Here is a 144,179-nt window from a genome sequence, read left to right as displayed (position 1 = left end):
AAAAAACAAAGGCCCAGGACCAGATGGCTTCACAGGAGAATTCTATCAAACATTTAGAGAAGAGCTAATGCCTATCCTTCTAAAACTCTTTCAAAAAATTGCAGAGAAAGGAACACTTCCAAACTCATTCTATGAGGCCATCATCACCCTGACACCAAAACCAGACAAAGACAACACAAAAAAAGAAAACTACAGGTGAATATCACTGATGAACATAGATGCAAAAATCCTAAAATTTTAGCAAATGGAATTCAGCAACAGATCAAAAAGCTCATACACCATGATCAAGCTGGGTTTGATCCTGGTCTCCAGGGATGCAGGATTCTTCAATATATGCAAATCAATCAATGTGATATACCATATTAACAAATTGAAAGATAAAAACCATTTGATAATCTCAATAGATGCAGAAAAAGCCTTTGACAAAATTCAGCACCCATTTATGATTAAAACTCTTCAAAAAATGGGCATATAAGGAACCTTCCTCAACATAGTAAAGGCCATGTATGATAAGCCTACAGCAAACATTATTCTCAATGGTGAGAAACTGAAAGCATTCCTTCTAAGATCAGGAACAAGACAAGGGTGCCCACTTTTACCACTATTATTCAACATAGTTCTGGAAGTTCTAGCTACAACAACCAGAGAAGAAAAAGAAATAAAAGGAATCCAGATTGGAAAAAGAAGAAGTAAAGCTCTCACTATTTGCAGATAACATGATTCTGTGCATAGAAAATCCTAAAGATAGTATCAGAAAATTACTAGAGCTGGTCAGTGAATTTAGCAAAGTTGAAAGATACAAAATCAATACACAGAAATCACTTGCATTTCTATATACTAACAATGAAAAATCAGAAAGAGAAATTAAAGAATCAATCCCATTCACCATTGCAACAAAAATAATTAAATATCTAGGGATAAACTTACCCAAGGAGACAAAGGAACTGCACACAGAAAATTATAAGACACTAATGAAACAAATCAAAGATGACATAAACAAATGGAGAGATATTCTGTGTTCCTGGGTAGGAAGAATCAATATTGTGAAAATAACTATAAAATCAAACAATCTACAGATTCAATGCAATCCCTTTCAAATTCCCAATGGCATTTTTCACAAAGAACTAGAACAAAAAATTTCAAAATTCATATGGAAACAAAAAAGACCCCAAATAGCCAAAGCAGTCTTGAGAAAGAAGAATGGAGCTGGAGAAATCAACCTCCCTGACTTCAGATTATACTACAAAGCCACAGTCATCAAGACAGTATGGTACTGGCACAAAAACAGAAATATAGAACAATGGAATAAGATAGAAAGTCCAGAAATAAACCCATGCACCTATGGGTAACTTATTTTTGACAAAGGAGGCAAGAATATACAATGGGGCAAAGACAGCCTCTTCAATAAATGGTGCTGGGAAAACTGGACAGCTACATGTAAAAGAATGAAATTAGAATACTTCCTAACACCATACACAAAGATAAACTCAAAATGGATTAAAGACCTAAATGTAAGACCAGAAACTATAAAACCCTCTTAGAGGAAAGCACAGGCAGAACACTCGATGACATAAATCAAAGCAAGATCCTCTATGACCCACCTCCTAGAATAACAGAAATAAAAACAAAAGTAAACAAGTGGGACTGATGAAAAGGAAACTATAAGCAAGGTGAATAGACAACTCTCAGAATGAGAGAGAATAATAGCAAATGAAACAACTGACAAAGGATTAATTTCCAAAATATACAAGCAGCTCATACAACTCAATACCAGAAAAACAAACAACCTAATCAAAAAGTGGGAAAAAGACCTAAACAGGTATTTCTCCAAAGAAGACATGCAGATGGCTAACAAACACATGAAAAGATGCTCAACATCACTCATTATTAGAGTGATGTTTAGCATTATTAGAGCAAATCAAAACCACAATGAGATATCACAACACACCAGTCAGAATGGCCATCATCAAAAAGTCTACATACAATAAATGCTGGAGAGGGTGTGGAGAAAAGGGAATGCTCTTGCACTGTTGGTGGGAATGTAAATTGATACAGCCACTATGGAAGACAGTATGCTGCTGCTGCTAAGTCACTTCAGTCGTGTCCAACTCTGTGCGACCCCATAGACGGAAGCCCACCAGGCTCCCCCGTCCCTGGGATTCTCCAGGCAAGAACACTGGAGTGGGTTGCCATTTCCTTCTCCAATGCATGAAAGTGAAAAGTGAAAGGGAAGTCGCTCAGTCGTGTCCGACTCTTAATGACCCCATGGACTGCAGCCTACCAGGCTCCTCCGTCCATGGGATTTTCCAGGCAAGAGTACTGGAGTGGGGTGCCATTGCCTTCTCCAGGAAGACAGTATAGAGATTCCTTAAAAAACTAGGAATAAAACCACCATATGACTCAGCAATCCTACTCCTAGGCATATACCCTGAGGAAACCAAAATTGAAAGAGACACGTGTATCCCAGTGTTCACTGCAGCACTATTTACAATAGCTAGAACATGGAAGCAACCTAGATGTCCATCGACAGATGAATGGATAAAGAAGTTGCTGTACATATACACAATTGGTATATTACTCAGCCATAAAAAGGAACACATTTGAGTCAGTTCTAACAAGATGGATGAACCTAGAACCTATTACACAGAGTGAACTAAGTCAGATAGAGAAAGATAACGTATTCTAATGCACATATACGGAATCTAGATAAATGGTACTGAAGAATTTATTTACAGGGCAGCAATGGAGAAACAGACATAGAGAACAGACTTATGGACATGGGGAGAGGGGAGGAGAGGGTGAGATGTATGGAAAGAGTAACATGGAAACTTACATTACCATATGTAAAACACATAGCCAATAGGAATTTACTGGCTCAGGAAACTCAAACAGGGGCTCTGTATCAACCTAGAGGGGTGGGAATGGGGAGGGAGATGGGAGGGAGTTTCAAAAGGGAGGGGATATATGTATACCTATGGCTGATTAATGTTGAGGTTTGACAGAAAACAACAAAATTCTGTAAAGCAATTATCCTACAATTAAAAAATAAATTAATTTAAAAAATAATATAAGAAACTTAGCATAATTGTTGGTTCTAAAATTAAATGAACTTGAACTTTGCACTTAAAAGGTCCTAAAATACTTTGCCTCAGAAGAACCTTGAACAGACATCGTATATTTACATGAAGATAAAAGTTTCCCCCAATCCAAGGCTCATGTTAATAAAATAGGAAGCTCATTCAAATAAAAATTAATCAGAGAACAGAACTATTCTGACTGGGAATGTTGATCGCAGTTAAGACAGTACAACCGGTGAATGTCACCTTACCTGCACAGCTGGAGAAGTGTTTATGTTTGCAGTCTGTACATTTTTTTTCTTGCTTTATGTGATTGATTCTAGTTCTCCCTGAACTTTCTACCTGCTAAGGGTTTTCACTTTAGTTGTATAAGGCGAGAAATTTTTTGTGGCATTCCAGGTGTCTGCCCTCACCCTGGCCTGATGGATGTTTCCCTATGGCCTGCCAGGTTACCCTTGCCTTCCCAGACCCTGGACTGGGAGCTCTGATGAGGCCTCTAAGCAGGACCCATCATCAAAACTCTTAGAGAAAATTTCCCATAGAACTTCAGACAGGAAAAAGAACTTCCTGATTAATTTTCTTCGTTTCAAAGAAAATTCATACTTAAAAATTTTTCTTGAATTGGGAGAGGTTGAGAAAGCAAGCAATCAACTTATGAAACAGTAAAATATCATGTGCAGAAATAAAATATGCTAATGAAGTTACTGCGGCTTCCCTGGTGGCTCAGTGGTAAAGAATCTGCCTGCCAATACAGGAGACTTGGGTTTGATCCCTGGGTCAGGAAGATCCCCTGGAGGAGGAAATGGCAACCCACTCCAGTATGCTTGCCTGGGAAATCCCATGGACAGAGAAGCCTGGCAGGCTATTGTCCATGGGGTTGAAAAGAGTCAGACACAACTCAGCGACTAAACAACGACGAAATTACTAATCTAAAAAAAAGTTATCCTTATTTTTCAACAAGCCTATGAAATTTTAACATTATGTTTAATTCTTACATGTTCTGAAATACCCCTCCCATAACACACATGCAATGGGAAAAGTCTTCTGTGTACAATGTTCCTCATCAAAGAACCTTGATGTTCATAGTTACCTAACTCCTTTCCAGATTTGGATATCCCTGGATCATATAAAGGTATCTTCTTTAAAAAAGTAAATTCTCCATTAAATCTTGAATGTATTTGTGTGTGTTTGTAAGTGAATATACTTGTTGCTTTGGGATCATCAGGACCATGCATCAGTATTCTAACATAAACAAGCATGCTTTCTGGAATAGAAAGAAGGATAACATTCCTGGCAACTGACGGACAGGCCGGCACCGCTATGAGGCATGGCCAACGATGGGCAAAGAATCCAAAAAAGGAAGTTCTGAGACAAACTCAGCTCCAGGCTTGATGACCAAGGTCTGGGAGGTGGGAGGAAGAAAAAGTGAAAAGGTGAAAAGGTCCTGATTAAAGCCATAGAGACGTCCAGGCTGAATTTGATATGACACAACTTTATATTTTTTTTGCTGGGATGCTTGAATTAGGGGAGTGAGACTAAGGAAGTAAATATGACATCACCCATTCTGGTGGATATCTTATTATGCTAATAATAATGAGTATGGAAGTATAAATTAACCAACTTTAGCATAGCTTAAATAGACTGCTATAGGTAATTTCCTCAGTATAGGAAGTCATAAACAAGCAAGTCAAAACTTGCTTTTTAAAAGCAAGTAATAGCTTTTAATATGTGATTTTGTAACTTCTAAGGGAACTTTAAATGGCAATCTGTTCATTCTCACATGGAGATATTAACAAGAAAAGTAAAATTATCACTCACATGTGAAGAATCCTCAAATTGTTAAAGCTAAGCAAGGATGGGAACCACATCTGAATGGCAGGATAGTAGATGTTCAAGATATATCTGATGTATCTGATATACAAGATCTAGCATTTGCCAAAAAATCTGGCTAAGGAAACATCCCTGGAGTTGAGATGAGAGAAAGAGTCAGGGAACTGGGGGATGAGTTACTGCAGGTAACTACCAAGTCTGGACAGGTGAGATGTACTCTCCCTTGCCTTCTGGCTTCCCCACCATCCCCTAACTAAGTCTGCAAAATAGAGATGTGGTTTACTGAAAACCAAGTAAAAACATTCATCATGTAAAAAATCAGTCACTTATTTTGCTTCAAATCTAACCTCTTGTAATATGGCAGTGCTTAGACTCTAAATTTTTTTTTAACGAAATACTTGTTTTTAAGAAAGTGACTTTTTGTGTACCACTGAACTTTTTATCCTACTTAAAACACAGAAGATATCCTGCAACCCTGAAGATTCCTAAAGGAGAAAAGAAACAGAAAGAATGAGAAATTTGACGCCCTGACCTGAAATGTGCGTGAAATGGACTGTATAACAGTGTAAAATCACAATTACAGCTAGCGACTTATATGTGATTTCTAACAGAATATTAGGCTAGTTGACTTTGAAGCAGTTATCTTTCCTTTCCCCTCTTCAGAAAGACTGATCTAGTCTTAGAAGCGATTTTGGAGCTAAGAGTTTTGTTCTTTCGAAACATTGCCATTTTGTTTGTCTTCTTTCCCATCTCCTGTTGCGTATTCAAGTTGGCCTTGATGTTGCTCTGATGGGAATTTCCACGAGGCAAGCCTGTCTTAACTATGATAGTTTGGGGATGCTTTCTTTCCTCCACTGTTTACTTAGCTTATTATATCGTCTCCCTGCTGTTTAGTGACCTGGTTGTAGCTTTGGTTTATGGACTTTCTTTTTAAATGATAAAGATTAAAAACAAAACAGAATAAATTTCCTGGGCATCAAACCAAAATACACAGAGAAATAAAAAGACATGAAACGCTTAACATAGTTCCATCCAGAGCCACCTATTACAGTCTGAATTATCTGTATTTTCTTCAGTGCCTCACTGGAGGTCACTGAATAAATCACACACTTCTCTCACCTTGTTGTGAACTAAGATTGTGTCTCCTTTGACACCTCATGTAATGCCTAGTGAAGTCATTGAAAAATTAATAATATGTTATACACTAATGTTAACACACTAAATGTTTTATCCACCCTCTCCTCCACACCACCCCCAATTTTTTTTTTTTTTTTGTCTTTATTTTTTCTTGATTTCTACCATGTGCGTGAGTGCTCAGTGGCATCCAACTCTTTGTGACCCCATGGACTATAGCCCGCCAGGCTTCTCTGCCAATGGGATTTCCTAGGCAAGAATACTGGAGCGGGTTACCATTTTTCTCTTCCAGCGGGTTTTCCTGACCCAGGGATGGAACCTGCGCCTCCTGAGTCTCTTGCATTGGCAGGAGGATTCTTTACCAATGAACCACCTGTGGAAGACTAGGTTCTGGCACACATATGGTTAAATAGAATACCAGATGCAGTTCAATATATATGCTAAAACATTTTTTAAACTCCAAACCAGGAAACCTAGTGCATCTCAAAACGTGCTGGAGCTGGAGTAGTAATATAATTTATACTCTCAGGAAAGGGTCATGTGGGTGAGTCTGCATTGGCTTGTGACCATGTCTCCACTGAATGAATCAGATGAGATAGGTTAGCAAAAGTTTGGTGCATGGGAAAAAATACCACTGGCTGATGGACTGAAACGGACTGCCCAGAAAAACTTTGTATAGTAGGGTTTGTTTTTTTTTTGGAGGAGGAGGTTGACAGGGAAGGTGTGGATCAACATTTTTTAGGGGTGAAGAGTATCAGTGAAATGTATTTAATATAACATCAGTTGCTGCTCTAAACCATTAATAGTAACCTAGGTTGTTATGTGACAGTGATGCAATTTTTAAAAAGTCATGAAATGCCAGAATAAGATTTATGCAGTAGTTACAAAACTAAAACTATCCCATGAATTTAAAAAGTAATGAACTTGCTTGTATAGAAAAAAAATAGTAATGCAAAATACATGAATAAAATAAATTGTCAAGGCTTAAATTTTCAAATGCTTGGTTTTATTTAAATGCAGAAAAAACTGGGAAATTTTCTGAACAGAACAACAAAAAATATATAAACTTTCCTAGAATAAGATCTGGTTGTAGCCAAATCTACCCCACTGGCTAGGCTAACTACCTCAATCTGAATAAGAAACGCTGTTAAATTTAACAAAGAACATCTGTTTTTCATTTGAGGTGCGTTCAAGTGTTCATTAAAGTGTCCTAACTGCTCTTTTCTTTTTCTATTTCACAATGGCTTTCCTTTCTAATACTATTGCAAGTTCAGCATGTGACTTAAAAAACCTCAGAGTCATTGTGGCATTTCCTTTGAAATATGCCAGGAGAAACAAGGGAGAAAGCTGAAATCTCTAAGTTTAATAACATTTTATTACCATTCACCTTTTCCATACTTCCTAGGGGTGTTTATTTTCTACAATTATTCAACTAGGCTTCACTGAACCTGAATACCCCAGAGGCCTTCTCTCCTGTCTGCAGGGAGGCCCAGGAAAACTGAGCTTGAAAGTGAGTTATCGGCATTAGCTTCTTTGATGGAAGTATTTGGTCACCTTCTATAGGAGTAGAAATCAGTTCAAAATATAGTTTAAATGCAAGGCCTCAGATTGCTTCATTCTGCCAAATTCTTTTGAATATACAATTTATCCTGAATGTCAAAGTCATTATTTCTCAAACCTTTCTTTTGTTTTCTAGAAGGCATCAGCCCACTGAAATTCACAAATGAACTTGGATACTTATTTCCTTGAAGAAACAGAAAATGTATCTAGACTTTTAGGGCAGACTCATCAGATTTTAACCAATAAATTGTATGTGAATAAACCAAAATTTTTAGTAAATTATTTAAGATGTTTTATCACTCAAGTATACCTCTAGGTTGATTTGAAAAAAAAAAAGTATATTTTTAAGCACACTTTAAAGTATATCTTTAAGCACACACTTTATGCTGCTAAATACATCTTTATAATAAAAAATCTTTGTATTTTAAATAACTAAGGTCAAATTTAAAATATACTACATTGGTGAGCACCTGGTAATAGAAGAAATGTAGAATTATCTTGTGGTTGAAAAAGCAGCACAGAAATCATTGATCCAAGTATGAAACATATCTTTGTTAAAGATCACTTAGCTAATATGATGAATTGTCCAAAATGTTATAGATGGAAAAGCAAAGCCTGACTCATGGCAAGCTCTCAATAAACACTGGGCCCTCACAAATGTTTAAGAATAGAGCGGTAGAGGGGATGAGCCAAGAATCTATCATTCCCTTTCATGGAAAAAGGGATTTGTGCTATTTCCTGATAACACTTCTGATTCCCTGCCCAATTTGCTCTTTGGGGATAGTCTTTCCCCAGGTTTATTGAGAGGTAATTGATGTAAAACACTGTGTTAAGTTTAGGTGTACAAAGTGATGATTTGATACAAAGATATGTTGTAAATAGGACAGTTTGCATAGAATGGTTCTCATATGTTTACCACAGCTATTATATTATTCCTATTGATTACAAAGGTGCACTATAAATTAGAAATTATTAAAATTTTTCAAATTAAGTGTTTTTGATCATTTGGGCAAAAATTACCCTGCTGTTTAATTTTGGCATTATCAATATAATCAAATACTCTATGGAAATTAGTTATAAAAACTGGATTATATATGTATATATACATATACACATACATATATATATATGGTGGTGGTGGTTTAGTCACTCAGTAGTGTCCGACTCTTTGCAACCCCATGGACTGTAGCCCACCAGACCTCTCTGTCCATGGGATTTCCCAGGCAAGCATACTATAGTGGGTTGCCATTTCCTTCTGAGGGAATCTTTCTGACCCAGGGATCAAATCTGGATCTCTTGCATTTCAGATGGATTCTTAACAGACTGAGCTATCAAAGAAGCCCTAAATGCAAGTAAGTTAGTGCTAGTGAAAAATAACTTACAAATATTCATGAAACAATGTTTTGTTGATATGGTCTGAGTCACTGTATAAATTTGAAAGAAATGAATATTTTACTTAAAATGCATTAATCCTATAATAAAACCTTAATTCATAGGTCTTATTTTCTCTGAGAGGCTCAATAATAACTAGTCTTTATCGAACAACTTCTATGCCAGCAGCCCTGCTACATCCTTTATGGGTATTATCTCTTTTGATCTGTCCTATAACCATCAGGGAGATATCATTAAAATAATATAATTTTTATCCTCATATTACAGCTTCAGGAGAGTGATGTTCAGAGAGGTTAATACAATGCCCAGAGTCACATACAACTGGTTAGTGGCAGGACTGGAAGTCTTAGTTTGCAACCTGCTAACTATACCTGATCACAAAAATGACCATGAGAAATCAGTAAGGCAATGAAATAAATTAGGTAAACGAATACTGGGAAACCTATATTAAAATCTTGAACAAGGGGAGATACGAATAAGTTGGAAGTCATGAATCAATACTATTTGGAATTGTGCCCTGCATCATCAACCCTGAGTTGGGCTAAGAACATCCAGTTGAGTCATGCCTAAGAAATAACCCGGGGTAAATAATTAATTCCCTTAGGAGAGGTTGGAGCCAGCCCATCTGGGATGCTGGCCAAGAGGCTGTTATCCCTGAAACCAACTGGGGCTGGAGCTGTAAAGGTTGTTGAAGCAGCCAGAAATAGAGGAGCCAAAGGATAAGAACAGAGTCCTTGTAGAGCACAGAGTTAAAAGCTACCTAAGGCATGTTCAGATCCAGCCCAAAACTTGAAGTGGAAGAAGATAAGGAAAAACCCAAAGGCTGGAGGAGAACAGGAAGCAGAGCCTAAGAACATAGGACAAGAGACCTTGGCTTTCACTAAGTGGATAAAGCCTTTGCAGAGTCAAGGTAAACACCTCCAACTTTCAGGACATGAGAAGAATTTTAGTCTACCTTTGATAGTTATCTCCTGATATCAAGGCTTCCTTGGTGGCTCAGACAGTGAAGAATCTGCAGGAGACGCAGGATGCATCCCTGGGTTGGGAAGATCCCCTGGAGGAGGAAATGGCAACCCACTCCAGTATTCTTGTCTGGGAAATCACATGGATAGAGGAGCCTGGCGAGCTACAGTCTATGGGGTTGCAAAGAATTGGACATGACATCCAGTATCAATGCACGATACTGGATGCTTGGGGCTGGTGCACTGGGACAACCCAGAGGGATGGTATGGGGAGGGAGGAGGGAGGAGGGTTCAGGATGGGGAGCACATGTATACCTGTGGTGGATTCATTTTGATATTTGGCAAAACTAATACAGTTATGTAAAGTTTAAAAATAAAATAAAATTAAAATAAAAAAATAAAAAAGAATTGGACATGACTGAGCAACTAACACTTTCACTTTCACTTTGATAGTTTTGGATAGCTTAGCATGTAATATCTAAATAGTGTTCTCGCTAATATTAACTCAGATACTAGACAAGAAATCTGTAACTGCCTATTTGTTGTGTATGGATCATGTTCTCAGTCCTCTGTGAAGTGCAAAGAGAAAGGAAATAAGATACAGTCCTTGTCCCTTGGCCTTATATTCTCTCTTCCTCCAAACTTTATAATCACTCAGGGAGCATCTCTTGCACTTGATGTATGGAGTGATCATGTCAACTCACTCGGCCTTTGAAATGTGTCTTGAACCCAATAATTTCTTTTACTTTTCTTTTCCACCACTCCAGTCTTGGCCCACAAGCCTAGACTAGCAATTCCTAATGTTGCTTTTCTGTGGGTGACTAATTTCATGGAATATGTAGAAGCATTACACTGCCAACAAAAACAACAGCGTTCCAGGGATAGAAAAGTATAGGATACACAGGTTAAACGTAATTAAACAGGTGTCTTTACTGACGAATAGCTTTGGACCTTTAAAATATGCTAATCAGCTTTGTACTTCCCCAAGAACACATTACAGATAGTCCCAACTTAACAATTTCTCAACTTCAACTTCATGATGGCATAAAAGTGATACTCATTCAGTAGAAACTGTACTTTGAATTTTGATCTTTTCTTGGGCTAGTGACATCTGTAAATACTTTCTCATGATGCTGGGCAATACGGTGTGTTAGTCAGCTACAAGATCACAAGGTTAAACAACTGATAACACTTTTAACCATTCTGGATCCAGACAGCCCTCTTACTTCTCACTTTCAGTACAGTATTCCATAAATTACACCATAATCAGCACTTTATAATCAAATAGGCTTTGTGTTAGATGATTTCTGCCCAACTGCAGGCTAATGTTAGTGGGATCTGGGCACTTCTAAAGCAGGCTAGGCTCAGCTATGGTGTTCGGAACATTAGGTGTATTAAATGCATTTTCAACTTGTGATATTTTTTATTTACTATGGGTTTATTGGGATGTAACACCACTGAAAGTTGAGAAAGATCTTGTATATGACTTACTTACTTGCAAGTCCCTCTTTTGAAGAAAATTTCTTTCACGCAAATTCAGGGAAGCATTAGGGCTTTCCTGGTGGCTCAGACAGTAAAGAATCTGCCTGTAATGCAGGAGATCCAGGTTCGATGCCTGGTTGGAAAGATCCCCGGGAGAAAGGAATGGCAACCCACTGCAGTTTTCTTGCCTGGGAAATCCCATGGACAGAGAAGTCCATGGGGTCACAGAGTTGGACACAACTTAGCAACTAACACTTTCACACTTAACACAGGGAAGCATTAGTCTGCATGACTCCTCTTTCCAAAACAATTGCACATATTTCATACCATGTTGTTTTTCCACAGGTATTATTTTGGATATAATCAGCCACCTGATCACAACTTTCTGAGGCTCCTCTACGTCTACTCTATGAAGTCTAAATTTGGCAACCTGTCAAGATAGGTCCCCTCCATTCTATTAGTCTAATCTACTCATATTTCCTAGGTTATCCCAGCCTCCACATACTTGTGTGGTATTTCTATTTCATAGAGCTGAATTATTACTACTCCACTAGTCTTGGTATTGCAAAGTTTATAAGATTTTGCTTAAGTATAATTGGAGTTTTTCCTAGTTGCTTCCTTCTTTGAATTTTTGCCATACTTACTTTAGTGACTATATATATTGTGTTTTCCTTAAATAGATGTTAAGCCTCTCATGGTTAAGAAACGTGCTTTTTGTTTTATTTTGTGTTATTTATATCACAAGGACCTAGAACAATGCTTTCTACAGGTAGATGTAAAAGATGACTATATAAGAAAAATCATAAACAGTTATATTTTAGAATTCAGCAAAGCTCTGTTTCCTAAACCATCCACCAAACAAGAAGGCCGAATACAGTGTGCTTTCAGAATGGCTCACTTGGAAGGGCTTGTGGCCATCATACATCCTCAGCTGGCATTCATCAAGGATGCCATATTAGTTTTGTGCTGCTGCTGCTGCTAAGTCGCTTCAGTCGTGTCCGACTCTGTGCGACCCCATAGACGGAAGCCCACCAGGCTCCCCTGTCCCTGGGATTCTCCAGGCAAGAACACTGGAGTAGGTTGCCATTTCCTTCTGCAATGCAGGAAAGTGAAAAGTCAAAGTGAAGTCGCTCAGTCATGTCCGACTCTTAGCGACCCCATGGACTGCAGCCTACCAAGCTCCGCCGTCCATGGGATTTTCCAGGCAAGAGTACTGGAGTGGGGTGCCATTGGGGCCACCATAATAAAATGCCACCAACTCTATAGCTTAAGAAACAGAAACTTCTTTTCTTACAGCTCTGGAACTAGAAGTTCAAGATCAAGGTAACTTTGTTTCTTCTGAGGCTTCTCCTTGAGGTTGTAGAGAGCTGCCTTCTTGCTCTGTCCTTGCATGATCTTTCTTCTGGATATGCATGTCTGTGTCTTGATCTTCTCTTTTTATCAGGACACCAGTTAAACTGGATTAGGATCCACCTGTATGACCTCATTTTACCTTCTCTACGTCTTTAAAAATCTATCTTCAAATACAGTACAGTCAGAATATGAGATGCAAGGGATTAGGACTTAAATATATAAATTCTGTGGGGACACAAATCAACTCATAATAGATGCCTTTGAAAAATGGATTCAGATTACTGGAACCAACCAGACTGAGACATTGAACCAAGACACACTGTTGCTGTTTAGTTGCTATGTCATATCCAACTCTTTGTGATCCCATGGACTGTAGCCTGCAAAGTTCCTCTGTCTACGAGATCTCCCAGGCAAGAATACTGGAGTGGGTTGTCATTTCCTTCTCCAGGGGATCTTCCTGACTCAGGGATCAAACTCATGTCTCTTGCATTGGCAGGCGGGTTCTTTACCACTGAGCCACCAAGGATGCCTGAAGCAAGACTAAAAGAAAGAAATCACCATAGAATTGCTCCAAATTTTCATTGTTGAATTGCTTTAGTTTTTTAAGTTTATATCATTTACTCCAGAATAATATCTGGTGACTTTTGAAACTAAGTGACTACCTCCTCCATTCCAGGAAACATAAGTTAACAGCATAGTTACAAAGATACAAACTGTTGCTGGGATTGATCAGTCATGTGGTCAAATACCAAACTGCCAGGAACTCTGCACAGAGAAAGGCCACCTTCAGTCCCAATAACTGTGGCTTCTGAAAGCATACAAATTATATATTTGGCAATTTTTCCTTAGAGCTTCACAGTTTTGCAGAGTTCTGATTTCTAGAAAATAATTGTCTATTGTATGTACGAAAAGGTAGGGAGAAAGATTGGAGGAGAAAAAAATATGAGAATTTCATAACTTTTTAGTTCTTCTAAGACTTCTTAGACTATTTCAATATTGTTGTTGTTTGGTTGCTAAATAATGTCCTACCTACTCTCTGTGACCCAATGGACTGCAGCACGCCAGGCTTCCCTGTCCTTCACTATCTCCTGGAGCTTGCTCAAACTCATGTCCATTGAGTCGGTGATGTCATCCAACCATCTCATCCTTTGTCACCATCTCATCCTCTGTTGCCCCTTTCTCCTCCTGCCCTCATCCTTTCCCAGCTTAGGGTCTTTTCCAATGAGTCAATTCTTCGCATCAGGTGGCCAAAGGACTGGAGCTTCAGCTTCAGCATAAGTCCTTCTAATGAATATTGAGGGTTGATTTCCTTTAGGATTGATCTTGGTGTCTAAGGACTCTCAACAGTCTTCTCTAGCACTACAATTCAAAAGCTCAGAGTATTTCAATATAAGGAATTAAATAAGTGTACGAATATATTTAGTGACATCCCTAGAGTCTGGCATACTGCTAAGTCTGCTAAGTCACTTCAGTCGTGTCCGACTCTGTGCGACCCCATAGATGGCAGCCCACCAGGCACCCCCGTCCCTGGGATTCTCCAGGCAAGAACACTGGAGTGGGTTGCCATTTCCTTCTCCAATGCATGAAAGTGAAAAATGAAATTGAAGTCACTCAGTCGTGTCCAACTCTTAGTGACCCCATGGACTGCGGCCCACCAGGCTCCTCCGTCCATGGGATTTTCCAGGCAAGAGTACTGGAGTGGGGTGCCATTGCCTTCTCCAAGAGTCTGGCATACAGAGTAAAGAAAATCAGAAAGAAAAAAAAATCAAATATTAATGCATGGATATGGAATCTAGAAAATGATATAGATAAACCTATGTTCAGGCAGGAATAGAGATGCAGACCTAGGGTACAGACATGTGGACATAGGTGGGGGGAAGATGGGGTGAACGGGAGATTAGAGTTGATGTGTGTGCACCGCCATGTGTAAAACAGATAGCCAGTGGGAACCTGCTGTAGAGTTCAGGGAGCTCAGCTCAGTGCTCTGTGATGACCTGGATAGAAGGGATGGGCTGGGAGGGAGGTCCAAGAGGGAGGGATATACATATATACATAACTGATTCACACTGTTGTACAGCAGAAACTAACACAGCATTGTAAAGCAACTATACTTCAAGGGGAAAAAAAAAGAAAGAAAGAAAGAAAAAGAATATACTCCAGTGTCACTTGAATGGTTTAAAATAAAACAGAAAACTTCCTCTCTCATGGAGCTTACCTTCAACTAGAGATTGAGGCACAGAAGAAACAAAGAAAGACCTCGTATATTATTCTAGTACAATAAAAACAATAGTTGCCCACTGGAACTGAGAGAGCTGCAGTTTAAACAAAGACAGGGGAAAGTAAAATTTCATCAAAAAAGTTCCCTGTATGCATAGGCCAGAAACTGGAGTGGGAACAAGCCATGGGGATGTTAGGGGAAAGAACATTCTAGAATATGAATGGGAACAGCACATGCCAAGGCCCTGAAAGGGAGTGTGCTTGGTGGGTCTGGGGAACAAGAGAGAGGCCACCATGGCTGAAGCAGAGTTAGTAAGGGGTATGAGAAATAGGCAGTGATGTTGAAGATATACCCATGGACCAAGTCATTCAGTGTCTTGAAGGCCACTGGCTGTTCCTTGCAGGGATCTGAGAAACCATGGAGGATTCTGAGCAGAGGTGTCATAAGAGGACACGTGAATTTCAGGTGGGACACTTCTAGCTATGGAGAGTAGACTACAGTAGAAGGAGCAGGGAGTTGAGAGGCTATTTTAACAGCCCATCTGGGAAATGGTGGTGGCTTGTTCCAGAGTCGTAGCAGTGAAGTTGCTGAGAAGTGATCAATTCTGAATGTTCATACACACACAACTGATTTTGCTAATGGAATGGATATGGAGTGTGAAGGGGGAAAGCTGAATCAACCAAAAGGCCAAGATTCGGGGGTCTGATTAACTGAAGGATGGAGCTGCCATTAAATGTATATTTAAACATTTACATGCCTATGACTGACTCCCAGTTATAGTAATAATTTTTCAGATATTAAATTTCAAGTCAAAACTTGGAAAAATGACATGCTTTAGCCCCTAGCACATAGATTCACACACAGAGGCACTCCAAAGTCTCCTTGGTAAATACAATAATAAAATATGTATAAGTAATAGAATAAAGCATTTCAGCTTTCTGTAAATCTGTCCCTCAAAGGACATTCTTTGCACACTACCTCAGCAATAGGAGGATTTTTGCAGAAGGAAAAGTTTTATATAATTGGATAAGTTATGGCATTAATTCAACTTGAAAGGCTATTTACATTGGTTCTTTTGGTGAAAGATGAATGGAGTAACATGGATTTCTTACAAAAAGAAAAATTAGAGGTTGCTTAGAAAGTTGAAGAAGGTTGCCATGGAAACGAGGTCTTTCAGAAATCTGGTGACAATGCGTCACCATGAATGCCGTACATTCTAACTGTGAAGCTGTTCAGCTTCTAACTGAATACAGGTAGGTGTGAGTTATTAGAGACGGGGGAAATTAACTCAGCAGCGACATATACAGAGGGAAAAAAAATGGTGATCAAAAAGTTATACTAAATCTGAATGATAAAACAGGAGAGTTGAGTATAATTTCTAGAAAAAGTATGTGTGCAATCAGAAGCCTAAATATATTTAAAGAAGCAATTCAAGTTTTCTTAAAGCAATTTTACCAAAGCAAGCACTATTTAAGTAAGAAAATGTGTATGTGTGAGAGAGAGAGTGTGTGGGTGCTCAGTCGTGTCCAACTATTTGTGACCCCATGGACTATAGCCCACCAAGCTCCTCTGTCCATAGGATTTCCCGGGCAAGAATAATGGAATGGGTACCCATTACCTTCTCCAGGGGATCTTCCTGACCCAGGGATCAAACCCACCATCTCCTGCATTGCCAGTGGATCCTTTACTACAGTGCCACCTGGGAAGCCAAAAAAACGTGTGTATCTATCTATATATACACATATACTCACTTCACTCAATAGTGTGTGTGTGTGTGTATACACACACACATACATACACAATATTTGTAGCTTCCCTTTTATAGAATCATAAAAGACTTCACAGTTTTGAAAATTTGGCAAATTCACCTTTCAAGTAAGCAAAGTCAGTTTCTCCAGATTTATACTCTCTGTCTAATTCTTATCCATCCTTCAATGCTCTGGGAAGCCACCTTGGATTTTTCCAACCCACAGTGGTTCTTCTTTGAACTCACTCTATATGATTCTACTAGAATGATCCATAATCACATGCCCATGACATCTCTTGTATTGTATTTTAATGTGCTTTTATTATTTGTCATTTCAGTGTTTAACCTGTGCTAGCCAAATGAATTGGAGAAGGCAATGGCACCCCACTCCAGTACTCTTGCCTGGAAAATCCCATGGACCCAGGAGCCTGGTAGGCTGCAGTCCATGGGGTCGCTAAGAGTCAGACATGACTGAGCCACTTCACTTTCACTCTTTACTTTCAGGAATTGGAGAAGGAAATGGCAACCCACTCCAGTGTTCTTGCCTTGAGAAACCCAGGGACAGGGGAGCCTGGTGGGCTGCTGTCTATGGGGTCGCACAGAGTCGGACACGACTGAAGCGACTTAGCAGCAGCAGCAGCAGCCAAATGAATTGTGAGCTTCTTGAGGGTAGATGCCATATGGCTTACTCCTTCCCAGCTAATTAGGTAGTGTATAGGAGCATTAGGATGTTTTATTTAAATCTATAAATTGATTCACATATAGTTGGTAATAAAGATTCATTTTCTTCCTTTTAATTATTAAAATTATCTATTGGAACATAAGCTTAGTAAAAGTCAGCCTTAAAATAAAGGTTTGTCTTAGGGATAAAAATGTATATAAAAATAATCACTTAAGAATTCTGAAAGAAAAAAAAGAAGCTAATATTACATTAACTAGAAGACTGTTTAGACTCTTTTCTATGATTTTCTAACCATGTTTACAATATTTTCTATGCTGCTTAAAGGGCTTCCCCAGTGGCTCAGCAATAAAGAATCTGCCTGTGATGCAGGAGCCGTGGGTTCAATCCCTGGGTAAGGAAGATTCCCCTGGGGGAGGAAATGGCAACCCATTTACAGTATTCTTGCCAGGGAAAATCCCATGGACAGAGGAGCCTCATGGGCAACAGTCCAAGGGGTCACAAAGAGTCGGATGCGACTGAGCACTCATTCAAGCTACTTAAACTTTAAACCTATATATTAATAACTAGATAACACTTTATGGCAAATATATGGGGAAACAGCAAAAACAGTGGCTGACTTTATTTTTCTGGGCTCCAAAATCACTGCAGATGGTGAATGCAGCCAGGAAATTAACAGATGCTTACTCCTTGGAAGGAAAGTTATGACCAACCTAGATAGCATATTCAAAAGCAGAGACATTACTTTGCCAACAAAGCAATACTTTGGCCACCTGATGCGAAGAGTTGACTCATTGGAAAAGACCCTGATGCTGGGAAAGATTGAGGACAGGAGGAGAAGGGGACGACAGAGGATGAGATGGTTGGATGGCATCACCGACTTGATGGACGTGAGTTTGAGTGAACTCTGGGAGATGGTGATGGACAGGGAGGCCTGGCATGCTGCGATTCATGCGGTCTCAAAGAGTCGGACACGACTGAGTGGCTGAACTGAACTGAAAAATGATATTTATAAATAATGTACTTAATGTTATCCTATAAAGGGGATTTATTGAATTCTATGGAGAGGATCCCTAGTCATTGCCTTTAGTATCAGCCCCTAAGAAAATCTTCTGACCTAAAGCCCTCTCTCAGCAACATTCAACTCACTTCAGTAGGGCATGGATTCGCTCTTGCTATCTGTAATGCCAGTTTTGGAACTGTCTCTCCACTCCATAGTTAACAGTTTCCACTAAACTTAGGCATGATGGATTTTAAAGTATCTAAATATAGAACCATATTTCTCCCATATCACCAAGATCATTTTAACATTAGTCCTCTAAATCTGCTCCATACTGTCAAGAGTGTTGAAGTATTTTTTAACTTGTAGTGCCATGAAACTGCAGAGCTGTAGGAATCTTCTAGCAAAACAATGGGAACACCTGACAATTCCAACATCTTGATGATAGAACCTTAGCATCTTAAATGACGTGAGATAATGTACATGCGAATAGCCTATAAACCATAAATCTCTATGGAAACGCAAGATCAGATGACAGAGTCCATAGACTACCCAATGCAAGATTTACATTTCATTCATGCATATTTACAGTAAGTAAAACCAAAAAAAAAAAAAAAGTTTTAAATAACCCATTGTAAGGAACATACCCAAAGAGGGAATCATTATTTGTATATGGTACACTTATACCACACCATCGCTCTTCCCCAACAGCACCATTTAGTACAAACAGAGAAATAATTTGTTTAGCTATATAATGAGGAGAGGCTGCACACAATAAAAGAAAGCATTCTGGTTTTTAAATGAATAAAAATTGATTGTGTCCCTATAAAAACTAAATTGGCAGAGTGTTAACTGCATTTCACATAAACATCTGTAGCAGGCTGCGCCTCTCTGCTGTGCTGTAATGCAATATGGGACCCAGGAATAAATGCATCCTCCAGATGAGTTCAGAGAGATTTTCTGAAAGTGCCTGATGAGATTGTAAAAATTGGATTAACCGGGACTGCTAATAACACTTAAAACAAAGGGGAATCTTTCAACCAAATTATTTTGCACTTTTCTCTTGATAAATTACATGCAAATGAGTGTTGATTGAAAAATGTTTGCCTTGAAGGTAAATTCACACTAATAAAGGAAAGGTCATCCTGCCTCCAACACAGTACCTCTCATTAGGGGGACTTTAAGATTAATCATGTGATTTCCTTCCTGTAAACTTTTTCGAGAAACCATGTAATGATGTTGGAGACATTTATATCTTATCTTTAGTGCATTCTTGGGTATTATATGCATAATATGCATGACTTTATATTATGTTAAGTTCCAGGTGTGTGTATATGTGCATGTGTGTATATTCATTTTTTGTGTGTATCCTCTTTATACATAGTATAAACATGTATATATATACTATATATATTATATATAAGAATATATACATATACGCTTTTAAGCTAACAGAGTTTTCCATTTTTTTCAGTCCATTAGTTGAAGAAAAAGCTGCTGTTTCAGGATTTCTTAGATTTCTGAATAGTTTCATCCTTGGCACAATTTTTTAGAAATTCAGTCCTGATGGATCAAGTAAATGTTTTTGTGTCATTTATGCCCTCTACTAAAATATCAGCGGACTGTGTTAGAAAGAGCAGAGTTCAACTTCTAGCTCCCCTTGTGCCAGCTTCAAAACCAGAAACACGTTTATGAAGGAGCAGCTTTATAACCAGGATCCTGAAACTTATCCTTGAAGCCTCAATTTCCCCACCTTGAAAATACATAAAATAATATACAGGTCTTTAAAATGGGTATGATTATACATTTATCACTAACAATTCACTTGCTCATAACCAAATGGTCTTTAGTGAATTAAATATGTTAATTTACATAATATATGTATATATAATAAATCTAAATCAATAAATGACTTAAGTAAATTCAGACATTTACTTCTATATGCATAGTGGTGTGCTGGGCACTGAAGAATGCCAGACACAAGTCACAACTCTTGTCCCCAAGGATCATCAAATCTCATGGAAGAATTATGGACACTTAAAATAGTTAATAACATTAAAATGAGTGATACAGGCAGGCAGTGCTGTTATGGTTGATCAATGCAGAGTGATGAGGGGTGATGACTTCCTGAAGGATGGTAAGGGTTGTTAGAATGATGCCTGGAATGTGGAGGGTGTACACAGGTGGTGAGAAAGGAGGGGGCATCCATATGGAGGGCCCACAGGAGCTGCAGGAAGCATAGCATATGCAAAGATGTGACCAAGACTAGCTTGGCCACAGTGAGAGCTCCTGGCTGAAGGAGAGGAGATAGATCTCCAGCTGCAGCTTATGAGACAATGTAAGAGAACTTGCAAAGAAGGGCCAGATCTGTGTATTAAGACATGGAGAGTGTCTTCATTCACTTTACAGGTCTATGTAGCTTATAAACTTGGAGTCTGTAAGAACAACTGTGGGGAAGAAAGGATTGGCCAGAACAGGCAAGGTCAAACTCAAACAGCCAGGCTATACTGGATGAGTCAGGTTTCAAGGAACTGACCATTGATTCTCCATGGTTCTTAATTCTCCATCAGGGAATCAAGGTCAGAGATTTTGATAGAAGGATATTCAGTCACTAAAACAGTGAGGCCACTAAAGGCCTAGATAATTCTGTAAAGCTGAACCTCAGACAGGATAACATGTTTTCCATGTTTCCAAAAGGAGGTGGCACCAAAGCTGGGACTAGGACACAGGAGGCTTAATTACTTCTTCATCGCTCTTTCCTAGGGACCACCTCTCAAGTCCCCTGCTCCCCTGCAATTAGCTGCTTTACATTTTGAGCTTGTTCAGCCTCCAATAAATGTTAAGGATTGTGACCAGGTAATTACTCCAGCTGCACTAAGCTGGAGAATGGATAAAGTGATACACTTATGAGTAGTTTGCTGCTCTAAGCTGTTGTTTGACATTTATGAATTAACTGGGATGCTAGTCATCCAGCTTGTCTCCCAGGAAATATCCTGATGCTGTTAAATGTCTTTCCATTAGATTGTGATTATGAAACCTGTACTTCAGGGTAGATTCATCATTTCCAATTAACTCATTCAATAAAGACTCACTGGGCTCCTCCATCATTTCTTGCCTTCATGGAATTACTTGGCTGACCATTCATTCTGGTGTCAGTGGCGTGAAAGTAGCATTGTAAACTGTGATGGCTGTGTCAATCCTTCCCATAACAATACTCAGTTGCAAGAATATTTCCTAATTTATTCATTCCACAAATACTCACTAAGCACCTATGAGTGCTAGGGAGGTATAGAATAGAGAGTAGTGTTATGTTTAACAAGCAGGCAAATTCTCAGTTCCTCCACTAAATTAGCTGTGCACCTTAGCTCCAATGAGAAACACATTCATCTCACCAAGTAATTATGAGGACTAAATGGATTCAGACATGTAACATGTCTAGAACACGGTGCATATTACTTCACAATAAATGTTAGTTATCAGCATTATGATTGCTATGTTTAGAAACTGGGTAAGCCACATCAAAGATGTCTTTGAGAGGAGGAGACATTTGTGTAGAATTCTGAAGTGTTAGTATGTGCTCAGTCGTGTCCAACTCTTTGTGACCCAATGGACTGTAATCCACCAGGCTCCTCTGTCCATGAGATTTTCCAGGCAAGAATACTGGAGTGGGTAGCCATTTCCTACTCCAGGGGATCTTCCCAACCCAAGAATCAAACCCATGTTTCTTGCATTGCAGGCAGATTCTTTACCACTGTGCCACCTGGGAAGCCTTGAAGTGTTAGTAAGCATTGTCTGTTTAGAAGAAATAAGAGAAGGTCATTTGAAACACATTTAAAATAGCCTGTGAAAATAATGGAGGTGTGAGGTCAAAAGAGAGAGACTGCTCATTCTGGCTGGATTCTGAACATTTGGGAGTAGAAGCTAATTGCAAAGGCAGGCCCTGGATGCTAAGCTAAGGGGGTTGAGTTTTCTATTTAAAGCTACAAGGAACCATTGGAAGATTTTATGATGGGGATGCAAAATGATCCATTTTGTGCTTTAGAAAAATCACTCTGGCAATGGTGATAAAAAACAATCATTCTGGAAGGTCTTGAGCAACAGGAGCAGGAAGTGCTGAGAGACTGAGCTAAGACAGGGCTAATGCAAATGAAGACAAAGGACACAATCAAGAGGAGTTTTGGAGGAAGTCCTCATATGACTTGATAACTAATTAGACCTGGGAAATGGATAAAAGAGAAGAACAAGATGATAAAAGTTCCAAACCTTGGACAAGTAAGTCAGAGATGGGCCATTTTCTGATATGGGGAAAGACTAAACATGCAACAGGTTTAGGGGTGTAACGATGACTCATGTCCAGACCTGTGGAGTCGAAAATGTGGGGCAGGCAGGTGAGGCTGTGCACTAGGCACCTGGACATAAACTTGGAGTTTATACATGAAGTTCCCATCAGTCATCTCTACCTGAATGTCACTAGAGATACACTAGTGAGCTCTGAGTTTCTAAATTGTAGTTCACAACATGAATATGGATAAAGTTGCCCAGGAAGAGTATACAGAAAATAAAGGAATATATAAATGAGAGAGAAAGAAGAAGAACCAGTTTCATGAGATGCAAGCTCCTACTAAGATCCCTAAAAGTCAAAAGAACAAATCAAGATTGCCCTCCTATGGACACACGCATACTTAGGAAGAAGCCCACTTAAATTCACATATGGACCATTTTACAGAGTAGGTTACATTAACTATGAAAGTCAACCTTTTTTTTATAGCATTCATCAAAATCACTGACAACTCCAAAAACAGACCCAATATATATGCATGAAGGAGAGAAAAGAAAAACAAGGAACTTCAAAGATTTGACATACCAACAGCTAAAACAGGAGTTTTCATAAGAGTTAATATTGCATATAAGTAGCAGAGTGTGGTCAAGGTAGAGATACAGCTATAATTTGCTTTTGGATTTACTTACATATTGAAGTTAAAACCACCCATTCAGATCGAAAGGTTAATCTCTATGTGTTTCACATAGAAACAATACTGGAACAGCAATGGGGCAAATCTAGTGTTCAGATAGCCCCCACTACAACTTCTGCTTCATTGACTATGCTAAAGCCTTTGACGATCTGGATCACAACAAACTGGAAAATTCAAAAAAAGATGGAAGTACCAGACCACCTTACCTGGTCTCCTGAGAAACTTGAATGCAGGCAAAGAAGCAACAGTTGGAATTGGACATGGAACAACAGACTGGTTCAAAATTGGGAAAGGAGTACGTCAAGGCTGTATATTGTCACCCTACTTACTCAACTTCTACACAGAGTACATCATGTGAAATGCTGGGCTGGAAGACTCAAAAGCCGGAATCAACATAGCCAGAAGAAATATCATCTACCTCAGATATGCATATGATACTACTCTAATGGCAGAATGCAAAGAAAACTAAAGAGCCTCTTGATGAGGGTGAAAGAGGAGAGTAAAAAAGCTGGCTTAAAACTCAACATTCAAAAAACGAAGATTATGGCATCTGGTCCCATCACTTCGTGGCAAATAGATGAGGAAACAATGGAAATAGTGTCATATTTTATTTTCTTGGGCCCCAAAATCACTGATGACAGTAATGGCAGCCACAAAATTAAAAGACACTCGCTTCTTGGAAGAAAAGCTATTACAAACCTAGACAGGATATTAAAAAGCAGAGACATTACATTGCCAACAAAGGTCTGTACAGTCAAAGCTATGGCTTTTCCAGTAGTCATGTATGGATGTGAGAGTCCCTTGAACTGCAGGGAGATCAAACCAGTCAATCCTAAAGGAAATCAATCCTAAATATTCATTGGAAGGACTAACGCTGAAGCTCCAATACTTTGGCCACCTGATGTGAAGACTCAACTCATTGGAAAAGACTCTGATGCCAGGAAAGATTGAGAGCAGGAGGAGGAGAGGATGAGATGGTTGGACAGCATCACTAACTCCATGGACATGAGTTTGAGCAAACTCTGGGAGATGGTAAAGGACAGGGAAGCCTGGAGTGCTCCAGTCCCTGGGGTCGCAAAGAGTTGGACACAACTGAGCAACCGAACAACAGCAACCTTCTATTGATGAACTTGAAGTAACATATAATGGTATCTACGCAGAGAATGATAAAAAATATTAGCTTATAAATTGGGTATTTCTGGCTTTAAAATTCAAGTCCTCTTCTTATAAACAATATGATTAAGGACAAGTTAATGAATTTGTCCAAGTATCAACTTTCTAATGTTTAATTCAATCTAATAATATAGTTCACTTATAGCTGTGCATAAGGATATTTTAGGTAAATTATAACAGTTAATAAATATATAAATATATTTTATATAAGTACATTATATTTATAAAAATATATATTTCTATTTTATATAAATATATAAAAATAAATACAACAGTTAATATTTATTTAGCTCTCAGTATAAGGCAATGTGCTAACCTCTTTACATGTACCACCTTTTAAAAAATCATTTTATTGAAATAATGGTTGAGTTACCATGTTGTATTCATTTCTGGAATACAGCAAAGTGATTCAGTTATACACATATATCATAGTTACCATTGTACCATCTTTTAAATCTCACAACAGCTCTCTAAGGATTGAACCATGAATCAATGGGTGTCATGGGAACAAGAACTGTGGTGCTTTTTGTGAGGACATTTTCATCCTGGAGGCAACTTAATTGCTTTCTAGATAATAAGAGACCCAGATAATGGAATCTTATTTTTGTGTTTGTATAAGCTATCATAACATATATGTGCATGACATTCTCCAAGTTTAAATAGAAAGTGATTAAGATAGAAGCTTGTATCTCGGAAATTCTGTAAGGGGTATGCAACTTCTGGTTCTGCCTCTTGACCAGAGTGTGTCTGTAACACAATGTGGACCATTTTATGGAGCAGGGTGTATTAACTGTGGAAAAATCACAGGGTTAATACCCAGAGGAGGGTCATGTGTACCCTATTTAGCATGTTCTGGCCAATTCTGATGTCATAGTCCTTTATCTCTGAAATACTTGTTTTCACATGTATTACAGTTTCCTTTTTATTCTCCTATGCATTACACTCATAGCCACATGACAGCCAGTACAGGGCACTTGACTGTATACTCTCAACCAATGAGAATCTATCACACATGTGGCGCAGTGGTAAAGGATTTGCCTGCCAATGCAGGAGAAGCAAGAGATAGGTGTTGGATCCCTGGGTAGGGAAGATGCCCTGGCAGAGGGCATGGCAAGTCACTCCAATATTCTTGCCTGGGAAATCCCATGGACAGAGGAGCCTGGTGGGCTACAGTCCAGGGGGTCACAAAAGAGTCAGACATGACTGAATGAATAATCAACAACAACAATTATTGAGTGATATGACTCTAACTGCCATTGGGTTCACCCTCAAAACATGTAAGTTTTGAGACCCCTTAGTAAAAGATATCTTAACATCCTTAACATCGAATTTAAGTTTTGCCTTTATGTAAAGCAAAAAAATTTTAAAAACATTAGGAATGCTATAGTTTTAGAGGTTGAGTAGACAGTTTTCTCGGAAAAGGCAATGGCACCCCATTCCAGTACTCTTGCCTGGAAAATCCCATGGATGGAGGAGCCTGGTGGGCTGCAGTCCATGGGGTCACTACAAGTCGGACACAGCTGAGCGACTTCACTTTCACTTTTCACTTTCATGCATTGGAGGAGGAAATGGCAACCCACTCCAGAATTCTTGCCTGGAGAACCCCAGGGACAGGGGAGCCTGGTGGGCTGCCGTCTATGGGGTCGCACAGAGTCGGACACAACTGAAGCGACTTAGCAGCAGCAGCAGCAGCAGACAGCTTTCTAGAGCACTTTTTATAAATACTAATGAGATTAACTCTTTGTTTTCTCTGGGAAAATGAGATACACAATCTCAAAATTTTATTCCTAAAGTGACTATAACCTGGATTTCTACATGAGGGACAAAACTATGTTTTCTATAAATATCTACTGAGTAAATGAATAGTTGGATTGCTACAGGTATTAATTTTCAAGGGGAAGAATAAGTTGTCATTGTGTTAATCCCACCTATTGTATGTCCAGATGACCTCTATCACATAAATTTACTGCAACATAGGTGACCGGTATACATATGTGTTCTCCTCAAAGCAGAAAAGGAAAGCCTAATCATCCTTTCTAACAAAAGAGAAGTGGCTCATGAGCAGGGTAAGTCAGAATAGGAGAAGGAGAAGACTTCCAGGATTGGATCTAAACATGAGCCCACAGTCAGGCATTCACTGTTCTAAAGAAAAGATTTGTGGGAACAAAGATTGAGAAAAGAGAGCAAAAACAAGAGAGGTTAGTTCAAAAGCAGAAAGTACAATCAGAAATTAAGTACCATTTGCCAAGAATAGAATACATGATCATAGACCAAAAGGTAGCAGAGACAGTGACCAAGAAAGATTTGGTACTAAATCTTTGGTACTAAAGATAGAGATCATGGTATTGAGACTTTAGTCAATTAAGATGGAGACATAAAGACATGAGGTCAGGCTTCTGGTGTTAGAAGGGAATCAATTGGTACCTTTTTTTTGCATAGTTCTTCTGTGTATTCTTGCCTCCTCTTCTTAATATCTTCTGCTTCTGTTAGGTCCATACCATTTCTGTCCTTTATTGTGCCCATCTTTGCATGAAAGGTTCCTTTTGTATCTCTAATTTTCTTGAAGAGATCTCTAGTTTTTCTCATTCTATTGTTTTCCTCTACTTCTTTGCACTGATCACTGAGGAAGGCTTTCTTATGTCTCCCTGCTATTCATTGGAACTCTGCATTCAAATGGGTATATCTTTCCTTTTCTCCTTTGCCTTTTGCTTCTCTTCTTTTCTAAGCTACTTGTAAGGCCTTCTCAGACAACTATTTTGCCTTTTTGCATTTCTTTTTCTTGGGGATGGCCTTGATCACTGCCTCCTGTACAATGTCACGAATCTCCATCCATAATTCTTCAGGCACTCTTTCTATCAGATCCAATGCCTTGAATCTATTTGTCACTTCCACTATATAATCATAAGGGATTTGACTTAGGTCATACCTGAATGATCTAGTGGTTTTCCCTACTTTCTTCAATTTCAGTCTCAATTTGGCAATGAGTTCATGATCTGAGCCACAGTCAGCTCCCAGTCTTGTTTTTTGCTGACTGTATAGAGCTTCTCCATCTTTGGCTGCCAATAATATAATCAATCTGATTTCAGTGTTGACCATCTGGTGATGTCCATGGGTAGATTCTTCTCTTTTGTATTTGGAAGAGGGTGTTTGCTATGACCAATGCGTTCCCTTCACAAAATTCTGTTAGCCTTTACCTGTGTGTAGAGTCTTCTCTTGTGTTGTTGGAAGAGGGTACTTTCTATGACCAATGCATTCTCTTGACAAAGTTCTGTTAGCCTTTACCTGTGTTTAGAGTCTTCTCTTGTGTTGTTGGAAGAGGGTGTTCACTGTGACCAGTGTGTTTTCTTAACAAAAATCTGTTAGCCTTAGATTCAAGGCATGAGATCTACAAAAAAGATCTTCATGACCCAGATAAACCACGATGGTGTGATCACTCACCTAAAGCCAGACGTCCTGGAATGCGAAGTCAAGTGCGCCTTAGGAAGCATCGCTACAAACAAAGCTAGTGGAGGTCATGGAATTCCAGTTGAGCTATTTCAAATCCTAAAAGATGATGCTGTGAAAGTGCTGCACTTAATATGCCAGCAAATTTGGAAAACTCAGCAGTGGACACAGGACTGGAAAAGGTCAGTTTTCATTCCAATCCCAAAGAAAGACAATGCCAAAGAATGCCCAAACTACCGCACAATTGCACTCATCTAATCCCAGGGATGGGGGAGCCTGGTGGGCTGCATCTCTGGGGTCGCACAGAGTCGGACACGACTGAAGCAACTTAGCAGCAGCAGAAGCAGCACACTAATAAAGTAATGCTCAAAATTCTCCAAGCCAGGCTTCAACAATATGTGAACCGTGAACTTCCAGATGTTCAAGCTAGATTTAGAAAAGGCAGAGGAACCAGAGATCAAATTGCCAACATCCATTGGATCATGGAAAAAGCAAGAAAGTTCCAGAAAAACATCTATTTCTGCTTTATTGACTATGCCAAAGCCTTTGACTGTGTGGATCACCACAAACTGTGGAAAATTCTTCAAGAGATGGGAATGCCAGACCACCTGACCTGTGTCCTGAGAACTCTGTAGGCAGGTCAGGAAGCAACAGTTAGAACTGGGCATGGAACAACAGACTGGTTCCAAATAGGAAAAGGAGTACGTCAAGGCTGTGTATTGTCACCCTGCTCATTTAACTTATATGCAGAGTATATCTTGCAAAATGCCAAGCTGGATGAATCACAAGCTGGAATCAAGATTGCTGGGAGAAATATCAATAACCTCAGATATGCAAATAACACCACCCTTATGGCAGAAAGCAAAGAAGAACTAAAGAGCCTCTTGATGAAAGAGGAGTGTGAAAAAGTTGGCTTAAAACTCAACATTCAGAAGACTAGGATCATGGCATCTGGTCCCATCACTTCATGGCAAATAGATAGGGAAACAGCGGAAACAGTGGCTGACTTTATTTTTTTGGCTCCAAAATCACTGCAGATGGTGACTGCAGCCATGAAATTAAAAGATGCTTGCTCCTTGGAAGAAAAGCTATGACCAACCTAGATAGCATATTAAAAAGCAGAGATATTACTTTGCTGACAAAGGTCTGTCTAGTCAAAGCTATGGTTTTTCCAGTAGTCATGGATGTGATTTTCCAGTAGTCATAGTTGGATTATAAAGAAAGCTGAGCACCAAAGAATTGATGCTTTTGAACTGTGGTGTTGGGGAAGACTCTTTGAGAGTCCCTTGGACTGCAAGGAGATTAAACAAGTCAGTCCTAAAGGAAATCAGTCCTGAATATTCATTGAAAGGACCAATGCTGAAGCTGAAACTCCAATACTTTGGCCACCTGATGTGAAGAACTGACTAATTGGAAAAGACGCTGATGCTGGGAAAGATTGAAGGCAGGATGAGAGGGGGACGACAGAGGATGAGATGGTTGGATGGCATCACCGACTCAATGGACATGAATTTGAGTAAGCTCTGGGAGTTGGTGATGGACAGGGAAACCTGGCGTGCTGCAGTCCAAGAGTTGGACACGACTGAGTGATTGAACTGAACTGAACTGAACTGGTACCTAGGTGAACAGAGAGCTAACCTTGTACCAAGGGCATGAGCATCCTTATGTTTCTTGCTCACAGCACTAAATCTACACATAGAATCTGGAAATAGAATTATGCATCTGAACTTATACCCTTAGAGGAGAGTATGCCCTTAACCACTGAAGATGGATTTGAACCGTCTGCCCCATTAACTAGATTTCGCATCGTGTGAGGTAGTGATAGTAAAACTATCTTTAGAAAAATATTCCTCAAGTTGGCCATTACCAATCTATTTGTGGAAAATATGTAGTTTAAGGGCAATTTTAAAATGTAATATTTTTTCCAAGAACTAGAGATGTTAATTCAAACCATGTGTGAAATTGGAGAGACATGAAACTCCAATCTGACCCAATCAAAAAAAGTCTCTGAGTTTTCACAAGATAATTAACCCACTGTTTTAACATTGCCACTAGTAGAATACTTTTTGTTTGGTTTTAGTTTAGTTTAGTTTTTAGTGCATGTGTGAGTTTTGAAAGATTTTGAATGTGCTTCTAGAATCTGGCTGAGTTCAGCAGTTCAAAATCCACCTTCATCATCCATTCCTTTTCTTTTTGAAACTCCCTTTCCACATTATTTCTTTCACTGTTTCTTACTATACTGCATTTGTTCTAGGAAAAGAGGTTGGATTTTAAACTTTATCTAGTGATTTAACAGGAAAAAAGTTGAAATTGGTAGCTGAAATTGATATAGATTTTTATATTAACAGAAAATCAAAGAGTGACTAATACAATACTTTTTTAAAAACATACCAGTTAAAAATGCAAAATTGGACTTATTCTTAGAATATACTAGAGACAAAATGATCCTTTTGTCTCTTGATATCTAATGACAGTAAAAATGTAAACATTAGGAACTTCTTTTTTTAGGTAATGATATTAATTAATATTAATTTAGGTTCTATTTTCTAGATGTGTATTTTGCTTTAAGATTTTTCTTGTTATCACAGATCATTCTAAACATTTCAGAACTTAAGAAGCATGTGAGTCGTATAGGTCTTCATTTTGCAATCATAACCTCCACTGTGTGCTATGCTAGGTCATTTAAGTCATGTCTGACTCTTTGCAACCCTATGGACTGTAGCCTGCCAGGCTCCTCTGTCCATGGGATTCTCCAGACAAGAATACTGGAGTGGGTTGCCGTACCCTCCTCCAGGGGATCTTCCTGACCCAGGGATCGAACCCGCATCTCCTGCAGCTCCTGCACTGCAGGCAGATTCTTTACCACTTGAGCCATCAGGGAAGCCCAACCTCAATTCTACTTCCATTAAAATCACTTGCTCTCTGACACACTATGAGAATACAGTTGAATGAAATAGGTAACCAGTGTCTCAGACAGAAGGCCTGAATTTTGTACTTCTTCCACTATAAAATACAGTAGCCCTGTTTATCTTTTGTCACTCGCTAACTACTAGGTTCTCCATTTCTTTGGGGTCTTCAACTTCCTCAGCTTTCAACCATCTAAATATATCTTGCCTTAAATTATTGCTAAATGACTAGTGGTCATTATGCCCAATCCATTCTTTAAAAAGTCTGAAATATAAGCAACTGCAAAGTCTGCAAAAAAAAAAAAAAAAATCCAGAAGAACCTCTTGAAAAGTTTCCTCTGTATGTGCTCCATGAATTACATGGCATTTCATCTTTTCACAAGAGCTATTTCACATGAATGACATTATCACATAGTAGAAGAACTATTCCCAGTTGCCCACACTTCTAGACTATTCAGATTAATCTGACTTTTGCAGCTTGCATTTATGGGAAAAGTTCTATCTAACCACATTGAATTAAATTGTAGTAATTCATAGCTCTTGAATGTTGATGTATACAAAAGTATCCACAAAGATTCCCACAGAGGACCTCACCAGGGTAGAGATTGCAGTTTGTAGCTATTGGATTCACTATAAAGTTATAACCATAAGTGCATAAATTAAATTAGAATTACATTTCTCAAATGCTTCTTTAACTTCCTTAAAAATGATTTTTGAAGTAAAAAAAGATCATGAACTAAAAATATGCAAAAGAAGAAATGACAACAGGCAATTAAATAGGAAAAATGTTCATTTGCATTAATCATCAGAGAAATGTACACTATAATACTATTATTACCCATTTGGGAAGAATCTACACCATATTTTTAATGTGATGAGGGTACAGTAAAATTACAGATATTTTTATTTACTGATTGTGGGGATAAAAACTGATACTCTGGAAAATGATTTGGCACTGTGTTGTAGGTACATGTTGTAGGTACAACTTTCAAAGGGTACCTGATTTTAGATCTAATAATCACACACCTGTGTTAATTCCTAACATCCATGTGTTCATTATATCAATTAGCATAATGACAACCAAAATATCCAAAACTAGAGAAATATTTAAAAATTTGGTATGAATGGATTAAATATCATGCTGTCATTTAAAATTATATCTTCTGAGATTATTTAATTATGTGAAATAATGTTTCAGTATAAAGAAAACAAGAGCAGAATATAAAACCTTGATCTGAGACAAATCTATAAATTATTTATGCACACAGGCATATACACAACACCAGAAAGGAACAGATGAAACATCAATCTGGTTATGGGTTTATGAGAAAGATTTTTGTTTATTTTTCAAATTTTCTCTTTATTTTTTTCCTCTTATAATTAGGGTTCTTTTTTAAAAATTTGTAAATATTTTTACCATTTACCAGAGATGATAGTAATTTTAAGTTTCCTCCTCCAGAAAACTATCAATTGATAGAATGGAAACATCTTTACAAATTACCTTCTCTGATTTATGAAGTTTTTAGTCTTCCAAAATCAAGACATAATAGATGATTCACCAACAATTAGCAGATGCACTAAGAGTATTTTATCTTAAGTCATGTATGTGAGTTTGACTCATTTCATCTCAATTATAGGCTCCCATTCAATTGAAGCTAAAATCAATATTTGGAAATGGTAAACTCTGAAAGTCAAAGTGTGCACACATTGCACTTTTCAGAGTAGGGAGTAATGCCTTGTTCCAGCTGTATTTATTGATACTTTAGTTTTAAAAGTACAAGAGAGACTAGAGGATATAAATTAAAAAGCGAATTTAAGAATGAAAATAGCAGAAAGTTTTAAAAGCCTGTATCAGTTCGGTTCAGTTTAGTCGCTCAGTTGTGTCCAACGCTTTGTGACTCCATGAATTGCAGCACGCCAGGCCTCCCTGTCCATCACCATCTCCTGGAGTTCACTCAGACTCACATCCATCAAGTCGGTGATGCCATCCAGCCATCTCATCCTCTGTCGTCCCCTTCTCCTCCTGCCCCCAATCCCTCCCAGCATCAGAGTCTTTTCCAATGAGTCAGCTCTTCGCATGAGGTGGCCAAAGTACTGGAGTTTCAGATTTAGCATCATTCCTTCCAAAGAACACCCAGGACTGATCTCCTTTAGAATGGACTGGTTGGATGTCCTTGCAGTCCAAGGGACTCTCAAGAGTCTTCTCCAACACCACAGTTCAAAAGCATCAATTCTTCGGTGGTCAGCTTGTATCAGTGGTATTCAAATGTGGTTACACATTCAAATCACCTGAGAACTTTCAAAACTACTGATATTCAGAAAAAGAAATAAAAGGAATCCAGATTGGGAAAAAAGAAGTAAAACTCTCACTGTTTGTAGATGACATGATACTATACATAGAAAACCCAAAAGAAACTATCATAAAATTACTAGAGCTAATCAGTGAATTCAGCAAAGTTGTGGGATACAAGGTCAATACACAGAAATCACTTGCATTCCTATATGCTAACAACAAAAAAATCAGAAAGAGAAATTAAAGAATCAATCCCATTCACCACTGAAACAAAAGGAACAAAACATCTGGGAATAAATCTACCTAAGAAGACAAAAGAATTGTATGCAGAAAATTATAAGACACAGATGAAAGAAATCAGGTGATTTAAACAGATGGAGAGATATTCCATGCTCCTGGGTATGAAGAATCAATATTGTGAAAATGACTATACTACCAAATGAAACCTACAGATTCAACATGATCCCTATCAAATTACCAATGGTATTTTTCACTGAACTAGAACAAAAAATTTCACAATTCATATGGAAACATAAAAGACCCCAAATAGCCAAAGCAGTCTTGAGAAAGAAGAATGGAGCTAGAGGAATCAACCTTTCTGACTTAAGGCTGTACTACAAAGCTACAGTCATCAAGACAGTATCTCACAAAAACAGAAATACAGACCAATGGAACAAGATAGTGAGTCCAGAGATAAACCTATGCACCTATGGGTACCTTATTTTTGACAAAGGAGGCAAAAATATACTATGGGGCAAAGATGGCCTCTTCAATAAGTGGTGTTAGGAAAACTAGACAGCTACATGCAAAGTAATGAAATTAGAACACTTCCTAATGCCATACACAAAGATAAACTCAAAATGGATTAAAGACCTAAATGTAAGACCAGAAACTATAAAACTCTTAGAGAAAAACATAGGCAGAACACTCAATGACATAATCAAAGCAAGATCTTCTATGACACACCTCCTAGAGAAATGGAAATAAAAACAAAAACAAGTGGGACCTGATTAAACTTAAAAGCTTTTGCACAGCAAAGAAACTACAAACAAGGTGAAAAGACAACCCTCAGAATGGGAGAAAATAATAGTAAAAGAAACAACCAACAAAGAATTAATTTCCAAAATATATAAGCAGCTCATACAACTCAATACCAGTAAAACAAACAACCCAGTCAAAAAGTGGGGAAAAGACCTAAACAGACATTTCTCCAAAGAAGACACACAGATGGGTAAAAAACACAAGAAAAGATGCTCAACATCACTCATTATTAGAGAAATGCAAATCAAAACTACAACGAGAAACCACCTCACATCAGTCAGAATGGCCATCATCAAAAAATCTACACACAATAAATGCTGGAGAGGGTATGGAGAAAAGGGAGCCCTCTTGCATTGCTGGTGGGAATGTAAATTGATACAGCCACTATGGAAGATGGTATGGAGATTCCTTTAAAAACTAGGAATAAAACCACCATATGACCCAGCAATTCCACTCCTAGGCATATACCCTGAGGAAACCAAAATTGAAAAAGACACATGTATCCCAATGTTCACTGTAGCTCTATTTATAATAGCTAGAACACAGAAGCAACCTAGATGTCCACCAACAGATGAATGGATAAAGAAGCTGTGGTACATATATACAATGGAATACTACTGAGCCATAAAAGGAACACATTTGAGTCAGTTCTAATGAGGTGGACAAACCTAGAGCCTATTATACAGAGTGAAGTAAGTCAGAAAGAGAAAGACAAGTATATACTGATGCATATCTATGGAATCTAGACAGATGGTACTGATGAATTTATTTGCAGAGCAGCAATGGAGAGACAGACATAGAGAACAGACCTATGGACATGGGGGTAGGGGAGGAGGGAGAGGGTGAGATGTATGAAGAGAGTAACATGGAAATTTACAATACCATATGTAAAATAGATAGCCAATGGGAATTAGCTGTATGACTCAGGTAACTCAAACAGCGACTCTGTGACCATCTAGAAGGGTGAGATGGTAAAGGAGATGGGAGGAGGGTTCAGGAGGGAGGGGACATGGATGTACCTATGGCCTATTCTTGTTGATGTATGATGGAAAATCAGAAAATTCTGTAAAGCAATTATCCTTCAATTTAAAAAGTAAACAAAGTGGGGGGAAAAAAAAACTACTAATACTCAGGTCAAATTCTGACATTTGGTCTAAGATGACCCATGGACTTTGAAATTTTTTTTTAAGTTTCTAAGGAGACCAGTGTTAAGAATCAAATTCATACTTCCTGACACTTTCAATATTCATTATCTGAACAGAAATTCACTAATTATTTGTCTTTTCATTTAAACGTTTAGTATTGATCCTAAGGACTTCTTACAGCCCTTCACATGACTAGAGTTTGCTTTCTTCTGTCATTAGTCATATTCCATTAACCACCAAGAACTGTTGAATCTATTACTAAAGAAAGCTGTTAGGTATTGCATTGCTCCAAATATAACTACCTGTAAGCTCCTTTAGTCAACTCAAAATGTGTTCAGTTTTTGGTGATGGACTAGATATGGATGATGAAGAAAAAAGGAGGACTCTAAAGTTGAGAACCTGAGCAACTAGGTAATGAGTGGAGTCAAACTTAAAGATAAAGAGAACTGGAGGAGACATAGGCTTGGAGGAAAATCTCCTGTGTCCAACTCTGTACACAGTTGAGTTTGAAGAGCTACGGTGACATCAAAATAAAGATGTTTAATGTTACCAACTGGATGATGTATACAGAGCACAGAGGCAAGAAGAAAATGGATAAAGGGATATTGAAGAATGGAACACTGCTAGATAAGTAAAGAAAACACCACTCCACTCATACACACATAAACACACACACACGAGGGGCAAGAAGATTTTACAATATTAACACGAGTGTTATTAAAATGATGACTATGGTCTCTAAACCTAGATAGGGAAGGTGGAGAAGATGAGAAGAGACTAGTGTGTAGAAAGACACTGGAATCAACAGATTGGTTTATAAACTTCAAAAAAGTGTTGAGGCAAATTACTAAATGCAATCTGGTAAAACAAAAATAAAGCAGAGAGAGAAAGACTCATGATTAGCATTGCAAAATCATTTTATGTTTTCTCACCTCAGATGTGGCATTATTTTCTTCTTGACACCATTACATTGGTTTTTCTCATGCCTATCATGGTTGTGGGGATCACAGATACTGCCATGGAGAGTGTTGGCACACTTCTCTCTCTATTTTTATATGCTTTCCAGATGTGTTCACTTAGCATCTAAATAATGTTATGTCAGTCAAATGTTCACTTACCATTGCTTATTTGAAAACTAGGCTGTTATTAGCAAGACTGGTTTCTAATCCTGATTCTGTCATCAACAGTTAATGGTGATCCTATTGTTTGTAAAATTGCTAAATTGATATCTCAATGGTATCCTCCAGCTTTAAGATTCCAAAATAATGACTTTATGTGATAAGCTTGTCTAATACTCTTATATTCACAGAGATATTCTGGGGAGGAGGGGCAGAGCCGGGGAAAAGCTTTAAAAACTTTTCCTACTCCAGGCAAGGTAAGAGACCTTCCACATTTCTCTGACATAGCCTGGGACTTCTCCCAATGTTTTCCCATGCTCATCATGGCATGCCTTCACTTTATACCTCAATTCTTATTAACTGAAATTTGCTGGAGAAATCTCAAAAATCTTAGACTACGTGACCACTTACACGCACTTCTCAGGTCCTTAACTGTAACTTTTGCTTTCAGTTTTTGGCAAGTCTCTTCCTAACTCAATTTCCTCTCTTTCATATCTATACTAGCTTTCAAAACATTTTCAACTATTTTGTCTTTAAGTTTTGTCATACTGCGTTTTTTTTAACTCCCCAAATTGGCCACATTGATCTTCATTCTCTTCAACAACACAGAATTCTAAAACATCTACGAATGCGCCTTGATTCTCATGTCTTCATATTAACCTCGGTCTATACAGGCTTGTTATTTATACTTTTATTTTTGCTTCAAATGAATTTTCTTTAACATTGTTGACTTTTCAAATATAAATATTCTTTTTTAAAGCTTTTTCTTTCCCCTTTCTTATTGTTTTCTTCGTATTCATATTAAAGACTGTACTATTCATGGTACCCTGAGACTAGAGATTAGTTACAGGCTATTTGTCCCTCCAACACTGTTCTTAATTTATTTTTATATTCCTGGTCAAAATTCTTCTCGTTTGTCCAATTAACTTCAGTTACATTTTTTTCTGATTATGTAAAAGTAACTTTCAATTTATATATCCAATACCTGGCTTTTGGTAAATAAATTAATCCCACAATTAAGCCTGTTTTCCAATTTTGCAAGTGTGTTCCATATTATCATCATTTGAAATTAGAGAAGTCTCTCTCCTAAGGTTTTCAAAATAGAGTCAGTTTCCTAAAATGGCTACTTTTTGTCACCTCCTTCATCTATTCATTAAACTATTCATCCACAACATGTTTGAGCATTTTTTTTGCTTTCTTCTCTGCAATCACCCTCTGTGTTTTTTCAGTCTAACTTTATTGAGGCTTTTGAAAGCTAAGTTGAAGATCTCTCTTGGTGAATGTCACACTGCCCTTGAAAATATGTGGATTATTTTCAAATATCTTTTGATATTGATTTCTAAAATAGTTCCACAGTCATAACAGACTATAGGATTTCAATACCTTTAGACCATGAAATTTCTGCACTTTGTTTTATGTCCCTGGATATGTTCCAGTGTCTCCTAGTTTACAGTCTATAGGAACCTGAATAGAATTTGTATCCTACTGTTGTGTGAAAATTCAACAAATTTGTTGAATTGGTTCACTGTGCTTTTCAGGTCTACTATATCTTTCTACTTCTCTGTATATTCATTATATTAATTTTTGAGAGTTTGATAGTAAAACTCCAACTAAAAATCTTTATCTACATAAAAAAATTGTTATATGTAGTACAACTATATGTAACCTTGCTTTGTATTTTCCAAGTCTCCTGTAAATCATACTTTCATAATTTTAAAAATCTTTAAAGTTATTTGAGCATTTTTGATACCCAGAATCTGTGATACAAAGAAAATAAAATGTTTTCCACATTCTCCAGGCATTCAGTCTAGAATGAGGAGACATGTGAACAAATAATTACAACATGTGGTAAAGCCAAACCACCAAATGTGATTCTTGACAGTGGTATCCTGAGGAACTTTAGAAGAAATAGTACCATCTCCATGACTTTTCTTAGATCAAGTACATCAAAATATTAGGTATTTGCCCTGAGTATCAGGAGTTTTTTGAAGTTCCCAGGTGACTCAAACATGAGGCTTGAGTTTTGCGCCCTTGTCATAAAAAAATGAAGCAGAAAGCACTTATCTCTGCCTGGAGTGAGGAGAAGAGCAAGTATAGCATTTTACACGGGCCAGCAGTGAATGGTGAAAACAGTACTTGGGCTGGGCACAGATGAGAGGAAGCATTTCAGGTAAGTAGAAGAACAAACACAAACCCAAGGCAGGAAAGAGTTTAACATACAGGTCAGTGTAGCTGGAAGATGGTGTGAATGAGGTGGTGAGGAGGAGACAATCATCCAAAGAGAGCACCTAAGTGGATTGTGAAAGGCTTCCAGAAGTTCACACTTTGTCCTACAGAAAGGAAGAACCATTGTGGAATCTTCTTCCCTAATGCAGGGTTAGCCACCATGGCCAATACAGGACTGCCCCTAGGAGAAACTGATTCCATGGACTTAGAAGAGGCTCAGACAGCATTGCTTCAGCAAACACTGCAGCTCATCTGATGGTCCTGTGAGTCTGGGAATGTATGCTCAGTAATTAAGCTGTGTCTGACTCTGTGACCCCATGGACAATAGTCCACCAGGCTCCTCTGTCCATGGGAATTCCCAGGCAAGAATACTGGAGTGAGTTGCCATTTCCTTCTCTAGGGGATCTTCGCAACCCAGGGATCAAGCCATGTCTCCTACATCAGCAGGCAGATTCTTTACCACTGAGCCACCAGGTAAGCCCATGAGTTTGTGAAATACCAACTTAAAACAATCTCTAGTGGATGGGAGAGTACCTCTAGGGCCATTGAAGTCTTAGGCCAGAAATTAACTTGGAAGTTTGGATTTTGTGTTAATCATATCATCTGAAGAAATCTAGTGCATATGAAGGAGAAGGAGAATATGCAAATAAAAGAACTGGCAGTAAATATGATATAGACTAGCAATGTCCAATAGAAACACAATGTGAGCAAATGATTTTAAGTTTTTTGTGTAATTTTATGTAATTTGAGTTTTCTAATTGCCTCATTTTTTTAAATACAGTTTTAGTAATGTATTTTATTGAACCTAATATACCCAAAATACTATTATTTCAACATATAATCAATATCAATCTTAACTGAAATCAACCCTGAATATTCACTGAGCACGCATTCCTTGAAGTATCAGGGTCTCTTCCAATGAGCTGGCTCTTTGCATCAGGTGGTCAAAGTATTAGAACTTCGGCTTCAGCATCAGTCCTTCCAATGAATATTCAGGACTGATTTTCTTTAAGATTGACTAGTGTGATCTCCTTGCTGTCCAAGGGACTCTCAAGAGACTTCTCCAGCATCACAGTTTGAAAGCACCAATTTTTCAGCACTCAGCCTTCTTTAAGGTCCAACTCTCACAACCGTACATGACACTAGAAAAATCATAGCTTTGACTATTTGAACTTTTGTTAGCAAAATGATGTCTCTGCTTTTTAAAATACTGTCTAGGTTTTATCACACCTTTCTTTCCAAGTGAGGATTTACCACATAGCAAATACTGCTAACCAACCCAGATATCTACTAGACTATTTCAGATGGGCTACTGAAGGTAGAATCTGTTACAAATAATCAGAAGAATAGCATGTTAGGTATTAAAACATGGGTTATGTCATGGAGTCAGTCTTAAGGGAAATCAACCCTGAATACTCATTGGAAGGACTGATGCTGAAGCTGAAACTCTAATATTTTGGTCATCTGATGCAAACAGCTGACTCATTGGAAAAGTCCGTGATGCTGGGAAAGATTGAGGGCACAAGGAAAAGGCATCAGAGGATGAGATGGCTAGATGGCATCACCGATGCAATGGACATGAACTTGGGCAAACTTTGGGAGATGGTGAGGGACAGAGTGGCCTGGGTTGATGCAGACCATGGGGTCACAAAGGACATGACTAGGCTACTGAACAACAACAACAGTATGTCACAGAGGGGGACGATTAATCCATGGTACCAGTAGGGTTCTCCTTCTTCACTTTGGGTATTTTGTTGTTGTTCACCTTGGGTACTGCACACCAAAATTGTTTTTATTATACTTTAAACAATATAGACATATTTTATACATGCTTTTGCATATATGATCCTTTTCATAATAAAAATAACTTTAAAAACGAGATGCATGGATAATAGCACATAATTCTTCTGTTTGCTTTGCTAATATGCATTACAAAGATGATGGTTAATTATGAGAAACCATAGTGAATGACGGCTCTCACAGTGTGATGCGTAGGTGAGCATCAGGCAGCCCTTCTGCAGACAAGAGGTCTCATCAGCACATCCCTTCACCTTTGCCTTCACCAGATCTCCTGAGGCTAGAGGCACTAGCTTATTGCCTGTTCGCAGCAGCAAAATCTCAGGAACTTTCCTTTCCTTTCTATGTGTTAGCAATTCATTCTTCACCCAGTAAAAGTTATATAGCTCCCTCACTCATTAGAAGTGAAAGAAAAACAATTATACATCAGGAAGAGATTTAAATTAGAAAAAAGAACAAAAAGTGTGGAGGCAAATGCAGAGAAAGTGGGTTCAGTGCTGTGGCTTCCCACAGCTAAGTCTTCTCTGCCAGTCCTCAAATTATTACAATAACCACCAGACAATACCAAAGTCCCCAGGCTGATGTGTGGGAGGCCAGACTGTCCTTTGTAAATGTTTCATTTGAACTCACTCCTATAAATCAGATCACTTATTTTGAAGAACATGCCAACTACATGCCCACTTTCTGGTTAAAATTTTGATCATGGAAGTCCCTTCACAGTGGCTGCACCATTGGCATTCCTATATTATGATTAGTTTCATTGATGCATTTGCCACATTGTGTTAAGATGTTCAACAGTTCTTAAGTGGCAAGGAAAAAAAAAATATTAATTCAGTCTCCTTAGAGAAAGGAGGAATTCTACATTTTAGGTACACAAACACATCAGTATTAGAAAAGTAGTGTTCATTTATCTCAGATATCACCCCAAATCTCCTGGAGATTCTAAACACTAGTTACAAAGCTAGAAAATGTTTATGAAATGTATTTTGAATTCAGAAAAGATGAGTAAGCTACAGTCTTGTTCTGAAAAGATATGCCTTTTTGGCAGGGAAATAATTTTATTTCATTAAAAAGTTCATCAGAAGATTTTAGGCTGGGCTTCCCTGGTGGCTCAGTGGTAAAGAATCAACCTGCCAATGCAGGAGACATGGGTTCGATCCCTGGTCTGGGAATATCCCTCATGCCATGGAGCAACTAAGCTGGTGTGCCAGAAGCACTGAGCCTGTGCTGCAGAGCTGGGGAATCTAACTACTGAAGCCCGCGTGCCCTAGAGTCCATCCTCGGCAGCAAAAGAAGGCACTGCAATAAGAGGCCTACCCACTGCAGCTAGAGAGTAGCATTCACAGCAACAAAGACGCAGGACAGACAGAAATAAAATAAATAAATAAAATTCTTTTATTTTTAAAGATTTTAGGCTAGGGCTAGCAATATTTCCAAAATCATGTGGAGATTCGCCCTGAAAAGCTGTGGCAGCCTCAGGATGACCATGAAAATATCCAAGCAACAATTTCTTACCAACATGATATTTCTGTCAGAGCACATATGAAAGGATCGAGCTTTTGTGTATATACAGGTGAGAACAAAACATACCCAGAGCCATACTTGTTCTGTAGAACTCTGCTGAAACACTGGCATTTGGCAAAGAGCATAGGACTTCACTGGGTTTACATTTTGCCCTGAGTGATGTCATTGGCAGTACTGTGAATACACAAAGTAACTTGACTCAGTTACATTCAAACCCAAAGCCTTCAAAAAGAGAAGGATGCTATCATGCAGTGCTTGCAAAATGTCCACAAGGATATATATCATTTATGGAAACAGGTGTGGAGACACAATTTTTAATCAACATAAGGAGAGCCACACACACTATAAACTTAGGACCACAGACATATTTTTTGACAAAATGTTCCCCAATAGAGCACCCTGAAAGAAGTTTTCTGAATTCAACAAGTTCCTGCTTTCTCATTAAAAGAGGATAAAAGTAGTTGAGCAAGGAGAATACATTTATGTATATTTACAAATAGAATTTCTGAAGAAAAAGAGAAACCCTGGAAGTTAAGTCACAGGAAACATACTTAACATTGCTGGTGTTCAGAAGTCTTCCATTTACCCTTACCAATGGGATTTGGATAAAAGCCATTCAGACCCATGGGTTTAAGAACGGCTTTTTGCTTAAACTTTGATGTTTACTAACATTGTGATTCCTATATGTTCTTTAGAACATTTATTTACATTATCAGATAAAATACCAGCTGGGAATAAATAGGTACACAGCCATATACTAAACCATTTCAGGCTTTTCAGGTTAATGAAGTTGTAAATTTATTTCATTCTGGTAAATTGCAGCCTGGTTCTCCTCTCAAAAGCAATAATCAGCTAAATATAAGACGCAGAATTTATCTGCATTAAAAATATATCATTATTTTAAAAATAAATGTAATTTAAGATATACATTTTAAACAGTCATTTTTAAAATATATACCAAATTAATATGTTTTTCAGAATCTAATGTTTTTAAATATACCCTGTGTTTAAGACAATGTCTAATGAATTAGGCATTAGAGTCATCTTTGCTGTTTGCCAACTAGGGTATTATTGCCAAGTATTAAATGTTTTGTAAGTCAACATCCTTACTTTGTGGCATATTTCATTCTGAGGAGGAACAACAATAAAAAAATTACTAGTACCTAAGAAAAGGAAGTGAATTTACTTATGTTCTTATATGTTTTTATTGTTTGTAAGCTTTGTTTACCAGGTTAATCAAGTTATAAGCTATTTCCTCCTTCCAAGGAAATTTGGCACCTTTGGAATCACAAATGATCTTTAGTGTCTCTAGGGTATCATTTAAAACTCACTACTTTGTAATTAATTTGGGGAGTTTCTAAATGGTTCTAAGTGCCTAAGGGCCTCTTCCCATTAGAGCCATTGACTAGGGAAAAAAGCATATCAAAATACAAAACATCTGAAGTGGTCATCAGTTGGTATGGATACTAGCAGAAATGATACATTATTATGCATAAGTATACATGCACAGTTGCCTGAAATATTAAGAGCCTGATAATAATAAATTTTGGGACATTCAAATATCTAGGGTATGAATTTCAGTAATTTTTCTGTAATATTTCATGGGATTCAGTTAAGTCTTGAAAATTTTGAATTGGTAGATGATTTACTAAGTCTCAATAGACTGGCGCCATGTTGAATTGAACTTTAGTAGGAAAGGTGTCTGTAGCCCTGAGTTTGAAGTTTTAGTTGCTCAAAGGTAAAATTTTGGTAGCACAACTGATCCAAGAGCTACACACAGTAAGACTGCTACTATGGCCTCTGCATCTCGTCGTTGTTGTTCTTGAGTCACAGTCATATCTGACTCTTTGTGATCCCATGGACTGTAGCCTGGCAGGCTCCTCTGTCCACGGGATTCTCCAGGCAAGAATACCAGAGTGGGTTGTCATTCCCTTCTTCAGGGGATCTTCCCGACCCAGGGATAAAATCCACATCTTTGGCATTGGCAGGCAAATTCTTTACCGTCTGAGCCACCAGGGAAGCCCTCTGTATCTAGTACTAAGACCAGACTACACCCATATTCAAAGAAACACAGAGCATTCTCTCATACACCATTTTAATATACTTGAATTTAATACTTGGAAGGAACTTAGATACATAAATACTTGACTGAAATTTATCTCAATAGGCAATGCTGCTGCTGCTGCTGCTGCTGCTAAGTCGCTTCAGTCATGTCCGACTCTATGCGACCCAATAAAACATGCCTATTCATAGCAATGGTTATGAGTATGAAGTTGCTTCAGTCATGTCTGACTCTTTGTGACCCTATGGACTGTAGCCCACAAGCCTCCTCTAACCATGAGACTCTCCAAGAAAAAATACTGGAGTGGGTTGCCGTGCCCCTCTCCAGGGGGTCCTGACCCAGGGATCAAACCTGTATCTCTTTACATCTCCTGCATTGGCGGGGGGGTTCTTTACCACTAGCACCATCTGGAATCCCATAGCAGAACTACTGTTAAAACTCTGATCTCCAGTCTCTTAGCCAGTAGGATTTTTACTACTCTTTCATCTGGTATGGTTTATCTCATAGCTTTTGACTTTATGTTTCTACATATAGCAGCTTCCAGCTTTGCAATTCCAGGTTTGTGGAAATTATGATGTAATTTTTCATAAATAAGTTGGGGTGAGGGTAATGGGAAAAATGTTAGACTATAGTAAAAATTTACACCAGTCTAAAAAGAATTTCAATCAAGTCCACTGATTAGAACTTGTCAGATCACTGTTTTCCAAACAATCACAAACATACATCATGAAAGTGCATAATGTCATTGAATTATACTCTTCCAAGTGCTTAAAATGAGAAATTTTATGTTATGTGCATTTGACTGCAAGAAAAAAATTCTTAATGCTTTGCTATTGTCAGTGCTGTTTTCTAAAATATCTTTCCTCCAGCTAGCAATGCCCACATTGAGTTCTATGTCCCCATGATGCTTTTCCCAAATGCTCCAGCCTCTAGTATAACATGCTTCTCTGAGCTCTGATGACATCTTTGTCCACAAATTTAATACTTAACGAATAGTTCCATCTATTTTTATGAATATCTATACATCCTCATATTGTCTGTCCTAAAGTTAGTAGGGACTACATAAATGATTCTTGAAGTCAGCATGTTGCAATGAGGTTTAGCTAACTCTACTGTGGGAATTATCTTTGAAACTTGGTATCATCTTGGGTCAAATACTCATTCATTTATTCTTTCATTCATTCAAACTAATTACAATACCTGGTATATATCAGGTACTCTCTGTGCTCAGTCACTCAGTCATGTCCAACTCTTTGCAACCCCACGGACTCAGGCACTGTGCTAGGTGTTTAATACAGACAGAAGTAAGATAATCCAAACTCAGCTTGCTCAAATCTCAGGAAAAGAGAAAAGCTGTAAACAAATAGCTATATTTCAATGGCGGTAAGTAGCAGGTGTGGGTTTTTTTTTTCAGTTGAACAAATGGTAATAATACCTTAAAACTGTGGGTTCTGGAATCAAAGATGGATATACTCCTACCACTTAGAGAACTTTGATGGGAAGATAAATAACTTCTCTAATGCTTCAGCTTCTTTCCCTGTAAAATGGACATAAAGATATCAATAGTACCCATCTCACAGTGTTGTCATGAGGAGCAAATGAAAAGATCCATGTGTCATGCATGGCACATTGTAGACACCCAATAAACATTAGTACTTTTTTTCTTTTTTTGGCCTTAGAATATGACCCCAAAGCAAAAGAATTCTTTTCTGTTTTGAAATCTGGCATAAGGTGTGTGTGTGTACACTTGGATATGCAAATATATATAACACAGTCAATTTTTTTACATTATCTATTAGCCCACTGGGGGCTTAGTAGTTGCCAGTTAGGTGCATCTCCAGTTCACATGGGTTCCTCTTTCTCTAGGAACAGCCACATACACAAATATGAACTTCAAGTATATCATATCACTGCCCTTAACCTTCCTCATGGCCACAACTGACTAATGTGAGAGCAGATGCATAACCTAGGCTGGATCAATCAGATTCTTTATCTGGAGCATTTGATCATTGAAACAAAGACATAGGGAAATGGAAGGTCACTACTGGATGTACGAAACCTTAATGGCAAAACTTTGGAGTGACAGTCCCTGAATTGCACGAGGTATCACCCTTCTAGAGGTTTAGTAAGTCCTTCGACTCTGTGATCTGATGTTGTCTTTCCAATAAAAACCCTCTCTTCTTCAATTACCAGAGTCAGTAACTGCAAACAAGCATTCAACACAAAACTTAATAAATACTGGAAAAGGGTTCTCCTTTTGCTAGGATTGGCCAGATGGTCTCTCTTTCCAACCAAACTTGTGAGATTCTCACTGAACACAGTCTAATCAGTCTGTGCAACTGCTCTCAAATAAGATTTTAAAGAATAAAGGGGGAAATTGAGTGGTTGCTTTCAAATGATTTGCTTTCTACCATGGCTTTTATTTTAACATTTGATACTTAGGATAAGTCACTTCTCTTTCTCTTTACTCCACCAGCCAATAGAAATGATGAAATTCCTCTGATTTAACTCATAATCCACGTGTGATTTCACAAGAAACAAGAAATCAACTCTGAATTTACTAGAAGAACTTAAGGCCTTTTCTCTAGAAGGTGAGATGCTTAAAGTAGTCTCTAGGGGCCTTCAGTGACTAACATACTAATTGATTCTGAACATAGATAAAATTAATATCAAAAGGATACAGAAAAGATTAATTATGCAAGAAATGCAAAGACATTTCAGTTTTTTTAATGTCTTACTTATTTAAGGATGAAGGAGAAAAACATCCATGTAATGATACAAACTAATACTGCCTGGCTAAAAAAGTATGTAGAATTTTTTAAAAGTTGTATCTACTTAATACTTAATATGGTGGAAAAAAGTGCTTGATTTACCTTTAATTTCTGACTAGAGCTGTTTCTGGGCTGGCTTAAAATGTTGTAACATATTAAATAGTGCCAATGGACTTTTTTTTTTTTTTTGAGTGCATCAGTTTTATTTATTTATTTATTTTTAATTTTATTTTATTTTTAAACTTTACAAAATTGTATTAGTTTTGCCAAAGGAAAAAAGGGAGAAAAACCTAACTCTTAAGACATTCATTCATTTTCCCACATCTTTTAAAAGTTTACTACTCTTACTTAACTCATCTTGGGACATCAGTGGTCCTCAAACAATGTGTGGTTCAGAATTTTATATTTGGTGGTCCTGGTTATGCCCCAGAGACCAGCAATCCCTACAATAAAACTGATATTTCATAAGACTCACAAGACTCAATTAGCATAGAATCTGAATTGCTTACTACTCTGGGGAAAGGGTTAGAATTCAGATCATTTAGACAATCTGAGCACAAATAGAAAACAATTGTTGCAAAACTGCCTTTGAAAATTCATTTCAGAAATGACAGAGGCATGTAAGCTTTATTTTCTGAATATATGCTGCTGCTGCTGCCACTAAGTTGCTTCAGTCGTGTCCAACTCTGTGTGACCCCATAGATGGCAGCCCACTAGGCTCCTCTGTCCCTGGGATTCTCCAGGCAAGAATACTGGAGTGGGTTGCCATTTCTTTCTCCAATGCATGAAAGTGAAAAGTGAAAGTGAAGTCACTCAGTCGTGCCCGACTCTTAGCGACCCCATGGACTGCAGCCTACCAGGCTCCTCTGTCCATGGGATTTTCCAGGCAAGAGTACTGGAGTGGGGTGCCATTGCCTTCTCTGTCTGAATGTATGGAGACTTTAATATTAAAAATTCTACACAAAGCAAACTATAATAAAGTTGATCGATAACTACTGACATATACACACATAATTTTCACATAATGATTGTATATGTGCATACAGGGCTTCCCTGGTGGCTCAGTGATAAAGAATCTGCCTGCCAATGCAGGAGACACAGGATCGATCCCTGGGTTGGGAAGATCCCCTGGAAAAGGAAATGGCAACCCACTCCAGTATTCTTACCTGGAAATCCCATGGACAGAAGAAGCTGGCGGGCTAACAGTCCATGGGGTTGCAAAAGAGTCAGATACAACTTAGCGACTAAATAACAACAATGTGTGTGTAAGGATTGCGTATGTATAAGATTGTGTGTTTATGTATATGTGTGTATGCATGTGTGTATAAATTAAACCTGGGAAAAATAGTTGCTTTCTCATAAATAAAATACTAAAATTACTATCTCGTATTCAGTTTCTAATTTTTGTGTTACTTTGTCCTAATTATAGTTTCATCCCAGAGTAATGCATTAATAAATTTTTGAAACTGTTTCAAGTTATTTGATTATGGGCACAGCCTCCCATAGCAAGGAGCTTCCAACTTCCCAGAGTATAAAAGGAATTTTGTTTTGTTTTGTTTCTTGCCATGTTATGGTTGGTTGGATATTGGGACAGGATGGGAGAAGAGGATGTTATCATACAATTAAAGTGAAGTCTCTGGAGTTGTGGCATATTTGTGGTTATCAAACATCTAAGCTTTACTTCTGATTTCAAATCATGCAAAGCCCTTTTATAGCCCTCTATTTCTCCATTATAAACTGGTCATTGAAACTGGCCAATGCAAAATCACCCTTTGTGTGCTTATGATAAGACTTGCAAGCCTCTTCCAAACACACAAGCAATTCTGCAGAAGGATCTACTACTATTAATATTCCATAGGAACCAAGACGCCTGCTTGCATTGGGAAAATTAATAGAAGCAAAGATCACTCAAAGCTTAATATACATCTTATATTCAGCCATAAAGACACTGATCCTATTTTGCAGCTGCCTTTCTCTCTTTTAAGAAATCATTCTGTAAGCTTGTGCTAGTCTAATGTTTACAGCTTGGTTTCTTTTTTCACTATATATATTTTTTTAATTTTATTTTATTTAACTTTACAATATTGTATTGGTTTTGCCATATATCAAAATGAATCTGCCACAGGTATACATCTGTTCCCCATCCTGAACCCTCCTCCCTCCTCCCTCCCCATACCATCCCTCTGGGTCGTCCCAGCACACCAGCCCCGAGCATCCAGTATCGTGCATCGGACCTGGACTGGCAACTCATTTCATATATGATATTATACATATTTCAATGCCATTCTCCCAAATCATCCCACCCTCTCCCTCTCCCACAGAGTCCAAAAGACTGTTCTATACATCAGTGTCTCTTTTGCACAAGGCATTTGGCCAACTTTAAACAATGCCTACTTCTAGCCAATTGCCCTTTTCTTGCTGTCAACGTTTTTATTAAAGGAAAAGCATATGACCAAATGCGTTGTTTCGAATACTTTAAAAATAAAACTGCAAGGCTCACTCAAGTCAAGTAGCAGAGAAATTCTACTGAGATAGTGGTGATATCTAATAGGTCATCACTTCAGGTCCTTTCTCAGAATTGTATTCCCAAAATTCTTAATATCCTCCCTGTAGTTTTGGTTGTTGACTTAACCTTGTATGCAGTTTTGAATTAAAAATAGGTCAAGTCCATGATCATTTAATTATTAATTATTACAGATAAGAGTTACTAAGCACTCAAAAAATTCACTATCATTATACCTGCATCTAAATCCCCTACAATTCATAATCCCACTTAACAGTCACAACACTCCAATTAGGGTAATACTATTATTTTTTTCTTACAGTGAAGATATTGAGGCTCAGAGAAACTAAGTATCTTATACAAGGTAATTGCCAGCCATTAAGTGACCTTATGGCCAAATTACAACTCAAGCTGCTTAAGCCACATACTTTAATCCTACACCACACAAGTATTGAATATACATGTACTGAGCATATGGGTTTTAGATGTGGCTTTGGAAATATACATGTATATGTAGATGTGTATGTGCACAAGTGTATATATCTATGTACATATGCATGCATGCATGCATCTGTGTATCTATACATACATTTGTACATTTATTTGTATTGTCAGCTTACTATCTAGAGAGAAAAAGTAAAACACAGTATAACAGGGTGGGGGGGTAGACAGAGAGAGTTCACAGTTGTTAAATAAATAGTATAAAGAAGTAACTGTCAAAGATTTTTCCAGCAAGACATAAATATGTAAGATATACATGTAAAACATTCTCAACTAAAATGCTATGGCTTAGATAGAAATGAACCCAAATAATGTCCAATTCCAGCTTGATGGCTTCAAATAAAGACATGTGATCAGTCGTGGCCAATTCTTTGCAACTCCATGGACTATATATAGCCAGCCTAGCTCCTCCGTCCATGGAATATTCCAGGCAAGAATATTGGAGTAGGTTGCCATTTCCTTCTTCTTAAATAAAGAAAGGCAAATACAAAATAACAGTATTATAATATGAATAGATTGATTTATTTATTCAACAAATATTTATTAAGCAAAAATATGTTGAGGCCCCTGCCTTCACAGAGTTAACAGCTGAGTGGGGTGGGGGGAAGGTATTAATCAAATAATCCCATAAGTAAAATTTCAGCCAAAGCCAGTGCCATAAAGAGAGCTGTAGGAGACAAAACTAGAAGCAGTAGTCAGGAATGTCGGTGAAGTTTCCCTTGAAGTAGTAATACTTGCTCATAGATCTGAAAGATGAGGAAGCAAAAAGGAGCCAGGACAGTGCTTCAATCAGAGAAGACAGGCTGCTCAAAGGCTCTGGCAGAAGGAAGAAAAGCAAATGAGAGGCACAGAAGCTAAGCAAATGGCTGTGAGGGGGTTCATGTGGGATATTGGGGGATAGAGTGATAGAAACCAAAGTATTAGATAAAGTAAGAGAGAGACTAGAGTAGCTTCTAATCTGTTAACCCATAAAAATATCACCACAAGTCACTGGAAAGGGCAACAAATCAGATGCAAATATCATAGAACTGATGCTATCACAATGTACGCGTTGAGAACAATATTAGTATACATTAATACAATGGTTTCACCAGAATCAGAGAAAGGGCATGCACCAAGGATCTTAGTGGGAATTGTGTATTTTCATGAATAGAATGGAACTTCTCTGGCCTTTAAAGAATGAGTACCCCCAGTGGTTCAGATGGTGAAGAATCTGCCTGCAATGCGAGAGATCTGGGTTTGATCCCTGGGTTGGGAAGATCCCCGGAGAAGGGAATGGCAACCCACTCCAGTATTCTTGCCTGGGAAATCCCATGGACAGAGGAACCTGGCAGTCCTCTGAGATCCATGGGGTCGCAAAGAGTCGGACACAACTGAGGGACTGACTGACACTTTCATTTTCATCCATTAGACAGAAGGAGAAGAGGAGAAAAGTGGGAAGTCAAAAATGGAGCAAGACCTAGGAGTGTTCATTTACTGAATGGAACCAATGCCTTTACTCAGCATGGACTGGTGCTTTCTCATCCTGGCAAATGCCTGTATGAAGGCTGTTGAAACTCCAGTCTGCATCTCCTTTGTTCGTAACTTGGTCTTTTGGACAATGTGCTCCAGCCCATTATATTTAGTTCCAGACAAAATCCTAGCTGCCGGCTCCATCTGCCAAACTGGTCCAATAGCCTTTGTGTATGAGTGTGTTGGGAGCATACGGTTTAGGAAAAGAGGAGTTCAGATTTAAATGGAACTTATCTAGTGCCTTTCAATTGGGAACCACTTTTCAGATGAATACACAACATTGACGGGTTCCATGGATGAGACTGAATGGAATACAGAAACAAGAGCAACATATTCCATGGAAACAATGGAATACAGAAATTAGGACTACCTATTTTAAGCCACTCTGCCCAGCAACTTTGCCCATGAAGACATCCAGCCATCCCACAGCACCATGTTGCTTTACAATCTGGCAGAATAAAGCATCTTCCTAGAGAAATACATCATCAAGATCACAGCTATAATACACACTTACTGTCAATTTTACAGATTGCTTTCAGTAACATCCACAATCATTATATGTCATTTATAATGACATAAATTTCTGGAAATGATAATGTATGTAAAAGCTATAGTTTTTCCAGTAGTCATATATGGATGTGAGAGTTGGGCCATAAAGAAAGCTGAGCACAAAACAATTGATGCTTTTGAACTGTGGTGGTGGAGAAGACTCTTGAGAGTCCCTTGGACTGCCAGGAGATCCAACCAGTCAATCCTAAAGGAAATCAGTCCTGAACATTCATTGGAAGGACTGATGCTGAAGCTAAAGCTTCAATACTCTGGCCACCTGAATGCAAAGAGCTGACTCATTAGAAAAGATCCTGATGCTGGGAAAGATTGAAGGCAGGCGGAGAAGTGGATGACAGAGGATGAGATGGTTGGATGACATCACTGACTCAATGAACATGAGTTTGAGCAAGCTTCAGGAATTGGTGATGGACAGGGAAGACTGGGATGCTGCAGTCCATGGGATCACAAAGAGTCAGACACGACTGAACAACTGAACTGAAAACACTTCACTCCAGAATGCAGAGAATAATTTTTATAGTCAATGAAAAGACATACAATATTTCTTATTTATCTCTTCTACATCAAAGATACTTAAAAATCATTTATAATTGAAAAAAAAAAGAAAACACACATGCTTAGCAATAGGGGACTGGCTAAATAATTTACAGTCCATCTGTATAATGGAATACTCTGTAATGGTTATTCAAAAAATGAAATAGAAATTTAAAGTTTTTTTTTTTTAATTTCATTTTATTTTTAAACTTTACAATGTTGTATTGGTTTTGCCAAACATCGAAATGAATCCGCCACAGGTATACATGTGTTCCCCATCCTGAACCCTCCTCCCTCCTCTCTCCCCATACCATCCCTCTGGGTCGTCCCAGTGCACCAGCCCCAAGCATCCAGTATCGTGCATCGAACCTAGACTGGCGACTCGTTCCATATATGATATTATACGTATTTCAATGCCATTCTCCCAAAGGGAGAGGGAGAGAAATTTAAAGTTTTTAAGTGGAACTAACAACAGACTATTTAAAAAATCAAGGTACATATAATATGTATAGTTTGGGTCAAACAAGGCTAGGTATACATATTTGTATGAAACAGTTCTGAAAAAGTAAGAAAGAAATTTGAAGGGTTGTCTGGGGAATGGGATTGGGGATTTAGAGCAAAAGGAAGATTTGATTTTGTCCTGTTTGAATGTTTTTAAAGCACATGCATATGCTTTTTTAAAATAATAATAAAAAAAGCTAATCTTGTCTTCAAATGTTAACTATTTGCTTTAAAGACATAGGCAAAAAATAATAATAATAATAATAATAATGTAGAGTCAAAAAGAAGTAGGCAGTAAATCACAGTGGACTTTCTTTTACTATATTATTGCTTCCTGCTCTCATTTGTCTCAAAGTCTAACTCTATAGGCTCAAAATAAGCATGACAGTATAATTGTTGGCAGGCAAAGACAAAAGATTTGGTTCCTCCTCCAATTTCCTTTTATGGCCATTAAACTCCTTTTTTCCAGTTTGCATAGCTGGGCAAATGGTTAGAGACTGGAGATTTTTTTATAAACAAAAATCTTTGCTCACTATAATTTTCATCTTTTTTTTTATTACTCAGTTGATCCTGAAATAGAAACTTAAATTATTATCCATTTTGTTGTGGACATAACTAAATTTCAAACTAATAAACAAATTCCTTAAGACATTTCAGTCTTCACTAGGTATACTCTTAAGAGTCATAGAATATTTTGAAATTTAAATTAGCTATTCAATAGAAATGACTGCATCAAACTATGCTATTTCTAAGGCATGATTCACCTGAAATTCTCAACCAAACTTCATGGTTAGTGAACTGATACAGGCTCAGCTATCTCACAAACAACTATGAATGAAGAAAATATGAGGTTCTGGTCCCCTCTCCCTACCCTAACCTTTCAATCCCTCATATCCACTTTAACCATGTGATGTTCTCCAAGGATCATAAGTCACATTTTTGCATTATCTGTTGGTCTCAGCGTACAGGGCTTACATAGAAAATTTACAACACTCAATTCTTCTGGGACAAACATGACAAAAATCCAAAAGTTCATTTATCTTTAAATCAACATGACCTTCCTATAGCCTCAAAAAATTGTAATTAAGGGATGTTGCTGCTGCTGCTGCTGCCAAGTCGTTTCAGTCGTGTCCAACTCTATATGACCCCATAGATGGCACCCCACCAGGCTCCCCTGTCCCTGGGATTCTCCAGGCAAGAATTCTGGAGTGGGTTGCCATTTCCTTTTCCAATGCATGAAAGTGAAAAGGAAAAGTGAAGTCGCTCAGTCGTGTCTGACTCTTAGCGACCCCATGGACCACAGCCTACCAGGCTCCTCTGTCCAGGGGATTTTCCAGGCAAGAGTACTGGGGTGGAGTGCCAGTGCCTTTCCGAATTAAGGGATAATTATACCCAAATCTCTTGCTACATTAATTTACCAAAGATCAGTAACACAGGTATATTCATGTCTCAAATATGTTTGAACTGTGCACTTAGATTTGCACATTATCTGAAAGTGAAATTAAGAAAAGAATTCTATTTACAATAGCATCAAGAAAGAATAAAATATCTAGATATAAATTTAACTAAGAAGGGGCAAAACTTGTAGAGTGAAAACTATATAACACTGTTCATAAGAAATTAAAAAGAGATAAAAAATATATAAAGACATTTCATGTTCATGAATTGGAAGACTAGTAAATTCTAACTGCCTTCTTTATAGAAATGGACAAGCTGATCCTAAAATCATATGGAAATGCAAGGGATACAAAATAGGCAAAATAATCTTAAAAGAAGAACAATTTTGGAGGACACACCTCCTAATTTTAAAACTTTCTATAAAGCTATCACACATCTATAGTCAACTGAGTTTCAGCAAGAGTGCCAAAACTATTCAATGAAGAAAGAACCGTCTTTTCAGTAAACAGTGCTGAGACAACTGGATATCTACATGCAAAAAAAGAAAAAAATTTAGAACCCTACCACTTATCATAACCAAAATTTAAAATCAAAGATCTAAATGTAAGAGTTAAAATTATAAAAATCTTAGGAAAAAACAAACATAGGTAAATCTTTGTGACGTTGGGTTTGCCACAACAGCATTACTTATATTAGCCAAAAAGTAGAAACAACCCAAATATCTATCAACTGGTGAATAAATAAGTAAAATGTGGTATATCCATATAATGGAGTATTATTAGGCCACAAAAAGGAGGGAAGTACTAATACATGCTACAACATGGATAAACCCTGACAATATTATGCAAAATGAAAGAAGTCATACACAAAAGGTCACGTATTGTATGATTCCATTTATATGAAATGTCTCGAATAGGCAAACCCATAGATACAGAAGGTAGACTAGTGGTTGCCAGGGGCTAGGAGGACGGAGGAATTGGGTGTGACTCCTAATTGTTATGCAGTTCCCTTTTTGGAGTGATGGAAATATTTTAGTATCAGATAGTGGTGATGGATTCACACACTGTGAATATACATAAAATACTAAACTGTATACTTTAATACAGTCAAAATTGTGGGAAAAAAAGATTTGTACATTTCATTCTGTAAATTATAACTCAATAAAGTTAACATCAGGGAATAAAGATCAGCAACAATTATATTTAAGAATGTGTGAAAACCTACTGAGGTGAAGAAGGAGAAGAAAAAGAACCACCTCCAACTTTATAGAGGTATCCAAAGACATTATTTGGTATAAATACATCACTGATACTATATAGGAATAGCACAGTTAGTGACTGTCCAGCAGAGTCATCTATATAAAGAAAGAGGTGAGAAACAGCAAGTGTACTAGGGAAAAATAAATCTGACTCCATATTGGATCTGTTTCTTTTAGTTTAACCATTTCATATTCTGTTGCTTTTGCTACAAGTTAAGAATGTTGCCTATAGCTTGAAATATACAGGATGTCCATTCTCAAGACTCTGATCCTTAAAGGTATAACACTTGTCCGTCATATAGAGACAAAAAGTTGCAGAATAGAGAGTAACATTTGTCTTGTTGGAGGTTTACAAGACTATTGTGGCCTGACCTATGTAGACAGTTGTAAGGACAAAAGATTCCAGCACCAAGAAGTTTGCAACAACTGAGCATACTCCCTCCCCTTTTAGTATTCAGTTCAGTTCAGTTTAGTTCAGTCACTCAGTCATGTCCAACTCTTTGCAACCCTATGAATCTCAACACGCCAGGCCTCCCTGTCCATCACCAACTCCCGGAGTTCACTCAAACTCATGTCCATTGAGTCGGTGATGCCATCCAGCCATCTCATCTTCTGTCGTCCCCTTCTCCTCCTGTCCCCAATCCCTCCCAGCATCAGGGTCTTTTCTAATGAGTCAACTCTTCGCATGAGGTGGCCAAAGTATAGTATTAATGAAGCCTAAATTCTAACTTAGGTAAGACAGTTCTTTGGGACACTACTCTACCATCTTCTTCATCTTCTGACTTTCACAATAAACCCACTATTCCTTGTCCCAATAACTCATCTGTCTATTTACTGGCCTGTTGTGCAGCAAACTTGAATTTAGTAATACAGGGGTGTGGTACATTCATACTTTCTACAACAGTCACTTTAAGAAAATTCTGCCCTTGGAAAACCCATGGCTACCCTGAAAATGATGGGGTGAATGAACAAGGCTTCATAAAAATTATGGTCTTATTTTAAAGACCTCTTCCTCTGAACAGCCACTCAAGTCAAAGAAGGAGCTAGCAAGAGAAGTACTGCCTGCATGTCACAGACACCAGCCGTATACAGGCAGGCATGCTCTAAAAATCCTTCTCCAGTTATTGTGCTCTGACCTCCAGGAAACAGCTGCCAAACCCTAAGCAGGTTCCCGGGGCTGGTGAGAGGAGGCATGCAAGGCCTTCCATGGAAAGTCTAATTCGTTATAGCATCCTGGGTAGAGAAAATACAACCATCCCACAATAAGGCACTTTATCATCAGATTGATCAAAAACCTGTGAACGGGTGGGTCGCTATTTTCATTCATCCATTTGACAAATATTTACCGAGCACTGCCATGCACCAGGTACTGTGGCGATACAAGAGAATGGTTATTTTTGCATAACATTCTTCTGTGGGTATCAAGCAAAATGCAAAATGACGGGATCCTCAGCTTACAACCTTGCAATGACTCCTTGTTTTTCTGAGAAAAGCCAAAGTCCTTATGATGACCTATGAGGCTCCCAATGATAAAGGGCCACTACCCACACCAGCCATTCCTTTCACCCTTTTGGCATCTGGTCTCACCAGTTTCTCTAACTCTCTTTCAGCCATGCAGTCAGTCGTGTCTTTGCTAACGCTCCAACTCACCAAGCATGCATCCCCATTCCTTCACTATCCCTAGCTGTTTTACCCACCTTGGAAGATTTCCCCTGATTTTCTCATAATCTTTAATTCCTTCAAGATTTTGCTTCATTTCTACCTTCCTGATGAGACCCACCTACTACATCTCATTTAAAATAACAACACACTTGCCCCATCATTTCCTATTCCCTTTACCCTGCTCATATTTCTTTTTCTATGTTCCATTTCACACATGATCAAATTCCCTTATATATTATATTTATGGTACTGCCCCACCTCCTACTGTAATCTCCACAAGGGTAGGGATTAATCTGGATCTGGATTGCTCACTGCTGTCTCTTCAGCACCTACAACAGCACGTGCTTTTGAATATTTGTGAAATAAACAGAAGTAATCAATTCCAATACCTTTAGAACACTTTCTTTACAAGAAAGTCCCCTTGGACTGGCTCTTCGGGGACGCTATGTTCCCACACCTGAAATCATAGCTGCCATCCCATGGCACCAGCAAATACACCCAGCCTCTGAGATATGAAAATGAAGACACTCTATCACTCAACAGTGGATAGCATTTCCCCAGATACCTGAACACCACTCAACTGTGCTTCCCATTTCTGCACCTCCCATTAATACCTGTCAGTGAGCTATGTGGGCAGACAAAAATGATTTCTATGTAAAATGTTTATTATGTAATGGTCTGTGTCTTCCACAAACAGTCCTAAAGAGACTGGAAACAAAGAATTAGAAGAGAGTTGTTTTTACTCTCCCCACCCCCCCAAATCATCTCTGATTCTTTATAATCCCTAGTATTTCAAGCAAGACATGCAGTCACTTAAAATTTTCATTTCCTCCTCTTGCTCTTATTTCTTTCACTCCCAAAAAATAAAGGAAAAAAAAAGAAAAAAATCCCTAGTGCTTTACTCTTAAGTAAAGTTTATCCATAAGGTATTGTTAAAGTTTCCTTGACTTTGTTTGTAATTCTTGTCTAATCTCATACATTCACAGACTAAAAAAACCTAAGGCCATTTAATCACCACAATTCTAATCAACAGGTAAGACTTCATTATTAAAATGTTCATTTAAAATGTGTGAAAAATGTAAATGGATATTATCTTTATATGACATGAGATTATCAGACACAAAATGGGGCAGAATAAGGCACCTTTGTTTGCCTTTATAAAACAGAACAAAAGCAGTAACTTGGCTGAAAGTAGATGCTATTCTCTATTCTTGTCACCAGCTAAATCAATTGTATATGTGCATTGTCTTGAACCATTTCAACTAAATCCCACTGATTTGTCTGTAAAACTGAGAGATTAAGATTAGCCTCTGAGCAATTTATTTACTTTCCAACGTGAAAAAAAAGAAAGCAGGCAACTTCAACCAAAAAGTAAAAATCCCATGAATGCCTTTCTTGTTTTCAAACCAGAGTTTAATTTCCCAGTCCTGTGGGGTACAAAATAATGTATGTCAATGGATTTAGCACTAAGGAATTGAAACATTATACTTGGTTCACCAAAAAAATCAGTAGAAGGGTAGTTTAAGCTTCAGTTTTAAGCAGATCTTTAAGCAAAATATCAACCTGTTTAGAATATTCTAGAGCAAGTATTTGTCATGTATAGCTACTCAATACAAACTCAAAGACTTTGCCTCCATGTGTATATTAACTATAAAAAGGTCTGATGAAATTTCTTTGAGTAAAAATGGCTTTCCTTAATGGGCCAGAATATTAGATTTCTTTTTCTGATGAATGAACTTTCGAAAGCAAATGAGACAGCAAATATACACAATATATATTTGCATTTGAACGAATAGTATTTTTTGTTAAGAAAAAGAGGAAGCAAATGCTAGCCAAGACTGTCATCAGTTTTAAGATGAAAGTCACTGAATGACCAGAAAAGCATTTACACCATCTCCCATACTGTGCTGGAAATGATGATAGCTTCTAAGTTGTTATATTGAATGTGTGTGTGCTCAGTTGTGTCCAGCTGTTTGCAGCCCCATGGATTGTAGCCTGCCAGGTTCCCCTGTCCATGGAATTATTCCAGCAAAAATACTGGAGTGGGTTTTGCCATTTCCTCCTCTAGGGGATCTTCCTGACTGAGGGGTCAACCCGCGTCTCCTGCATCTCCTGCGCTGTAGGCAGATTCTTTACCACTAGTAACACCTAGGAAACCCTTGTTATATTGAATACAAGAACCTACTTCTTGATTTTTTTTCCCAGAATCAATTCACTAATTCTACCAAAAATATTTTCTGAGTGCCTACTATGTACTGGAAATATGCAAGATGCTGGACGATGTAAGGAATAAAATGATACTGTCTTTGCCTTATGGTGTCTACGTTCAGTCTATGAATAGCTGAACTCATTTCCTTTACATGATGAGCTTGTATAAGCAAGGGGATACAATTGTACAGCAAGTGGATCAATCTGTTGCCCATTTTTCCTGTAATTCAGCTGGACAGGCCTCTGCATAGCTTGGAAATGATCAGCAGGTTCAGCAGATGCAATATGGAAAACTGAAGCTAGGAATTTATCTTCTGATGGAGAAAAAAGGAGAAGGAGAAGGAAGAAATAAGGAAGAGGAGAAGGTGAAGAAGGAGGACAATTAAGGCAAAGAGGGGAGGGAAGAAGGGAAGGAGGGAGGTGGAGAGGAGGAGGGAGGGAAACAAAATGGGGAGGAAGTAGAGAGGGAAGAGAGAAGAGAGAAGATATTTTAGTGAGTGGTTTAGCTTCAGGCCTGAAAAATGATTAAACCAAAAAAGTTGCTTTCATTTCTATAACTTTCCTGCTTAGAAAATTAAGACAAGACCATACTTCTTTATCAGGGCATAGAAAGCATCAATAAAAGAAAATATTAGTAAAACAGACTTCATTAAAAATTCAGAGCTTCTAATTATCAAAATATCATTAAAAAAGCAAACAGGGAAGTGACAGTAGGAAAAGGTATTCACAAGACATATATCTAACAAAGGACTTCTAGCCAGAATTCATAAAGAATTCCTACAAATCAGTAACAAAAAAGATTGACAATCCAGTATAAAAAGTGGGCAAAGGAAGAGATACTCATAAAAAGGCAATCCAAATGACCAATATGTACATCAAAAGGTGCCCAACATCATTATTAATCAAGAAAATGCAAATTAAACCATAATAATTTACTCAAGAAAGTTGAAGTTATCTACCAGGAAAGTTAAAGCTGAAGGACAAATAATCTCAAGTGTTGCTGAGGATGTGGGGTTATGAAGTACTCATATTAATACTATTAATACCCATATTAATATTATTTTATTATTAATTATTAAATAATCAATAATATTTGCCTATGACAAACCTAGTCAGCATATTAAAAAGCAGAGACATCACTTTGCCAACAAAGGTTCCTACAGTCAAAGCTATGGTTTTTCCAGTAGTCATGTATGGATGTGAGAGTTGGACTATAAAGAAGGGTGAGTGCCAAAGAATTGATGCTTTCAAACTGTGGTGCTGGAGAAGACTCTTGAGAGTCCCCTGGACTGCAAGGAGATCAAACCAGTTAATCCTAAAGGAAATCAACCCTGAATACTCATTGGAAGGACTGATGCTGAAGCTGAAGCTCCAATACTTTGGCCACCTGATGTGAAGAGATGACTCATTAGAAAAGACCCTGATGCTGGGAAAGACTGAGGGCAGGAGAAGGGGCGACAGAGAATGAGATGGTTCAATGGCATCACTGAATCAATGGACGAGTTTGAGCAAACTCCAGGAGATAGTGAAAGACAGGGAAGTCTGCCATATTGCAGTCCATGGGGTCGGATACAACTTAATGACTGAACAACAACAACATATTAACACCTCGCTGGTAGGAATTTAAATTGGTTCAGCTGCACTGGGAAACTGTACCATATACCTGTACATATACCTAACCTGCTGCTGCTGCTGCTAAGTCATTTCAGTCCTGTCCGACTCTGTGTGACCCCATAGACGGCAGCCCACCAGGCTCCCCAGTCCCTGGGATTCTCCAGGCAAGAACACTGGAATAGGTTACTATTTCCTTCCCTAATGCATGAAAGTGAAAAGTGAAAGTGAAGTTGCTCAGTCGTGTCCGACCCTCAGTGACCCCCATGGACTGCAGCCTACCAGGCTTCTCCATCCATGGGAGTTTCCAGGCAGGAGTACTGGAGTGGGGTGCCGTCGCCTTCTCCTTATACCTAACCTATCACTCAGTAATTCCACTTCTAGGTACATACTTGGAGAAGGAAATGGCAACCCACTCCAGTGTTCTTGCCTAGAGAATCCCAGGGACGGGGGAGCCTGGTGGGCTGCTGTCTATGGGGTCGTGCAGAGTCGGACACGACTGACGCAACTTAGCAGCAGTAGCAGCAGGTACATACTCAAGAAAAATGAATGCAGTTGATCACCAAATGATATCCACAAGCATAGCAACTTCACTCATCAAAGCCAAAAGTTGGAAACAATGAAATATCTGTCCATAAGAGAATGAATACATTGTAGCATGTTTATATGATGGACTACTAGACAACAATGAAAAAGAATGAAATCCTAACATATCCAATAACTGGACAAAACTATGGAACAACAGACACCAGACACAAAAGAGACTACACTATTGATTTATATCTACGTAGTATCAAAAAGAGGAAAACAAATCTGTTTGTCAAAGTAGTTGTTACCTTTGTGGATGGAAATCACCTGGAAAAGGGGGCACAGAGGAGGTGCTGAAAATATTTTATCCCTTCTTAGAGATGGCTATAAAGCTATATATAAAAATAAAAATCCATACTCCCATTGTGATTACACCCCCTAACAAGTCACCTGCTTCTTTGAAGCTATAAACCACATCAGGACATTCCTCTGTTCAAAACTCACCAGTGGTTCCCATTTTACTCAGGGTAAAAGTCAAATTCTTTGTAATGGGGTAGAGGTTATTCCCACAGTACTTGGCCCCCACTACTCTTCTCATTTATTCTTAATAAAAAAAAGTCCTATCTCAGGGCTTTTTCCCAAGCTATTCCTTAAACCTGGAATGTTCCTCCCTCAAATATAGACTAGCTACAAAGCTCACTCTCTCACTTCTTCAAGACTTTATTCAAATATCATTTTCTCACTCAAGCCTTACTTCATCTCACTCAAGCCCTATCTCTTCCTGCTTAAAACTTCAGTATTCATTTCAGTTTTTGTGGTTTGTCTTGGGGGGAAGGGGTTGGTGAAATTGGGGAGGGGGCCGGTGGTGAAGGAGGAGAAGGGTTACCGGACCCAATCACAATCAGATTGACAACAATGGAGAAGGAATAAAAAAGAAGCTGAGCTTTTTTGAATTTTCAAGAAACATAAATATACTTCGGCTTTTCAAAAAAGAAGCACAGTTTTGTCAATATGCAAAATTCACTCACATTCTTTCCCCTTTAGTCTTCAGCAAATATTTAGAATATACAGGAAGACTTTTTATGTGGCCTCTGGGGAAGCTAGGGAAAACCAGCAGGATGTGGGAAGAATATGACCATATCCCCAGTAGTGCCAGTGGTGTCTGTATGTGTTTGTGTGTTTTCCTGGGTATGCAAACATATAGGATAGAAGACAAGCATTGAAAGCAGTGATGTAATGCATAAAAATGGGCCCGAGTGCTAAGTTAACAAGAGCTTTTCCTTCACTGTGTTCTTACACTGACCTCCAGACACACCAGAAAGATTGATTCTCATTTCTCCTTCAAGCTGAGAAAACGAGTTTGGCTCAGAAAGTCTGAGATACTAGATCGGGAGTGGGGAACAAAGGGTGAAAAAGAAGCAAAATGAGACGGTGGATTGTTTTCTTCTGTCATGGGATAAACTTTAGCAAAAGAGAGAAGGGCGTCTGCTCTACAATTCCCATATTTCTGGGACTTCCATGAAATCTATCACAGACGTGCACAGGCAATTTCTGTATGAAATGTGGGGTGGACACACACACACACACACACACACACACACACACACACACACACACACACACTTTGGTCAACTGGTTGACCCCTACTGGTCTAGGAAGGTAATTCAGCAAGTTACCCAGTTCTACATGATCTGATTAGCCAAAGCCACCCATTCCCATTGGGCAAAGGGAGAGGACTGATTTCTGTCTCAAGAGAGTTTTAAGAGATTAAGATGTGAAAAGAGCTTTCTATTTCAGAATAGCCACATCCTGAGGAAAAAGACAAACAACAGAGACAGCATGCTGCATTCAGAAAATTACAAGAATAAGTTTTGCCCAGCTGTGCACTGCAAAAGAACAAAAGACAGGAAAATAAGCACCAAATCAGTCAGTGAAAGGGAAGGTGCATATTGACTGTAAAGTGCCTAAGTGTATACTAACTGTAAAGTCCCAGGCCAAGTGTCCCGTAACTTTTATTTTCTATCACAAAGGGTGGTCATGAGGACCTCATGTGTCAATGCACTGGTTGTAAAGGCTTGGTTTTGTTAAAGTGATAAGTGACTTCCAGCTTGATACTTAGAATGAGGGGGCTCCTGATCTAGGTACTAACCATGACCAGGCATAGCGGTTGAAATCTCTTGGAGCATGATTCATCTGCTGTGGGTTAGGATGATGGGCACATGGGTACCAAACTTCCCTGTCCCTGTCCCTGGGTCTACACTTTCATTTTGCAAATGATGTAGCCAGCCAATAACACAGGGAAATCCTCTTCAAGAGATGGGACAAATCACATTCTTCCTACCACCAAGAAGGAAGTACAAACCCTCTCAGCCCTCAGCAGATTTTGGGGGCAACATATTCTATACAAACAGATCCTGCTTCCACTCACTTCTCAAGTGACTTGAAACATTACCAGGGTGCTTTGCAAACAGAGGGTAATGCCAGTGGCCCTGCAAATGGGCCAAATGACCTGGCAGGTCAAGTACTAGTGATATCTGTAATGGGAAAAGATGCTACATGGAGTGTACAGCTAGCATCAGCAGAGGAACCATGGCACAGACTCCTAGGATTCTGAAGCAAGGCCGTGGATCTGCAGCAGGCAACTGTGATGTATCATTCAAAGGCAGCCCTCAGCATGCGACTGGGCTGCATGTGTGTACGTGCTAAGTCGCTTATGTTGTATCTCTTTGCAACCCCATGGACCATAGCTCACCAGGCTCCTCTGTCCATGGGATTCTCCAGGCAAGAACACTGGAGTGAATTGCCATTCCCTTCTCCAGGGGATCATCCCAGCCCAGGGACTGAACCTGTGTCTTACATATGCCTGCATTGGCAGGCAGGTTCTTTACTGCTAGCGCCACCTAGCAGAGGGAAAGCCCCTGACTGTGGTGCTGTGTCTTCTGGAGCACCAGAGCTTCTCTCAAGTAACCATATGACAGTCTAGTTTGCTTGTCTACAAAGAAGACCCTTTCAAGGGCCACGATTCTCAGTGTTCAGTAGCAAGAACTTATTCTCCATTGTCACCTGATTGCCGACTTCTTGGAAAGCCTGCCATTGGGGTCACTCTGCTGCCCACACTGCCAACCCTGAGGACTGCCATTTTACCACATCCCTCCTTTCCATTTATGGCTGAGAACACAGGCCTTGGCTCCACCCTGACCTGTGCCAGGGAACTGGAGAGTAGGGAACAGGGGCTGGGTTGGGAAGCATGCCTGTAAATTCTTCATAGGCCACATGTAAGCAATATGTAGAGCTTCCCAGGTGGCTCAGGGGTAAAGAATTCACCTGCCAAGCAGGAGACTCAGGTTCAATCCCTGGGTCAGGAAGATCCCCTGGAGAAGGAAAAAGAAGCCCACTCCAGTATTCTTGCCTGGTGAATCCCATGGATAGAAGAGCCTAGCAGGCTACAGTCCATGGGGTCACAAAAGAGGCAGACATGACTTAGTGACTAAAACAAACAACAACAAGCAACATGCAAAGCTCTGCACACCTTTCAGCATCCTTCAACTGTGTGTGCCAGCCCCTCTAAACAGCCTCATGGTCATTCATCAATGGTGAATTTTCACCATTGGGGATGGTGAAAATCTGGGGATGATCTGACTGTCACCCATTTTAATCCAAACTGCTCATTAGTTTATAGTTCAGTCACTAAGTCGTGTCTGACTCTTTCTGAGCCCATGGACTGTAGCCCATCACATTCCTCTGTCCACGGGATTTCCCAGGCAAGAATACTGAAGTGGGTTGCCATTTCCTACTCCAGGGCATCTTCCAGACTCAGAGATTGAATGGAAGTCTCCTGTGTCCCCTGCATTGGCAGGAGAATTCTTTACCACTGAGCCACCTGGGAAGCCCAGCTTGTTGGTATATATTAAAGTTTGTATATTCATTGCTGTGAATAAAATATAGCTTTTCAAAGTCAAACTTAGCAATGTTACATAAAGTGTCAAGATGATTTACTTCAATAAAAGATTCATGTAAATATTTAAATGATCAGATATTTCATACTGAGAAAAACTTGTTACTTTTCATCTATCTGTAACTAATAAAAACTTTATTTTCATATTTCAAAAATTTCCATTTAGATTGGCAAAAATAAATCTACGAAATACAAATAATGAATTCATCCTACAAGTTGTGGGTGACATGACACTGACAGAAAGAGCTTAATGGAGAAAAATTGCAGGCTGAGAATTTCACCACTGTTTTTTCTCATGGTTCTAAGTCATGCAAGAAATTTTAAACAAGATAAGAATAAAAGTACAAATGAACAGAAGAGGAAAGTAATTTAAAAACAAAGAACTGACTAGTTTGAAAGCTACCACCCCAAGTTCTTAATTAGCTCTGGATAAATGGATTATGGTTTTTGTTTTCCTTTTTATTGTATTTTAAAAGTATGCTACTGCTAAGTCACTTCAGTCGTGTCTGACTCTGTGCAACCCCATAGACGGCACCCCACCAGGCTCCCCCATCCCTGGGATTCTTCAGGCAAGAACACTGGAGTAGGTTGCCATTTCCTTCTCCAATGCATGAAAGTGAAAAGTGAAAGTGAAGTTGCTCAGTCGTGTCCGACCCTCAGCGACCCCATGGACTGCAGCCTACCAGGCTCCTCCGTCCATGGGATTTTCCAGGCAGGAGTACTGGAGTGGGGTGCCATTGAGTTTTAAATTAAAATCTGCAGAGTTACTCTCTTAATCCAATTACAGGGGGTTTTCACCGAGGTCCCAGGCATCCTAAGGGCTCCAATGTTTCAGGTTAGGGCTTTTATGGGTCTCCTGGAACAATGCAGAGAATTCTATTGGATGTACTTTTAATTGACAGAAGAGACCATAGCTCTTGCCAACTTTTTAAGAGACCTGTTAAATTCCCGCCTTCCCCTCCAAAGATTAAGATCTCAGAAAGCATGTTTTATAGGCGTTTTGGTTTGTGGGTAATCACTGCAGTATCAGGTTTTGTGGTTTGAGGGTGGAGTAGACCCATCACAGCGAGACTGAATGCCTGCTGTGGTTAAGACTTCAAACTATTAGACCTGGTAATGAGACACGATGCTAATTTGGAGAAATCCTCTTCATAATGGTGAAGACAGTCAGAATTCTAACAGTGGAAAAAGCATTGTGCACACAGAGTGTGTTTCCTCCTGATAGTGCAACCTGAGACTGAGAGGCATTACTACTTGGGTTGGTGCCTCAAATCCACTCAGCAATGCTGGGGTGTACACAGAAGAAGCCAAGGTGGTAGGAGGAATCATTCTCTTTCCCTCATGTTCCTACTATGGTCTTTAGTTCATGAAGCTTCCGCTTTTCTCCCCTGAGGAAAACATCTGAGAAGAATCTACAGGGTACTTTCTCTGCTTGCCGTGTCGAGACTCCTCTCGAGAGAGGTAGCCCCAGACCCGACAGGATTGGGCAAGATATTGGCCATGCACAGAGAATCTCTCACAGCATCTTCCCTGATATCCCCTCTATGGCAGTCCACCTGGGTCACATCCTGGAGCCCCCAGCCCAGGCCAGACTCTCAGTATCAGATCTGAAGGCCTAATGCTCTTTCTCTCAGTCTCCAAAGAATGCAAGGGTGGGATTCTGGGTAAGCACATCCACTCTGCAGACCCAAACTCTCCCTCAAAGGGGTTGTCTCGAGGCCATGCTGGGGAAAGGGTGAAAGATTGGGTATTAGAGATACCAACTGTGTCAACTGACTTGCCATTTTCTAAATTCAGTGTGAAAAGTAAAAGTGAAAGTGTTAGTCCTTCAGCTGTGTCCAACTCTGCGATCCCATGGACTACAGCACACTAGGCTCCTCTGTCCTTTACTATCTCCTGGAATTAGCTCAAATTCATGTCCATTGAGTTGGTGATGCTATTTAACCATCTCATCTTCTGCTGCCTCCTTCTATTTTTGCATTTAATCTTTCCCAGCATCAGGGTCTTTTCTAATGAGTCGGCTCTTCGCATCAGGCGGCCAAAGTATTGGAGCTTCAGCTTCAGCTTCAGTCCTTCCAGTGAATATTCAGGACTGATCTCCTTTAGGATTAACTGGTTTGATCTCCTTGCAGTCCAAGGGAATATCAAGAGTCTTCTCCAATACTTCAGTTCAAACGCATCAATTCTTCAGCTCTCAGCTTTCCTTATGGTCCAACTATGACTACTGGAAAAACCAGAGCTTTGACTAGATGGACCTTTGTCAGCAAAGTAATGTCTCTGCTTTTTAATATGCTGTCTAATTTGGTCATAGCTTTTCTTCCAAGGAGCAAGTGTCTTTTAATTTCATGGCTGAAGTCACCATCTGCAATGATTTTGGAGCCCAACAAAAGAAAGTCTGTCACTGTTTCCATTGTTTCCCTGTCTATTTGCCATGAAGTGATGGGACTGGATGCCATGATCTTCGTTTTTTGAATGCTGAGTTTTAAGCCAGCTTTTTCACTCTCCTCTTTCACCTTCATCAAGAGGGTCTTTAGTTCGTCTTTGCTTTCTGCCATAAATTGGTGTCATCTGCATATCTGAGGTTATTGATATTTCTCCCAGCAATCTTGATTCCAGCTTGTGCTTCATCCAGTCTAGCATTTCGCATGATGTACTCTGCATATAAGTTGAGTAAGTAGGATGACAATATACAGCCTTGACGTACTCCTTTCTCAATTTGGAACCAGGTGACCATTTACACATTGGTTTAAAACTGTCTCCCAGATCAAGATTTAGAATAGTTGCAACAGCTCAGAAAGTCTTTCATACTCCTGCCCCGTCACTGTTCTGACCTCTATAAACATTGATAAGTGGTGCCTTTCAGTGAGCTTCATGTAAATTCATGTGGAATCTACGCTTTTGATTCTTGCTCAATATACTGTCTGAGATTCTTCCCTTTTCTTAATATATAGAAAAGTTGTGCAATATATTGTTGTTCTATATATGTTCTCAATATATAGAAAAGTTTAGTTTTTTTCTTATCTATGAGGTATTCCTTTGTATGAATACATCACAATTCATTTATCCTTAATGCCATTGATGCACATTTGGATTGTTTCTTTTTTAAAATAATGAATAAAGCTGCTCTGGAAATTCCTATGCATGTCTTCTGCTGAACATATGCACTCATTTCTTTCAGGACTGAAACTGCTGGCCAAAGGGAAGATTCATGATTAGATTTAGCTGATACTAATAAACAGTACTAAGCTGATACTACTAAACTATATGTACACTTCCACCAGTAGTGTTGGAGCTTTCCAATTTTTCTACATCTTCACTAACCCTTAGTGTTGTTAATCATTTAAAAAGTTTAGCAGTTGTGATGATTGTGTAGTATTATCTCATTGTGGTTTTAATTTGTATTTACTTGGTAAGTTGAATACCTTTTCTTATGCCTGTTGGTTATTTGGTTAGTGTCTTTTGCCTAATTTTTTAAAATTGGATATTTTGTCTTTTTCTTAATTATATGTAGTAATCTATATATTCTTAATACAAGTCCTTTCTTGGTTATATGAATTGCAGATACCTTCTTCCAGTCTGTGTCTAGCCTCTGTACTGTCTTACTATTTCTAGATGAACAAAAGATCCTTGAGCTTTTGGAGGACTTGGGCAGAAACGAGAGGGTTTCAAATAATATTCTCTGGTAAGAACCTATGGTACAGTATAATGTTATGGTAAAATGCTTAAATTATAGGTACAGGTAGAAAATAGAACAGTGAAGAATAAGGTAGTAATTGTATGGTAGATAAGTATAGGAAAAGCAAAGAGGAACTAAAGAGTCTCTTGATGAAAGTGAAAGAGGAGAGTGAAAAAGCTGGCTTAAAACTCAGCATTCAAAAAATGAAGATCATGGCATCCAGTCCCATCACTTCATGGCAAAAAGACATGGAAACAGTGGAAACAGTGACAGACTTTCTTTTGTCGGGCTCCAAAATCATTGCAGATGGTGACTTCAGCCATGAAATTAAAAGACGCTTGCTCCTTGGAAGAAAAGCTATGACCAAATTAGACAGCATATTAAAAAGCAGAGACATTACTTTGCTGACAAAGGTCCATCTAGTCAAAGCTCTGGTTTTTCCAGTAGTCATAGTTGGACCATAAGGAAAGCTGAGAGCTGAAGAATTGATGCTTTTGAACTGTGGTGTTGGAGAAGACTCTTGATATTCCCTTGGACTGCAAGGAGATCAAACCAGTTAATCCTAAAGGAGATCAGTCCTGAATATTCATTGGAAGGACTGAAGCTGAAGCTGAAGCTCCAATACTTTGGCCACCTGATGCTAAGAACTGACTCACTGCAAAAGACACTCATTCTGGGAAAGATTGAAGGAGGGAGGACAAGGGGATGTCAGAGGATGAGATGATTGGATGGCATCACTGACTCAGTGGACATGAGTTTGAGCAAGCTCCAGGAGTTGGTGATGGACAGAGAAGCTTAGTGTGCTACAGCCCATGGGGTTGCAAAGAGTTGGACATGACTGAGCAACTGAACTGAACTGAATTAGTCACCAAACTCTACACTTGCGATTTGATCTGTACATACCTCACTACCTGTATGTTAGCTCTCCATTTTAAAAAGCCAACAAAATAGCAATAAAAACCCAGATTCATAATATGACATTCATGAGAATTAACTGAAGAAAATCCAACCCTTCATTTCTTGAGACGGTCTCAATTTTACCCTTGACTGAAAGCAGATCTCCACACCTCCTCAAATTCATTGGGTACCTTTAGCTTCCAATTAGAAATCTACTAAACTAAACATTAGAGCTATCTTCTCCCCATTGGAGAAGGCAATGGCACCCCACTCCAGTACTCTTGCCTGGAAAATCCTATGGACGGAGGAGCCTGGTGGGCTGCAGTCCATGGGGTCACTAAGAGTTGGACACGACTGAGTGACTTCACTTTCACTTTTCCCTTTGACGCATTGGAGAAGGAAATGGCAACCCACTCCAGTGTTCTTGCCTAGAGAATCCCAGGGACGGGGGAGTCTGGTGGGCTTCCGTCTATGGGGTCGCACAGAGTCGGACACGACTGAAGTGACTTAGCAGCAGCAGCAGTAGCAGCTACCCATGTCAAGGGCTTTGTAAGATACAAAGAGAAATCTGATGCTATTTTACTACAATGATGTTGTTTGAGGACATTTTCTACCATTCCCCCTTTATGGAGAAGCCGAAGAGAAAACTGTCAGTACTCATTTCAAGCAAGCTGTTTCTCTTGAGCAACTGGTATGCTTTTATCTGATGGATGCTGTTAATTCCAAAGCTGAATTTCCTAGTAGCCAGAACAAAAAGCGAAAACTTGCATCAAGTTACTAGTCACTCTTCCTTGACTTTCCCTCTACTTATCAAGACATTGTCTTTTGGAACTTTCTGGAATGTTCATCTTTGTTAACTTCTTTTATCCCTGGCTTCAGTTGACCTCTATCTTTGTTTTCACTACAACTTAGTTTCTTTATATTTTCTTACTGGACTATCTGTTACTGTACTATGTAACCACCACTATAAATGCTTTAAGACAAGCAAAAACAAATATATAGATGCACCTGACACAAACAAGAGGGAGGACAGTACTGTTTAAATACTGTTCTCTGCCTCACTAACCTTTTCACATAAAGCCTGTCTTACCCCCTTAGATATGCTCTAAGCTCTATGTGTGAGTTTCTGAACAGTTTCAGGTAGAAAGTAGGGGCGTAACAAGCACCATTTGACTGCTTCTGTGCAATTAGAGCTAATGGCAATGGTTTCAGATCCTGTGGTGTAGAGTATGAACACATTTTTCAACCATGAAAGAGCTCTTGCTCTAGGCCTGCAAAAACTTGCACACCATTTGGAAATTGGGTTATTTTAATTATAGTGTCATAGAGAACGACATGTATTTTAATCAACTTCAGTTGACAATGCTGCAACCACATCATAGCCAATGCTGATTCCAAACCATCTCAAGAATTACTTCCAGGTTTGAAGAACTGGCGGCTTAACGAGGCCAGTTAGGAGCACAGCCTGCCCAGCTGTTTCCCCAGTCCAACCTTGCAGGATCCAGGCCTTGTCATTAAGGAAGATTTCTGAGGATGAAGGTGTGGGGCCCAACGTGATCTCTAGGACTGCATCCCAGGCCCTGGGGTGGAGGCACCTCCCAGAGCCTACCCTTATCCTGACAGTTTTCTAAACTATGGGCAAGAATTGAGCTTCTCTGCCCTTCAGCACAGTCAGCAAACAGCACCAGAGTTTTGCTTGGCACTTCCTTTCGACAACATCTTGCAGTTTACACAGCTGGTCCTCTATTATAAAAGTTGTGGGTGACCTTTAGTACATAATAATGCCTTCAACTTTTGAGAAGCTGGTTGCCATTTTTGCCCACTGACCACAAGACTTCCTGAAGGGAGATTCTTCAGCACCATCCAAACTGACTGACAAGATTTCTTGATTTGCTTAATGAAGTAACCATGGGGTAGCTAATGTTGGAATAGTCATTTCAGAATTAAACCTTACTGGTTCTTTGTGTGAATGGTATTCCACACAGTAAACAAAACCATAAAAGCTTCTACAATTTATGTTTTTAATGAAGTAATTATAAAATTGGTTGTTTATAAACAGATACTTTAGATATATTATAAATGTTGGGAATATTGGCTACACCAGTACCGATGTATTTAGGAAACATGGAAATACTTTAAATATTTGATGGACTGGTATATATACATATGACATATATATGCATATGATATAGGTATATATATATATGTATACTGTATGGCATGTATATGAGAGAAGGGTATGATTTAGAAAGTTTACAAAGTAAATCTTCTTTGAGAAACTATTATATAATTATGTTTTAATGTAGTTTAAAACTCACAGTGAAAAGTTTTAACAGCTTGAGGAAATAACTTTTTTTATTTTTAGGAAATAACTTTTAGAAGCAAAAATCAAGTAGAAAATAGTCCATAACATGAAAGGTTGTAACTTTCTTTTAAAACTTAAAGACTTTTTGTGGAGGATGTGATTTGCATGCTGTAAAGAAGCGCTGCCTAGAAAAGAGAGTACAAATGCCCTACAGAATCCCAGGAGTTCTGGTTCCAGGACCACCTCTAACCCCTCAAGATACCCAAATCCACAGATGCTCAAGCCCCTTACATAAAATAGTATGAAAAAAAAGTGAAAGTGTTAATCACTCAGTCATGTTTAACTCTTCGCGACCCCATGGACTGTAGCCCACCAGGATCCTCTGTCCATAGGATTCTTCAGGCAAGAATACTGGAGTGGGTTGCCACTTCCTCCTTCAGGGGATCTTCCTGACCCAAGTATTGAACCCAGGTCTCCTGCATTGCAGGCAGATTCTTCACTGTCTGAAGCACCAGGGAAGCCCATAAAATGGTATATTTGCATATAACCTACACATATCCTCCCATATACTGGTCAGCGCTATATTACTTGTCTAAGTGAAAGTGGAAGTCGCTCAGTCATGTTCAGCTCTTTGTGACCCCATGGACTGTATAGTCTTTGGAATTTTCCAGGCCAGAAGACTGGAGTGGGCAGCCTTTCCCTTCTCCAGGGGATCTTCCCAACCCAGAGATTGAACCCAGGTCTCTCACATTGCAGGCAGATTCTTTACCAGCTGAGCCACAAGGGAAGTCGTGTCTAAGAAATACAATGTAAATACTACGTAAATAGTAGCCAGTGCACAGCAAATTCAAGTTTTGCTTTTTGGAACTTAATGGATTTTTTTCCCTGAATATTTTCAACCCCTGCTTGGTTGATTCCATGGATGGGGAACCCACAGATACAAAGGCCAGTAAGAGAAAGGGGAAGAATAGCTAAAATAGATGCAGATCTCTGGCTACCAAGGTTGGATATCATTGATCCTTGGAAAGAAAGTCACACAAAATGAATCATGCTTCTGACACTCAGATAATTGGAGAATTAAAAAATTAGTGACTGACTGAAAATAACAATCCTAGGTAGAGTGTCAAAATATTAGCTCTAAAAGAAACGTAAACAGTCATTTGGCCCTATTTCTTCTGGGTTCGATCCCTGGATTGGGAAGATCCCCTGGAGAAAGAAATGGCAACCCACTCTAGTATTCTTGCCTGGAGAATTCTATGGACAAAGGAGCCTGGCGGGCTACAGTCCATGGGGTCACAAAGAGCTGGACACGACTGAGTGAGTGACAGACACACTTACATTTAGCTCTTCTGCTACCCACAATGTTGCTTTTTCTAACACTCAACAGCCTCCCCACCCTACATCCATGGCTGAATATGCTCCCTTCACAGTTAAAAGGCCCAGAATTATACCATTGTAGATTATCAAGTTGGACTTCCCTGGTGGCTCAGATGGTAAAGAATCTGCCTGCAATGCGGGAGACCTCAGTTCAACCCCTGGGTTAGGAGGATCCCTTGGAGGAGGGCATGGCAACCCACTCCAGTATTCTTGCCTTGAGAATCGCCATGGACAGAGGAGCCTAGCAGGCTACAGTCCATGGGGTTGCAAAGAGTTGAACAAGACTGAGTGACTAAGCACAGCACAGCACAGATTATCAAGTAAACAGTAATCTAACTGGTATACAAATGACAAAACTGTCCATAAGGAATCTGCACCTTTCTTACTACATAAAAAGACTAGAGGGAATTAGCTACTAATAGAGAACTGTGTCATATGAGCTTTCTGAAATCCTTCTTATTCAATACCACATATAAAGATCACTTTATTCCCACTAGGGGAGAAATGTACTTTCATTCTTTTGCACATTTTAAATATTATGAGTTTCATTATACACTGTACATTATATTTTTTCTAAGTGAAACTTTCTATAGTGAATTTAAAGAGACCTTTTTTGTTTATATAGGATAATACTGAATAAATTATGAAAAATTTCAAAATAAAATTCAGTCTAATTTTTAAAAGTTTCATTATGTATTATAATTACAGTATTCAAGTAGAATAACTTTGCACATAATTCCAAAGCTTGGCTTTGTAGATCTGAAATTAGATAGTGCTTCATTTCACAAATTCCAAACAAACCTCAGAAACAACAAAATTTTAAGGCAATCATAAAATTATAAAAACTGTTGGTTCCTTGCAAACAGAAATGCTTTACACTGTAATGTTAATTCTCTTAAGAGTTCTAGTTTGCTGATTTCTTTAGATTATATACATCTTTCCCTCCATTTAATCAATGCATTATTTTAACCAATTTCAGCAGTTATCCAAATGTTATATTATCCAAATGAAGACATAATGAATAATAGGTTATTGAGAAAAATTCTTTTTACTTGTGCATTCAAATTACTCTTGTGGCCTCAACAATATATAACCTAGCCAAAATCAGTATTCTTGTGAGTAAAGAACAGAGGCAAAATAATTTTAAGAAAAGTAGACCATTAACTTCAGTCACCATATAACATTTGTGAATAATTTGCTCAGTTTCAAAAAGTGCAAGAAAAATGCTGCACATTTGAAATCTGGTGAAAGGTAAATGAAGACAAGGCCTAGAGCAAGGCTTACACGCCAAGGGTTACCAGGGAAGCAAATACACAGCTGCTTTAAGTCAAGCATTTATAATCTAAAGTATGTAGAAGGAAAACACCCTGTAAATAACAGAATTAAGCATGAGAAGCACATATGTGAATATGTGTAAGCCAAATTCAATAAAATATTCATTAAACAAGTTCACAGACAAAAACTGAACCCATGAGTTTTGAAACTTGTAATAAGGTTCATTCCATTTCTTAAGGCCAAAGCAATACTGTATTTACAAACACAGCAATAAAAAATTCCCAAGTAGCTCATGAATATTTTCTGTGCTTCTGGAAGATACCACGATACAGAACATACTCAGGCAAACCACCAACTCGAACCTGATGACCTTGCAAAATTTATACTATTAAAAAAAAAAAAGGAAATTGAGAAAAGCAAAATCCACACATTAGATAAACATTAACGGTTCTCTAAAATTTAACTGCCCTGAAAGATAATTCTTTTCTTCAATAAAATGCTTGAACTCTTCAAAATTACTACCACAGTGTGGCTACAATGATGTTATTTTTTCTTCCACAAGAAAAATAACAGCAAACAAGCTGTGGCAATAGCTCTGATTTGCTGTGAAATTTATTTTGAGAGTCCAGCAAAATTTTAATTCTAGGAATTATCAGAACTACTAACATTTATATTTAGTTTTAAGTCAACATTCTTATTTTTTGGTTATTTTTTCCTTCCCTACTATAATTTACCCCTCAGAAGTCCTCTATTAAAAAAAAATCCATTCAAGTAACACACATAATTCAATAACTAGTGCACCTGAGTGGCCTTCCCTGGTGATGGGGCAATATCCTACAGCTCCCTCTCAACTCCCACTGTTAATGGAGACGCCGTGCCAGGAGATCTCTTCCCACCCCCTCCCAACTCCCATCAGCAATGCCTGCGAGCACGGTGTGCACGCTGCTGACTGAAAAGTAAAGTTTCGTGATGGGTAAGAAGTGAATCATTATTTCTAAACACTGGTTTTATGCTGACATTACTGAAACTCAAACCAAGATTTTTATATTTTTAAGTCAAATTAACTTGTTTTTAGAGCTCGTGAATTAAGACACTCAGTCGAAATTTTTTTTTAATGTTCCAATGAATGATTTTTAAGAAAAGGCCATATAACTAAAGCGAAATAATGTAGAGGCAAGTCTGATAATCCCCAATTCCCATAAAACTCAACACCTGCAGCCCATGTAATAAATCAGTTTGTGAATCTAATTGCTCTTGTTCTGCAGCTTCCATGAGCCTGTATGGCTAAGCTAACACCATTGTCATAGCCTTAATCACAGCCAGGTTTATTTTTGTTGGCAGCCTTATGCAAATCATTGTATTATGGGTCTTTGCACTTAATTCACTCAGATTATACCCTGATACCAAGAACAGATTGTAACACAGGAAGGGATCTTCAAATTGTTTAATTAACTATCAGTTGTTATTTCTATTTATATCTAACTGAACTATTATAGCTCAAACCGTGTTAAATATTCATAGGAAAACAATATTCTGTTTCTAATTTGAAATACTTAAGCTTGCCGTAATTTAGAAGTTAGTTACCCACAGAGAGAATATATCAGCATTTCTTCAGCATTTTAAGCCAATTTCTCTTATTCTGTGAACTAACCTCTGGAACTAAAATTCATCAACAAAACACTAATTTACTAAATGGTACCTTAGTGGCCTAAAAGAGTTGTAGAAACTTCAAAATGGCCGTAAATTTTATCCTCTGTCTTTAAATCTTTTACCACACAGTCTTTCCAGGGAACCACAGGGAAACCAATTGTATCAGTCAATTACCACCAATTATTGTTGGTCTATTAAACTTTCAAGAGTCAGGAAAAAAAAAATCTGGTATCTATCCCACATTGTTTACCTCTTCCACCTTTTCTAATGTGGGAAACTTTCTAGAAAAGACACCAAAAAAAAAAAAAAGGTAGAAAGGCCAACAATTAAAATTCAATCACAGCACATTCTCTTACCCATGAAGGAGCCATTGCATATTGGTACCAAAATATTCTGGCATTAACCGCAGAATTGCTTTCAAACTTTTTCTTTTCCTACTGTGGTTAACCTGGTCTAGGAACTCTTACAGATGTTTTCACACCAGCTGAGAATCAGTGGGTAAAAAACAAAGAAGCAGATAGGAAGACACCATGACATTCCTTCCAGGAATGCTGATTGTTCAGTGGACATAATGCTTATGAGAATTAGCTACTGAAGCAGTCTACCAGAGTACGTGGCTAGAGAGGCTCAGTGCAGGGGTGCTCTCGGGATCTCTCCACACATGAGGAAGAAAGAGAGCCCCAAAGACCAGATGAGAAATCAAGGAAGACCTCTTCTATTGCTAGGCAATCAATCTTTATGTCTGTTACATGTGTGCATGCTCAGTGGTGTCCAACTGTGTGACCCCATGGACTCCGTAGCCCAACAGGCTCCTCTGTCTATGAAATTTTTCAGGCAAGAATACTGAAGTGGGTTGCCATTACCTCCTCCAGGGGATCTGTTGCATATGTCTGTTACAGTATATGCAACTTATATCTTTGGTAAAAAGGTAGCAATGATTGAATTATCAGAGACTACATTGTAGTCATGAGAAGAGCTAAAAAATACACATCAAAAAAGAAAGATCATTCATTGGACTCTAAATGTCCATCACCTTCAAACCATTATTGGGCCATGATCTTGGAAGCCTCCTGCTGATCAAAGTATCCATTATTCTCCCAAACAGGAACCAGGTTGTTGTGCAAGTTTAATTTAGATAAATACAAGATGTCTTCCTCCAGCTCTAGCATGCACGCTAGGTCACTTCAGTCATGTCCAGCTCTTTCCGACCCCATGGATTATAGCCCACCAGGCTCCTCTGTCCATGGGATTTTCCAGGAAAGAATACTGGAGTGGATTACCATTTCCTTCTCCAGGGGATATTCCTGATCCAGGGATTCAACTCAAATCTCTTACGTCTCCTGCATTGGCAGGCAAGTTTTTTCACTACTAGGGCCACCTGGGAAGCCCTCCAGTCCTAGAAGGAGAAGCAGATTCTACACAGAATGGAAGGACTGGAAGACTAAACTCAACCAGTGGTTTGGTAAGAGGCCAGGGATCCTCTGTTTAGAGATTTCCCTCACACTCTAAATTAAATGAATAGCAACCAGCACATATGGCCCAACTCTACTTCCAAATGAAAAGCAGAGGGTAGGTCAGCTGTCATAACCAGAGGCAAATCCTAACTGATCTTTCTCCTGCAATGACTTCTCTTTATACATCTTCAGTTTTATAAAATATTAAGCATGTTCTGTATAATACTTTCTAACAGTGGATTGCCTACTGTATGCCAAATATTGGCTGTCCTAAATGTATGGCATTTATGTTGCACAGTAAGCCTGTGAAGCAGGTATTACTGTTCCTAATTTACAAATGTAGAAACTGAGGCACAGAGCTGCTAATTGCTTCCTAGCTCATTCCTAAATGATAGTGTTACTCACTTGGTCATGTTTAACTCTTTGCCAGGCCATGGACTACAGTCTGCCAGGCTCCTCTGTCCATGGAATTCTCCAGATAAGAATACTGGAGTGGATTACCATTCCCTTCTCCAGGGGATCTTCTGACCCAGGGATGGAAGCCGGGTCTCCTGCATTGCAGGCAGACTCTACCATCCGAGCCACCAGGGACGCTATCCCTAACTGACAGAGAGACACTGAAGGCAGTCTGAATTCCAGGGCCTGGTGAGACCCATGATGTGATGCTGAGCATATGAAAATAAATGAGATTCTGTCCCTGTCCACTGGGAGACCAAAGATTTTGTTTTTGATTGTTTATTTTCTGGTTTTCAGGAAAAGGGGTGAGTTCAAGGCTGTAAAAGCTCAACAAATTATTTAAATGCGGATAGATATGACTCTAATAGATTTATGAATGGGTAATTTAACTCAATCAATTATTTTAAACTTATAAAATATACGGTGAGAGGTGAGATGAGGTGTTGCAGAGAGGTTGAGATGGTCAGGCCATGAACACCCTATGCCAAGGATGTTGGGATTTTTACTACAGTTTGAGAAAAATTGTCTCTTTTTTTAATATAAATTTATTTATTGTAATTGGAGGTTAATTACTTAAAATTATCTTTTAAATCAATCATTCTGGCTGAACACACCACATATAAAAGGGGCAAGAATGAAGACAGATAGATTAATGGCAATTACTGATATAATCAAGTCAAGGAACTTTAAGGAGTGAATCTTTTGAAATTGGATGGTGGTAATTATGATGGACTTGACAGTAAGGATTGAGAATTACTCTGAAAGTAATAAAATTAGCAGGATTTGATTGATTGGATTTAAAAATGAGGAATTGGCAGGGGAGCAATAAAAGAAAACTCTCAAGGTGAATGGGAATGGAATAGAGATACACAAAGAGGTATGTTCATTTCAGGCAAGTTGAGTATCTCTCCATATGCAAAGAATGCCCAGGAAGCATCTGAATGGATGAATATATACTCAGGGGAGAGGTGTGAATGTAAGATAAATGTGAAAATATTAACATATTTGTTCTTATCCACTGTAACCATCTTGAAAGAAAAAAAAGATCACATATGTTGCCAGCAAACAAACATGCATAGAAACAACCTAATTCAAAAGACTGACCTCCATATATGAGGAAAATAGAAACCAGACTTGGTTTACAACTTCTACTGTTGTCAGAAGCCACCACAACATCTAATAGCTAGGAGACAACTTCTTGTGATCTTTCCAGAATGAGTCTTCTGGATTTTTCATCCTCTCTCAAAGATCCCTCTCCCCAGGATTTCCCTGGTGGTCCAGTGGTTAAGAAACCACCTTTCAGGGCAAGGTTCAATTGCTGGTAGGTGCCACAGCTAAGATCTGATGCAGCTAAATAAATAAATATAAAAATAAGATCCCTCTCCCCCTTTCCACCATGTTTCAGACTCTGCTTTGTTCTTTTGCTCCTAATTTTCCAGTGGTGTCCCACTGTACCTACTTTTGGAATCTTTCTATTTGCTGGAGGAGTCCAGTATATATATTTAGTAAAAAAGAAGAAGAAATCGCCTGCCTGGAGTTGGTTTTTATTCTGGGTAAGCTGTCAAGTGGCTGTGCTGTGCGTGCAAAGTCACTACTTTATTTGTGTCTGACTCTTTGCAACCCTATGAACTATAGCCCACCAGGCTTCTCTGTCCATGGGATTCTCCAGGCAAGAACACTGGAGTGGGTTGCCATGCCTTCCTCCAAGGGATCTTCCTGACCCAGGGATGAAACCCGCATCTCTTATGTCTCCTGCATTGACAGGTGGGTTCTGTACCACTAGCTGCCACCTCGGAAGTCCTGTCAAGTATCTACTTAACAATAAATAAAGGTCTCTTCTTCAATCTTGATATTTTTGTATTTTTGCTTCAATCAAGTCTGTGATCCAAATGAAGGGGAATTATCTATATTCTGCATTTTATTACCACTTCACTACAGCATAAGGGTTTTTATACACACACAGCGAGTTTTATTATGACTTTATTTTCTATTGTAAAGAGCAAAGATGTCTACAAGCAACATGGATTCCTCATCTTAGCTGAACACTCAGAATCTTTACATTTTAAGTAAGACCCAAATGGAATCCAAATAGAGGTCTAACTGATGTGATTCGATGAGGGCTGAAATATTTTGTGCCAAAAAACTCCCCCTTAATCTCTAACCGTTCCAATTCATGCTTACCTTCCCACCTTGGCCTCAACTTGGTGTTAATCCATAAAAGGTCACCACTAAAATGTAAATATGTCATATGGAGTAATAACTCAGCCAGCCATTAAGTTTTATTAGCATACTAGAATAAACATCATATTAACCTACACATCACTTGAAATGACTTTAAGAAGATAGTATATTAAACGTGGGTGGTGGGATAGAAGGAAGAGAATAATCTAGAATATAAAGCAAAGTCGAGCATAAAAGGAGAGTGTCGGGGGCAGGGGCAGGGGAAGGATGTCAAAAGAAGGAATAAACACATTTGCCTAGAGCAACCTTGCCCAGATGATGAAAAAGCACTTTCACTTTTGAGTCTCTGTTTTTGTTTCTTTTTTGAGATGACTTAAAACATGGTCATTATTTGCCTGAAATCCTCCAGGAAACTTTGAATTAAATATGTACATATTGTACTAGTTATCCTAGTATGTGATTGGGCTGCAATTATGTCAGTAAAGCTCTAACTACCAAAAGAAAATTGTACGGCATCCTCTATCATGCCTGGACAAATTTAGATGATTGAAAGCATAAACTGGGCCATATTTTATACTCCTTCAATGTAAAGAAAGGGAAGAAAAACCTGAATTTGTACATGCTGGATGTCAAAACAATTCTGGGCTTTGTAGTGGAAGCAGCATGCTCCTTGGGGGAAATGAACACTCAGAAATACAGTAGCAATCCTGCCACAGCTATACACAGTCAAGAGAATGGTCCGCTAACAGAGCATTGTAGAGTTGCACAGAGTTTGAAAAACCAAGCTTGTAAGTCAGTTTTTCTGGAAACTGAAAATAATGTGCATGCAACTGTTTTAGCTACAGAAGTCTTTAGCATAATTCTCAGGCTCAAATGATGGTGAACTGTGGATTTACAGGGGAAGTGTTAGGTACGTGTAAGCAGAGCATCAGCCACCACTGCATCTTGTCTGTTTTCATACCAGAATTTTCAGACTCAAGAGAAGCTCTGTTAATTCTAGGACCTACTAACACTGTCCTTCATTTTATGAGTAAGCTGTGAGTTGTTCAGCTTTGCGATCCCATGAACTGTAGCCCTCCAGGCTCTTCTGTCCATGGAATTTCCCAAGCAAGAATACTGGAGTGGGTTGCCATTTCCTTTTCCAAGGCATCTTCCAGACCCAGGGATTGAACCCAGGTCTCCTGCATTGCAGGCAGATTCTTTACCATCTGAGCCATCTGGGAAGCCCACATTTTATGAGACAAGCATGTCAAAGGACCTTGGATGGTACCTGATATATATTAGATGCTTGATAAGTTTTTGTAAATTTGAACTCAGAAAAACCAAAAGATTCTTATGACACAGCTCACAAAAAAACTTTCATCATTGGGATATTCAAAATATGCAACACCAAAGTATTTCTTATTCCATCCAGACTAGATGATACAAAAAGTACTTGCTGAATGCTGGAAGGACAGATGCATGAGCCACGATGCTTCCTAGTCTATACACATCTTTTCTTCTGCCTGCTTTTCAGGTCCTTTTTCTTCTCATTATTTTTCTCATGCTCCACATATTACTTTTACAGGACAAGAAACTATAAGGCTTCTCAGTTCTCAGCACCCACACTGGCAGGTCTCAGTTTAGTTCAGTTGCTCAGTCATGTCTGACTCTTTGCTACCCCATGAATCACAGCACACCAGGCCTCCCTGTCCATCACCAACTCCCGGAGTCCACCCAAACTCACGTCCATCGAGTCAGTGATGCCATCCAGCCATCTCATCCTCTGTCGTTTCCTTACTCCTCCTGTCTCCAGTCCCTCCCAGCATCAGAGTCTTTTCCAATGAGTCAATTCTTCGCATGAGGTGGCCAAAGTATTGGAATTTCAGCTTCAACATCAGTCCTTCCAATGAACACCCAGGACTGATCTCCTTTAAGATAAACTGGTTGGATCTCCTTGCAGTCCAAGGGACTTGCAAGAGTCTTCTCCAATAACATAGTTCAAAAGCATCAGTTCTTTGGCACTCAGCTTTCTTCACAGCCCAACTCTCACATCCATACATGACCACTGGAAAAACCATAGCCTTGACTAGACGGACCTTTGTTGGCAAAGTAATATCTCTGCTTTTTAATATGCTATCTAGGTTGGTCATAACTTTCCTTCCAAGGAGTAAGCGTCTTTTAATTTCATGGCTGCAATCACCATCTGCAGTGATTTTGGAGCCCAGAAAAATAAAGTCTGACACTGTTTCCACTGTTTCCCTATCTATTTCCCATGAAGTGATGGGACCAGATGCCATGCAGGTCTAGACTTTAGTAATTCTAATTCACTCAAGATTTCTTATAGGATTGCCAGATTTAGCAAATAAAAATATAGGATGCCTGATTAAATTTTAATGTCAGATAAACAATGAATAATTTTTCAGTATAAGTATGTCCCATGAAACATTTGGAATGTACTTATACCAAAAAAAAAATCTGCTGTTTAATCTGACATTAAAATTTAGCTGAACACACTGTATTTTTATCTGGCAATACTTGTTATTTGATAAAATCATAGATTATAACTTAGAATTTAAAACTTTACAGTTAAGGATCCTCCAGCATAGTGATAAAGAAATTGGTGTAACTCAGACAGTAGCAAGCAGCCTTGACAACCACCAAGACTTTTAAACCCCTAGTTAAGAGTTCTTCCACAATCTTGCCTCTTTTCAAAAGCACCTGGTTAAACTTATCCACTTGCCTTTATTTATTAATAGCTGAGTACATGTCATTACTATCTTCCAAGGGTAGAGAGCATTTTTATGATACTGAATAGTTGTCTACTCAATAGTTGTCTGAATAGTCACCCTCACCATTATAACAAGGCCTTTTTTGTGTAATAAACCTGGTATTCAGTTAACTATTACCTTCATCATAGCACTTCAGACATTGAATTACAATTGCTTCTATACATGTATTTCTCTCCAACAAGAATATATACTGATTGAGGTCAGGATTCATCCCTATATGCTCAGTGACTAGCACAGAACCCTGGTCTTACTAAATCTCTAAAGACAGTTAAACAGTTTAAATAAACAAATTGTGTTCAAAGGGAAAAAAAGACAGCCTTCAGTACTCCCAAGTAAAGATGGGAGGCCAGCATACAGATCTACCCTTGAGGTCTACATACTTGGAATATTGAAATGCACTCTTTCACAAGGTTATCCTTGATGCTCTGATGGTTATTTTCTGTGTCAACTGGCCACAGTGCCCAGATTAAACATTATTTCTGGAGGTGTCTATGGGGGTGTTTCCAGATGAGATTAGCATTTGAATCAGTGGCCTTAGGAATGTCCCCAAAATGGGTGAACATCATTTAATCCACTGGGAACCTGATTAGAACACAAGTGAAGGAAGGAGAAATCTGCCCCTTTCTCCTGCCTCACCGTTAGGCTGAGATATCTGTTATCTTTCATCCCTCGGACTAGGATTAACACCATTGGTTCCCCTGGTTTCTCAGGCCTTCAGACTCAGGACTTGAGACTGAAACTCACCCCTGTGACTTCTCAGGCTCCATAATCAAGGAAGCCAAGTCCTTATAATAAACCTCCTACTGGTTCTGTTTCTTGGGAAAACCTGACTAACAGTGCCATTGTTGGAATACACATACACACTACATGAGCCTTGATGCTAAACTGATATTAGGAATACAGCTTCTATAACAAATGACAGTCAATGTTTGCTGAAGGTTACTGACGACCCCAATGTTCCTAAAAAGCAGCGGTCCCCAACCTTTTTGGCACAAGCCACCAGTTTCGTGGAAGACAATTTTTCCATGAATCGGGGTGTGAAGGAATGGTTTCAGGATGATTCAAGTGTGTTACATTTATCGTGCGCTTTGTGAAAGTGAAAGTCACTTAGTCCTTTGCGACTTTTTGCGACCCCATGGACTGTAGCCTGCCAGGCTCCTCTGTCCATGGAATTCTCCAGGCCAGAATACTGAAGTGGGTAGCCATTCCCTTCTCCAGAGGATCTTCCCAACCCAGGAATCGAACCCAGGTCTCCCACATCGCAGCCAGATTCTTTACCATCCTAGCAACCAGGAAAGTCTGATTGCACACTTTATTTCTATTTTTATTATATCAGCTCCACTTCAGATCATCAGGCATTAGATCCCTGAGGACCCCTGCCACAAAGCACAGCAAAAAAAAAATCTAGAGTTGAACCCAAATGACTCCAATTCTAGGCCCATGTGCTTATTAATTAACTACCACTCCGTAGAGGTCCTACTGATGGCTTCACATCTAAATGGTGCTTCCAGTTGTTGGACATTTCAATACCAGGTACGCCTTGGAGTGAAAGGCACCTAAATTATATCAATAGTTTCCATCAATAACATGATTATTTCCTGGTTTAAAAAACTTTTTATTTATTCTTTATGAAATTATCTTTTAGGAGGTACATGTGTTCATGTATTTGCTTTACCCCACATCTCTTTCTGGATAGGAAACAAATACAGATCACATTTTCATTTACTCTAACTTTTAAGAATTTCAACTTAAAAAATATAACACTGTAGAAATAAAATCACTAACTGCATGACTGATTATGGGTGGATTTTTGCTGGTGTTCAGCTTGCATTTAATAGTAAGTGAGCTTTGCTCAAGTCATTAAAAAAAAAACTTTCAAATTTGTAAATCAAGTGAATTTTAAAACATGTAAAATACAGGTATGCTATTTAGATTTTTTCAAGCCCCATTCCAAGATAGCTATCAAATATCTTTATAAACCACCCAATGAGATTTCTATTATTCTTCCCTTGATGTACATTTTTGCTACTAAAATTCATATTTAAATTTACATTTATTTTCAAATCTCTTATAAAGTAGATCTTCTAAAACATGTCCAGAGAAAGAGAGATACAAAATTTCTTTCCTATCTCCACAATAATAAAATTCATTGGATTTTTTTAGTTTCAAATATTCCAGGTCTTACTTTCACATCAGTTCTCAAACTTTGTTGTTGTTCAGTCGCTAAGCTATGTCTAACTCTATGACCCCATGGACGATAGCCCACCAGGATCCTCTGTCCATGGGAATTTTCAGGGAAGAACACTGATGTGGGTTGCCATTTCCTTCTCCAAGAGATCTTCCCAGACCAGAGATTGAACCCGTGTCTTCTACACTGGCAGGCAGATTCTTTACCACTGAGCCACCAGGGAAGCATATTTCTCAAACTTTAGTGAACATCAAAATCACCTGGGATGCTTATGAATGCAGACTTCTGGCCTCCACATCCAGAGATTCTGCCTTGGGAAACCCTGGGTGAAGTCTCTAAGTACCTTGGAGGTGCTTCTGATCCAGGTGGACCAAAGACTTCATTTTAAGAAACTCTGATTTCTGTCCTCCACTATGGGACTTCACACAAAAATAAAATAAAATGAAGATTAATGGGCTGGTTCTCAACCCTGGCAGCACATCACAACCTCTAGGTCTGGAGCCAGGCCAAGTGCCTTAAGTTTGGTCTAGAGTCAAGGTTGAGAACTACTGGCTCCATAAATATGAGGACTGACTAGAAGGTACTGTGCCACAGCTCTTCAGGTTGCTTATAGAATATATCTTAATTAATAAGCACACCTTGTAGTTAGAAGTAACAAAGCAACAAATACACTTTTGTTAAATTTATTCAGTTTTTCATTCCCTAGCAACTTGTAAGAGGAACAGATGACCCTCAGGGTGACCACCCACATAGGAGAAGCCATGTTCTCCCCTCATGTCCAAAAAGACTGTGAAGTTTAGGAATGCTTTTATAGCAGCAGAGATTGCCACCCTCTGCATTCCGTAATTTTCTGATCTAACAGATTTTTGTGGGTGCTACAACAGCCATGGCCAGCTTGGAGAACACAGCCAGCTCCTTCCTCAAATATCAGTACTTCAAATGCCCTGGAAACCAGAAAGCAGAACTCACTAGCACAGTCAGCTTTATTACCCCTTCCAAATTTTTTTTTTTTTTGGATTACTTTGTTATTAAAATAGAGAAAGTGAAAAGATGGACTCTTCATTGACTTCCATAGAGAGGATTAAAATCCCACCACTGTGATTAGATGTGCCAAGGAAGATCCAAAGGAAAAGCATTTAGAAAAGGAAAGAAACTGATTGGCAAAGAAGGTCTGCGAAGGAGGCCAGCCTTTAGAAGTACCAGTTCAAGGTTCCATTTAATTCATGAATTCAGTGAGACAGGGTGGCCCTGGTTTAACCTGCTAAATATTTGTTTATCTCAGTATTTTTTTTTTAATGTGAACCATTTTTAAAGTCTTTATTGAATGTGTTACAATATTGTTTCTGTTTAATGTTTTGTTTTTTAAGCCACAGGGCATAAGAAATCTTAATTCCCTGAGCAGAGATTGAACCCGCATCTCCTGCATTGAAAGGTGGGTCTTAAGCAAAGGACCACCAGGGATGTTCCCTATTTCAGTATTCTTTACCTCAAAGTATTCTCCCTGACTGTGAGGTGTGATGCATACCCTTATCCATCACTGCAACATGGAGGCAAATATTGTGGGGGTGGTTCTTCTCAAATCTACATGTATCTATTACACTGGTTATTGTGATTTTTCAGTTTCAATTATACTATATAAGATGTACTCTGTGTGTGAAAAGTGTTTGTTGTTGTTGCTTAAAAACCAATGCTTGGGAAAATATCTTTGATAAAATCAAATTAAAATATTTTGTGTAACCATACACCAGTATAAATTTCAAATGGATTAAAGATTTAAATGTAAAAGAAAAAAAATGAAATCATAAAAGTGCTAGAGAAAAACCCTGTGGAGAACTGCTTTATAACCTGAAAGTGGGAAAGGCTTCTCTAACTATGAGACAAAATCCTAAAACCACAGAAGAAAAGACTGATAAATTCACCTACATAAATGTCAAAAGCGAGCCTGACAGATGAGGGGGTCACATGCATACCTGTGACTGATTAATGATGATTTATGGCAAAAACCATCATAATAATGCAAAGTAATTATTTTCAAAATAAAATAAGTTAAGTAAATTTTTATAAAGTAAGCCTGACAAAATATCATAGATGAAAATAAAAGATAAGCCACAGAATATGCAAAAATATTTGCAGATTGTATATAAAGGGCTAAATTTAACATGTTAAAAGCTCATAAAAATCTATAAGAGAAAGAGTAGCAAATAACAATAAGAGGAAAGGATTAAAATTCATAGAAAAGGAAGAAAATTTGCTCAAACATATAGAGATATTCAACTCCACTAACAATAATAGCAACAATAATAATAGCCCAAACATACCTTGTGCCAGATACCAGTCTAGCTATCTACACATGTTAACATATTTAATTATTAAAGCAACCCTATAAGGTAGTTAATATGCCTTTCAATAGAAGCATAGGAAATGAGAGCAGTGAGAAGGTAAAAAATTTGCCAAAGTTCACAGAGCTGGTAAGGAGTGGAGCCCAAATTTAACCTTGAACAGCTGAGCTGCAGAGTAGGTGCTCTTAACCATTACACATACTTCCTTTCCTAATAAGAGAAATGCTCATTGAAACCACATTGAGATTTCAACAAGTTTTCCCACTCTCAGCCTGACAAAACTTTCAGTTTGATAACATACTGTCTAAGCAAAGTGGAGAACACAGGCACAATACCTTCAAGAGCAAGCCTGCAGCGGCTGTAAAAATCACTAACGCATGTGCTCTCTGATGCAGCAAGCCCACTCCTGGGAACTTATCCTACATATATAATTGTGCACATGCAATATGACATGTTTCTAAGATCACATAACATTGCTTGTAATAATAAAAAATTAGAAAGCCTCCCAATGTGCATCATAATGTCAAAGCCATTCAATGGAATATTATACTTCTTCCTTCATAGCTTAGTTGGCAAAGAATCCACCTGCAAAGCAGGAGATCTGGGTTCTATCCCTGGGTTGGGAAGATCCCCTGGAGAAGGGAAAGATCCCACTTCAGTATTCTGGCTTGGAGAACTCCAAGGACTATATAGTCCATGGGGTTGCAAAGAGTTGGACATGACTTACCCTTCATACATTTATAAAATGGATAAAGCAACCCTCTTTATACTGATATGGAAAGATCTCCAAGAAGTAGTAAATGCAAAAAGCAAGGTGCAGACCAGCTGTCTCTTTTACAGGGAGAAGAAATAAGAATATATATTCATCCTGTGGGAAGGAAGTGAGAAAAGAGGATTCTGAGTTCCAATCCTGGGTCTATCCTTAAAGGAAAAGGCTTGATCTACTATCAAAACATTGACATTAAATATACCTTATGTCTTTTAAGTTAAATCAGAATAATAAATTATGAATTCACTATATTCTTACCCATCTCTTAACCAACTTTGTCAATGAATCTGATCATGGTTTGTTAGGTTTAAAGGTGATGCTCTGCCTAAGGGACCCTTCTTGTTGTGGAATCCAAGTGGGGTGACCTGTGTCTCTGTGCTTCTACTCTGCACCTTCCCCTTTGTTTGGATTCATCTCTCTCTCCATCAGATAGGAAAACTTATCCAAATTCTTCTTGAGTCTTCAGTCAAACAATAAATGTACAGAAATCACCAGAACAAACTGTTTTTTCAAGAGGGCACTGTTTCTAGTTATCCAGAGAAAATACATTTTGTTACCCTCATTCTACTGCACAATCAAGGTGGCCACAATATATTACTATGCCATATTTCTCATAACAGATCATTTTGTTTGGCTTCTTAAAGTAAGCAAATATATCATTTTTCTGGAAGTAGTCTAAATCATACAACTTTGTAAATATTAAAAACAAAAACAAAAAACAGGGCTTCCCTGGTGGCTCAGCAGTAAAGAGTCCATCTGTCAGTTCAGGAGAGACGGGTTCAATCCCTGATCTGGGAAGATCCCACACGCCACAGAGCAACAGAGCAAGTGCGCCACCACTGTGGAGCTTATGATCTAGAGTCTGGTAGCCCATGGTCTGCAACTATTCAAGTCTGCACACCCTACAACCAATGGCACACAATAAGAGAAGCCAATGCAGTGAGAATCCTGCCCCCGCAACTAGAGAGTAGCCCCCACTTGCCACAACTAGAGAAAAAAACCTCCACAGCAACAAAGACCCAGCATAGCCATAAATAGATAATTTTTTTAAAAAAACTTTCAATGAAATCATTCCTCCACATAAAGTCAACTTTTTTTACAATTCATGCAATAAATTATTTATTTTAGAAACTGCTTTCATACAAAAAAAAAAACCTAGACAGACTGCTGCTTAATAAAGCTACTTTAAAAGTAGGCCAATATAGGAATAAAGCTATCCCTAAAATATCTTATTCATCTGTCTAGAAAAGAGTTTTAGAACTTCTTAAACAGAGGAAACTAATGATATGGCACTGGACTATATATGTTCCTTTCTGAGTGAACTTCAATGCATCTCGACTTCCATGAACTTCCATTCTTAGCCAATGTGGTTGAACAGAATGTAAAAAGAAACACAAAAAAGAAAATATCTCTACAAGTTTCACTAAGGATTTACCTACAAATATGTTATAATTGTACAGAAATGGAATGCCATTTTTATTTCAAAAATGTACTTAGAGAAGGTTTAAATACATAGCATTTTTACTATACACTTGAATCTGTTACACTGGAGAACACAATGTCATTGTCGTTAAAGATAATGAATGATTTTCTGGTTTAAAGAATTAATCTTTTAACAGTACAAAGAAGAAAGTGCTATTTACAAACAAAATGCCATGAGAATTCAGAACCAAACCACAATGTTTCTAGCTGAGAGAATCATAGATAAGGGGTAGGATATTTTAGATTGTTATTCTGTAACTATATATCATCTTACCATCCAACAATAATTATTTTAACCTATAATAAAATATGGTATCGTTTTATAAAGTTGGGCTTGCCCATGTGAGTTTCTTCAACCCACAGGATGTGAGTAGATGTGACATTAGTAAAACCTTTAAGTGTGCTTGCTTTTACATTTGTGCTGTTTCAAGTACTCATTAGACCTGATATGACAAGAGAGAGAGAAAATCTAACCAAAGCAAACCTTAAAGCAGACACAGCCCAGTTCAGTTCAGTTCAGTCACTCAATTGTGTCCGACTCTTTGCGACCCCATGGACTGCAGCACGCCAGGCCTCCCTGTCCATCACCAACTCCTAGAGTTTACTAAAACTCATGTCCATTGAGTCAATGATCTCCAACCATCTCATCCTCTGTTGTCCCCTTCTCCTCCTACCTTCAATCTTTCCCAGCATCAGGGTCTTTTCCAATGAGTCAGCCCTTTGCATCGGGTGGCCAAAGTATTGGAGTTTCACCTTCAACATCAGTCCTTCCAATGAACACCCAGGACTGATTTCCTTTAGGATGGACTGGTTGGATCTCCTTGCTGTCCAAGGGACTCTCAAGAGTCTTCTCCAACACCACAGTTCAAAAGTATCAATTCTTCAGTGCTCGCTTTCTTTATAGTCCAACTCTCACATCCATATATGGCTATTGGAAAAACCATAGCCTTGACTAGATGGACCTTTGTTGGCAAAGTAATGTCTCTGCTTTTTAATATGCTGTCTAGGTTGGTCATAATTTTTTTCCCAAGAAGTAATCATCTTTTAATTTCACATCTGCAGTGATTTTGGAGCCCCCAAATATAAAGTCTGCCACTGTTTCTACTGTCCCCCATTTATTTGCTATGAAGTGACGGGACCAGATGCTATAATCTTAGTTTTCTGAATGTTGGGTTTTAAGCCAACTTTTTCACTCTCTTCTTTCACATTCATCAAGAGGCTCTTTAGTTCTTCTTCACTTTCTGCCACACGGGTGGTGTCATCTGCATATCTGAGGTTATTGATATTTCTCCTGGCAATCTTGATTCCAGCTTGTGCTTCTTCCAGCCCAGCGTTTCTCATGATGTACTCTGCATAGAAGTTAAATAAGCAGAGTAACAATATACAGCCTTGATGTATTCCTTTTCCTATTTGGAACCAGTCTGTTGTTCCATGTCCAGTTCTAACTGTTGCTTCCTGACCTGCAAACAGATTTCTCAAGAGGCAGGTCAGGTGGTCTGGTATTCCCATCTCTTTCAGAATTTTCCACAGTTGTGGTGATCCACACAGTCAAAGGCTTTGGCATAGTCAATAAAGCAGAAATAGATGTTTTTCTGGAACTCTCTTGCTTTTTCCATGATCCAACAGATGTTGGCAATTTGATCTCTGGTTCCTCTGCCTTTTCTAAATCCAGCTTGAACATCTGAAAGTTCACAGTTCACGTATCGTTGAAGCCTGGCTTGGAGAATTTTGAGCATTACTTTACTAGCGTGTGAGATGAGTGCAATTGTGAGGTAGTTTGAGAATTCTTTGGCATTGCCTTTCTTTGGGATTGGAATGAAAACTGACCTTTTCCAGTCCTGTGGCCACTGCTGAGTTTTCCAAATTGCTGCCATATTGAATGCAGCACTTTCACAACATCATCTTTTAGGGTTTGAAATAGCTCAACTGGAATCCCATCACCTCCACTTGCTTTGTTCGTAGTAATGCTTCCTAAGGCCCATTTGACTTCGCATTCCAGGATATCTGGCTCTAGGTGAGTGATCACACCATCGTGATTATCTGGGTCATGAAGATCTTTTTTGCATTGTTCTTCTGTGTATCCTTGCCACCTCTTATTAATATCTTCTGCTTCTGTTAGGTTCATACCATTTCTGTCCTTTATTGAGCCCACCTTTGCATGAAAATATTTCCTTGGTATCTCTTATTTCCTTGAAGAGATCTCTAGTCTTTCCCACTCTATTGTTTTCCTCTATTTCTTTGTACTGATCACTGAGGAAGGCTTTCTTATCTCTCCTTGCTCTTCTTTGGAACTCTGAATTTAAATGGGTACCCCACCTAAAACGTAGGTGCCCAGCTGAGCCCAGCCAAGATCAGCCAAACACAGACAACCTGCAGACTCTTGGTGTGAGAATACATGTCTGCTGTTGTAAGCCATGGAGGTGTTGAGTTTGTTATGTGGCATTATTGTGGCATAAGCCAACTGATGATGAGTTTTTAATTGAACATAAATATTTAAATTTAAATATGTCAATAGGAGAAAAGGGGTTTCCCAAGCTGAATAACCATGTGACTAAAGACATCCCATCAACTATTCATCAAGATCTCTCATTCTTTCTTTGTAATAAGTCTTGCATCTCTTATCTTTTCATTCTAACTGTTTTGACATCTTTGAAGAATATGTTGAGTTCATCTTCATATCTCACCCACTACTGTAACAGTCTCCTAATGAGTCTTCTTCACTTAGTCTCTTTAAACTACCCTGTCCATAAAAGCCAGATTAATGGTGCTAAAAAACTGAGAGTTTAATTTCCTACTGAGAAACCTTCAACACATCCTCATGCAGACTGAACTAATTTGTTGAGCTATTCTTCATTTCACTAAATATCGTTTGAGTACCTACTATAGTCCAGCATCACTACCAGATGTAAGCAATAAAAAGCCAAAGTCAGACATGATCCCAGATGAGTAAGGAAACCAACTATTTCACAGCTATGAGAGAAGACCATGACTGCAATGTGTAGAGAGCACAAAATTGGGAACATAGCACCCCATGAATCGTTCTTGAAAATTCACTCTACTGAAAATTTCAAAACAAACAAAAAAGAGTAATAAACACTAGACTCACTGAGATAGTATAGAATATTCAGTACTTGAGATTAAACAACTATTAGGATTTTCATAAGATATTGTTATAAATCTTGACAATGTCAAAAGAATAGCTAGCAAAAACCGATGAGAGAGAAAGGGAGAAGTGGGCTAATTTTTATCCTCTTCTCTTTGTATGAAGGTAGTTTCTAATTTTTTATATGAATTATAAAAAGTTCTCTTTATGTGGAGGAATAATAGCATTGAAGAAATGTGTGTGTTCTGCACATATGCATCAAGAAAAGCCTGGAATGGTATATATCTTTTATTATCAATGGTTATTTCTCAGTAGTAGGTAATCCAGGTGATTTGCTTTATTTTTAAATAGCTTTTCTCTGTATCAGGAAGTTTCATTTTCAATGTGCTATTTGTACAGAAATAGAGCAGCCTTTGAAAACTTAAAGACATATAAATGAATAAAACAGACAAAAAAACAGAGAACTATACAAAGACCTAGAATAAGACAAATCTCCATTATCAGCACTAAACTTGCCTCCGATCATCCTACCTAGCAGCAAGGTAAAAAAGGAACAATGAGGTACTTATATTTAGTGTTGAATAAAAGAAAGCAGAAAAAAATTGTTTTAGAAGAAAGAGACTGACCAATGTTAGTTGAGTAGCTACCAGAGGCCAACTACTCTATCATATATTTCTCGAAACTCCATGATATTTTACTAGTTTATTTTTCAAACAAGGAAGGCCAGATGAGTAACTTGATATGAGTCACAAAGCCAGTCAATGACAACGGCCAAATGAGAACTCAAGTCACATGACCTGAAAGCCATGCTCTCCCTCAACAATTCTCCCCTTCCCAATGCCTGGATACTAAGTCTAAGAGAACAAATGAAGTGTTCAGTTGCTGGCTTTGTAAAAGTATGCACTTAACCACAAGTTCACAATCAAGTTGAATCCAAACAACATCAAAATAATAAGCTAATTAATTATGCACCAGCACATTTTTACTACTGATACAGTTTATACCAGGACGTTACCATGACAGAAAAGTGCCAAGTTTAGAAGAAATGAAAGAAAACAGAAAATTATGTAAAACATTTCTTAACCCAAGCCTTTTTTTACACTAATCTGTACTTCACTCTCTTTGATGATTCTTATGCTGTGGGAGTAAACACTATAGAGAATTAAAAGCAAACAAAACTTTTCAACTATAGTCCACTGAGTGTTATAGCCTCTATTAAAACTATAATTGTATAGTATTTAGAGTACAGAACAGTTTGCAATTCAAAGTTCCCTTTGAAATTTTAATTTTGTTTCTCATTCTTGACAACTAATGATGACTGTAATAAGCTAAGTCCTCTATTTGACGTATTATATACACAAACATATTCTTTTCAAAAGACTGAGATTAATAAATAAAGTATATTTCTACTTTGAATAAACAGGGATCATGATGTAAAACCATGATCCCAATTAACTGTAATAATCAGCCACTCTTCATTGGTTATGATGGTCATTAGCTATTTACACACAGGTAAGTATCAGGAGTATAAAAAACCTACAGCCACAAAGACAGTATTTTGGTGCTTCTCCCAATACTCGTGGTTTGTTTTTTCTCACATCCTTCCTTATCCATTCATTCATTCATTCAAACAACATGGACTGAGTAACCACTAAGTGCCAGGCAACATGATAGGCTAGTGATTAAGACACAGGACAGGTGCTCCTCTGTGAGCTCATTGGAAGAGAGATGTGTGAACAGCTAGTTGTAAATCAACTTACTAAGAACCACAGTGGAGCTCTTAAAGGATCACAAAAGAGAGAATCCAATGAGTTGATGTTACCAAAGCAGAGTTCACAGAGGGGTTGGCCTTTGACTTCAGAATAGGAGGAGGAGGAGGCTTCTCTCAGGCTGAGAAGTAGGCACCAAACACGTGAACTCAAGGGAAAAAAGTATAACTTTTAGAACCACGACAGTTAGTCCAAGTTGATCCTCAGCCAGTAATATGCAAATGATTATTGGCTACTAGCAAATATAAATATCCTGTGACAAAAATATAGCTTTTAAAAATACTTCTCCCATTTCCTATAGTACTGTGCTCTCTGAAAAGGAGGGGCATATGAGGAGGGGCATGGAGGAACCCTGGAGGGGGTTTAGGATCAGAAGAGGAAGGATGGGCCCCTGGACTTCCCCTACATAGACACCTTCACCTCCAAAAATCCTCCTCCATCCATCTCCTTCTACTTAAATCTCTAACTCTCCCAACTCAGCCAAGATGCTGGTAAGGGAGGTTGAATCACAGTATCTCAGTTTCCATTTACTTATCAACAAAAGTAATCTGGATTCCACCCTTCACTATGCCATAAAGCCACTAGGACTAAAGGGGTATTGTCCATTACATACCTTTCAGTACTTATACATCTTAATCCCTCAAAGGAACTTGGCACCAATGACTATCCCTCTTCTGCAAGTTCTCTATCTCTGGTTCATCTACCTCGCCAACTGCATCTCAGACCTCATACTTGGCTCCTCCTCCTCTCCCTGAATCTTATATCCCTCTAAATTGTCTTTTGTTTGGTCCTTTTCTTTCTCAACACACTTGTCCTGTGTTACCTCCCATAATGTCTTCAGTATCCTCTACTTGCTGGTGACCCCAAATCTGTACTTTTAGGCCAGTCCATTCTATTAATAGAAACCCATGTCCAAATTTTCAAGCTGTGTACAGAAATTGCCCACAGATCTGCAAAACCTCTTAAACTGTCCAAAACTGAACTTTTGATCCTCTGTTATTTGTAGTTAAACCTACTAAGATGAACTCCTCTTCTACATGAAAATCTTTTACATATTTAGAGAGAAAAAAAAAAAGCAGTCCATCCTAAGTCTTTTATTACCAAGTAGGGCTTCCCTGGTGACTCAGACAGTAAAGAATCTACCTGAAATGCCAGAGAACAAGATTCGATCCCTTGGTCAGGAAGATCCCCTGGAGAAGGGAATGGCAACCCACTCCAGTATTCCTGCCTGAAGAATTCCATGGACAGAAGAGCCTGGCAGGCTACATGGAGTTGCAGAGTTGGACACGACTGAGCAACTAACACTTTCAATTCCAGTTCAACTACAGTGTTAATTATCCAGAAGTCAAAGTTATAGTAATTTGGAAAGAAGAGACAAATCTATGTATAATGTTGAGAAAAATAAAGCTATCATGAAGTCCATTAGCTTAATTTTAAAGAAATGATTAACTACCTTTAACCCAGTATTCATCATTAGTATATGTAAACATGATACACATTCACATTACAATGATATTAATTAAAAAATAGTATTACTTTTTAAAGATAAAATATGACTAAGCCCATTGAGATATGTTGTTCAGAACACAGAGAAAAATACAAAATATTTATCTCCAAATTGAAAATATCTATATTCATTTATTAATCATGAGCATAAAGTAGTGTCATATTTAAATTACTTAAATTTCTGATCAACATGCACAATCATTGATTCCTAATGGAAACTATGTGGGATGAAGCATATAATGCTATTATCAAAATTAACCATTTCCAAACAGCTTTTAAACATTAATTCTTAATCAGTTTTTTAAAAAAAGAGCAACACATATCTATACACATTATATTCAAACACTGCTTTACTAATATATTACATATAAAATCCATACAAGATATATGTTTTTTAAAAGGGCAAAATTAGAAATTCTATTTTCTTCCCATGTCTCAAAGGATAATACACATTCTTCAGTGTAGTCCTCTAGTATAAGCCACTTGCTATTGTTTAGTTGTTAAGTTGGGTATGACTCTTTTGTGACCCCATGGACTGACTGTAGCCCACAAGGCTCCTCTGTCCATGGCACTTCCCAGGCAAGAATACTGGAGTGGGTTGCCATTTCCTCCTTCAGGGGATCCTTCCAACCCAGAGATCAAACCTGTGTCTCCTGCATTGGCAGGCAGGTCCTTTACCACTGAGCACCAGGGAAGCCCATAAACAACTATTATCTGCTAATTATCCTCCTACGTTTTCTTTTACAATTAATTATTATTGCTTTACAATGTTATGTTATAGAAAAGTGAATCACCTATATGTACACACATCTCTCCTCTTCTTTTAATTCAGGTCACCCAGAGCACTGAGTAGAGTTCTCTGAGCTATACAGTAGGTTCTCATTAGTTCTCTATTTTATACATAGTGTCAGTGGTATATATATGTCAGTCCCAATCTCCCAGTTCATCCCAATCCCTCCTTTCCCTATCTTCCTACATTTCATCTGCACACATTTCTCAGATCTCTACCATGTTCTTAGGTAGAGTCTTAGTTCTTATTACCAAAGATAGCTTAACTCCCCTTTCCACCTAAATTCATTAACATTGCTGGCCTCCAGTCAACTATTACTTAAACTTCTCAATTACCTTCTTTTCCACAATCTATTTCCCACTAAAGAGCTGACAATTTTTAACTCAGAATTTTAGTAGCCAAAAGAAAAACTTGAAGATGGCATACAGGTGAATGACAATACTATTTTCTCTCTGTAACACCCAAAAATAATGTGAATGTCACCTTCCATTAGACCACTCTGCCTTCAGAGATTTTTCTTACATTTATCATGTACTTTGCTTTGCAAGGGCTGCAATGGAAAACTGGTACAAAAAGATGAAACTTAGAGGAAACGTTTTGACAACTTCAGTAATGAGAATGTAGAGTTTCAATCACCCCAATTCAAAACTAGCAAACAAGCCTGAAAACAAATCAAAATCAATAAAATTACAATTTGTTTTTCATTTAAATTAATTCAAGACATACTTTACCAGTTTAAGAATGACCAAGTGCCAGCAACAGGATTGGCATCCTTGTGACCGCATCAGTGCCTAAATTACTTTGTAAATCTCCAAAACTGTAAAATAAAGCGTAAATCCTTAAAACCAGTTGGCATCTCCTAGTATCCAGAACCGTTAGATTACAAGTATTATTTAATCCTTTTTCCTAACTAATGCTATTATATTATGTGGATGATTTCATATACTACATGCATAACATATGTTACATGCATAACACATGTGCATAGAATGTATTGTGTGAAAAGAAGTATTTCCTATTTCTATCTTACAGTGCAGTTATTTAGTTACCAAATCCTACTTTTAATTTTTTTTTTTCACCAAAACCAGAAAAGGTATTTTTTATTAGGCAACAATAAATATTTGTCTAGAGTATAAGGAAGAAATCTCTTCAAAATGACTTTGATCCACTCCTCTGACCTGGTCATCAAAAATCATTTGTTACACCTGGATTCGCCTATGCTTCAGCTAATGTGACAGTTTGCTTTAAAGGATTAATGGCCTTAAATTCTGTTAATGTTTTGAAAATTTGACAAATATGAAATATCTACTCAGTGCTTCTTGTAAACCAATTTAGTAGAGTAGGCTAATTTAAATTACAACCTCCTTTTTAATAAAATTAAGATTATAATGGTACTATTTTTAACTGGTGATAAATCAAAGCAATTAACTTTCTCTTCTTTTTTAATACTAAGAAAATAACGCAGGTATAGGTGATGAAAATGCAGAGATACTTACTAAAATACATCCCTGGGAGGTTTTTTTTTAAGGGTATAATAATTTCGATTTTTGCCAGCAATTTAAGCTTAGTAAATAAGCTTCTGCTATATATATATACCTTGGAACTTTATTCTCAGTCTGGTTGCCTTCCTGATTACTAAGTCTTTCTAAATTAGAGCAGGCAATTTCTCTTTGTTTTACCTAATATTTGAAAATGGCAAAAAAAAATCCCCTGGGTCATTGAAAATTATCCTTTCATTCCAGCCGCCTGTTTCAAGTCAGTCAAAACATTCCAGACTTCAAAAGGAGGCTCTGCCTGCTTAGGCCATTCTGGTGTCCCTCTATGGTTGGCCTAGGAGGGATCGGTTATTTGGATAAATTAATTTCTGGAGCCTGCTGGCCTTCTAGAAGACCTCAGTGTCTGACTGCAAATTAGTTCTACTGAACATGAAGAAATCCCTGGACAGGCTAGAAGAAATAAATGGTGATAAAATCTAATACTACAATGTTTGTAATGTGATTTTATTCTGCTATGTAGCTTGTAAGCACAGCTAATGTTGAATTAAATATTTTAGATTTTTTTCAAAAAAGGCCGTGAAAGCAGAAAATCAGATAAGGATCCATGTAAGTCACAGCAAAAAAAAGCTAAAAGCTAACTTTAAAATAAAACTTCCAGCAGGAATCTTTTATGAGAACAAACAAAAATGTCCCAGTTTTCCACAAAATCCATTACATTTTTATATTACTAATACAAAGCCCCTTGTCGGCCACCCCCTCCTCTGAGACAGGAAGTCATGCAGTTGAATTATGCTTTAGCCGGGGCTGTGAATAAACTGTGAGCAGCCCCTGAGTACCGACTTGTACAAGTGCCTAAGGAGAGCTTACCCTGAAGGAAGAGAAGTCCCCGAGCCAAAACTAACAAACAGGGCCCCTCAAGCGGAACAATGGTCCAGAAAACTCAGCAAAAAAGAAAATAAACTTCATTGGCAGTTTGTTTTTGACTGTTAAGAGCTTAGCTACAACTCTATCAAGATTTTTAAGAAGGTAAGAAATTTCACACAGAAGGCCTTCTCACAGCTGCTTGAGAGTTTATAGTGCAAATGTATCATCTTGTCTTGCCACATCTAATCCACTTCAGGAGATACTTGTATCTTTTCTTTCCAAAGTAAACTGAACCACACCTCAGAGAAAGAGATGAAGAAAAGCTCCTTTTCGCCACCTCCACACCCCCAGGCCAGAGTTCAGCTTGAGTGAGCTAAACCCAGCTCCTGGTCAATTGGTGCTAATTCTATCAAAGAGGTAATAAAGGTTAGAAATAAAGACTGAAGTTGGGAACACCATTTATACATTTTTTTCTTATATGCACGTGAGATAAATGAGCCTCAAATATGGTATTTTCAAGAATTTTTTAAGAAATTCATTTTAAAAATACATGTCATTCTAAAATTTACATAAGGAATTACAGTTAGTTGTCTCTGTAGTTAGTTGCAAATATGTTCTGGTTCCCTAAAGTTCCGTGAATCTCAACATATAACCACACTGGCAAAAGTTCCTAAAAAATATTTATCATGAGACTGGACATATTTAAATACCCCTCCAATCCTATATGAGTCCCCTCTATTTAAAAAATCTCTTTTTTTTTTTTGTAAACTCAAGCCGGCATTTGGAAAAGGGAATGGCAACCCACTCCAGTATTCTCGCCTGGAGAATTCCATGGACAGAGGAGCCCATGGGGTTGCAAAGAGCCAGACACGGCTGAGTGACTAACACACACACAAGCCAGCATTACTTGGCGTTAAATCAAAGAAGAAGAAAAAAAAAAAAAATATATATATATATAGTATGATTAATAATAGATGGAAACAGCATCAACAAATAATGAGATTAAAAAACTACAAAAATGGCTAAATATGAGGTCTTCAGTCATATCCCTAATCGGTGCTCAATATCACATTTCAGTAACATGGAATTAAGGCTGATAAGATGATCATATTTGTGCACTGTATTCTAATTAACTGAAAATACTCACAGACTAGGTTTTTTTAGATTTGGAGCTACACTTGGAAAGCAACTCATGTATTTCTAAAGAAATAAGAAAAGTTAAAAGACTGTTCAAAGCAAGGCGAAGATTCATCTGTAGATTCCCTGCAGAAATTTATAAAAGTAGAACGCATGGAAAAGCAGGCTTTTATTAACTGGAGAAATCATTGTAGAATTCCTTTACCTCTGTAAAACTTAGAAGGGGGAAATGCAATCTCAACACACTTTTTTAAACCATAAAACTCTAAATACACTTATTTTTACCCTAAATGCAAAGAAAAGTGAGGTAAATTGCTTGTGTTTTCTAAACATTTCATAACAAAGCCCTGTTACACTTTTCTCTCAAGGCTGCATATATTTTCAAAGGTTTTTATTACTTATTCACAAGTTATTAGTTAGATTTCATGTTTTGAGGTCAAATTTGTAACCACTAACCTGAACTTCTGTTAAAAATGAAAGAAAAAAAGGAAAGGAACAAGTTTATTACTCTGAGTTAATTTATAACCAGCTAAAGCTTACACTGCTTAATCGTAGTACATAGTATATAGTACAATCGTAGTACATAATACATAATTTTGTTAGATATTATAAAAAAAAAGGAATTTATTACTATATTTTGGGACTCACAGAGGGCTTGAAAACTAGCACGAAATAGTACAAGTATTTCTAATCTGTATGTGCTTTGTGTGAACCTTTCTGGAAAAATATAGCACATTTTCTTCAAAATTATACACTAACCCCAAAGGAACACAGACAGCATTATGCATTTTGCCTTCTTGAATATGGAAAAATCACCTTGATCCTTATAGCTCTACTTCCTATTTCATTAAGCACTAGGTAATAAATCATGGATTCACTAAATCTCAGTGGTGAAAGGGATTTTAGAGGTAATTCAGTTCTACCTTGTTCCCATGCAAGAGTCTTCAACAGATTATCACCAAGTAGTAATGAGCTAAGGCTATATGTCAAAAGTGCTTAGAACAGCTAGGCTATGTAGTAAGTGCCTAATAAATGTTATACATTCTTTTTAGTAATAATCAGGCACTGCACATTTCCAAGGACCTCATAAGAAAATCAGCTCATTTCGTCTTTCCCTGTAACTTGTAGTGAACGGTAAAGAATCTGCCTGCAATGCAGGAGACACAGCAGGCATGGGTTCGATCCCTGGGTCAGGAAGATGTCTTAGAGGAGAGGACATGGCAACCTATTCCAGTGCTTTTGCCTGGAGAATCCTATGAACAGAAGAATCTGGCAGACTACAGTCCATGGGGTCACAGAGAGTTGGACATGACTGAAGCCACTGAGTACACACGCACATACACAGTGTTTAAGCGCTATCATTGGTTCAATGACTCAAAAATTACAATGAATAGAGAACTTAGCTACTGATGCAAACAACTTTTTGGGTAAAAACTTAAAAGGACTTGGAACAGTATCTCAATTTAATATGCAATATTTGGGGTGTTTTTTTCAGCAGAATACATTTATCATCTTAAAACTTTTCACTGAATTATAGGATCATAAATTTCATTTTTTTCCAAATACCCTTCATATTATACTATCTTGTCATTTTTTAAGGTTGGTAAGAACATTGTAAGATTTTTGAGGCTGGTCTTCCAAAGTAATAGCAAAATCTATTGAACACTTACTGACAGCACAGGTAAAAGCCACTAACTTCAGTTAAAATTGCAGTCTATTGCTTTTGTTCCAAGAAGCGAAGACAGTCTTCAGAGGACTCTAATGCTCCAGGTAACGACACAGGCTCATGGCACATGTGAATTAGCCCAGTACTCTCCTGGCTGCCATTGCTGATGGTTCTGTGAATTAGGATCCCCATTCAATAAGACATAGGAGACTGGGTTTGATCCCTGGGTTGGGAAGATCCCCTCAAGCAGGAAATGGCAATCCATTCTAGTATTCTTGCCTGAAGAATCCATGGACAGAGGAGACTGGTAGGCTACAAGGCCATGGGTTTGCAAAGAGTCGAACATGACTGAGCACACACACGTCAATATCACAAATAGATCACACTTTGAAAGATTTGAAAATCTTTGTTGGCTTTATTGTTTTAAGGGGGCAGCCGGACTCACGGTTTGAATTTAAAATATATAAATGAGAATGATTGGGGTGGTCCTAAGATGGTGGAGGAATAGGATGGGGAGAAAGGTGTATCCATTTTGACTGAAATCAATCACCATATTTTAAAAAGGCTATTCTAGGGTAAACAGAAGAATCACCATTTTTTTTTTTTGTTATAAAAAAAAAAAAATACTTAGCCAGATAAATCACCATTTTTTAAGAGACAAAATTGATTAAGTTAAAATACAGATCTGATTTTGCTAGTCCATAGTAAATGATGATCTATTTTTTTTCCAAACAATATGGAATCTGAGCAAACCACTAATTCTAATGTCTCATGTGAACTTTTTAAACAACTGAACTTTAGTGCAAGTCAGCTTTTTGCCACCAACAGGTTCCTATTTTGAAAAGTGGTTAAATGCAGGCACGCATGGGTGCTAAGTCGCTTCATTCACGTCCGACTCTTTGCAACCCTATGGACTGTAGCCTGCCAGGCTCCTCTGTCCATGGGATTCTCTAGGCAGGAATACTGGAGCGGGTTGCCATTTCCTCCTCCAGGAGATCTTCCCAACCCAGGGATCAAACCTGAGTCTCGTACGTCTCCTGCACTGGCGGGCAGGTTCTTTACTACTAGTGCCACCTGGGAAGCCCTAAATGCAGGCGTAACTAACCAATTATGAGCATTTTTCAGGGCATATAATTTTAGACACCTGAACACAACAGATTTTTTGAATCCAGTTTTTAAAGTTAAGCCTCCTAGCCTACCAGATGAGGTCAGGTAAATGTATGTTTTTAAAATATTTCAGAGAAACATGGGTGGACAAATCACTAATACAAACACTAAGATTAAAAAAAGTAAAATGTGTATTTGGACACTGTTTCTTATGCCAAGAAAATCTATTTCTGTTTTTTAATAGAAATTAGAAATGAAATTTTAAGTAACATATCATTTTAGTCATAAATAATCTAGCATTAATTTTTTCCTTGTAAAACATGACTGATATTAAGGTTATTATGTGGTTACCCAAAGCGTAAAATTTTATTCTTGAAAAACATCTGAGATGGCTATCCTTTGAAAGAAGTACAACAGCATCATTAAAGAAATAAATGAGCATATACTATATACCTTGCCAAATGATGTTTGATACAATAGAGCATTTGAGAATTTCTAGACATCAAAGTAAATTTCCATACACTTTAGGATTCCTAAAAGGAATTTTAGTTTATACAGGATGTAAGTAAAAATAAGAAATAGTGAACAAACAACCATCCATTTCAATATTTGCACAGCCCAGAAGCAATGATCTCTTCCAGGTAGTATTTAAAAAAAAAAAAATTTTTTTTTTGGCTCCTTTTCAACAATCTTTCCTTCTTTTTGTAAGGAAAAGGAAAAACAAAAAGGGTTTTTTTTTTTTTTTTCATTACTGATTTTAATTTTTTTTTTTTTCATTTTGAAATACAAGGTACCTACTACCTGGAAGAAAACATATATTTGTTGTCTTTTGATAAAAATATAACAAATGTATGTATACTGCTTAATAAAGGCATGCCTGTTCTTCTTTTGATCCTCTCAGCAATTCTGAAATACATAAGACTGAAGTATTACCCTGTTCTAGAGATGAAGACCCTGGTTAGAAATGGTCAGAGAGATCTGCACCCACTCCAGCCAGAACTCCAACTCCAGCCTCCAGTTGCCTGCCAAGCTCATGCTCTCTCCTGTACTCTCATGGGTATCCACTGACTCAAACCAATAAGAACACAAGCTCAGTTATTGCCTTACTGATGTGAAATGGGGGTATATGTTCACAGTGTTGAATCAAAGTGTTTAAAAATAAGAGATGTAGTCCAATTTATGTTACGTTTGAATTTGGGAGAATTCTCAAAGAAATTTCAGGAATTCATTTGAAATATAGACATCAATTGATCTAGTTTAACAGAGTAGAGCCATTTTGGAAAAGATTTCTTCAATGGATAATATTTATTTGGAAAAAGCACATGAAATTTTTCATATATGATTGTCAGGTTATTTTGCCCACCTACTTTCCTACATGGGCTTCCCAGGTGGCGCTAGTGGTAAAGAACCCACCTGCCAGTGCAGGAGACATAAGAGACATAAGTTTGATCCCTGGGTTGGGAGGAATCCCTGGAGGAGGAAATGGCAACAACACTCCAGTATTCTTTTCTGGAGAAACTCATGGACGGAGTAGCCTGGCGGGCTACAGTCCATATGGTCGCAAAGAGTCAGACATGACTAAAGTGACTTAGCACACACCTTCCTATATTCACATAGTTAAAATGAATCTATGTTGCTATTTTCTTTTATAATCCTATTTTCATAAAAGGACATATGTAGGAATTAACTTCATCCTCTGCCTAAAGTGTCAGGAAGTTTCCATTAATGGAGGTTCAGTTAACAAGGTTTCATAGCAGTGATGTTTGCTCTCGGTGGACCTCTACGCTCATGAAACCTAAAAGAGCAAGAAAAGCTCTGAGCCTGATTCTGGTCTGGTCCCTAAGGTGCTCGGTTTCCTGCGCCCACGTGGAGCAAAAACAGCTAGACTACCACATGTGACGATTTCTTTCCATTTACAAAACCTCTGCTCCAGGCAATGGTAGTCATTCATTCATTCAACCAAAACCATGTTTTTGCATCTACAATGTGCAAAATAGAGAGGGCTCAATGTCAGAGGGAGGGTGATTATGCCTCTCTCATATTCTCTGACTTCAAACAAATCACAGTCTAGAAGGTAAGCAGATTTGTAAGTAAGGGGAGACAATTGAAGACAGAATAAAACATATGCTAATGAGCAGTTCAAAGCATTTATTTTGTGTAGAAGAAAAACTTCTGTTTGGGGGAAAAGATAAATAAACCAACATCTGAATGTATCCAGGTTGCAAACAAAATGCAAAAGGAAAAATAAGAGTTTTATTAATTATATTTATATAAATGAAGTGTGAAAGTGTTAATCGCATCTTACTCTGCAACCCCATGGACTGTTGCCCACCAGGTTCCTCTGTCTATGGAATTCTCCAGGCAAGAATAGTGGAGTGGGTAGCCATTCCCTTCTCCAGGGGATCTTCCCAACCCAGGGATTGAACCCAGGTCTCCTGCATTGCAGGCAGATTCTTTACCATCTGAGCCACCAGGGAATTTATATAATGTTTATATAAATACTGGAGTAGAGAGAATTTTAATGCAAAAATAGGTTGATGAGATCACTGTATTAGTTATTTATAACTGTGTAACAAAATTACCCCAAAACTTAGCATCTTAATATGCATTTATTATCATATGCATTATGACACCTCACACAATTTTTGAGAGTCAGAAATCTGGGAGCAGTTTATCTAAGTGTTACTGGATTATCAGGGCTCTCATGAGGACGTATTAATACCTTAAGCTTTCTGCTGGGGCTGCTTCATCTGAAGGTTGAACTGAGGCTGAAGGATTCATTCCAAGAAGGCTCCCTCACATGGAGAGAGAAAGAAGGCTTCAGAGCCCTGCACATAGGCCTCTACACAAGGCTGTTTGAGTGTCCTCACATCATGGCAGATGGCTTCCCTCAGAGTGAATGATCCAAGAGAGAGCAAGGAGGAAGCCACAACAAGCTTTCATGACCTGGTATCTACAGTGGCACACCATTTCTTCTCTTGCTTCTGCTTATTAGAAGTTAGTCATTAAGTGCAGACCATACCCAAGGAGAGTGATTCATCGCAAGGAGTTCATCATTAAAAGACTCCATGTCTTAAAGGGAAGAGTACTATAAACATATTTTCAAACCGCTACAAACACATTCAGGAATGGAACACAAAGTATAGAAGTGTTTCTTTATGTATTCCAAGCATCTTTTAAAGTTATCATAGAACTATTTGGATATGATATTACATATAAACAAAAAGCACATGTACAGAAATGTGGACATCAAAGAACCCTTATCACAATATCAGTGCCACTATATAGATACCCTGTGGGCTCCACAAGTAACAATATTCATTGACTGAAGGATGAAGAAGATTCCAAAAGAAATGATTAGGAGAACTAAAAAATGTGAAGATGCGTCATATGAGGGTTCTGATACAATCCTGGAACTATGAAACTGGATCATCAAACTGAGCATTTAGTGGGTTGGCAAAGATGCTCTGTTTCCTGGAAGGTCATCCTACCCACCCCTTGGCAACAAGCACACATTCACTTTGTGATGCATAAACTTTATTAACTTTGATTATCCAATGTCATCTGGTTATAAATGAAATCACACTTCATTAGAACTAGAAGAGATCTTCTCAATTCTTTATAAATGAAGAAATATTTTATAAATGAAGAAAATGAGGCTCAGAGGGAGGAAATAAGTCAAATCCAGGATAATGGAGTGAGCCTGAGAGAAATAAAATGAGAAACCTTGATGGGGATGGGAGTCCAATGGTAGAATCACCTCAAGTGCCAACAAGAACAAAGGTGGGAACCCTCCATTTATCTGCAGGCACTAATGTCACCCCGGGGCCCTGTTCGTATTGTCAGTACTCTCACAGCACAGCTACAGAGCTGAGTACATGCCACAGGGATCTTCTAGTCATAAAGCCCAAACTTTCTACTGTCTGGTTCATTACAGAAAAAGGTTATTGTATTTTTGCTACATTAAAATGGCTTTCTCAGAGAAAGACAAATATTATATGATACAACTTAAATGCAGAATCTAAAAATAGTACAAATGAACTTATTTACAAAACAGAAGCAGACTCACAGACACAGAAAACAAACTTATGGTTACCAAAGGGTAAGTGGGGGAGGGATAAATTGGGAGTAGGGGAGTAACTGGGCTTCCCTTATAGCTCAGTTGGGAAAGAATCTGCCTGCAATGCAGGAGACTGGAGTTCAGTTCCTGGGTCGGGAAGATCCCCTGGAGAAGAAAATAGCAACCCACTCCAGTCTTCTTGCCTGGAAAATCTCATGGACAGAGGAGCCTGGCTGGCTACAGTCCATGGGATCGCAAGAGTCGGACACGACTTATTGACTAAACCACCACCACCAGGGGAGCAACAGGTGCACACTACTACATATAAACAGCAAGGACCTAATGTATAGCACAAGGAACTATATTCAGTATCTTGTTATAAACTATAATGGAATAGACTCAAAAGAAAAATATATAGATATATACATACTTGTATAACGGAATCACGTTTGTTGTACACCTGAATGAACTACAATTTAAAAAAAATAAATTAATTTCTTATTCTAGCTCTCACTTTTGGTGACTTTTCATTATCAGACCTCTAAACCAGAAAGTGGTTTTATTTTTCTTTTAAGTATTTACACTGCCCTTCCTACCTCAAAAAAAAAAAAAAAAAGTCCCAAAGTCTGTGCCTTTTCCTTGGAAAGAGAAACGCAAATGCCATCATCGCTATTAATAACTGCTCATACACATCCGGTTCTGAGCACTATGGTCACTGAGCTCTCAGCCTCCTGCATGTTAAGAGGGCAGGTCAGAGGCAGGTCAAGAGGCAGTGAGTCTTAATGGTTAGAATCCCTCTTTCCTTTCTTTCCAGCATCAGCCACAACCAATTTTCATCCTTGTCACACTTTATTTGTTTGATGCATAGGGACCAAGTGAGCTATTCCAGGACACAAGATGCCGATCAGCTCAGATAAACAAACGTTTACAGAGTGCATGTAAAGGGCTTGGCATTAAGTTTGGCCCTGGAAATATATAAACAAGTCACTGTCCAGGACAGGGAAGCCTGGCGTGCTGCAGTCCATGGTGTCGCAAAGAGTTGGACACAACTGATCGACTGAACTGAACTGTCCTGGCTCTGGGGCAGCTTTCCTGTCTAGGTTTTATTCTCCACCTCAAATACCCAACTGGTAATACAGCTTGGTACCCAATTTGAATTTTGACAGCCAATCTCTTCCAAACTCTCAGGTCACATTCCAATCTGGGCTCTTCTCATGGGGCCCAACAAGCCTTGCCCAGGCAAAGGAAAACATTGCCTTATTCCACCCCCCAGCATTGTCTGACACCCAAGCTCATCTTAATCCTGTGAATGCATGCCCATTACAATTCAATTAAGAGAGAGTATCTTAGCCCCCTGGTCAAATCCATTTTAATTAAATAACAATGGGCCTCTTTAAAGCACTTACTACTTGTGTGCCTGGCACGGTGGAGAAAATACTAGTAACATCAACAAATGCTAAAACAGCATTTCCGGTATGTCAGGCAGGATTCTTAGGATTCTCACACATACGCATGCGTGCTTGCTAAGTCGCTTCAGTTGTGTCCTTCTCTTTTGCGACCCCATGGACTGTAGCCCGGCAGGCTCCTTTACCCATGGGATTCTCCAGCCAAGAATCTTCGCAGCCACCCTGTGATATCAGTTATTACCATCATTCCCGTCTACTGATGAGGAAAATCACCGCCGGGCACACAGATGCGCTCTGCATCATGCAGCCAGTGAATATCATTGTAGCGCAAATCTGAACCCAGAGACTCAGGCTCCAAAAACTGTGTCCTTGTTCACTAGCTGGCTTTCATATGTTATTTCTAATCATATAAGAATGTATTATTACCCCTTCTTTACAAATGAGGATGAACTGAGGCTGAGGGAGGTTTAAAAACTTGCTCAAGTGCAAGGCAAAGGCTGAAGCAGATATGTCTGACTCAACGTGTCCTGCCCTTTCCCAAAAGATGGCCCAATGGGGCTTGGTCCTAGTGGCTATATATACACTTTGCCGTTGACAAGTGCTTTGGCATATAGTATCTTATTTCTTCATCACAGAGACCCGGCAATATAGATCTTATTTATCTGTTTGTAAAAACAAAATTGAGGCTTAGAAGTTGAAATAACTTTTCCAAGGTGTCATAATTAGTTAGTTGTGACTCAAAGCCAGGTATTCTGATTCTAAGTCAAGGTTTCCCTCACTCTGACCAACTGCCTTCCGTTTTCAAGTTAGTTTCTATTTGCCGTGCATACATTACAGCCAGTTTAGCCCCAGTTCTAGGCTATACTCTCTGGGGCTGAAAATGCAAAGCATTGCTTCTGTCAGATCAAGGAAGAGAAGAGAAACTGGCTTATTAGGGATCCAACTGAGAGTTATAACAACTTAAGTTATCAGGAAAGAAGAATATATATATATATATATACAGCAAAGAATCCACCTGCAATGCAGGAGACCCAGGTTTGATCCCTGGGTTGGGAAGATCCCCTGGAGAAGGGAAAGACTACCCACTCCAGTATTCTGGCCTGAAGAATTCCATGAATTGTATAGTCATTGGGGTAGCAAAGAGTCAGACACAACTGAGCGATTTTCACTTTCACTTTCATATATATATTTATATAGGCTTCCCAGGTGGTGCTAGTGGTAAAGAACCTGCCTGCCAATGCAGGAGACATAAGCTACATGAGGAGGAGGAAATGGCAATCCACTCCAGTACTCTTGCCAGAAGAATCTCATGGACACAGAAGCCTATATATTTGTATGTGTGTGTGTGTGTGTGTGTGTGTGTATATATATTCACCAGCAGATATTTCCATCAAAATGATTAGCTTGTAGCAGATGCTACATCACAGGTTAAATCTGTAAGATGATGAAAGTGAAAGTGAAGTCGCTCAGTAGTGTCCGACCCTTTGCGACCCCATGGACTGTAGCCTACCAGGCTCCTCAGTCCATGGAATTTTCTAGGCAAGAGTACTGGAATGGGTTGCCATTTCCTTCTCCAGGGGATATTTCTGATCCAGGGATCAAACCTGTGTCTCCCGCATTGCAGGCAGATGCTTTACTGTCTGAGCCACCAGGGAAGTAAGATGATGAAATGGGACTAAAACTGTGGTTTCAAACCAGTGCCTCCATGAGTACAACCTGGGGCTTTCTTGAAGGCTCAAGGCTATTGGGTGGTCTGCCCAGTCCCTTCCCTGGGCATGAGCTGCAGAGTCATGATTCATGCAGGACCAAGTGGAGTTCTTTCCACATGGTGGACGGTTCAAGTAACATGTAAACCATGGTCGGCAGGCAGCCAACGCTAAACAAGGGGAGTACAAAAGCCAGGTTATAAAGAAAAAGAGGACTGAAGAAAATAAGAAAATACGCAGAGAAAAACAGAAAGAAAACTGCTTGAATTTCCTTTCTTAAATTTCCTTTCTTAAGGTTTTCCTTTTGTTCTATGTCGTTCTTAAGACTTTTTTTTCTTTCCTTAAACTAGTTCATGGCAAGTTCCACTACTTGCAATCAAATAAACTAGAAATATTCAAAGTGTGAAGATGGAGGAGGGTGAGATGGATAGGCAAATAGACAAGGTTTGAAGCCTCACATTCTTATTAGGCTTTGTTATGGGTTGAACTGTCTCCCCTTCAAAAAGACAGGCTGAAGTCCTAATCCTTGGTATCTGTGAATGTGACTTAATTTGGAAGAAGGATCACTACAGTTGCTATTGGGCTTGCCAGGTGGCACTAGTGGTAAAGAACCCACCTGCCAATGCAGGAGACATAAGAAATGTGGGTTCAATCGCTGGGTAGGGAATATTCCTTGGAGGAGGGCATCGCCACCCACTTCAGGATTCTTGCTCGGGGAATCCCCATGAACAGAAGAGCCTAGCAGGCTACAGTCCATGGGGTCACAAAAGAGTCGGACATGACTGAAAAGACTTAGCATAGATAGCATAATCCAATATAACTAATGTCCTTATAAGAAGAGGAGAAGAGGTGGGGAGAATGCCCTGTGACAATATGGTAGAGATCAAAGTGCGGTAGCTCAAACGCCAAGGATTGTCACAAATGTCCAAAAACTAAGAAGAAGCAAGGAAATATTCCTCCAAAGCTTTCAAAGAAAACCCTGCCAACACCCTGACTTGGGACTGCCAGCCTCTGGAACTGTGAGATAGTAAATTTCTGTTGTTTTAAGCCACCCAGTTTATTGTTCCTTGTTATAGCAGCCTGGTGGGAATACAGGCTTCCAATAAGATGTTCCTGATTTTAAAGAAGAAAATGAAAACTACGAAATTCCATATTTTTCAATGTATCTAAAAATTTCACTTTAAAAATCCCACTCATGATAAAGCTGGATAAATAAAACCCTGACTAATTTATAATTTCCCAGCTAATTAGACTCATATGGATGTCATATACTTGTATAACTACTTTCAGTATCTCTCCTAAAGAGTGTCTTCTCACTGTTAATGAAATAAATATTTAAGTTTTCCATTTTGGTTAAAAGTTACTTTTCCTTTTTAGAATGTACAAATGTAGGAATAAGGTACATACATATTTTAGTTCATATTTTTCTTGCAAAACCCAGCATCTCAGCAAAAACTGCTGTTAGCATTTCAAATTTACCAGAATTTAAAGAAACGCAGGAAGTATAGTTATGAGAATGGAGCCCTAAAATATAATTATTCCAAAGAACTCTTAAATATTATCATCAGAAATTTTTGTAATAAAAGTAAATTAACTCTACCATTTATAATAAGATGTTCCTTTGAGAGTCTCAGGAGACCCGATTCCCTCTACAGCTAACAATATAACCAAACATATGTAGTGTTGGTGTTTATAATACCTGGCACTGGTATAATGGTTGCATTTACAGTGTTTTATTATGGACTTGAAGACAGCCAGATAACTTTTTAACCACATCTTTTTAGCAGTATTTACAATAAAAGTGCATTAGAGGTATATTGTACTTTTGCATTATCAAAGACCTTTTAAGTATGTGATCCCACCTGACCTACAAAATTACAATTTTAAATAAGAGAAAGTAAATATTATCATCTCTGTTTTCTAGTTAAAGAGACTGATGCTTAGTGATCCACCCAAGGTCATACAATTAGTAAAAGTTAAAACCAAGTCTTTCAATCCCTGGGTGGGGAAGATCCCTTAGAGACGGAAATGGTAACCCACTCCAGTATTCTTGCCTAGGAAATCACACGGACAGAGGAGTCTGGTGGGCTACAGTCTTTGGGGTCAAAAGAGCTGGACATGACTTAGCAACTAAACAACTTCTGACTCTGAATCTAAAATGTAGGTTTTATGATGCCAGGATTCTATCTAAATCAGACAGAAGGTTTAGGTATCTACAGAGCTCACAGCTTCTAAGGAAAAGATAGTGATTCATATCTCAATTCACTTTTAAAAAAAGACCTAGTACATGCTTTTCTTATCTTGACGTGATATCCTTGTAGAAATTCTCATAATCTAAAGAAATTGAAAGATGCAGCCTTAACTTGGCCCTTTAATGTCTGTTCAGAGGTGCCTACCTAGAAGAGGCCAACCTTGGACCTATGGAGAGAGAGGGGGCTGTGCTCATCCCAGCGGGGCCCCTCAAGAGAGGATACTGGAGTGGCTAGAATTAGGACTAATATGATGTAAAGCCCTGCAAACGCCTTCTTCTTCTTTCTGTTCTCATGAGGCAAGTTGAACAGTTGATAAAAACTACAAAATTACATGAGCTACTTCTTTCTAGATGCAGAAAAAACACAGGCAGTAAATTCCAGAAAAAGAAAGGTGGGATTTCTGATTTAAATGTTTTTTCCAGGACTGTTATCTCCTTAGGATTAAAATAAGAAGCTACTTCACTCTTGCCCATGGTCTCTGGTCACATGAAAGATGTATTCCACAGTGCCACTACGGTCAAGAGGCTACATTTTAGAAATACTGGGGGTGCAGTTTACTCTTGTGTTTACTCTGAATACATTGATTTTTCAGTAAGAAAACATTTTGAAAGATGAACATGACAAGCAAGGGACATTTCACGTTTGGAAGTACAGGAATTCCTGGTACCAGGTCTTCTTTTAATCCTTTAGTTTCCTTCAACAACAACAAAACATAAAACCCAGTTGAAAAATAGGCAGAAAACCTAAATAGACATTTCTCCAAAGACATACAGATAACCACTAGACACATGAAAAGATGCTCAACATTGCTAATTATTAGAGAAATGCAAATCAAAACTATAGTGTGGTATCTCCTCACACTGATCATCATTAAAAAGTCTACAAATAACAAATGCTGGAGAGGGTGTGGAGAAAAAGGAACCCTCCATTGCTGCTGGTGGGAATGTAAGCTGGTAGAGCCACTGTGGAAAACAGTATAGAAGTTCCCCAGAAAATTAAAAATAGAATTACCATATGACTGGGTAACCTCACTCCTGGGCATATGTTCAGACAAAACTATAATTCAAAAAGATACATGCACACATGTTCACAGCAGCACTATTCACAATAACAAAGACAAGAAAACAACCTAAATGTCCATCAACAGACAAGTGGACAAAGAAGATGTTGTGCATATATACACTGGAATATTACTTGGTCATAAAAAAGAATGAAATAATGCCATTGACAGCAACATGGATGGACCTAGAGATTATCATACTAAGTGAACTAAGTCAGAAAGACAAATACCACATGATATCATTTATATGCAAAATCTAAAATATGACACAAACGAACCTATTTACAAAACAGAAACAGACTCACAGACATAGAAAATAGACTTCTGGTTGCCAAGGGGGTTGGGGAGGGATGGACTGGGAATTTGGGGGGTTTGCAGACGCAAACTATTACATATAGAATGGATAAACAATAAGGTCCTACTGCATAGCACAAGGAACTATATTCAATATCCTGGGATAAACCCTAATGGAAAAGAATATAAAGAGGAATGTATATATGTGTGTAACTGAGTCACTTTGCTATACAGTGGAAATTAACATAACATTGTAAATCAAGTATACTTCAATAAAAAATAAATTTAAAAAATCCTTTAGCTTCCTGAGTTACCTTATTACTTTCAGCTAAGTTCTAGGCCCTTTTCCTATCTTGAGCCTGTTCCCCGACTTTCTGAAGGAAAAGGGAAACCTGAGAGCCAAAGAAAGTGAGCCTGGAGGAGCCCACCTGAGGCCCCCCACACAGGGACCTTTGGAAAGACCGCTCGCCCTTCGTGGTTGAGTAGGCAGGGGCCAAATGGCCCGGAAACTGCTTCTCCAATGCCACACACCGTTTGCCCTGGAGAAACATCACTCCCTAGTTTTCTACCTCCGAGGCTGCCAAGTATCTTTCAAGAATAAAACTGCTTCACTCTTCACGGGACAAAACACCTCTGAATGGTATGGAATGAGATGGCCCAATAAACACCATTTTGTTAGGATAGGCAAACAAAATTGAATCATTATATTCTTTACCTATTTGTTTTTTATTTGTCTCAAGTCAGTTAATTTCTTTCAGTCGCAAATGAGAACTGGCAGAGTATAAAATCTCCAAAGAAATGTTACCTGCAGCATTTATTTCTTGAAACTGTTAGTGATTCACCAACACTTTGACTTGCCTCGATGCAAGGAGCAAAGTTACATAAAAGGAGTAGAAAGTAGTAAGTTATTCCTGCATTTATTTTTCACTTACTTGATATGCACTACAGAACTATTTTTCATACAATAAGAAAACCGAGTATCACAGGCTCATAACAAGTTTAAAAGGACAAACAAATTAAACGTGTTAAGGGTACTTTTCCATTTAGGGTGAAAGCTACACCGAACAGAATGATCTCAAAGTGCTTTATGTGAATTACCTCACAAGATGATTTAGGAGATCCATAAAACACACTCTGTAATTGCATACAGTATGACTGCAGAAGCACCTTGATAGCACTTGACCCTTGGTTATTAAAATCCTAATCCATTAGCTGTTACTGCTTATTACATAACAACCAGTAGGTCTTGTAAAACACACATTTACAGGAACCACAACAGCATTACTAAAGATCATACTTCAGGTTTGTAATAATTCTACGGAGAACAAAGCTGAGGTATGAAACCACAGGACTAAAAAGCGTCATAACTGATCTGAGACCTTCAAAGGCAAAGTCACGGAATGCCACCTCAAATATTGCTACGGAAAGTTTCCAAGAAAACAAACTTTTACTTACTGAAATAAGGTTTTTTAAAATTAAAATCGATTGACTTTTTCAAGTTCAAAATCACTCACAGGTTATTTTTAAAATAATCCCTAACTGGGAATATTTGCTTATGAGCCAAAAGAAGCTTGCTTTCTTCCTAGTATGAACCTGAGGAAAATTTACGAACCCTTTTTCTTGTGCTCACAAGATAAACAAACAAAATAAAACCAAAGGTTCTCCTCAATTTAAAGCCCACTCAAGAGTTTATCAAACTGTGAAACTACCAAACATTTTATTTTTTACCACACATAATGCGTGCATGCACACACGCACACACACACACAGAGACACGTGTGTTCAGCAAAACAAATACGTACAAAACAATCCAAACTTAGACATTAATTTCAAGTTTCATGAGACAAATACATGCTTTCCCTGAGGCAAAGGAAAATAGAAATCTAAAAATTACATTAAGCATATTGGTAAAATTAAATAATACTAAAGGCTAGCTTTTTACTCTAGAACTCTACTTTTGATAACTGATACCTTTAAGGAAGATATAAATTAGGTTTGGTTGATGAAATAGCACACTACTTAATTCATAACTTTAAAAATCATTAAAAATTGGGACAGAGCTTTTGAGGAATTTCCAGACACTCAAGTTACAACAAAAATAGTAATTACGATTTTAAGAGCAATAACTCTTGCCTTAGGACTGACATTCTGTTTACTTACAGACTGTCCATTTATCCCCCGGGGGTCTTCCATTGAAGATTTCTTCTTCCGAATTATATATGGGCTATTAGCTCCACACTTCTTCAAAGACTTCCAACACCCCAGCACCTGTGATGAACAGAGCATCAAGCAGCCGTATTAATTGTGTGGCATGAAATTAAGGACCGATCTTTACATCTGCAGCTTTCCATTCACTAGCATGTATACACAAGTCAGGAATGCTTACCTTCACTGAATGAATCTTTAAAATAAATATTATGGGCTCACTGTTTATCACAATTTACATGAGCCAAATGTGGCCAAATTATAGCTCAGTGTGTCTGCTGTCAGCAGCTGCAGCCCAAGTCAAAAAAAAAGAATGAAGAGGGCAGTGAGGGAGCTTTCCACACACATTATTTCTGAGCCCAACAATCCAAGAGCCTTTTTTTTTCTTTTCTTTTTTCTTTTTGAAATTGGTTTCTCCACACTATCTATCAACGTCAGCTGTACCACAATGCCAAGAGGAAATACTAACAAAGAAATATGATTGTAGTCTGAGGGAGAATAAAAGAGAAAAATCTAGAGTTGAGTGTTTTACCCTCAGGGCAAGGATATTATTATACTATTTCTTAGCAAGTTTACTTAGGTCACAGTTTCACGGTTGATCAATTCTGAAACTTCAAGAGACTCAACACCTTCGAGAAGAGTGGGATTTGGGGATGCTGCAAGATACAGACGACGAATGTAGTATTTTGAAATATATTCTATGGTTAGTTATCTTCAAATAGTAGTGATATAGCCACCAGGCTGCCTAATTTCATTTATAACTCTGAGAATTAATTTTCATACTCAAGTTCAAATGAGGAACCAAAAGAAATTCTCGGTTTTTCTTGCTTGGTCTTAGCAACTAAGAAATTAATCTACACTCCTCACACCAACTTCAACACAGATATTTAAATAGACATTAAAATTTAAGCAAAAAAAAAAAAAAGATAATCTTAGTATCACCTAAGGTAGTATTACAGAATAAAGAACATACAGTCATGTAAACTTCAGAATCACTTCTTATAAAGGTACTTGAACTTCTGCATGTAGGCATGGTAAAAAAAAAAACCACTGCAGCAGAAGTTAAGAGATCTGAATTCAGGTTCTGACTCTACCACTAATAAGTGGAATGACCTCGGGCAAATGATTTTGGTTCCCTGAGCCTCAGTTTTATTATGTGCAAAATGGGAGACTTTAACTGGATGATAGCTTAGATTTATAATTTAATGAAATTTACACACATGATTTTCAGGTAAAATATTCCAAGCTTGGCTCATGTGGGATGTAATTTTGAAATGCTGGAGTAATTCTCATTTATGATATGACTTTTTGCTCACAATTATCAAGATTGGAAAACATATGCCTTATCCACTGTAAACACAAAAGTGATGCTTTTTGGACAATATAAGACATAAATAACTAGCTCCTAAAATCTGGACGGTCCTTAGTAGAGCAGAATATGCCTGTAGTTTTAACAAAAAACAATGTCAGTAAATAAAAAACATATGGATATATTTAAGTCCTGCTAACCCAAGAAAACACAATATACAACTCTATTTTGAATTGCACAAAATTTCAAAACCAAATCTTAAAATCTACCGCCATTGCTTTCAGAGGATTTCTTGCCTAATTAGGGAAGAGATATTATAGAAACCAGAGTTTTGTGTTTGTTTGTTTGTTTTTCCCATGGCTTCCTTTACTCTCTGGAGGCAAGTTAACATTTGCAGGTGATAAAGTAGTGTTTTAAAATAATGATAATAATTCTGCCTTACATTGGTAAAATGCTTTACAGTTTACAAAGTGTTTTCACATAAATCGCCCACAGTGCATTTATATGTGGTGAGACAAAGTCCAGTCTCATTCCTCACAGAAGGGGGCAGGCCCAGGACAAAGCCCCCTCTGATTTCCCCTAAATTCCCATCCTTTCCATACCTGTCCTAAGAACATGTTTCAATCAAAGCCTGTATATTTGATATTCCAGGATTATTTCCCATGTGTTTCTTTTCCATATTTCCATATTGAACTTACTGAACAGTTTAAGGTATTAAGAATGGTCAAGTTACATGAGCATGAAAGGTATTTCATCCGTCATTTTATTTTTTCTGAAGACGAAACTATTCTGTACAAAATACTATGTTTGTTGTTGTTTCCTGGGCTAAAAAAGAGAAGATTGAGATTATTGAGAAGCCAAAAGAGTCAGCATTCATCTAGTTCAGGTAGATGTCTCCACTAAGAAAGACTATGACTCACAAATCACAAAATCACAGAGACCCATGGACTTTATTTACAAATCCTCCTGCTTGCTAAATCAGCATAGTTGTTTCCAGATTTCTACATGTCAGTCCAAACCATGAAATATATGCCATGACTGGGTCTACTGATATTTAGGAGCCTGGCTCTGGTAAGCTCTTAATTCCCTAGTTGGACTTGGTCTTTCATGGTTTATAAATAAGCCTGCCCCCATTACAGCACTTATCTAATGAGACTGTCATTATTTCTCTACCTGTCTCCACCACTAGATTGTAGCTCCACGAGGCCTAGGACCATGCTTCCCTCTCTTGTTCTGATCACATATGGCACTCATTAAATATTTTGAATGAATGAATGAATATTATTGATACATAACAATTTCTGAATACATGTAAACTATGAGGAAGAAGTAGATGGCTAGTTAAATGGTGGTACTATCATTCAATCAACTTAAAAATGACTCATCATAAAAGACCTAAAAGGTCTTCAACATTTGTTCAAATACCCTAAGAAACAGGCTCAAGCAAAAACAGGTTAGTTGATTCCTATCTATCTACTTGCTTACCTATATATTACACACATAAAGAACAGCTATTCATAAAACTATATAGACCTAAAGAGTACTTAGAGTTGAACTTCAAAGAGATTTTGTCTAAACTAAACTAGACTAAACTAGAAAAAAAGGAATAGAAGAATGTCCAAGGAGGTTGATCTAAGTGTAGGAGGGAGAGGGAAGATGCATGCTGACAGAAGGATTGGTGACACGAAATTTGTGGAAATTTGTAAAGCAGTATGGACAGGTGTCATGGTATCAAAAGTGTCCCTACATGGTCAGGTGCCATAAGCCAATCCATATACATTGCATTCACAGCCCCAGGCCATGTGCCCACCTTGGCATCTGGTGCTGAGCAGAAGCAGGCAGATAGCAAGAGGGACAGTGGGAGGATCTGGGCAAGAAGAAACAGAAGTACTGACTCTGTTTGAACTGACCTTTCCAGCACCTGAGGGAGCTATGCCTTCTTCAGTCCCAATCCTCTGAACTGTTGATAAAACACCACGAAAAGTAAACTTACATAGACTCCTCTGACACAAGATTAATGGAAGCCTTAAGAATTTCCTTTATATTTGCCACTCTTGGGGGAATGGGGTAGGAAGGAGCCGAAATCATTTGTAGACACACCAGCAAAGAAACAATGGCAAATAAATACTAGATGTATATGCTGATAAAAGATGCTACGGAAAACACCAAATCAAGACTACAATTTGACAAATCTTGCAATCACATAAAACCCCCTTTGGGGGTCCAAAGGCATTATGAAATTGCACCCCTGGTGATTACATTACAATGATACCTATAGACCCATATTTGGAAATGTATTTCATACTCCACTGCAACTAACAAGCTTATTGTTAAAATACTGAATAGTTCTAGATACAGAAAGTTTTTGAGGCTTCCCTGGTGGCTCAGTTGGTAAAGAGTCCACCTGCAGTGCGGGGAGACCCAGGTTCTATCACTAGGTCGGAAAGATCCCCTGGAGAAGGAAATGGCAACCCACTCCAGTGTTCTTGCCTGGAGAATTCCATGGACACAGGAGCCTGGTGGGCTACAGACAATGGAGTCACAAATATAGGAGAAAAATACATCTATTCCATGCATTCCTGCTATAATTTAAACTCTTCCCAATTCTATAAACACCCTTGCTACTTAAAAAAAAAAGGGGGGGGTTCTGTAAGTCCATATTCACCACCCCACATTGACACTTCCTATTCTTTTCCCACCCATTTTCCAACTGCCGGGCAGTTGATAAAATAAGTAACAGCACCTCATTTTACCTGTAAAAATTACCTTACTTTTACTTTAGTTCTAGCTCATCACAAGTATAAGCAGTGTGCAGTGTAGTGGCACATGTGCTCAGTCGTGTCTGACTCTTTGCGACCCCATGGACTGTAGCCACCAGGTTCCTCTGCCCATGGGATTTCCCAGGCAAGAATATTGGAGTGGATTGCCATTTCCTTCTCCAGGGGATCTTCCTGACCCAGGGCTCAAACCTGCATCTCTTGAGTCTCCTGCATTGGCCGGCAGATTCTTTACCATCATCAAAAACATTCTGACTATTGTCAGATCAAAAGATTGGTAAATGAGAAGCTGAAATAAGTGTGCAAGTTACAGAGCCATGAAATAGAGAAAGGGTCTAGTTAGGCAGGTGGATGGAAGAGACTTTCCAGATTGAAGAAAAACAAGGTGAGGGTGGAGGTGGGGATTAATATGATTGGGAAGAAAATAATCCTTTCAAAAATTTTATACAACACATATATTTAAATTTTTCCTGCTGGTTATATAAAAAAAAGGGTTTTAGTTTAGATGACATATAAATCATCTCTAATGAACCAGAGACCCATCAGACACTGTTAGTAACTTGCAGCTCCTTGGATGAAAGAGTATTTTCATTACAACACACCATCACTTTCATCTTTGCCTTCTCACCAAGTGTTGAGTTTTCTAACATTCCTGAGAAGCAGAAGGAAACTAGCGGCTGAACACTGCTTTGTAGAAAAGAAAAGGGCTATTCTGAAATATGTCCCCAGAAGACCACAACTGCAGATTGAATAAACATATCAAATCAAGGGGTCTTTAAGAAAATTTACAAACAGAAGCCTGCAGTGAAATGAACCATTGGATAAATGACCTCCAGAGACTTCAACTCACTATTCCATGAGCGGCTGCGTCTCAAGGTGGCTTCTTCTTTGCTTTCCTCACCTTCTTCAGAAATACGGTTATATCAGGGGAAACAGAGATGTGGCATGCTCAGACGAGTCAGATTCAAAAACCAGATTCTCATTGACCTTTCCAACTGTTGGAAGGACTACACTCCCCAACCATAGAAGCCATTAAGGAAAATCAAGTTCAGCTCTATGTTGGTGAAATTCTATGGCTGGAGATGCAGTTTCTATAGAAATAAATGTTGACACACTTATTTGCTTTTATAGCTTTTCCACTGATTTACTGGTGCTGCTATTCTAAAGTTTGAAGTATGAAGCCTCTGATCTTTAGAGAATGTCTGAATAAATATGACCAGATTTCTGTTTCCACCATATACAACTTCCTTCAGAGGAAGAATATAAGACAAGGGGATAACCCAATGAGCTGACACTAATCAGGAAAATGTTACTTTTATTCAGTAACTGAAGTTGAATTCAAGCTTTGTTTCCAAGAGTATTAGACCTACACACTATTTCAATGTAGCACTTTCTACATTATAAAAACTCTAAAGAAACACACCTGTAATTCCATCAACCCAACGTGTCTGTATGCATACACAATTTTATATAGCTGTAATCAGAGCAAATATTCATGCTTGTGCTTCTCTGGTTTCTCTTAACATCATTTCCTAAGTATTTTACAGTCTGTACACTTATCATTTTAATGCCTGTGTAATATTCCATCAGGGAGATGTTTCCATAAGGTGGGATATTTGGGAATTTTTTCCACTCTTTCACTATAGCATATAACACTTCAATATCTTTATTCTACAAGTTTTTTCCTTCTTTTAATTATTTTTCTTTAAGCATAAATCCAAAATAGAATAATTAAAGGATCAAGAGGTATGATAGCTAAAAATGCTAATTCTTTTCAAGTCAAATTCACTTATTTGGATTTTTCTCTCATAACAACACTGACCCTAGTGGAAGGATGAAACACAGCATTCATATTTGTAAAATATTACAATAAAGTTGTTACAAAAGAATCTGTAATCTTGATAACATTCATGAACCTCCCTATATCAGAGATTACCAAATTTTTGTATTCATGACAAACTTCTGCATATTAAAACTACTGCAGGGTATTTGAAAGCTTAACTAAATCATTGATGTAGGCATCACTATGCTGACAAACGTAGGCATGGTTATCACACTCATCACCTGCTTTCTTTCACTCAGCATTGCTTTTGGAATAGAATCTGTTCTCACAGATTAAAGACAAAAAGTCAAAGTGGGGGACTATACTCAGCATTTTGTAATAACGTATAAAGAAAAACATGTTGTTACAAACGTTATTCGGAGAAGGCAATGGCAACCCACTCCAGTACTCTTGCCTGGAAAATCCCATGGATGGAGGAGCCTGGTAGGCTGCAGTCCATGGGGTCATGAAGAGTTGGACACTTACTGAGTGACTTCACTTTCACTTTTCACTTTCATGCATTGGAGAAGGAAATGGCAACCCACTCCAGTATTCTTGCCTGGAGAATCCCAGGGACGGGGGAACCTGGTGGGCTGCCGTCTATGGGGTTGCAAAGAGTAGGACACGACTGAAGCGACTTAGCAGCAGCAGCAGCACAAACATTATTACACCTGGGCTTCCCAGGTGGCGCTAGTGGTAAAGATCCCGCCTGCCAATACAGGACACCTGGGTTTAATCCCTGGGTCAGGAAGATCTCCTGGAGAAAGGAATAGCAACCACTCCAGTGTTATTGCCTGGAGAATCCCATAGACAGAGAAGCCTGGTCTGCTACAGTTCATGGGGTCACAATGAATCAGACACTACTGAAGCAACTTAGCATAAGGAAAAAGGATCCGAAAAATAGATATATCTATATGTATGTATAACTGAATCATTTAGCTAGCTGTATACCTGAACCTATCACATTATAAATCAACTATACTTCAATTTTTTAAAATCGTAAAAAAAAAAAAAAGAAAACATCTTTAAATTAAAAAAAGTTAAAACACATTTCAGTAAACATGGGATCTTTTACCATTTTTCTAATCATTTTCCCTCTTACCTTCGGCAAGGTTAACTCACCATGTCACATGACTTAGTTGGTTGAGTCTCACAGCCATTGTCATAAAATAATTTCTACTGAAGCACAGAAGAAGTCAGTGTTTCCCACAATGACAACTGGCTGCAAGCCCATGAGGGATTGGAGGAGAGGTGTGCTATAATAGCACAATGCTTGAGAACTACAGGCACATAAATCTTTTATGTCATAAAGTAATTCAGGCATCTAAGAAAAAATCTAAACCATAATTCCACACGAGAAACTCATCTAAAATTTCACCAGGCTGTTGTATCAGTTCTGCTGCAGTTATTGAATCTGGGGCATTGCTAGTCCTCCACAGACATTGTTTGTCCACAATGGATCACAGAAATAGTTTCTCAGCCTCCCAAGACTCTGGTTTTACTTTTAAAATAACTTCTGCTCTTGAACAACTGGTAGCAAACTAAACTGGTTCCATTCAATGGCTGTTCGATGCTGTCCAAATAACTATAACTGATGAATTTTCTTACTTTATTCAAGGAAAAGGGGATCTGAAATAGCTACTCCTTTGCTTTTACACAGAAAGCTCTACCATCAAATACCTCTGAAGATGTGAAACATACATCACAAAAACTCATCCATGGGATGGAAAGCAGGGCAGTGGAGCCAGGGATAAAGATGCGGGTGGGGTAGGGTTGGAGTGCAGAGGGCATGAGGGAACTTCCCACGTGGCTCAGTTGGTGAAGGATCCACCTGCCATGCAGGAGACCTGGGTTCCATCAGATCCTCTGGAGAAGGAAATGGCTACTCACTCCAGTACTCTTGCCTGGGAAATTGCATGGACAGAGGAGCCTGGCGGGCTACGGTTCAAGGGGTCACAAAAGAGTCAGACATGGCTTGGAGACTAAACCACCACCAGAAACATTCTATATCTTAATGGCCATGATCATGTGAGTATACATAATTGTCCAAATTCATTGACCTACACACTTTATAAAGTTGATTTTTCTAATGTGCCAAAATTTATATTTCCTATCAATTGTCAACCTCTTTTTTTCCCCAGTACCATTAATGAAGCCACAAACGGTGTTGACAGTGATTGCCTTCTTCATCGGGGATGGTAAGTTCTTGCCCCTCCAAATCAAACATGACATCAGTGCTGGTCTTTATCCAAATGTTCACCCACCAACACTCCCCCTAAGGCATGCAACATCTATTTCTGCTTGACTGCTTAATCCACAATAAGTTCAGCTGTCCAGAACAAAAAAGCAGTTTTAGTCACAAAAATAAGGTGCAGGCTCTGATGTCACTTCTTTTTCTCTCATTTCTTGCTAAAATTCAAAGGCAATTTTAACCATGGATGGAGGCAGAGATGAACAGTCAGCTCACTACGTAATGTATTTACTATAGGGGACCCAGGTTCCTCATTAGACCTTAGGATGCATGCAGATTACACATGCAGTTCAGAAGGAACTGGGGAATAAATGCCTCACTGCTCTTTTACCCTTGACAATCACAAGCAAAGTTAAGCAAAGCAATTTCCTCATTTCCTGGCTGCTGACTCTTACTTTTAGTTGCACCTTGACAAGAGTAAGGACTGCTTGCTGCAGAATAAGACTGCAGGATTGCAGTCTCAAAGGCCAAAACACCAAAAACAAAGATGGTGATAGAGAAAGCATTAAGTGGTCAGAAAAAAAGGCACTGACTCAGGGTTTCTTTGGATTTCGCTCTTCTTAAAATCAAAGGACAACTTACATCAGAGCAAACCTTGAAATGGTTAACAAAGCCCTCTCTCCTGAATTCACTAAGAGAAGAGCTACCGGGTGACATAATGTGATGGGAGTATACACGGTATGGGATGTTGTCATGGAGCCACAGAAGAAAGCTGTGGAATCCAAGTTCCATTTAGGGCAGGAATCACCCGAAACCTCCCTGACTGACAGCCAACTTGCTTCTGCATCTTTGCTTCTGGGGACAGAAATTCACCAACTTGGCATGCCACTTGGTCTACAGCTGGAAGGTTTAACATTTACGAACCTTTCCCTTGTACTGAGCTGAAACAGACCTATCAACACCCTCTCTTCTAGGGTCCATTTTTCTTCTGCACCAACACGGATGTATTTTAAGGTGCCCCTGATACAAAGTAATCCCTGAAACATCAGAAGATTACGATGATATTTCCTAAGATTACAATCCGATCTCCTCTCAAGCCCCCAAATTTAATTACTCATCTTTTTAGAAATTAGTTAATGCTCTGATTCCCCTCCCCCCGCCAACCCCCACCACAACATGTCTGTGGTCAGTGGCCTCTGGAGCCAAACACTACCAGCGCTTATGAGCTTAGGGACACACAAACTCTTCTGAAAACGATCTGAGATATCCATTCAGTTTTGTGTAATATGCCAACCTCAAAACCATTCCATTAGTTTCCTTTTTTCAAGTCACTGGTAGAAATGATGAAGAACAGAAAGCCCCAGACAGCTAGCCCTGATGCAGCCTAGGGGACAGAAAAAGACCACTGACGATGTAGGGAAGGTAGGGAGGGATCTGAGTCAGTTACACTGTCACTCATCAACTCTGTAATCTCGGAAAGATTAATGAACCTCTTGGAACTTGTTTCTTTTTTTTTTTTTCCCCACTGTCTTGCATTTATTCACACAGACAATAAGCATTGGTACAAATAATAAACACTGCTTTAAATACAAATAAATGGCTCTGGTTTCTAAATGAAACAACTCTAGATAATTCAAAGTTAAGTACATTCTAAGTTCCTATTAAAAATAGAAGACTATTTTGCATTAAGCCCTATTTCACCATAACTTATAGAGGAACTTAAGGATAAAACGGTGAATTCTATACTTTTAGAAGTCACCAGCAAAATGGGAGATAATTCTCTCACCTCCCTGAACTTTCTTCCAAACAGAAAGAGAGTTACTTGCATCTTAGACTGAGTTCATAAATGAAGGAAGAATAACATTTAAAGATATCGGGAAAGTGTTACCTAGGGAAAGGGTATAAGAATTTCTCTGAACACCTTCTGTGAATTATGAAACCTCACTACGCTGAAGTTTTGCTTCAAGTGTCTTAAATTCATTTATGCTCATGAAAGAAAGAAATGTTAGTCACTCAGTCGTGTCTGACTCTTTGGGATCCTACGGATTGTAGCCTGCCAGGCTCCTCTATCCATGGAATTCTCTAGGCAAGAACACTGGAGTCGGTTGCCATTCCCTTCTCCAGATGATCTTCCCAACTCAGGAATGGAACTTGGGTCTCCTGCGTTGCAGGCAGGTTCCTCTGTCCGAGCCACCAGGGCAGCTCATTTACACTCATAGGAAAATTTAATGAGCTTGTTTCTTTATCTATACAATGACACCAATAACTTAATCTAATAGGATGGAGAAGGTTGATAATGCATCCTACACATAGTACATGCTCAATAAATGTGAGTGGATGATAATAATCATTTAGTAAAGGACATAAAACTATAACACACTACACTTCATCATTTCTAGTTTTTTACATACCAAAATTATCATAAGTCAATTGTGTAAGGATAGCTGGACACTTCAGTATTTCAGGTTACTAAGACAATTAGTGCAACAATCTTGTTCTTGTTATGCTCCCTCTCTTTAATTACCTTTTATGAACATTTTGAAATTTTTATAAGCTAAATAATCCCACTAATTGATGTTTTCATACTTATTTTGTAACATCTTATATTAACACTTTCCTCTACCTTTTCCCCAAGGCCTTCATATGTTCCAAATTGTGAAACGTGTTAGCTTCTGCTCTCTTCCAAATAGGGAACACATCTGACTTAGTGCATTTGGCCTGACATTAAAGCCCTTTCCAATCTGTCCCCAGCTAAGGTCCCTCCGCATCTCTCCTGCGTCCGGGTCTCCTGCTCACCTGAAGTTTCCCCAGACTATTTCCCGATGCCCTTAGTGGTAACAGCTCTCTGCTCAGAGGACACACCTTCTACCCAGATTGCTACACAGTCTTCAAGGCCCATCCAGTCCTGCCTCAGGGAAGCCTGTCCATCTATTTCCCCATCCAAGTACTAGTCCTATGAGTCACAATCGTCCACCAAACCGCTCCTTCAGGGCAGAAACCATCTGAATCCATGTAACAAGATGTTCAGTACATGGCACATTTCCCAGGGCTAGGCTGAATGAACAGTTCTGAGCTAGAGACAGAGGATGTTCAGGGTTCTAGGGCCTCTGAACAGGATGGAGGAAGGCCTTCCTTGGCCGCCATGGACATCCTGCTCCTCCATCAGTCCTGCTCTTCCCATTTCTACCCGGCATCCTCGGTGCTGACACCACTGATTCTTTGGAATATATAATCAACTTACATTTCTTAACAGGTTTGAGATCTTCTCTCATCCAATTTTCCCCCCAAAATCTGTACGTATTATATTTTATAATTGGAAGAAACTTGCTTTACAATGTTGTGTTGGGTTTTCACACTACAACTCAAATCAGCCATGCTGTGCTTGGTGGCTCAGTCATGTGTGACTCTTGGCAAGCCCATGGACTGTAGCCGGCCAGGCTTCTCTGTCCATGGAGATTCTCCAGGCAAGAATACTGGAGTGGGTTGCCATGCCCTCCTCCAGGGGATCTTCCCAACCTAGGGATCTAGCCCAGGTCTCCAGCATTGCAGGCAAATCACTCATAATTATAGATATATCACCTCCCTCTTGAACTTCCATCCCGTCCTCCTCATTCCAGTCCTCTAGGCTGTCACAGAGAGCCAGGTTGGGCTCCCTGTGCTATACAGCAACTTTGCACCAGTTTCTAGAAGCCTTGAGTTTTAGGAGATGACTTACCTAGCTAGTGTTAGTCAGTCTGGCTCCCAGAACAACAAAAAAAATTGGGTGTAATTGGCATTGGAGGGCATGGCAACCCACTCCAGTATTCTTGCCTGGAGAATCCCTATGGACAGAGGAGCCTGGCCGGCTACAGTCCTTGGGCTTGCAAAGAGTCAGACAGGACTGAGCCACCAAGCACAGCATGGCTGATTTGAGTTGTAGTGTGGAAACCCAACACAACATTGTAAAGCAAATTTCTTCCAATTATAAAATAAAATATGTCCAGATTTAGGGGGGGAAAATTTGGATGAGAGAAGATCTCAGTTGAAGTAAACAATGATAGTTGTTTATAACATTTGCATCATTCTCACCTTCCCCCGTCCATCTTCACCAAATCTAAAGCAGAGATCCTGTTTATTTTTCCTCGCTTCCCTAATTATTCATAGAATAATAATGCCTCGCCCTCACTGACCTCCTCCAAGTCATCTGCTACTTCTTTTAACTGGTCGCTTTGAATTGGACCAAACAATCCACTTTGGGCCAAAAGACGTAACTCCAGGGGCTACAAGGCACTAACTATTCGTTTGTCCAGACTGCTCCCCAAATATTTCCTATCACTGGAGCTTCAAGCACAAGCACCCGTCCAAGAACAATCGCAACAGTAAATAAGGCCAAGATGACCACCCGCTACCCTTTCAGTCCCCCGACATCCCCATCAGTCATCACCTCCCCCCAAAGAAAACCCACCGGCCCCAGACACAGCCCTCACGTGAAGCGCCCTGATGCCGCCGAGGGCCGGGGGCAACGCCCGCGTCCCCCAGCGGCTCGCCCGACGCGCGTCCCCATTATTGCGCGCGCGCCGCCGCACCCTTCCAGGTGGCTCCGCGTACCTGGCGGCTGTGCCCACGCCGAGAAGGAGGCCGAGGAGGCGGCGGCGCGGGGGGCGCGTGGCAGGCGGCGCGCGCGCGCGATCACAGGCAGGGGTCGGGGCGCCGCGCCTGGCTGCACCCACTTCTCGCCCCCCACCCCCGCCCCCCAGACGCGATCGCCACCCTCCTGGCCCGGGTGGGGCCGCGGGCGTCGCGGCCCCGGGCTCTCTCGGCTGCGGCCTCGGAGCCCAAGGGTCAGATTTCTTTTCACAACAAAGTCTCCTGGTCACCGCAACCCCACTGGAGGCCAAAGCCGGCCGGGCGGCCCGGGCAGGGGCGGGAGCGCGGCCGCCGGGGGCCAAGGTGGGAAGGGAGCGCGCGAGGGGAGGGTGGCCGGTGACCGGGCCCGGCGGCTGGACTTACTCGGGTCACAACTTCGGCGACGCGGGGCCGAGGAACCGGTTCTTCCAAAACCAAACCGAAAATGGGTAACGGAGAGGCCGAGACAGCGCTAAGAGGGGTTCTGTGCTGGTGTTTAGGGCCAAAACTGCTCTGGCTTCCAGAAATTCGAGCCAGTCGAAGCTTTTTTCTTTCTTTCCTTCTGAAATGCGCCTGTGCCTCCTGGTCGCGGGCCGCCCTTGGCGCGGCTCTAAGTGCTCAGCGACACGGGGGCCGGTACTGGCGAGGGGAACCCTCCTTCCAGCACCCCGGGTCTTCGCAGTATCCCCTTCCCCTCCAACCGCCCTCCCCCCAACCCCCTCACCGGGCCCCAACTACCCTCGGCCCGCAACCTGGAGTCTGGGCCTGGTGCCCACTCCCCCAGGGGTGACTCGGACGCCTGGGCCCTCGCGGTGTTTCCACTGAGCCAGAGGGCGGTGGGGTTTTCTCTGTTAACAAGGAGGAACTAGGTGGAGGTGGGTGGAGTGACACGGTGATTTTTTTTTTTCATGGTGGGGTGGGGAAGGTATAAAGGAATAAGCAGTCCGACTGAAACTTACCAAAACGTCCAGAATTCAAATAATTTTGCAATTGGTCTTAAAATTATGTACTCTTCTTAGAGCTAGGGAAACTGAGGCGAAGAGTGGTAAGTGGATACCCCAGAATCGTGCTTGGGGGCCTGGACTAAACCTCCACGTCTAACCCTGTATCCTTGCTATTAAATGTTTTGCCTTTCTGGGCATCAAGGTACCCTTTGGGAGGGTAGGGGAAGGATTCTGTCACCTCAGAGTCCCTTTGCATCTGTAATAGAGGCTAAAGACACTCTTGATTCAACCTGTAAAGAATTTCAGCATTGGATGAAGTGTGTGTGTGTGTGTGTGTGTGTGTGAGAGAGAGAGAGAGAGAGAGAGAGAGAGAGAGAGAGAGAGAGACTCAATAGTGTCTGACTCATTTGCGACCCCATAGACAGTAGCCTGCCAGGCTCCTCTATCCATGCAATTTTCCCAGCAAGAATACTGCAGCAGGTTGCCATATCCTCCGCCAGGGGATCTTCCAGACCCAGGGATGGAACACTTGTCTCTTGCATCTCCTGCAGTGGCAAGTGGATTCTTTACCACTTGTGCCATCTGGAAAGCCACCAAAGCATCCATTACAGGTAGGTAATGTGAGATATTCCTTCTTTGGGAACTTCCTCTTACTTGATTAGGATCCAATCACAAGCAGTGAAAGATATGCAAATACCTTCATGATTTGCTCTTATAAGGAGTCAGTGAGCCTTCAAATGTTTGCATTTCTCTCTCCCTCTAGAATGAAATCCCTTCCCCACCCCCCACTCAATTATTCACATCAAATGATATAATGTAAGCAAAGAGGACTTGGAAATTGTAAAGCAGGGCATGAATACGGGTATTATGGTACACACTCTTTCAAAACCGGCTAGATTCATGATCTTTGCTGTTTCTGTCAGTCATTGAGTATCTGTTGACTTGTAGTAGGTACCATGAAGTGCCAGGCAGAACAATGAGACCTAATCCTTCACCTTCAAAGACCATAGATTAGAGATTAGGAAATAAAACCAACACCCTGGAGGTAATTGGAAATCTACACAAAGACTGATTTTTTATCCTATCTGTTGAATGTTTATGTGTAGACAGACAGAGATTTCAAAATACACTGTGTATTGGGTGAAGGGGCTTCCCTGGTGGCTCAGTGGTAAAAAATCCTCCTACCAAGCAGGAGACATGGGTTTGATCCCTGGGTTGGGAAGATCCCCTGGAGGATGGCATAGCAATCCACTCCAGTATTCTTGCCTGGGAAATCCCATGGACAGAGGAACCTGCCAGGCTACAGTCGCAAAAGAGTTGGACAAGACTTACCGACAAAACAATGACAAACAACAATTGTGTGAAGAGGACTTCAGGTAGAAGTCAATGCATTGATGAATTATGTTAACCCAATTAGACCCCAATACCTTGTCCAAATAGAAACATTATACAGATCAGCCAGTTGATGAGGATGGCTTTGCCTTTTTTAATTCATCACTTATTATTTCTACCCATTCACAAATATAAGGAATTTCTATAACATAAAGTGAATCCAGAATCTCTTAAAGCATAGGTGATCAAAAGTATTATTTCAACAGCGAGCAAACAGTAACCCCAAACTAGCAAATATATGTCTGCTAAGACCTCATCAAAGCCAATGAAAGTTTCTCTTGTTAGACTACAGGCTTGTTATTTTTTTGAAAAATCAGTATAACTCAAGTAAAATATCTAAAATGTTTATGTTTTAATACAAGGAGTCGTTTGATCCTTAGTCTTGGTCTTTTCTTAAAAAAAAATACATATATATATATATATATATATAGAGAGAGAGAGAGAGAGAGAGAGAGAGAGAGAGAACAACTCTGAACCCAAATGTCCTACCATTTTATTTTTTCAACTTCTGGACACCTCGATTCATATGGCCCCTGGATAAAAACAGATCTAAATTTTGAACCAGTTTCTGAGTTTGACGGTGTGGAGAATTAGTTCATTATTACTCTTTCAGAAATGCCAAGTGTTTAAAATATTGGAAATCCTAGATTCAGACGATAGAGTCATATTTAGAATTTTCTTTTAAGGAAAATTGTTATTTGGGCAAAGTACATTTATTTCAGCACAGTATACAAATTCTTCATATTCTCCAAAACGGGAGTAGCAGGAGCCAATTTATCGAGTATAATGTATTCCAGACACTTGCTGGAATAAACAATGTTCTTGAGCCCCTCAGATGCATAGCCAGTAGGGAGCTGTTGACTACTTGAGGTTTTTGCACATCTCTCAGCCAAATCAGAAATCCAAATCCCAAATCAGTCACAGGCACACAGCGTGGATTTACAGTCCTGCCTGGGCGTAGGGTCACAATCTGCAAATGAATTATACCACCCAAGATAGGTTTATTTTTGACATAAAATATGCTTTTTTTTTTCACTTGACATGAATGCAACTATGAATAAAATTTTCAATAAGAACGTAAATGTCTTTTGCAACGCAAGCCAAAATCCAGTAAAACATATATTCACAATTCTCCATTTGAGGCTACATGAGAGTTTATATTCATCTATTGATGTATATATAGAGAGATATTTATCTTCTGGATTGCCTTGTGAGTAACTAGTAAATGCCATAAGGACTCAATTATGTATCTGTTGGTTTATATTGAACTTAGAACATTCAGCTGTTTACATGTCATAAAATGCTAATCCTAACTGCTGGCCTAACCTACATGTGTGCAATAAAAAAAAAAAATGAGAAAGATTTTTGCACAAAAATTCCTTAAATGTAGAGTTATACTGTGGCTTATGGCATAAATATAGAACACATGTGACAGAAATGTGCATCGATATTCGAGTCCTCAAACTTTCAAATACAGATCCACAGAAGGCAGAGGGCAAAAATCAACAGGAGTTTTGTAGTTCTTTGAGCATTTGTATTCTGCCTATACTGACAGGTATGTTATGACTAGTCCTGATTCAAAGACCTCTGTCTCACACACATACAGCCCACAGGTTTTTAAACATTCCTTTGTTATTTAGTTTGGCAGTGTAATTTCATCTAGAAAATATCATCAAATGCACCAAATGGGAGTTTTCATAAGGAAAATGAAGATCCAGCCCACAAGTTTAGATTGAGATTTACCTCAGAGCATCAGGAGAGAGGACTGGACGGTATGGGAACAGCCAAGAGTGAAGCCAACTCTCCAGGTATGAGTTGGAAATGCTCTTATGTACTGCTACTGCTAAGTCTCTTCAGTCGTGTCCGACTCTGTGCGACCCCATAGATGGCAACCCACCAGACTCCCCCGTCCTTGGGATTCTCCAGGCAAGAACACTGGAGTGGATTGCCATTTCCTTCTCGAGCTCTTATGTACAGGAACCATTAAAAAAAAAAAAAAAAAAAACTTTTAAAAGACCAGTCATTCTTCCCTTGCCCTGGCCTCTCTTCTCTCACTCAGTTAAATCACTGAGTACCATGAGGAAGCATGTTAATTCCTTGAGTGTAGAGTATATCTCGATGGAAAGCATTATTCGAAAGCACTAGAATGATTATTCCAAGAAAAGTTATGCATGAGACTCAAGACATGGTCCCTATACCCTAGGACCTTTATATTTTAGAAAGTGCACGTCTTTTTTAGTCTACTGGAATATTTTATAATCTGAAAGTTAAATGTCAATGCCTATTGCTCCCTTAAAAAAAAAGTGTGTGAGATAAACCAGGGAAAAGTCTACTCACTACCCGGGAACTTATTACATGAGCCATAAATTTTTGACCTTTCCATCCAATTTCTTGTTACATTAGGATTGGTTTTCTAAACCATGCTGACTCATGTTAAGAAATACATTTCCTCCTATCGAGACTTCTTAACGTCATCAAATTCTTTAATCACACCAGGGATTTTGGAAGTATGCAGTAAGAGGACCTGGGGTAAAGGGAACAAGTTTAAGTTTACTTTTATCTTTATGCACTTCTAGCTTAGGCCAGCAAGTGAGGGGTGCAAGGCTAGGATTCTTGGCCAGGTTGCTACTAAAGACCTACAGATCATTTTCAGGTGATGTTTTACCGCTATCTTTTGTCTCATAAATGTTTACTGTGGCAAACTTTATAGTACATTTGACTAATTAAAAAAAAAAAACACATATGTTTTGTTGATCTTTTCTTTTTAGGTGAGTCTTCCAAAGTGATTGAGATGCAATCCTTCTGCATATTTCATTTGCCTGCTTTTCTTCTCTTTTTATCATCTTTCTCTCTTGGCATGTACATACTTTTCACTGTCAACCACTGCTGTAGGTGGAGCTTTCCTGAGCTTCCAGTTTGCTTTTATCCAGATCATTCTACTTGTTAACATATCCACTTGGAAGCTGCCTTTACCTTTACAAAGAGAGGATATCTAACAAGTGCTCTGGGGGAATATGATTCCTCAATGTGGAAGTCTCTGGCTTCTCCCCACAGCCTGAAGGCAATGGCCTGACTGTTCCTTTTACGTTCCTATAATATCAGATGACAAACAAGCATCAGATTTATTCTTCTTTCTCACAACTAAGAAATGTAAAAAATAGCACCTCTTCCTCTAAGAATAAAATTGCCGGTGCATTTTTAAAACATCCAACACAATTGTTCCTTCAGTATAGTATGGAACAGAACTGTATGCTTCATAAGTAAACTCTAATGGCCAGTGGAATGGAAATATTTGGTAGCTTGACTCATGAAGAGTATGGAGTAGGACCTCAAGTTTATGACTTCTAGATTATATTTCCCCAGACCTATTGCTTGTACTTATCTAGGTTAAATCTCATTTGCTATTTCCTGACCAAGTATTTGGCAGATAGCTGATAGTACTTTTATTGACTTTAGATTTACAGTTATAAATTACTGTTGAACTTTAAAAAAATCTATCCCATGTTGTGAGTTCTATCGTCATGCAAAAATAAAACTCAGCAGTTTACTTTGATTTCAGAAAGCCTAGGATAAGAAACCTTGAATTCATTTAAAAGAGGTAACATAAAGGGTTATTCTATAAATGTATAGATTGTGGACTGAGGCCCATTTAGATGAAGCAATCATCTCTCTCTTAGCACCAGAGGTAGCTATAATTTTCTAATTCCCTTGCCTTGCATGCAAAGCCAGCACTATCTAAGTGCCAACTTTAGTGCCAAAGGAGTAGTGAAAGGAAGAAAGCAAACTATCCATTGTTTATTTGATAAGCATAAAATATTTAGAGTGAGGAAAATGATGTTTCCAAAACTGTAATTGTCTTTATTTCTTAACATGTAACAAGAGGCATTGAGGAGATGTTCTAGATAATGAAAACCTAGCATGTCCTTGAACATTACTCAGATATTCAGAGAGTTGAACTGCTGATTGAAGTTGACTCTTTTGTTCCTATTTTTGTTTATGCCTGTTTGTTTCCTTTGTTTTGCTTTATTCTTTGCCTCCATGTGGTTTCTCTCCTAACAGCAGACATTTTGTTTGCTTGCTTTGTTTTGCTAGGGTATTCTATTTTATCAAACAAATGTTTGATAGCTTAAGCTATCCTTCAAGGAATAACATTTTACCTTGCTTTGTGCATTGTTTAAGCCAGTGCTTTTATGTAATATTAAATCTATAAATTAACTGAATCAGAGCCAAAACCCATGATGTTTATAGTAAGTATGAAAGGAAGGAGTCTGAAAGATAAATTTCATCATTCATTTTTCAGAACACACAGCATACTGACAACTCATGGCAACTTTTCTCTAAAAGCGTTGTCCCAAGATTTCATGTTTTAATTTGCTGTAGATTCTGAAGCAAATGGTGAACCAAATAATTTTCCTAAATCTAACACGATATAGATATTTTCCTTCAAATCATAAAACTGATTTATATAGGCAAGAGGAAAACTCAAACCACTTCACAATCAGCTAAGGAAACCACTGATGATCAGCTGGGACAAAACGTTTGTTGGAGTGAAAAAGGAGTTATTCTCCCTTATGTAAGAAAACAAGATCGCTGTGGTCCCTGCAGTGTGACCGCTTATAGCAATTTTTCATCTTTGTTGTTAAATAAAATTTCTCAGCAGTCTCAAGTCATGTATTCAATAGGTTTGGGTGTCTTTCCAGTACCGTGGGGAATTCTGAAGTGCAATCAGATCCAATGATACCGTAGGAGGCAAAATGCACCAACGAGAGTTTACCTGTACCCTGTGCGGTTGAAAGTGGACTTGCTGCGAGGCCAGGCACAGGGGGATATGAATGTATGTTGAAATTTAAACGTGAGTTAGAAATGCTGATCAAACCGTTTGCCTCGGAAAAAGAGGTTCCCTGGGCAAGAATTCCTGCGAATGTAGCTGCAAGGATCAAACGTGGATGACTCATTTGACGTGAAAATGGAGCTAGGAAGCTTGAAAACAATGACAGTCTGAGAGAGTTAGAGGTCCCGCGCGTGGGTCTGTGGCGACGTAGAAGGAATCGCAGGACCAAAGACCTTGAAACGACTTGAGCTCAGTTCAGAGAGTTAAGCGAAATTCACCTCAGGTAGGAGGATTTTCTTTGCCGATTTCGCCTTCACGTTACAGAAGTCTAGCTTCTTTCGTAAGACGCGTCTTTTTCTTCCAGCCCAGGACGCTGCGCATTTGGACTGGATGCGGTCTCGAAAAAGCCCGGAGAGACTCCGGGTTGCTGGGGCTGTGTGCAGGCGCGTCTGGTCGCTCTGCCTGCTGCCTCTGCAATTCGATTTTCAGGCCCCCTTTCCCCCCTCGGCATTATTTTTCTGACGACTTGAGAGGAGGAAAAAAAAAACACAACTATATAAGAAACTCGAGAAGAGACTCTGGGATGTAGAATCGCACACGTGGCCCTGCAAATTGGATGGGAGGGTGGGGGAGGTGGGGAGGAGAGAAGTGAAACTAGAAATGATGGTACTGCTTTAGAATTCGAGAATCTCCCTTCTTCTCTCCCAATACATATCCGTTTTTGGTTCTTCACAGCTGCCCTTATCCAATAGGTGTGTAAGAGCGACCGCGACGCGTCTACGGACGTAAATGTGGAGCAGCCCGCGCTGGGGGGATTTTTCCGGGGAATCTCAGAAACGGATGCTGTTCCCGAGGCTGTTTCCAAGTAGGAGTAGATTATTTCCCCCAAAGACGATGAACAGCTCCTTTGTCCAAATCCAAACAGAAATGCATAGCCTCCCTCAAAGAGGACATTAGAACCTCATTTATTTAGAGAATCCTGAAGCCCTCGAGTATCAGAGAAGTAAAGATGAAAAGATACCTTTAGGATATGTTCTGGGTGGCTAAACAGGTAGGCAGATGATAAAGAGAGTGGTTTTCTTCTGGAAGCTGTTTTGATTCAGAATTTACCGTCTTCTTGCTAAAAGTATACATAATTGTTAACAGAATTAAAAGACAAACTTTTATCCATGTAGATGCGCCATTTGATCAATAAAACCGAACACTAACTTCCTTTGGGAAGGAAAGATAAATCAAAGTGCTACCACTGATATCTCAATCAAGATTTAAGAAAAATTTCTCCCTCCCTAAGAACGTTCAGTGTTGTTTTTCTTTTCTAACATGAGTTCAGTTCAACAAAAGATGTTAACAAAATTGTAACGAAAACTCTGCATGATGTAAATGTTCAGAGAAAGAAATTCTAGATTGATTATATTCTGGGACCGCAATTATTACTAGATATCACTAAAACAGAGGAACCAGAGGCCCTGAAAGTAGGGCTCTCAGGGAGGAGGGGTGGGGGCGGGGGAGACTTTGGAGAACTTGCCCTCAATTAAAGAAAGGGGGAAAAAACCTGTATAAAATGTAAATGCAATAAATTGAGCTGAATTTTATTTTTCCAGGATTAAAATATGTATTTAGTAGGTTTTGAAGGCCAATTACCAATTCATAAATGTATCGGAATAAAAATTCGAGAGCAAATGCCAAATGCCTGTGGTTTATGTAAACGACATAAAATCACGGGTGTTTTTATATCTAGATGGATCATAGACGGATATAAAATGAAAGATAAAAATGAGTTGTTATGGCTTGTCGTGGATTTCGTGTGCTTATTAATTTTAAGTTTCCAACGGTTTGCATTTACAAATATTTGACTAATATTCTAAGCTGCTGAAGCTACAACAGACACTGTTTCCCTATCTCCCTTCTCAGAAGTACATGGGAAAAGATCACCCAAGAGATACTTCTAAGTGAGGCACGTCCTCGCCGCCGGGTCTCAAACAATGGGTCGTGTTTGGCCACCTCTGCAAGGACGCTGAGTGTGGGGGGAGGACGCGAGGGGGCTTCAGCAGCCGGTTGCCGTCCCTCCTCCTTCGGAGGCTTTGAATAACACCCACCCAGCACCATTCTTGAGGTGCTAGGAGGGGAAAGGACAGCGCTTGTTCGGGAGGGAGAAGTGCGAAATCGGATGTGATTTTTACCCCGTCTTGGTGAGGAGGGTGGCTCAGGAAAGCCCTCTGGGACTGACGGATCCCCCGGAAGGTTAAGAGGGTCTGCACCGAGGCCTGCCTGCAGGTCGCTCCGGCTGGCGGTGGCTCTGGCCTCCCGCGCGCCCGTCGCAGCCGCGAGCGACCGGGTCTGGGAAACCCGCTGCCTCCCCAGCGGCGCCTATTACCAGCAGCTGCTTCTGCTTAGCCCTCCAAGGATCAGTTTGCCCCAACCCACGGCCTCTCTCGGGGCTCCATCTCCTCCCACCCCTCCCTTTCCTTCCCCGCCTCCACCCCCTCCCCCCGCCGTCAGCACCAACTCCGCAGCCGCCCGGCCCGCCGACGCCGCAGCGGAGACGCGCTCTCAGGTTCCAAGCTCTGGGACGCGGGAGCTGGGGGAGGGCGCGCGAGGAGCGAGCCAGGAGGACCCTGAGACTTTAAGCCCACCGAGGGAGGTTAGAAGAGGGCGCAGCGGTGGTGATATTAGGAGACCTCCGGCGGGAAGGGAGCCGGCCGAGGCTCGCGCCTCTCACTGACTGGGGCTCTCCAAAGGCGCCGGATGCCTGTGCGGGAGAGGCGGGTTCGAACCCTGCTCATCACCTGTAGCGTCCGGGAGATCAAACGCGCGGAGAGGATGTGGGGCCGCCGCTGCCTCCGCGCGGGGTTCTGGGGAGCTTGGAAACAGCTTGCTCCGCCAGCGCCGGCAGTGCGCGCGGTGACCCCTCAAAGGCACGGCTCATCGGGGCGGCCCCCTCCCTCGTCCTCTTAACTCCACTTCCAGCTTGAGCTAGAAACAGACATTCGCGAGGCGAGAGCAGGCGCTCACCAAGGTTCGGTGGACACTGGGACAGGAAAGCCCGTGCTGCTCGGGAGGGCGCCGCAATGCGCGTGGGACGCAGGGCTCTGCAGCGCCGGGCGGCGCGGGCCCGCACCGGGCACCGCGGTGCTCCTGGCTCCGCGGACTGGAGTCGGTTCTCCTTCCAGCGCCAGGCGCGCAAGAGAGCCTTTTGGTGAGGACAGGCAGGGCCTCTGGCCCCAGGCTGTAAAAGGGGCTACTGCCGGCCGACTGGCTGGCTGCACAGGCCTGTTCTGACACCGAGAATGGTCAGACAAGGAAGGATGCGCCTCTGAAGAGAATTTTCACCTAGGTGTGCCGTGGGATTTTGGAAAGCAAGCCTATGGTGGCTGCAATGCGTTCGATTCCCGCACCTTCGCACTGTTCTGTTTTCCCGGCTTACCACCAGGAAGAGCAGTATCCTGCCTGCCTAGAAGTGACCGAAGTAAGGGCCTTCTCCCTGCCCACCGCCGAGAGTAGGGGGCTCCTCGGTCAGCTGAGGGCACACACATTCGCTCCAGTGTCCTATTTGACAGCTGGAAGGGGTCTCAGCGACCTTGTAGTTATCCAACCCTGCAGCTGTGCGGATGAAGAAATGACATTCCGAGGAGTCCAGTGATCTCCCAAGGTTGACTCGGCTGTATGCCCAGCCTCTGGAATAACGCCTAGCGTGGGGCGAGCCATCAGTCAATGTGTGATCAATGAATGATACCCAGCCAGGTGGTCGAAGACTCAGGACTCGAACCGCGGTTCGACTCCCAGTGCACCCCCTTTAACGGAAGCGTAACCATGTGCCGGATCGTTTCCCGCCCAATCCCACGCGTGTTCCAAGGCCAGGCCACAGCATCCCCAAACCCATATGCACCCCTGTCCACAGATTCCAACGAACCGAACGCTTCGCTCTTCCTTACTGAATCACTAAGAGTCCATGATCTCCAGCCCCCATCCGCACCCCCACCTCGGTTTTCATTCCGCAGTTCTGCGGACTGTGGGGCTTCCCTAGTGGCTCAGATGGTAAAGAATCTGCCTGCAAGGCAGGAGACCCGGTTCGATCCCTGGGTCAGGAAGATTCTCTATGCGGTGGGCAGCATCGGGGCGGGGGCGGGGCGGGGGGAGAACACAACAAACTGCCGCAGCAGAAAATTGCAAGGCGTAAAACCTCTCTCTCCTTGGTCTCCTTTCTCCTTTAAGAATACCACCCCATCCCCGTTTTTTGACGACCTTAACCTTAGCCAAGGTCCGTTTTAGGGCAGGATTGGAGCTTTTAAAGGCCGATTGGGGAAGGCTCTGGCATCTACTCCCTCCCCCACAGTGAACAGGCAATCTAAGTGGGAAAAAAGTCTCCGCGCAGTGCATCACAACTTGAAGACCCTCTGCCTCCCATCTCCCAGACACACTCCAATTGTTGCCCTAAGCTAAAGCCTCCTAGAATTTCTGGGGTCACCATTTCTCTGGGGGAGCTGTGGGACACAGTCCCGAGGTGGGGGAAACGAGAACAGGCGCGGGAAAGTGCGCAGTAGCCGAGTCTAGCAGATCTCTGCTCTCTGGGGCTCCTTCTGCAAAGGCAGTGAGCAGACGGAGCTGGACGCAGTCAAACGACGCCCAGTTACCGCTCACTGGAGAAACACCTTGGCTAAAGCGTTTGAGAGACTGTGATTCTTCTTGGCCAGCCAAGTGCCACCCGAAGACCAATAGGGCTTTCCCCCTAGAGGGCGGATTTGCCAGTTTTACGGAGATGGATAGAGATGTGGGGGCGTTTGCAAAATTTAAATCTGTAGCATACAAACCACTTTCTAACAGAAAAATGTGTGCAAAACTCGACACATTGGAGCAGCCCTTGCGGGAAAGGCCCACAGGACTTGACACATAAAAGTGCAATGATCATTGAATGAATAAGGGTGATCATTTGCAATAATAGCAGTCACCTTTTCCTCTAGCGAGCCCTCAGCAGCTACCATCTTCCTTGTTTTTAAGACCGCTGTGGGACCCTCGCAAATAATTTCAATTTCATGATTACCAACCTATCGAATGAGATACGGATAGAGTCTGACATTGCGGTTCGTTCAAACACTGTTACCGGTATTTTCTGAGATTAACTCTGCTCATTGTGATCACACAAACAGGAATCCATATTTATATTCACAATTAAAGGATGTAAAGTAAAATACAGTTATTCTTGACAGTGGAAAGAAACTGGCTTTTTTGGAATTAAAAAAAATGGCTGAAAGAGATACTTCCAGATCTCTTTACCAATAATAAATTTGGGCAATACATAATGTCTAGGGAATAGGTCATTGTAGCAGAGAAATCATAGCAGTAAAGGTATTTACATGATGCAGCTATTACAAAAAATACCCCCAAATCTATTGCTGTACCTCTGTGTCCTCACAGGAACCCCTCATCTCTCTATTTTCTAATTTTAGTAAAAGTTCCAGAAAATATTACAAATCATTAAGGAAAAAAATGAATAATGGAATTTTCAAAGACTAGCTGTAGACACGTGCAAACCTCACATTTTCCTGAGGTTAAGCCTTTGCTGTCCCTTTCCGTTATACTTTGAACTTGAAAGAATATTTATAGGTAATCTGAAATTTTTGGTCCCACATCTCTCAACAAAGAGATTTTGTTTCACCTCTACCATATAAAACTAGAGACAGGACATTTTTGCAAGATGAGGTTTTTTTTCACTTCCACCTTTTAAAGCCACACACTTTGTCTTCCTAGTCTATTTCCAAGTACACTTCAAGCAAGCATTGTCAATATGTGAGTTGAAGCAATATAAAGACAAATCTCCTCTTAACCATCCATTCCATGGAGTCTGCAGGGATGCACAGCACTATTAATTCCTCTGAGCTCCATCTGTGGGAATGATGAAACCCAGCCATTATGGAAGATTATGAGGTTAAATTAATTTGGTTCTTCCATTATACTGCAGTCTTTTGGAGATGCTTGCCATTTTCCCTTTAAATATCATTATTTCTAGATCTAGTTAGCAGCTGATGCAATTAAAGAGGATATAATGCTAATTTAGCAATACAAATAACACTTTCTATCATGTATGTTGAAAAGATGCACTGAAGAGAGGACTAGCCACATTGTACCTGCCTGCCGTAAACAACCAATGTAACTTGTACTTTAAAAGAATAAGATAAAACCAGCCAGTGTGCATTGGATTCTTCAGTGAATTCCTGAATCAATACTTTTGTTTCATGTTTTCATGTTCTCAGTAATGTTAATGTATCCAGTTACAAACTCTTGCCAGTAAGAAAGAAAATATGCCCTGCTGTGTACCCTTCTAAACACTTTTAAAGAATCACGCTTTCTTTTCATTTGGAATTATGATTCTGATTGTCTGCTGTATCTTTGCAATCTTCAATTGATAATAAGTAGACACACTTAATTCCCTAAGCTAATCACCTGAGTTGAAAACCCAGGTCACATTAGCAGACCCAATAATATCTCTGATCTTGTGCAAAAGGGGCACATATAAGCACAAAAATAGCATTAATTATGATATTTATTCTGCCACTGCAGAAAGAGACCAGAAAGACCAGTAGACTAATGATCTATACAGCAAGTATTAAAAACAGATGTAGTCTTGTTGCATTACAGAGTAAGAATGATTCTTAATAGGTGTTAAACTGCACATTCCTAATAAAAGGAAATGCAATAGAATAATTTTTTTATTCTTTTCAGTCTTTCAAGAATTATTGTTAGTTGTATACTTAATAAAAACTTCGGTAATTCAATAGCCAACATTTCTAGCAAACAGATCACAGATCATAAATAAAAGCCCTTGTGTCCACACACACAAAAAAACGCACCACTTTTGTTTTGTTTGCTCGGGGTATTTCCAGCCTTTTCCTTTGTTTCCTACGAAATGGCTAAACGCTTTTAATTGTTTGTAAGGGGCACTTCGACGGTTCGGCTCGTTGAAGTCACAGCCCGTCTAGGCGCAGGAGATTCGCCTTTGGCCTTATGCAATTCATGGATTTTTCTTGATGGATGGAAGGGCGTTGCAGTAGATTACCAGTCGCAGCGTCCTCAGTTCAGAGATTTATGGCCAAGACGTGACGTTGCCACCCCTCCCTCCACCACCCTGAAGTGCCTGAGTTTGGGCCGACTTGACACCGGTGCATTTACTGAGGGGTTTGCGGCCTCGGACGAATCCCAGGTGAAGGCAGCTGGCCGTCAGGGATGCTGAAGTCCGCAGAGAACGCGTGCCCGGTAACTGTTGGATCAGGCAGGCACCCGCAGACGGCGAGAGCAAGTAAAGCTGCCTCTGATTCAAGATCTTAAATCCTTGCCCCAAATGGGCGTGAAAACCTATAAGTGGTATCAGTAGCCCAGGAATCTAAAAGTGCAAGTGTATTTCGAACTGGGAACGTCTTTAGTTCATGG

The sequence above is a fragment of the Bubalus bubalis genome, chromosome 15, assembly GCF_019923935.1.
Source record: "Bubalus bubalis isolate 160015118507 breed Murrah chromosome 15, NDDB_SH_1, whole genome shotgun sequence".
In the NCBI taxonomy this organism is placed as follows: domain Eukaryota; kingdom Metazoa; phylum Chordata; class Mammalia; order Artiodactyla; family Bovidae; genus Bubalus; species Bubalus bubalis.
Note: the sequence above shows the minus strand (reverse complement) of the source record.